Genomic DNA, 144,179 nt, shown 5'->3' on the forward strand with positions numbered 1-144,179 from the left:
TCAGGTTAAGACCAAATAAAGCCATCTCTGAGCAGTGCTGGTAATGGCCGGGTTCTAAAAGTAACATTACGTCTTGTATGAATCACTTTTCACCTTTTGGGAAAAAAGACTTTTGCTTTAAAAAGTCGGAGTCAGAGCAAAAACACCTCTCCTAAATCAAGCACACTGTAACCACAGCCAAATATCCAGTGTATGATGTCATGAAGAGATAGTGCAGTTTCTCTTTTGACATAACTGGCAGCAGCCATAGTCATTTTTTTCCCTTTTTTCGGCTGGGCAGATTTCCAGACCCAGAGCCTTTCTTTGCTCTCTGTGGCTGCTGCCTTCAGGCTCCATTACAATGAGTATAAATAATACTCAGCGCCTTGCTTTCAGACATCTATGCACTGAAATGGAGACTTAGCAGATCCTTTCATGTCTACATTTTCTATATCTTATCCTAGACTACTATTACAAGATAACAATAAAGAAAAAACAAAACAAGCCACAGCAAATTAATATGAATCTTTATTGTATTTAGAAATCCACGCATCAAATCTTTTTTTTTTTAATCTTTTTTTTACCATTTACACCAGGGGAGAGAATGAGGGACAAGCTAAACGTCATGCCTTTCCCAGCAGGCGAAATGCGCTACAGGATGGGCTGAAATGGAAAGGGGAGATACATAAAGTGCTTTTGTCAACAGTTTTCTTTTTTAATAGAAAAAAGGATCAAAACAAAAGGTTTGCAGGTGGAGGGAGAGGACACAGGGGTCCATGGACGTGACGGCATGAGTGCATGTGAAGGAGGTGGAGAAGGTGGTGGTGTTGGAGGAGGGGGGGAGAAGCAGAGATGTTGATGAGGAGGAAGAGAATGGTGGTTGGGGGTATTTGTCATCAAAAAAACCAAAACAAAAAAACCCAAAGAAAAACAAACTGACTGGTCTCAACCCAGGATGAGGCTGGACTTGCCACCAGGGGGGTTTCTTCGGCCGCCTGAAGCAGCGCTGGCACCTCCCGACGGGTCGGAGGGCTGTGGCACCTCCTTCTGCTGCTGATCTTGCTCCTCTTGCTGATCTTGCACATCTTCAGGATACTCTACAGCAAAAAAAAGAGGGGGGATAATGTGTTATTGTGCAGACCACAACAATGGGTGATGTGGCTCTTATTTTGTTCTGCAGTTTTTCCAGATGTTGCAGTTTGGAGTGGACCTCAAGCTCACAGCGGCTCTCCAGAGCAAAATATGGACTACTGTCAGCAATCTTAGACAGACTATGGAGCAATAACTGGCTCAAGGTGACCCCACTAATATACGAGTGAGGGGACTCTCCAGTAGTAAATGATTATTTTGGATGACTGAAAAACAAACAAACAAACAAACAAACAAAAAAAAAACAAACCCAACAAAAGCAAACAAACAAAACCCATCCTTCTATCACTGGAAAAACTGGGCCCTATGACAGGAAATCGACATCTATCAAAATTTGACAAAGCAGGCAAAATGGTAACAATAAAAATAATAAGGATAATAATGAATTCATACATCTGTGTTAAATCTACACTGCAGACATGAAATGTGCAAAGAAACATAACTACACACTGGTGATGACACAGGCACAGGTATAACTGCTGCCAATGGCTTGAACTAGATTCACTGCAGAAACATAATTCTTCTGTCCTTTTACTTTTAATGTTGGCTAAGATTTCAAACTGTGTCGCTTCTTTTAAGTATTGCACTTAAGCAATTATGCAAACACATAAATATGATCCTCCTGGTTGGAGCCAGAGCAAACTTATCAGCTAGCTGGATCTATCAGCACTGAACACTGCTGAGATGGAAAGGGTTAAAGCTGGTTTTATGCAAATTCTGGCTAAAAACAGTCTCCACACTTCAGCTCTGTGGGCTCAGCGGAGTAGTTGAGGGCAGCCCTCTTTAAATGAGTAAAATCACAGCATTAAAGCATCGCCGTCTTTTTATCCATTACCGCCTGAATTGGTGCAAAAACATTAGCACATTGCATGGAGACCTTTCATTTAAATCTTAGAAATGAGGGCAACATGTTCCTTTTTGGAACATTTTGAAATCTTTTTTTTTTTTTAGAGGTATAATACACACTCAACTGCTGAATGTGCTCTGTTTGAACCCTCAGTGTGGAGGGCCTGTAGCGTTAACTCGGGACAACATCAAAGACATTAGGTGTGCTGAATGTCGATCCAGAAGCTGATATATTTAATCTCTGTTCGCCCTTGTCTTATCAAAAGTGTGCACTACTGGCTCGTCTGCTGGGAGAAGAAACTAACTTAGAGGGCAGTAATGAACTGGCTTAAGTGCTTGAAAAGTTTTTGATGGCATGTAATTGCGAATATTTATACACAACACACTTCAAAGTGCGCACACACAAACGCACGTGCATTCCAGTCATTCAAAGGCCGTGCAGAAAGTGAGCTTTGATTTAATTTTCATTATGGTATGCGGTCGAACCTTCCCATTAGCTGTGGAGCCAGGAATTCTGCTGCAAACATGCACCTGGAGGTTAATAAAAAGCTTTTCATACTCAGTGGAGCTTGCTATCAAACAACAGCTGCTCGACTACACACCGACATACCATCATGACAAGGAAAAACCACATCAAAGAGCCCACGTTGTGTTGACTCAGAAAGGGAGAACATGTGTACTCCATGCTTAAAAAAAACAAAAACAAAACTGTATGCCAGCAGCAGCATACCAGACCAGATCAGTCGCCATAATCTGATCTTTGCAGAGGGGAGAGTGAAATTAACGGATCTGTTCTAGAGCTATACCGAGGAGCTTCTCACGACCAAGTCATGCAGTTCTGTTTAGACATAGTCAGACTGTGACAGAAACCTGAAAGCCTTTTTATAAAAACACCCAAGTGCTCAAGACACTTACCATCATTTCCTTGTTCTTGGCCGTTCTCAACCTGCAATGAAAACACAAGACAGGAATGTCACATCTCTCCCCGACCTGGCTCCTCTGCTAACGTTTCTTCGTTTGAGAAGAAGCGTTTTATATACAACCACAAACCCAAAAAAGAAAAGGAATGCTGCCAGGAAAATAATACTGAACATCCACAAGGCAGTTGCATATACAGGAACTTTTGTGCAAGCACTTGTAATTGCGAATGATTAATGACAGCACTGCTGTGATTTTTGACCCTAGTGATATGTTTCTAGGTTGGCAGGTGGAGCCGGCCGTTGTGTTTTCTCTGCCTGTCTTTATTTGGATTCTACCCATGTCGACAAAACGAGGGCCGCCTCATTCACACATTAAAAGGGATTACAAATGTCAGTGGAGGATATCTACCCAACAACATATCCTGGGTCTGTTTCAAACAGACGATAAACACCAGGGTTTCCACCAATGTATTAACAGCTCGGCAGCGCGCTGGGGACAAGCTGGCTCAATGCCAGTCCTAACCACTGGAAACTGGTTTTTTGGACCCAAGTTACACTGATCGAGTTAATGCAATCTTACCATTTCTGTTAATTACACATAAAAACAGCTTGAAAGAAATAAAGTTACAAAAATGAATAAAGAATGAGAGCAGATCTTGTGACTTTTTAGATAAAGTGAAGCGAATGATTCGCGGCTCTCATCTCTCGCTCTCTGGGATGCCGTGCTTCGTTGTTCTCTGTCACAGACTTAACAAAACTCTCTTGGCAGCAGTTGTGAACTCATCTTTCCCCCCAATGACTTTTTCCACTGAACTGTTTAGAATTAAAGTTAATCTATGACAGTGTTTTTTTCAGCCTGGTACTTGGCTGCGGCTCTGTTTTGGAAACAAAGTCTTGAAAGGGTGAACGGCTGGTACCTCTCGTCTCTGATTCCAGACCAAGGCGGCCCCAGAGTTGTGGATGGTGGTCAGCTCCGGCTCAGGGTTCTTGGGGAAGAGGAGAGGCTGCTGTACTCGCCTCAGCGGGGCCGACGGCTCGCCGCACAGGGTTCCTGTAGGCGCCCCGCCTAGGCAGATAAGGGACAGACAAGAAAAATATGCTTTCAAACTATTTAGAAAATAAGCTAACACTCTAACACTCATGGCCCTTTAATTGTTTGGGTTTTTTTCGCTCCTCTTTTTTGGTCAGAAGATTACACTGAAGCTTAACAGGAAACCCAAATGGCAAAACATGAGTAAGGCTCCAGAGCAGCACAGTCATACCATATGGACACTAATCCAATTAGTGACAAAGCCACCCCAGACCCAAATCTCTCTAGCCCCACCAATCTACCATGCTCATCACAATACTCATTTTCTCAGATTTCTCAGATTCACTGATAAAACATCAGCTTGATTAGAGGCTCAAATAACACAAGACAAGAAAAAAAAATCATTGGGAACTAAACAGGAAACATCACTAAATCCGTTTGAGCGTCTGCAACAGACCCAGAAACGAAGTGGAACGCTTCCAGGCAGACAACCTGAATGCCAAAACTCACAAAACCCTGCAGCGCCTGCACTCTCCTTTAGCAGAAAGAGCTTTAAAAATCCTGTGTTGGCCCACTGTGGGGAGGCAGGCTGTGCTAGCTCAAGCCACATAAGGTAACAGCTATAAACCCCGCGGGCCAGGGAGGGGACAGACCGTCTTTGTCATGAGGAGAACGACGGAAAGCAAAGAAGAAGAGGAGTGGCCATTGTTGTTAATAGAGTGAAGTGATTCAGCACTCAACAAGCGCGTCTTCATTACCGGCTCCACATTAAGGAGTCTGATAAATTCTCTGGACAGTCAAGAAATATGAAACGGAAGAGGATTTAAGTAGATTGATGGACCAGAGAGATGCATTATGTTGTCATTGCTATAGGCTTCTACTTAACCTTATAGATCTCCTGGGTCTATGGCATAAATATATTATAACGCTGAGCCTACTGAGCTTTGAGACAGCAACAGCAATCATGCGGCTGATGGTAGTTTCGTTTTCCCCCTCTTATTTCATGTAAGCACTCATGTGGTCAGAAGCTGAGGTTACTTGCACATACCCACAGCTTTGGTATCTTTAAACCTTAAATTAAATTTTACTTGCCATACATTTTCTTATTTTCTCACATAAACATGACCATAATGAGGTCAGTAGTTTTTTTTTTTTTTTTCTTCAACTCTTGGCTCTTTATGACTTCAAAGAAAGCCAACATACCTAATATGGTCATCTCAGACACATGGCTCTGGCTGTGGGCCAAGAAGCCTCACCTGCCATTTGTAAGTTCCAACCAATCAGAACAAAGGCAGCTTAAAGGAAACGAGGAAGGAACTAACAGAACTTTCAGACAGTGGATGACCCCAGAGGCTTCAACGAACCCCAATACAAGTTAAATAATGATCATTTCTCTTGTATAACCCCAATAATAATAAGAATTAGAATAATGAATATTGCTGAATGTTAGAAAAATAGGTCCCCTTTAAAATCCTAGGGAACATCCTGGCTGAACAACAACCTGCTTCTATGTCAGTAAAACAGAATACAAGACAAATCTTTAAAAGAAAACCATCAAAGTATAGTTAAAACAAAAATAAGTTACATTTTTAAAAAAAAAAACAAGTTTAATTTTTTTTCTTACATTTGCCACTTAGTAAAAAGACACACCATGAAAGTGAGGAATCAGATTCAGGCATTAAAGGACTACCTTGGGAAAACCCCCACCGCCCTCCCACCTCCTAGTTTTAGCCATGAGGACAGCGCTCCATTTATTTTGTTTTCTGAAAACTGTGGCGCCACCATCTCTTGTTTAAAGTAACGCTTATAGCAGCTAATCCATGCTTGTTTTCTGTGCTCTTATTTTGTCAAATGTTTCTAAGGTCGTTTGAGACTGTGCTATCATAGCTAAACTTATAAATTGCCCAAAGGCAAAAAATACTTTACAAAGTGGCTCTTGATGGTTGAGACATGAAAAGGTGTATTTGATCTTAACAAAACAAAAAAAACAAAAACAAAAAAAATGTACACAGGGCTGCACGCCAAAGCAAACAATGAAACCCGTTCATCTGCAGCATGGGTTCAAACACAGGCCACATAATAGATCGCACAATGCTTATAAGGCTTTAGATTGTTATTAACCTTGGTCATTCAAGCAGAACTTTATATCCTCCTCATCCAGTTGCATCCGTTAAAGTGGGACAGCTGTGGTAGGCTCTCCTCAACTTGACCCAGAGTGAAACAATGCAAGCAGGAAAAGGCTTTGCTGTAAGCAGCTGCTGGCTGCAGAGGTCAGAGGCTGATGTAACGATTTTAGGCCAAATTCTTCATCGTCCACACTCACCCAGAAAATCTGATACGCCATGTAAACAGTTTTCCACAAAGTGCCCAGTGTGAAAACATGTGATCTCAGGCTTGTGAGGCCCTGAGCTAAAAAGCAAATCTGCAGAAATGCCACAGAGCTCGAATTTTTTCCCCCTTTATGCAATGTATTAAATCACTGACTAACTGGACCATCTTTAATTACAATCAGTGAAGCCAATGCATAATAAAAGATCCAAACCTTGCCTGGCACTGTCAGGCCACATTAATATTTCACCTACTTCCTCTGGCTGTTTGCGGTGACCTTGAAAACTCACAGTGCCACTCACAGGTCTCGTGGCCCCGGCTGCATTTTTCTGCGTCTTCTTGCACACTCAAAATAAGATGTCCTCTGTGGCTGCAGAGGGCCGCTAATTTCACCCACTGACACATTTTTAACTGACGCATTTCTTTCCATAGAGGACTGATCCTCAGCCCCATTTAACAAACCCTCACTTTGAATTACCCTTACGTAGTACTCTGGGGATTTTTCTCTTTTTCTGTGCTATTAGTCTTGTGGGATGCTCTTTCTGACAACCCAAACGGAAAAATTTGGGATCTCTATCTGTTCCTAGCTTAAGTTAGAACAATTACTTCCATGGTGTGTGGGGTTTTTTGGTTTTTTGCGCTTACTTAAGGCTTCTGGTAGATCTGTCTGCTTTTGCAAGATAGAACTTGCTCTTCGTGTGTGTTTATACAAGCTCCCTGATGTAAAACCACAGTTTCGTGTAAATCAAACCTGTAAACCTTGATTTCAGCTCTGATACAGTCACATGGAAATTCCATCAATCAAGAAATAAATGTTAGAGTGAATTACTAGGTGGATTGTTCCTCCGATGAGCGTGAGGGTCATCAGGTTCTGCAAAGATGCTGGAGGCCATCTTGTTCTTGCGCTGGGGCGTTGTGTTGTCATCTGTGCCAAAGGAGAAGCTGGAGTCCCCACCCGGCGGTCGTAGTACCCTTAGAAGCAACAAAATGACAATTTTGACGTCAGCTGGAATGACACCCCGTCTACCATGCTCCTATCTCCCTCCCCCCCCCCGCCGCTCCATAACCTCTCGCTTCAAACTGCAACACAAGGCCTTCACGTCACACACCACTGATCAGATGCACAGCGCAAAAATAGGAAAAAAAAGAAAAAAGAAGATAAAATCAATAGTGAAATAAAACATGAGGTAGCCCCAAGCTACATGCAACCTTCTCTCTACTCCACCCTAAATCTTTTATAAACATACCACACAAGAAAGAAAGGAAAAAAAAAACAAAAAAACATGAGAGATACCAGCAAGGTCCCCCCCACTCTCTAAGCCCCGGCTGTCAGCCTGTCAGACAGACAGTCCCAATCTCTGCCCTGCAGCTGACTCCAGTCGCATATAATCACAGAGTTAGCTGGCTAGCTGCTGCCTCTCTTCAGCGCAGATTCCTTTGCAGTGACATATGAGGGCTTGTGTCTGCTTCTAGGGGGAATAATTACACAATTATCGCATTTATTCATCAAATCTGACGTTTATTTTGGTCACAATCGCACAATGGAAGTGAAAGGTCTGAGGTTTACGCTAAATATAGGTCATGTAATATTGGGACTGTTCTAGAACAGCACAGAAAGCCAGGATCCAGATACACAGATGACAAACAAAGCCTACTTTCCACAGACTTTCTTCCACCATGAACCAAACAAAAGGAATTCAACAGCGAGTAGGGAAACCCTTTTTCTCCTCGCTGTGCTCAAGGGCAGCTGGGGTGGACGACAGACACCGAGGTGCTTGCAGAGCCACTGCTGGACCCCTCCCTCTTTTTTTTTTCTTTTCTTTCCACCATCAAACTCTCCTCTCCTGGAGCCCCCTAAAGTCACCAGCTGACACACCGAGCAGCTGTCCGAGGGCCAGGCAGGCAGATGGGAGTAAAAAAAACAAAACAACTCTGCTCTTGAAGCACAGCTACAAAGAAAGCAACCAAGACGAGGGGGGAAAAAAAACAAACATCTCACACAGCCCAATATACAACAACGTGAATTTGCACATTTAATTCTTGGCTGTGACAACATATAATGCCTAAACCAGACTTCACCTCCCGGCCAGAGAGGATGAGCTCATGCTTTCCACATACACACACAGATTGCGACGGTGGGGGAAAGCTTTGAGCTGGCTGGCAGCAGACCCCACCCTAGAATGAACCTGCAAATAACATGAGTGAAATGGCAGTCATGTTTGGAAGCCTTAGGCCACTTTAAGGCAGGTGAAGCTGGGTAGGATACTGCTAAGGTCCAGAGCCAAAGATGGCATGTCTGATAAGGCAGGATAGGAGGCCTTTGATTTTAGCCTAATTCAAGCTGCTGCTCTACTGATCTACTTGGTCGTCCAGAAGCAGAAATGACCAGCAGCTCGCTAAAGGGGGCTTTAAGGGGGAAAAGGCAGAAGAGCTAAGGAAAGATTTACAGGCTTAGCTAGCTCAGAGCCCCCACCCAAGCCCCCTGCATCATCCGAAAGCAGCATGCGGACTGACCGACATTTGACATGCTCACTCAGACTCAGCAAGGGCTAACAGTGGCAGTATAAAAATCTCTAGCACGCCCTGAAATCATGCCTCGTTATAAAGGCGGCCATAATTTTAAGGTTTGCACTCTTCCCTGTAAGAAAAAAGAGAAAAAGGAAAAAAGGGAGGAATGCACGAAGCCGACATATCATCACTTACAGGAAAAGACTCAGCGCATGCTTGGAGGATGACTCTTAAACTGAGTGTAAAACCGGGCATCAGGCTCGCGACCCCGCTTAATGAGTTTCCCTAAAACTTCCTTGAACCAAAATTCAAGAGATGATGACATAAGCAGACCGCGGTCTAGTCTGGGACCTTTCCTGTAATCAATCAAATGGACTCTATCGTTTCTTTTCTTTCTTTCTTTTTGTTTTGTTAGATAAAATGCAACAAAAAAAGAACAAGTTAACAAGACGTTAACAACTCCAAGAGCAGCACACTCACAGATCTTTCCTTCCATAGTAGGAAGGAAAGAAAAAAAGTGGTGACTTGAACTATTAAAAAAAGTTATTTCGCAGTCTAGAGCAGCCAGCGGGGAGCTGACGTTAGGCTTAGGCAGCTTTGTCCACTTCTCCTTAAACAGAAATGTGGAAAAGATCCTGTCGAGCAGTTTGTTTCCGAAACCCAGGCATGCTAACCTCACTAACTTCGTGTAGCTAAAGGGTATGGTGCATCAGACACCCAATAAGATTATCTTAATTAGCTAGATTATGTGACAGTTTAGCTAAATCCAGAAAAATCCCTCGCCAACCACCACCGGGCTAACACAGCCTGTGATATTCTGTAGCAAGCTGTCTTTGAGCAAAAACGAATAAAAGAGGCGTTTGCTAGCTGAGAGGCTTTGCCCGCATCCTACTTCTTTTGTTCCTCCGTGAAAAGGCTTTCGGCTCCTTTTTACCTGGAACTACTTTTAGCACCAGGCTCCACTCCTTGAAAGGTGGTTGTCGTCGTCATCTTTTTTGGAGTATTTCGATGTCTGGCAGTAAGAAACAGTCAATTAAAAAAGTAATGGTGGGGGGGATAAATCCTCCTCCTTGCCCGCAGGGATGCGACGGGATGTAGACTCCACCCGACACTGAAAAACATAACGAAGAACAGATCCGCTGGTTCTGCGGTGCCAGCCCACCAGACCCAACCCACCAGTATTAGACACGTTGTGATTGGACAGAACGGTACAGAACTCGCCTCTCATTGGACAGAACTTTAGCAGTCGGATATCTTGTTGGTGGCAGGTCTCGGGTTCCTGTGAGGGATCGGACAGAAAAGACCACAACCCCGAGGGCTCTTTCCCCCCCGTTTTCATTTAATAGCGCTGATTGCGGCAATCTGCAAAATTATTTTAAAGAATAAAGTTAGAAAATTGGTATACTTTAAAACTTCTTTCTTAACTTCCAAGCCACAAAGGCTCCTCTCACATTTGCCAAAAACATCTCAAGATTTGAGAACATATCCTCTGGACTGATGGAGGTTTTTGAAGATAAAACTAACACGTTTTTGTTTTTTGTTTTTTAAAATAACATCTACCAACAATGGTGGCTGCTTTGCTGCTTTAACCCTTTCACGCATAGTGGTCACCACAGTGAACAGGTATTCAAAGGCTGTTTTCTTGTATTTTTGTCAGTGTTGATGGTATGTTTGCACATAAACCACCTCATTGCGCACTGATGTGTCACTCCATACCAAACTCATAAGTCAAAACCTGTTGTCCACCTAAGTGGACGTGTAACAAACTCTTTGAAAAGTACATGTTTAAAAAATGAAGTTCAAAAAACTTTTTTTTTCATGCCTAAAGATGAATAAAAATCCTTATGAAAAAAAATCTGCTCTACCAGAAAATCCTGCAAAACCATCAGTTTGTGCCATGAAACTCGTTTTGTTTTGGACAATGTAAACGCACCAGCAAGTCCTCCTCTGAATAGCTTAAAAACACAAAATGAAGGTTTTGGTGTGGGCTAGTCAAAGTCGATCGCTACTTTATGCAAACATTTGATTGCAGTTCTTGTCGTCACTGGTGGCTCAACCGTTTATTAGGTGTAGGGGTCAATTACTTCTTCACACAGGGCAGTAAAGGTTTGGATAACTTTGTTCTCATAATGAAAGAAATAATTTTTAAAAAAATCTGAATGATTTGAAACATTTAAGTGCAACAAACATGCAGAACACACACACACACAATTATATTGTTAAATAATAGAAAAATATGATGAAAGTTTGGAAAAAGACAATAGCTTTATTTCAACAAGCATCTTAATAGACAATACAGATGTTTATTTTGCTGGAACATCTCTTAGGGCTTCCCAAAATTTGAAGTGGCCTAGCAAAAACGATTTCTCAGAACATTCCTCTACACATCCAGTACTATTTTTAAAAAATGTAAAAAATCAAATATGTTTTGTGAATATGACAGAACCCAAATGTCAGCATATCCCGTGATCCCCATACTTGGCATATGGTTCACTAAGTGACAGCCAGTTCCAAAAATTGTACACTTTAAGAACAGATTTGCTGGCCACCGACCAAGATCAGCTGAGCAGATTTTGATCAATAAAGTCAGTTTTACTTAATGCTCACTCTATCACCAGTCCTAACAGTCTGGAAGGGAAGTCCTTAACACTTATCACAATACAGCATGGAAAAACAAAATCTGAACTCAGGGTGACGTGGATGTGGCTTATGTACAAAGACAGAAAAGTAAAAGGGGCGCGAATGAAAATATACAGCAGTTATGTGTAGCAGAGAAACGGGAAACTTCTTCTGCGTGGAATTCTGTTGAGACGAGCTGCGAAGAAGCAGGCGCTGTGTGCCTCAGAGGCCAGGAAAGTTGGTGGTGTCCAGGAAGAAAGTGGTGATGCACGTGGCCGATTAAATCCGTCCGCCCGTCTGTTGTTGAAACACATCGATCGTATCTTCATCTTCCATTTCCAACTGTTAAGGGGGAAAAAAACAAAAAAAAACATATAAGCCCATGAATTTCGTAACGTTTGAGTAATTTATGCAAAAAGTGATATGAGGGAAAATATCTGTACTGCAAAGAGGAAAAGGAGGATGCTAATTTGTTGACCTAGAGGGTGACAGTATGCCCTGTACAAATGAAAAACTTCCCATTTGCATACACAAAATAGCACCACTGTGACAATAAAATGACGCACTGTATTTGGCTTTGAAGGCTGCACTGTGGACAAGGTTGGATGGCACTGCAATAACATGCAAGTTGTGGTTACTCCAGCCACAAACTGCAGTGAATACAACTGGCATCTGCACAGCGACATATTCAAAAACAACTTAAAATTAGCTTGTTGTGACAACCCGAGGCTCCTCATGGCAGCACTGTGACTTTGAACGAACATCTTTCAGCCTGGAGAACCCCTTAATGCCCAGTTATTAAGAAATACTGTTATCACAAGCACTAATCATTCAAATTTCAAATTCAAATTTTTATTTGTCACGTACACAGTCATACACAGTACGATATGCAGTGAAATGCTTAGACAACTGCTCGTGACCTAAAGAAAAAAAAAAGGAAAGGGCTATGAATAAGATAGGAAATAAATATGAAAAATTAAAAAGTGTAAATTTAACTAGGAAGGAATAAAATATAAGAATATAAAATATAAAAAATGAAATAACTGTACAACACAAATTAGAATGAAGGGTAAATTTAACTGGGAAAGAATAAGATAAAATATATAAATTAAAGTTGAAAATAAAATAACTACAACAAAATACGCAATACACAGTATAGAACTATATAAGAATGTATGAAGAAATATAAATAAATAAATATATATACACACACACACAATATCATCATGGGAAGTGCATGAAGTATGTTTAACTTATTGACACGGCCTCACCTGTGCTGGTGTGTCTGTCTCGTTTATTGGCTGCCCGTCAAATCTGAACCTGATTTGCCTCATTGACAGTCCCTGAAAAGAGAAACGTGTAAAATCTTGTTGTTAATCTCATGTGAAGCTCTGTATAGGCTAACGTGTACAAAATAAAAATGCAGACAATAATATACTCATGCTAAAGATAAGGCAGCTGAGGTTTGAGAGACATAGCAAAAAAACATGTCTTGCTGTGAAGCAGAAATGAAGAAATAATGATAACCATCTGGTTCTGGCTGTACTTTAGAAAAAAAGAGCTGTATGACAAACATCTCTTTTACCCTGATGGGAGTCCAAGGAACAGATAACACCGTGATTGGGTTTCCATTCTTCCACAGAGTTGAACCCTTATTTGACTTTCAAATAAAAAGGATCTCAGACCTCGTGTTCTATTACATATTTCTTTTACTTTTGTGCACAGCTCTTTTAGAAAACCTTGGGAATTGCTTTTGTAGCAATGCAAACACAGCTGCAATTAATAGAGAACCAGAGTGATGCTCAGTGCAGTGCTAATTCATACAAAAGTCAAAATTCCTGCATTCCATTACAGCAAGTAGCTTGGCAGAGAACAGCTTAAAATCTGAGCTAATCCATAACAGCAGGAGGAAAAGATTAGATGTCTTCTGCGATTACTGTGAAATCACAGATGACGATAAGGGAGGTTCATTTAAAGGATGCAAGAACCACGTAAAACGTTAAAGCTATGCTATCAAGTAGGTATTTGCATTAAAGCTGTAGACCCTAACTGCATTTGAGGAGGAAGAGAAGAACTGCAACGGAAACTTTTTCAAGGAAAAGTGAAACAACAGCCGTGATGAGTTACTGTCTGATGGATGGATGGACGGATCGTTTAGCACGTGATGTGTCTGTTAAATGTGATTAAAGTATTTGAGACTCGAGGACAGCTAAGTATGTTCTCTGTCCAACACACATACATTTGGCCTAACAGTAAATTTCTACAAACAAGTGGAATATTCGATTTAACTAATAAGAACACCCCATGATTCAAGCTTGTAGAACCAACTAAATCATATTCTGTATAACTTTTATCAGTATTTACCAGGTGACTGAGGCTTGCAAGCATTTGTTTATCCTGCCACAGCATTTAAACCAGGCTGAGGTCTGGACTTTGAGTGGGTCATTGCAACACCTTGAGTCTTTTCTTTTTCAGTCATTCTGTTGTACAGTTGCTGACGTGCTTGGGATCACTGTCCTGTTGCGGGATTTAATTTTGGCCAAGCTTTAGCTGTCAGACAAACGGCCTGTGGCTCTGTGGCTTAAAAACAAACCCAAATCATGACCCCTCCACCTCCGTGCTTAATAGTTGGTATGAGGTGTTTGTACCGATATGCTGTGTTCGGTTCTCACCAAACGTCTCTGTTCATTACGGCCAAAAACCTCTTCTTTGCTCTCCTCTGTCCAAAGGACATTGTTCTACATGTGTTGTTGTTTGTGCAGAAGCAACTTTGCAAATTGAAGCTGTGCTGCGTTGTTCTTTTTAGAACCTGGTAACCCTTCCAAACAAGTCACACTTGTTCAGTCTTTTTCTAACATTTAACATCCTAACTGAGGCTCTTGGGTCATTTTGCTATTTCTCTCAGGACTACAAGGTTTGACCTTGACCTGAACTTGCCTGTAGATCCACTTCTGGGATTGTGGCATTGTGTTACCACACAGCTGAATACTCCAGATCTACAACCTACAAATTTCTGCTTGTATAGAGGTGCTCACACGCGCTGATAATCAGTTAATCAAATACAAGTTGATTAGTAACACCTGGCTGCTACTTGTCCCCTTGATCCCTATTGAAGTAGTAAAGGTGTACTTAGTTTTCCAGAGGATCGCACAGAGTCCTATGAAAACCTTTTTAAAATGCCTGCATATATTTTATGGTAAATGGGATTTTTAAGATGCCCTGACATAACTGCTTGTTTTGGCATCTAGAATACAAACATATAATCTGCAGTCATTACATGCATGTGTGAAAAGTGTCAAAGAATTGAAAGTAAATGGTTTAATTGTATCCTATTCGGTTGTAAAACACGATTAACTGTGTGCAAACTTCAAAGTCTGGCCTCTAAAACATTAAGTAACTCCAGTAATGATTTCCTTATGATGTTAAAACAGCATAACCTGTAAGCACTTGCAAGCCTTGCTCCACAGAGGGTAGGCAACTCTCCCAGTAGATGTAATTTTATACACCCGTGTCTTTTTGTAAATGGTGTGCAGCGATGCAGGGAAAAGGTCAATTAAAAGAAAGCAGGATTATTGTTAATAACATCTAAACATGTTATTTAGAATACAATCCAACAGCTAACTATCAATTACATCAAGTGTATATATGATTAGCAGCAGAGGTGTACAGAGGAACACTCGACAGATATTTCTGGGGAAATAATACTTAAAGTCGAGTTCCCCTCATGTGGTGAGAACAGAAAATAACAAGAAGTCTATTTAACTGTAGCTACACTCTGCTTATAAAGATCTATGCCCACTCAGGAAATGATCAGTGTTAGTGTAATGCCTCAGGGCCATAATCACCTGTCTCTCGCAGTAGGCCTTCATGAGTTTGATGAGCGGTGTGTGTCTTTTGATCTTGAACTGCACTACAGATCCATCCTGACCCGCTACCTTCAGGTTTATGTGTTCATTGTTTTCTGTCTTCACTGATTCCTGAGGGATAGAAGCACAGATAGAAACACAGTGAAGGAACAAAAGAAATGACTTTGACTAACCAGAACAACACAGTAGTTACAGGTTTGCAGGGGGAAAGCTCTGCACGGTATTTTCTGTTATTATTACATGCGTAATTTCAGTCCCTTTAGTGCCTCCGGTGGCCTTTTAATTTTGCAGTAGCGTGATGAAATAATGAATTCAGACTTAAACAGCTCACCAGGTGGCTAGGGAAGGATATTGGCAAGAGCTTATTAATATCCATGACATTATCAGTTGTGCTAATTCTTTATTGATTCTTGATCAATTTTCTTTGGGAGGAAAAAAGCAGGCAAATGTCAGTATCAACCCAGCCGTGTCATTATCGCCAAAACAGAGTAGGAAAAGACTGAGCAGCACAAAAGCAGCACTGCTATGAGTTTGACTTCACTTTCGCAATGTGTAACTGCCAGAAAGATATGTCAGCATCCATAAAAGGAAGGTTGATGAGCCCAAAGGTGTAAAATTCCCCAGGACTTTTGCGAATTTGCATATTTTGAAATTGTTTAGATATACAGTGCTGTGCAAAAGTGTTGAACCACCACTCATTTCTTAGATTTTGTTAGGATAATGGCAAATAGTTGCAGCAATTTATTGAAACATGCAAACATACTTGAGAATACAGTATGAGCTTGAAAATTAATGTTTGATATGACCAGACTTTATTGTTCCAACACAGCCTGAACTCTCCAAGGAGAGCCTTCTTGTAATTTCTTTAAGTAGTCTGAGCAGTTCTCCAAGGTTCTTGAAGGACATTCAAAGCTCGTCTTTGGATGTTGACTGCTTTTTGGTCTTATCTCCTTCAACATGATGCAACACTATTTCAATAATGGTGAGGTCCAGGTTCTGGGGAGACCAATCCATCACTGACATTGTGTCCCACTGTTTTTTTTTGTTTTTTTTTACTGCACTGGCAGTGTAGTAAAAGCACTTACTGTGCTCGAAAATGAGCCTTTTGCCAATCAGATGCTTGCCAGATGATATTACACGATGGATCAAAATCGGTACTTTTCTGTGTTTCCATCAGCTGTGACAAGATCCCCAACACCATTGGCTGAAATGCAGACCGAAACCATGACAGAGCCTCCACTGTGTTTGACAGATGGATGTAGACACTCACTGCTGTATCGCTCTCTTGACTTCCTCTGTACATATAGATAATTTAAACCCAAAAAATTATAAATCTCAACTCATCACTCCAGTTCTTGTCTAATTTTGATACATCAGCTTTTTCTCCTCATGTTCCTCTTCCTTGAAAATGGCTTCTTGACAGCCATTTCTGATGAGGCTTCAGAGGACAGTACATGGATCATCTGAACGTCCAGGTGCATGCCTCAGGTCCTGTGTCAGGTCTTTGCCGAATTTTTCCCATTTCTTATGGGCATGAATTTCAGATGCTGATCATCTGTTCATCTTAAAGTCTATAATCTTTTTTGTCCTCCACTTGTCCAATTTCCTAAAATTTAAGGACACACTGCACACAGTCCTGAGATATGCTAGGTCTCTCTTTGGGAATCACTTTGTTGGTGCAAAAATACAATTTAAGCCTTTTGTGGCATAAAAAAGTCAGTTAAAGAAATGTGTTTTCTAAATAGGCAAAAACACGAAAGACCTGGAAAACTTGCTTATAACCACTGAGTAGGCAAAACAGAGAGTACTGAGGGATGGCTCAAGACTTTTGCACAATACTGTATACAAACTATTTCTCAGATTTAAACAAAATTTAAATCTTAAGTCCCCCCTTTTCGCTTCGCCTGCAGACCGAGATCACCACAGTGATGATTCATAGAGTTTCAGTGGCACCAACAGATTTTCACCGGTACACTCTCCCACAGTGGCACAAGCCATTCACACATGGAAGCACGCAAAAACACACACACACACACACACTGGCGAAATGAGGCATGCAGTGGGGATGACACCAGCTGGTTGGCTGTGTGTTATCAAGCAGAAAGAGGTCCGCGCGCCATTGGATGCGCGTTCACAAACCTTCCGGTCTATCAAAGTAGGTACAGCTAGTAGTTGAATTTCAGCTTGTAACTTTGCAAAAAGGCACAGCGGAACATGCGGAAATGACCGTATTTTTACACACGCATGTGTCAAAAAAAATCAAGCGGAGTAAACTGGCATTTCAATCCACTGTGAAGACACTCACCTTTGGTTTTTCATCAGCCATGGTCACTCTTTTGGCGCTTCTCTACACTGCCACACAAAGAACACGAGTACGCGCACGTACACGTGCCCGTTTAGTCTATTGCAACTGAACGTGCGCGGCCACGCGCCCGTGCGCGTCCACCTCAACGAGCGTTGAGTGGACAGCGAGTAGTCACGAGGTTGAAAGCGCAGTCTGGGCAAGGGCGGGAGAGTCACAATGCGCGTTAAAGAGGCAGGCAGATGCACGTGCACGCGCACAGCGATGTTTTCCCTTTTGTTTTTAGGTTTAGAAAAGCGGTTATCTCATTAAATGCTCCTTATCGCCCTGCTGACCTCGCATGGGTGCAGCATAGTTCAGTCAGCATCACCACACATGATCCTCACTGCATGGGGAGAGCGATATGTGCACTTTTCCATTTCCTTTTTCGTTTTAACCCTTTAAATACCAGTGGCCATCTTGTTTTTTTGTTTTGCCTGATGGTGATGTGTAGGTGTACTGAACCAATGGTGGCCTTTACGAACTCAAACTGTAAGAGTACAGGGCAAAGCTGCACTGATTCTTCACAGATTCAAGTGGAGACATTAGTGGGGGTAGCATGTTCGTGGATAGCAAAAGACAAACCCAGCTTCTTAATGCTGGTAATGACCTTTCGTAGGTGAGTCCGGGCAGGCAGTTATAAGGTTAGTGATAAGCTGTGTTATCTGCATTTGTCGCGATAAATCCAAAATCCCGAGTCAAGCTCAGCCGACGGAAAAACAGGCAGGTAGACGGGCACCCCTTTCGGTGACATCTTAACGCATGCGCAGCAGGTACTTTCGACTGAAAGAGCGAGGCGCGTAAGCAGTACCGGTCCACATTTGCAGTTCATGGCGTGTTTATAGCCAAAAAAGTTCCCATTGTTGTCTTTTCTGTGTCGATGATATTGTTCACATATGGAGGAGGTAGACGTTGAGCCCACTATTACTGTAAGTAGCCATTGTAGCTTAGTGTTTTTAATTCCTTATTGCCACTAAATGGCTTTGCTAACAGGCTAACTTTCGCAAACACCTATTTCAACGACCCGTTTGAATATTTATATTGTACGTTGTCAAGAAATGTTAAGGGGCACACACTCAGCCATGTCACAAGTGTAAAAGTGGCAAGATTATAAGAAGATGAGTTAGAATTACTAGCAGCATTAATTACAGTTTGAGTTAGTAATATAGCTAGACCATGTCCCAGTCACCACTCAACCTTCTCACATAATATTAGAATTAAATATGAAACGGAATCATTTAATTTTAACTCTCGTCATGTTATTCACATTATTTTCAGTGTAGTAACAGTGTTTGTATTTTTTATTTTTTTTAATTGCAGAATATCCCTGCAATCAGTGATGGAAAGCACATGGGATTTGCATGGGGTCCTGGTGATATTCTTGTATATGAGACACGATACAAAGCATCAGGTATGCTTCAAAATTAGTACAAGGCACCATGTATACTTTCCCAGTTTTCCTCTATCTCTTTTTCTTTTTAAGAGAATGAATGGTTTAGTGAATGCCTGTAAAATGCTGTCTTAATTTTTGTGTGTTTGTCACACTTTAATGTTTCATATTATCAAAAACATTTGGATTTTTGATGAACAAAGATGACCAGATTAAATATAAAAGGCAATTTTTAAATGACGGTTGCATTTATTAACAGAAAAAATGTATTCAGCGCTATCTGGCCCTGTGTTTTTGTTTGTTTGTTTTTTAAAAAAGATAATTGCCCCCCAAACTTAATAACTGGCTGTGCCACCGTTGGCAGCAAGTAATGCAATCAAGCGTTTGTGATAACTGGCAGCAAGTCTTTTACATCGCTGTGACCCACTCATCTTGGCAGACTTTATTTAATTCAGCCACATTGTAGGGTTTTCAAGTGTGAACGACTTGTTTAAGGTTTTTCCAATTCATCACAATTGGATTTAAGTCTAGAATTGCACTCCAAAACCTTACATTTGGGTTTTTGTGAGACATTCAGAGGTGGACCTCCTTGTTCAAATTCAAATTCAAATTTTATTTGTCACGTACACAGTCATACACAGTACGATATGTAGTGAAATGCTTGGACAACTGCTCGTGACCTAAAGAAAACAAAAAAAGGAAAGGCTATGAATAAGATAGGAAATAAATATGAAAAATTAAAAAGGGTAAATTTAACTAGGAAGGAATAAAATATAAATTAAGGTTGTGTGTTTCGAATCATCATAGAGTGATTAGAATTCATGGTTTCACCTAGCAGCTCCACACCATCACATTACCACCACCATGTATGACTGCTTATATGATGTTCTTTTATGAAATGCTATGTTAGATTTACACAAGAGGTAACGGGATTAAAAACATGCTTAGCCCTGGGACAATTAGGTTTGGATAACCTTTTTTTTCCTTCCTAATAAATGAAATCATTTAAAAACAGCATTGTCTTTGTCTAGTATTAAAATTTATCTATTTATCTGATCATGTAAGTGTGACATGATCAGATAAATAGACAAAAATAAGCAATCAGGAAGGGGGGGGGATTATTTTCCATAGCACTGTATGATGTGTTTTACTATATTTTTTTATGGTTACTTTTAGAGATGTGCAAATATATGTTTTCAGTAAACATATTTTGAGCCGTCTTTTTCAGACATTTAAATTTTGTTGCATATGTGCAATGACAATAACTATAATATTGCTGTTGTTCTTTCACCTCCTGCCTTTGTTTCAGGTGCTTCAGGATCAGGTTGCTCGTTCATCCATGAGATCAGGAAAGATGAGGACATATATTCCCCCATTTTACGCAAGCTTTTTAACGAGTCTCACCACATCTTCGTTGGCCTGCAGACAATTAGAGAGGACCTCCCTAGCAAGAGTAAAAAACCCCAGTAAGGGCGCGTGATGCAATCTAACCTCTGTTTGTTCAAATTGTTGGATTGCATATCAGTGGCATAACAATAGTTGCAAAAGTCACACAAAGCAGCACCCACATTGTATGTTTTACAATTTTACCTCTGCCTTACTCCTTAGATTTGTTAGTATCAGCAAAAATTATCGATCCGTGATCCGTGCTTGTATGGAGGAACTTCAGCAAGTTGCAGGTAATACTTTTGAAAATATGCTTCTTTTGGCAAAAATTTTGAGTTGATGTAACCATAAAAGTTTTGGCAGTTTTTTCAGATTTCTATTTTATAGTCTTGTTTATACAATAAAAACACAGGAAAGGTGTGTGATTACTCAGAAAAGAACTTTTCTTTTTTGCAGTTTCTACCAAAAATACAGAGTTGGCCACGCAGTGTGGAAATCAGGTAAGTACTAATGTTTGTGTGGCAATAACTTTCCCTGGACTAGTTCACATACAGAGCATGTATGATTTAATTGAGTAGCATGTCACATCTCTGTGGGTTTTATGACCACAATCAAACAGCCTGTATTTAAAAGGGGACGTTAATGCTCAGTTAGTGAGGAAGAATCCACATTCAGTTTTTTACTCGGATATACATTTCATTACATTGTTTAGTGGCACTATCCTGACCCTGATCTGCTTTTTGTTAAAGGTGTCCATTCTTTTGGCCATAGAACTGATCTGGAATCTGTGTGAAGTGCTGTTCATCGATGCTGCTCCAGGTTAGAATCTGCATCTTATGACTGGATTTTGGGGTTGGAGAAACACCCAAACAAATGTATGTGCAACATGGGTGTGTCTGTATTTTCAGCGGGCTCCCTGTTGCTCCACCTGCTGGACTGGGTAAGGTTACATAAGGCTGACGTGGACGAGAAGGCCAGGGAGGTGCTCCAAAGTGAGAGCCCTGCCGAGCACCGCGACTATTGGGACGTGGTAGGTGCAGCATGTGCGCACAGTTACATCTTTAAAGTGACATGTGCACTGTTGGTGTTCTGCATTTGCTTCTTCATCTGTGTTTTGTCTGATATGAATTCTCTGGAGAGATGTGAGTGATCACATGGCGTGTGTGTGTGTGCTCAGGTGGTGAGTTATGTGCTGCAGGGCAGGTTGGAAGAAGTCAGACAGATGCTGGTGAAACAGGCCAACCTACAGCCTGCTGCCAGGAGCATGTACAAGCAGATGGATACCTTGCTCAGCAAGATGCCCTTCTACAATGTAAGATAAAAATGCAGTGGTTTATTTCCTTTGAACGATAGCTGAAATTATTTTAATCATGCTTCTAAATGGGATTATTGTGAAAGTGTGCACTGTTAATTTTACAATCAGAAATTAATCACACAGGTTCTTGATGTTTTCTTAATGGGCTGTGGATGTGACATTAGAGGAAATTATCTCTAGGCTGCAAATACACAGTATGATGATATAAAATGATAATAAATGGTCTCCTATAAGTTAAAGTGTATCAAACATCAAATGTGCTGCTGTGGACTAAAATGAATTTAAGCCTCTTTATTTTGCTGGTGGTGAAATGAAAATCTACAAATCTGTTCAAAACTTCTTTGCTAAAGTTTCTGTTGCTTTCACATACATCATTCAGACAGTAAAGGGATTAAGTACAACATGTTTGTGTTCATTCAGTGCAGCGATTTCTCTAACGCAGCCTAAACACAAGATGAGCGCATGAGCCGACCCGTGCTGACTCACACCTCTGAATTTTCTGTAATGTTCCCTCAGCCTGGTGGCACTCAGACGCTCACAGAGTTTGATGTAAAGTGGAGGCACTGGCACGAGGAGGTGGACCGCTGCCTGCAGGACAACTCGTTCGCCAGCAACCGACATCTGGAGCTCATCTGCAAGGTGAGTGAGGAAGTTCATTATTGAAGGGTCAGTGCAAACATCCAGCAACAGTTAGGCTATTTTTTTTTTTTTAAATGTCCCCACCCCATTTCACCTTAGATCCTTCTGGGAGATGAAGACACTTTGCTGGATCACAAGGAGCTGCTGGGTACCTGGTATCACTTTCTGGTCACGAGACTTCTCTTCTGCCACCCCACAGTGAAACTCACAGAGTTGCATTATTATGCTCAGGTATACCATATTCTCACATCATTCAGCATTTTAGAATCACTGCTGGTTTAGTCTTAAAAAGTATTGCATTTTTTTTTAAAACCTTGTCAGATATCCTGTAAATACTGTGGTAGAATAATTTTTTTTTAAAATATTTGCGTGTTACATCGTCTGTCGCAAATTTCAACCAGTTCATGTGGCTCTATGATTTACAGTTTGAAATTTGATTGTAAAAAATGTACAGCAGCCCCTGATTTATTGTTTGTGTATCTTGTTTGTATGTGTGCGCACTGCAGTCGTGCATGACGATGTTTCTGGACTCGAGGAGCGTCCCAGAGCCCCTGGACAACATCTTACTTGCTGCCTTTGAGTTTGACATCCATCAAGTCATCAAGGAGTGCAGGTAAGACAACTTTTTTTTTTTTTTTTTGCATCCTGCCATATGTGTGTGTGTGTGTGTGTGTTACATGCAGCATACGAATGTGGGGTGGTTCATAAACTACCTTAATTGTTTCCTTTTAGCATTGCTCTCAACAACTGGTGGTTCGTGGCCCATTTGACAGATTTGTTGGATCATTGCAAACTCCTGCAGTCTCATAATCTCCAGTAAGGATGCCGATTGTCTGTTTTTGAACTTGTTTACCTTTTAATTTGGTTGTACACTTCATTAGCCAATATTTACCAAACCGTGTGTGTGTGTGTGTGTGTGTGTGTGTGTGTGTTTAGCTTTGGCTCCAACTTGAGAGAGTTTCTCCTTCTAGAATATGCTTCTGGTCTCTTCACTCATCACAGGTACGCTCATCCCAAGGTTCAGTGTAATGATGTATAATATATTTGCTTTTGTTTAGATTTACACAGGGTGTGACTAACGTGGCTCCCAGAACAGTTATTTTTATCCTGTTAATCTAGTTAAACAATCATTTCCTCTAATTGACCTAGTACAGGGTAAGCTGAAGTGTAGGTTATCACTGTCATGATTGAGCATGTTTTTCTGTGTTTAGCCTTTGGCAGTTGGCTGTGGATTACTTTGATCACTGTCCAGAGTTTGGTCGTGTCTACCTGGAGCTTCAGATAGAGCGCGTCCCTTTAGAGACGGAGCGTAAAGCTCTCAAGGTGCTGAGGGTTTGTGAGCAGAGGCAAATGTCAGAACAAGGTAACATGTTGCTTCTTAACTCTTAGAAACAAAGATGGGGCTGTTTTTGTTTTTCCAGTGCAGGAGAGACCTAAAACATTTTTTTTTGTGTGTGTGTTTATGCAGTACGGAGTATTTGTAAGATCATGGCTATGCGGGCTCTGAGGAACAATAGGCTGGGCTCTGCTCTCTCATGGAGTATAAGAGCCAAAGATGCTGCATTTGCCACCCTGATTTCAGAGAGGTTAGTTTCTTTCATTATAATTGTAAAGATCCCAGATACTGTTACTTCACCCCCCCCCCCTCTCTCCCTATTGGCCTTAGCAGGAAGTGTGGTCTCTTCCTGTTTAGTACTGCTTCCACTGTGAACATGTTCCTATACCATCAAACAGCAACCAACCCTTCTGCCCTCTGAATGTTTGTGTTATGGGTTCTGTGGTGTGTTTATGTGTATACTTGTGTTTTAGGTTCCTACAGGATTACTGTGCCAAAGGGACCTTCTCTGATCTGGACCTGATTGATAACTTGGGCCCGGCAATGCTCCTCAGCGACAGGCTGACTTTTCTCGGTATGCTCGGGGAATACACAGTTACTGGAGGACTAGTAGCACCGCCCCACTTGTGACTCAGCCACTGCGTCATTCTCACAAGTTCAGTCAACACATGAAGTGACGGGACATTCAGTCAGACCAGCTTCAGTTCACATGAGTCTCAGACACATAAATGTGCACACAGACGTCTAAATAAAGCTAGCCTGTTGTTTAGTGCAACAGCATGCCATGGTGCGTTTTACTACTGAAAAATCAGTAAAAATATGAGATAAACACAGATAAAATACGTTCCTATAGATTATTGCTGTTTGTGAACTGAGGAGGAACATGCACAAAACCTCCTGGATAATTTGAGCACATCTGAGTGTGAAAACTCTGCTTTATGTTCTTTCTCAGGAAAGTACCGCGAGTTCCACAAGCTGTACGGAGAGAAGCGTTTCAGGGAGGCGGCAAAGCTGCTCCTCTCCCTGATGACTGCAAAGATTGCTCCACAAAGCTTCTGGATGACTCTGCTGACCGATGCTCTGCCACTGCTGGAGCAGAAAGAGGTTAGTCACCAGCAACAAGTCCAGTTTTGGACAAAATTAGTGTGATAATTACAAGAAATCTAGGGCTGCTCAATTAATCGAATTTTAATCACGATTACGATCTGGGCTTTCAACGATCATTAAAAATGACTGAGCCGATTATTAGCCCCTCCCTCATTTATCCGCGACACCTTAAAGGCCAGTCCGTGAAAATATTGTCGGGCATAAACTGGTCCGTGGCGCAAAAAAGGTTGGAGACCGCTGATTAAGAGGACCCGAGGGAAGCTCGGAAAGCTAAGCAGAAGTTATTTGGAGAGGAGAGTGACTGCCGTTGGTTGAAAAGAGAAGTAAAAAAAACTTCAGTGGTGTTGCACACTATTTTATATTATTTTTAAAAGTCATTATTCAATACATTGTTATTGTTAACCCTTTAAAGCCGGTCAGAGCAGCACGCTCCGTTTTGTGTAACTATTTTTAAATCCCTGTAGAACCTGAACCGTGTAAGCTAGCGCAATAATTTGTTTTGCATATGAAACCGGAGGAGTTGTACTTACATCTCATGCCATCAGCTTGTCCTCGGTCACGGTTTCCTTCCACATATAGCTTTGCAAAAATTGCATAAAAAGCGCTTGCAGGAACAAAAACATAATATTCCAGAAACACGCTTTGCTGATCCGATCAGCTGTTCGTAACACTTCCCACAGTGAAACAGACGTCAGCGCGAACTATCGCATGTCTGCCATTTCCTGCCCGAAACCGGAAGTGACGTCATTTTCGCGGAAAATGTAGTTTTTTACTTGTAGGCCTTAAAAGCCTATACTGGTGTTTTTATAAGTCATGTTTGACTCTATACTTTTCTGAATAGTTTCTGGGATGCTTAGAACTCGAATTGCACTGCTGGAAATAGTTTATTTTGATGCACATGCTGTTTTCTTTGCAAATTTGCATCATAGGATTGCTTTTTCGTTTTTCCTCTAGTATATAAAAATTGGTGTATCTCCAAAATAAAACTATGAAGACACTCAAAATAAATTTCCTGTTGTTGTAAACTATTTTTTGCAACTTTTTTGTATTTAAAGTTTTGAGGGATAAGCCTCTTAAATTTCTCCAAGTAGAAATATATGTAAAAAAAACAAAACAAAAACGATTTTCAATTTTTTTGTAGTTTATTGCACTTTTTTGCAATTAATGTAGTTACTATGGACTTAATGCATACATATTATTAAAATATGGGCTATAACAGTTGTATAGCAACTTGAAATGCTCCCACAAATGGCACTACAACATGTAAAAAAATAATATAAGCTCTGGCGGACTTGGTTCTATAGTAGGTCTTAAAGGGTTAAATAAATATCGTCAAATAATCGAGATCTCAATTTCAGTGAAAATAATCGTGATTATCATTTTTGCCATAATCGAGCAGCCCTAAAGAAATCTGATACTGAAATGTACGACCGAGATATTTTCTACTGCAGTCTGCATGATACCACCACAATAAACTGCAGTGTCCCCCAAACTGGTGCGGATTTAAACTGAACAACATAAACTTTGATGTCCTAATTATGGTGTAACCAGAGTTGTACGTCTGAATCAGTTGTTGCTGCCCTACAACAACAGTGATTTCTTCTTCTCAGGTGATCTTCACAGCAGATCAAACCTATGAGCTGATGTTCTGTTTAGAGGAGCTCACCTCCTCCCTGAACATTACTACATCCAGCACAGACAGGCCTATGCAGGTATGCATGTCCTCACATGGCCTTATTCCCTTCCACACAATCAGACTAAAAGCTCTCTAATAGCTGCTTCTAACCGCATGTTTAATATTTGGTGCTGCTATCACCACTGTTTTAATTTTAAGATGACATGTAGGCAGATGTCACTCTGGAAGTCTTACTAGATTGCTTCATCTTTTTATTTGAGTGTTTTTGTCGTTGCAGGAGGAAGACGTAGAGGTGACCAAAGTGGAGCTCCTGAGACTCGCTCTGGCCAGGAATCTGGCTCAAGCGATAGTCAAAGAGGGAACGGTGGAAATATAAAAGTTTGACTTTGCATTTTTGTACTGTATATATTAAAGAATCATTAATCACAATGTGCTCTTTGATAATAAAACACTTCATGATACTCATTGAAATCTGACCTTTTTGGAGATGGTTTGTCAAGCAAAATGACTTCAGAACATCAAACATCCATGAAGACTCTTTATTTTTTTCATGCAGCAAAGAAATGACACATCATCCCTTTATATATACAGTCCTAACACTCTCCCCAAATCTACAAGTCACATTTTCACAGAAGTTGTCATACACCAAACAGCAGGTACATTACATTAGATGCTATGTACAGTAAACACACTTCTGTACATCCAGTATGATGAATAGAGGACTATCAGAGATGGGGCGCAGTGAAGTCAAAGCGTTCAGACCCCTGAATGTTCTGAGTTCATTTTAAATGAATAAAATCATGAACTCAAGTATTCAGCGCCTTCAGTGTAGCGCTTTAAATTGTAGGTTGGTTGGTCCTTTTTATGTTGAGATGTGGGAATATGAATGGATCAAACATTGTCTAAATGTGTTTTAGAGCGCATGTAAGGTCCGAAAAAAAAGCTGAAGTCTTTGATAAAACATAATTCTTAGTCTGGGTATAAAAATATTTAAAGCTTTGAGATGTCCCTGGATAATACTGGCCTGGGTTACTGTAAAACAAGAAAAACTGAAACAACCTGGATTCTGTTTTTAAATAGCTCCGCCCACATGACAATTTGGGAAGGAAGATGGCCGTGAACCCAAAGACCACTAACAGAACCTGGTAATACCTCAGCCCAGATTAGTGAACCTGTCATATGGACGACCATCTATCAAACATGTTACAGCAGCAACACGAATGTCACTCTTCACTATCAACACTTGACAGACTGTTTGTAGTTGCCAAATTGCATTTGGTAAATCACTCTATGCACAGGTTATAGTCCACAGAGCAAGATTATCTGCTCTACCCTCTGTGAAGCAGGCCTGAAAGAAAAGTGACTTCATCCAAATATTACAGAAGTTTGTTTAAATTTCAGCAGTTTGAGTTATTACGTTGAAATTTTGAGATAACTTAAAAAATGTAAACTTATCGATTGCAAAACAGGCTGAGGTGGCTGCAGGACCTTTTTTGTAGCAAAGTCCAAGTTTTAAAGCCGGCAGATCTGCCAAGAGGTCTGTAGATGACAGTTCACAGATTCTTCCTATTGAATCTGATGACGGCTTAACGGGATCTCAGCGTGGATCACTAAACAAATATAAATGTATCCACATCTTCGGTGTGCAGAAAGTGAAAGGGGTCGGAGAGGACCGAGTACAGTTTCCCTCCATCCCACTGCTGCATACTGGATAATAATCTGCTTCGTTCTGGATTCAGATTCAGGTTGGTTCAGTTCACATTTGTTGGGTTTAGCGATCCACTGTCGTACCAGGAACAGAAAATAACTACGACAGAAATACTCCCAATACTGAGCCTGGTAGGAGGAGCGTAAACATGTTTAATAATACAAAACCAAACTATGGACAACCACTCACTGAGAATCATTTATCTTAAAAATGAAAACATGAAATAAAACCAGTGTTGGACTCCTAACTGCATTTCTGCAATTACACATTACCATCTAAGTCCTGCTGCACAACATTTCCTTCATAACCTAGCAGAGGGCTACATTAGCAACACAATTTACTCACACATATCCAAAATCCATCCATAGAATAATCCAAAACACACGCCCCTCTTCTCTTTCTGCAGCAATGATATCTGACTGAATCCTTCATGTCAGCCTAATCTTCAACTCTCAGGATATATTCAAGTATAAATGTTCAGCAACACGAATAAATAGAAGCACATCTGCAGCGCAGGCTCTGCTAACTTCAAGGTTATTTTCTTTTAAAATATTTTTGTGATCAACCCAACATTTTAAGTCTCTAATGCATTATTCATTGCAGTTTCAAACCATTTCCCCTAGGGGAAAATGCATTAAAATATCTGTCAATAGCCTATAAGCACCAAGGCCTTACATACCAGTGTCTATCTTTGCTATGTTAGCTATCTGCAAGCGCTGCATCAATCATCAATAAAACTTTTAGTGATTGCTGTTGTTATTGCTGAGATGGACGTTGTCATCTCAGCAATAACAACGTCCAAAACATGAACTATTGTAAGGAATGTAAAGCTGAAGTGAAGAATATAACAAACGTTCCCCCTCCGGTCTCTCTGGGATGGATATGAACACACACACATGCGCACACTCACACCCCTTCATGGAGTATGAACCAGCCTGTCCCTGGTGAGCAGCCGGTCTCCACCGCTGCTATAGATGACCCCACATCTCTGGAGGGGGAAACTGGTCAACCTCTCCGACCTCGTTGCATGGGCGATCTCCGAGAGTAAAAGCCAGCTTGTAGCGCAGACGCACCTTATCCTGCGAGGACAAGCAAAGAACATGCAAATTATACACACTCCCGCAGAAGGATTGGCAGCTCTGAAAATGCACTATTTGGACAAAAGTGTTGGGCTACCTATACGTTAGAGGTACAGGAGCTTTTATGGCATCCCATTCCAAATCCATAGGCATAGATTTGCAGTTATAACAGCTTCCACTCTTAGGGGAAGACTTTGTACAGGATTTTGGAGTATCTGTGATGTGAGACAATGATGTTGTCTGGCAATCTTTGCTCTAGTTCATCCCAAAGGTGTTCAGGGGGCAGGATTCTCCGCTGGCCAATCACCAAACAGATCCTGTATGCACTTTGTTTTGTACACTGGGGCATAGTCATGCTGGAACAGAAACTGACTTGTTGCAGTGGTCACACCCATCACAGCACCACACTGAAATTTAGAATAACCAACTTGTAAAAAAAACTGCTTAAAACACCTAAATTCAAAGATAAAACGGCGTAGTCCAACACTTTTGTCCACATAGTTTATGTATTGTTTGTATATTGTTGCCGCTGGAAGTGTTATTATGTAATCTACCTTTGCTGGATTGGCCAGCAGCATGATCTGAGTAATGGAGGCTGGAGGTAGAATGGGGTTAAAGGGTGCCAGCTCTGTTCCCGATGGGGGCTGCAGCTTCAGCTTCATCGACTGGTGGAAGACAAAAGGAAGAGTCAATGCTGTTCGTTTACGCCTTTATTAGAGGATTCACAGTTCTTCTTTTTGTTGCTGTAAGTGGCAAAGGGACATTTTACACTATGAAGACTGTTGAAGCCTCATATCAGCTTTGCATGAACTTAGATAAAGAGGAATGGAACTGATTATCCATCGTGAAAGATGACTTAAGGAAAGAGACTGAGCAACAGATATCACAAGTGAAAGATGAACTTAAGACATTGTGGATTAGTGAACAATTAAAGTTTCTTTCAGTTAAAATAGTCCATCCATCCATCACTTTTGCAGGGAAGCAGCAGCCTAAGCAGTGCTCATCCAGCGGAACACCAAGGCATTCCCAGGACACCAGAGAGGTGTAATCTCTTCATCATGTGCATCAAGGTCTCCAGTGCTTCCCAGTCAGACATGCCCAGAACACCTCAGCCAGGAGGTGCCCAGGAGCATCCTCGTCAAATGCTCAAACCGCCTCAATTGTCTCCTTTTGAAGCAGAAGACTAGCAGCTCTACTTTCAGTCCCTTCAGAATCATTGTACTCCTCACTCTGTCTCCAAGGGAGAGGCCAGTCACCCTTCACCCAGTCACAGAAATGAGAGAAAGCTCATTTCTGCTGCTTGTATCTGCATAATTTATTCTTTCTGTCAACATCCAAAGCTTGTGACTACAGGTGAGGGTAGAGACTAATCTGTAAATCAGCTCAGTGTCCCCAAACAGTCTATTTGGGCGACCGTGGCTCAGGGGGTTGGGAAGCGTATCTGTAACTGGAAGGTCGCCGGTTCGATCCCCGGGCTCTCTGTCCTGGTCGTTGTGTCCTTGGGCAAGACACTTTAACCTACCGCCTACTGGTGTTGGCCAGAGGGGCCGATGGCGCGATATGGCAGCCTCGCTTCTGTCAGTCTGCCCCAGGGCAGCTGTGGCTACAACTGTAGCTTGCCTCCACCAGTGTGTGAATGCGAGAGTGAATGAATAGTGGCATTGTAAAGTGCTTTGGGTGCCTTGAAAAGCGCTATATAAATCCAATCCATTATTATTATCAATCTGCAATAATGCAATACTCTGCAGTGAAGCTTGAGAAACAGACCGAGAACGCCCCTCTATGGCAAAGACATTCCCTCCATCAGCGTTCCCCCCCAGCTGGACAATGCACCCTGACACAGTGCAAAAACTGCCACGAACAAAGAGCTAAAGGCACTGACCTGTTGCTAGTTGAGGAACTGTCTATGCACCAGTGGGTCAGAGCTATTTTAACGGCAGAAGGAAGACATTCACAACATTAGGTAGTTAGTTTTAAGATTATTGGCTGACTGGGGTGTGTTCTTGGAAAGGTTTTAAAGCTGTGTTAAACATTTTTAGAAGGTGTTATTGGACAAGAAACATCCAATCATCCAATAACATTTCAGCATATGAAAAATGAAGTAATCTGATAGAGCTAAACTGCCACTTTGGATTTCAATCAAACCTCTACTCATCACAAATATCTTGAATAGTACAAAAATAATAGAAGGAATGAAAACATCCATAAAAAGTACTTTAAAGCCAAAATCAGCACTGACTTACATATGAATCCTGTGGTTGGAGGATAAGACAAAACATTTCAAGAGATCTAAAGAGAGACTTTTCCAGTCATCGCTCAGGAAATGAGTAGGTGATAGGTCACAATGTAGGAGCCAATCAAAAGCAAACACTAGGTGATGCCCACAATGAAAGAACAGATGTGTTAATGTCTTTACCTTGGGCACAGCAGCTTGTAGGACCACATTGTGAACAGGCAGAGGTGCTGTATTAAGCATCGACACCACCATTACCAACACGTCAGGTCGCCCAGGGGGACAGTCAGAAGCAAAGTTGAGCAGCATGCGAACGCCATCCTTGTCATATGCAGTCACAGGTAAGACTTTACCTGAAGACACAGAGAATAGCCAGTCAAGCAGAGGCAGCCATTAACTACCCTCTCAGGTGCTGAGCCCTGTCTTTGTCTCTTACTCGGTCTGATGGCCTCCAGAGGGACGTGTACGTTGCTCAGGGAGATTTCATTGGCTCTAGCCGGGCTGCCCTGGAGTGGAGGGTGGCAAGGGGACAGAGAGCGAAACAGCGGACTTCCTGGGGCTGAGTCAAAGCTGTGAGCCTTCACATGGGACAAGGCTGGGGAGCCAGGCAAGGGTCCTTGGAGAAGAGCCGCTGAAGAGGGCGAGCCCTGCACAGGTACGAGGGGCGGTGCTGCTGCAGGCACTCCAAAGCTGGTTCCTCTGGCCGTCGTCTGGTTGGATAAACTGAAAATCCCATTTAATAAATGCCAATAAGACCTCACAATGCTGTTCTTGGAAAGTATCGGATATTTATGCCAAAATAGCCTCAGATTAGTGCTTTACGAGACAGAATTGCAGAAACCTTGCTACTTTGAGAATTTAAAATACAGGTTTCAAATAAACAGTGGACGGAAAAACATGAATAGATCACCTCTTGTGATCTGAAAAGCCCATCATGGCCAGATCCTGCAGGTTCTGTAGACTGTGGGTGACAGCTGGCTCAGCTGGTGGCACCACTGGACCTGAACAAGCTATGCTGCCAAACATACCAACACTTGTTGCTGGGGCCTGTGGAGGACAGGAGGAGGAAAGATAATTTACACACTGTTACACACTGACTACATATCTGCAGTTAGTTATCCTAGAGTACCTGCAAGGAACTCCACTGGTTGGAGATTTCATCCAGCTTTGGTTTTGATTGGCTGCTCTGAGAGGTAGGCGGGTCATTCAGTCCTGGGAGATGATGCAGGCATTTGTCATCATACAAGACTTTTTTTTCTTTATCTCTCATAAGATACAACAAAAACATGACTCGTTAGATGGTTTTCTCATTTAGCGCTTCACTAAAACACAATAAAAGCACATTTCCAAAACTGTCAAACTGCTCCTTTAATTCAATGAGACACGTTGGGGATGCTCTACCAAGAGACAGTAGCTCATCATCCAGGAGAGAGAGTGCAGTGGAGGCCTTGCTGGCAGGGGGATGACTCGGGCTGCTGCCCTGACTGCCAGCGAGGCGTTTGGGGGGAGGAGGCAGGACGGGGATGGGGATCACTGTGAGATCAGCAGCGACAGGATGTGAGGGCTGGGGTGGTGGAGCAGCAGGCTGTGGAGGGCTCGGAACATCAAAGCCGGCGAGGTCGATCAGTGTATCTGTGGTTTCTGCTGAGCGACACAGACATGAAAAGAGAATGCAGCAGATGTATTAGATACAAAAGGGCAATCAAGTTTTTAGCAAAAAACCCCCCAAAAAAACTGACCGCTCTCGCTGTGACCAGCTGTCGATAGAGGTTCTTCACTGTCGCCGTTGATTGGTTGCCCCTCAACAATCTTCTTATAGGCGTTGATGACTCTGGAGAGGTCATCGCTGGCCTGGAGGATGTCACCTGAGGAGTCGAAGGTCAGTGGTTATAGATTTTACGCACAAAAAGTGAAGACAGGGCTCGCTCAGTCAAACCGAGACCAATGTGACAAACCTAAACTGGTGTCATTGTCCTCCGTCTCAGTGGCCATTTTGAAAGCAGCTCGTCTCAGCTTGTCACAGCGCTCGTAGAGCTCCTGAGAGGTGACACAAAGGACGTGCTGTACGGTTAGCGTGCAGATGTGACACCAGCTGCTGTGTACTGCTGCTGTTAGAAACTTGGCAGACATTAAAGAATTTGAAAATATCAAATGAAAACATCAGGTTCAAACTATATTTGTTAAAAAACGCGGTGCATTCAACCCACAATGAAATGATAAAACAAATTACTGGAGTGCAAAATATGAATTACTTTATCTGTGCCTTTAAATACTGAATTGAAAATATCTGTTCCAACTTTTTCCATTTTCTGATTGTTGAGTAAAGAATAAAGAAGATGATCCTGTTGAATTGTATGTGTGCTTTTTTCCCCTGCAGGGACCAACCAGCAATTTCCACACAAAGTGCCAAAAACTGCAGTTCCTTAAATGGCCACTTGAGGCTGGTTCCAAATATGAGGTTAAAATTTCAAATTTTTCAGTAGAAAAAAAACGTGCATGGGTCCTGTAGGTCATTTTCCCCCTTCACAACAACTTTAGACATTGTTGTTGTACATGTGCTGCTGTGCTTGGGGTCATTGTTCTACTGCATGACCCAATTTAAGCCAAGCTTCAGCTGTCAGACGGATGGCCTCCCAACTGTGTCCAGAATACTTTGGTAAACAGAAAGGTTCATGGGCAAAATGACTGCAAGGTGCCTTGTGGCTGCAAAACAAGCCCGAATCATCACCCATCCACCATCATTTGAATGACAGGTGGGTCATCAACATAGCAGGCTTTAGTTGTTAGCTCCTTGCTGAGCTAAATCACATGACTGAACTGGAAGTGTCTGCTATGTTTATGGTGTTTGTGCGTTTTTGAGCATTTTAATTCAGTATAGCATTGCATAGCTATCCATTCGGTTAAATGTACTCATACAGTCCAACAAGAATGTGCTTCCATTTTTTAAATGAAGATATTATTTCATTTGCAATAATTAGCACGTGACTGTGTCTGTGCGATTCATCTCGCAGTCTATCGATGTAGTTTCCGAACAAACCTAGCTAGCTGATAACTCAAAGCTGCACCATCTTGTCCAGTTATGGCCACTTTTGGTGACTAAAATCAATCTCAAAAAGGCAGCTCACAAGCCAGTGGGTTACATCGCAGTGGTCACCTCCATCTGTTATATACAGTCTATGGCATGGACGCACACCTTAATAATCTCCTTGTCTGAGTCAGTGGAACTGTCTTTATTGTAGTGGGACAGCATCTCGGTCAGTAGCTTGACGTTGATGTTCACCTCCTCCAGTGTGTGAATTCGCTTTGTAACCTTCTGCACCCGTGCCTCATCCTGGCAAAATATAAAACCCAATAAAGGGTTTTACATCAGAAAAATAGTGCAAAGTGCATTTGAAAAAGAACTCAATGGCTGCGGTAAATAGTCTCATTCACAAGGGTCTGACATGTCTCACCTCTTTCACCATGTTTTTGATTAATCTGTTGGCTTCCTGAAGATCTTCTGGGTTTTTACTCCGGAGAAGCTCAGCAAGCAGCTACACAGACACAGACATCAGTCTGCTTGTTGTAATAATATAAGTATACGGAGTATATTTACACTAAAACAAATGATTTCAATAGGATGAGGCAATCTCTCACCTTGCCCATGTCCTCGTTGTCAAACACAGGATGTTTAGGTCGCGTTGGAGGAGAAGGGATCAGAGTCCTATCCAGCGGTAACTCTGGGTCATGTGCCACAAGGCCTGTCAAAGAGAGCAAGGACAGGACTGAGGAAGATGTGTCTTTATATCCTTTATGCTAATCTGACTGATCCACATCCACACATACCCTGTCTCTTCAGCGTCTGGTAGGCTTCACCGATCTTGGTTTCACTGGGAAAAGCGACGGTCCAGCTGTACAGCATTTCAACAATCTTCAATTTCACCTTCTCAGGTGCACTGTCGCCCATGTACTGGAAATACAAAGCAATGACTCATTAGCCACTCAGCACGTGTTTTATCAGCACGAAACCTACCTGAAGACGACCCACCTTTGGAGAAACAACTTTAATCAGCTCATTCAAAAATCTATATTTTCCGACTTCATTGTGAAACCGTCTGCCGCAGTTCTTCATACACGCCTCCAGCACCTGCCCACACGACATTTATGTGAATGGTTGGTTTAGCAGTTCGTAAAAAATGTGCTTGCTGACGGTTCTGTGCAGCATTTCTTACTGTCAGAGCTTGAAGTGCTTCCCATTCTTGTGGAGAGTGGATTTTGTGTACGAGCAGCGTTACGGCTATCTGGGGACTGCAAAAAAAAAAAAGAGAGACCGGAAAGAAAAAATAAATCCATAAATATATTCCTGTGCTAGTTGAAAAAAATAAAAATGCATTAGACGTTACCCTTCCAGTTCCTTGTTGATCTGATCACAGAAGCCAATGATGTACTCCCAATCCTCTTGCCGGTTTGTTGGATGGGTGGCTTTATCTGTAAGAGAAAGACCATTGCACCAACTAAACATATGCCTTTAAGTAGCATCTTCTTCAGTGAATCTGATGGGTTCCTTCCTGTGAAAAGGGAGTTTTTCCTTCCCACTGTCACCATGTGCCTGCTCAAAGGGGATTGCCTGATTGTTGGGGTTTTCTTTGTATTATTGTACGCCTGGAGGCCACTGTAGTTGTGATTTTGCGTTATATTAATAAAACAGAAATTGGATCAGAAAACTGCATATAACATAAAGCTTGACATTTACTCACTCCAAGTAAAAAATCCTGCTTACAAAGTCAGAACAAGCAGGCTAAAAAGGAGTTCTGCATTAATTATCCTCTCTGACCAATATTTCTAAAGAATCTGATATTATCGGACTGTTGATAGTGGGCATCAGTGATGTATTATTATTAAGACTAATCAGCTGAATACTTTGTATACACAGAGTTTAGTCTGACCCATTGTGATGATGAGGGAAAAAAGAAAAGCTCTGAACCAAAAAAAACAAAACAAATAATAACATAAAACAAAAAAAAATTCAACATAAATATCAGGATTTGTTATTGGCCAAAATGTTCATTTAAACATCAGTATCAACACAGAATTCACAACCACTGCGTCCCTAGTTTTATATTTGATGTATTTAATATTAATCTGTTTTTATTTGGTAATATGCGAGACACATAAACACAACACTTGAAGTCAACAGACTCACAGACATCCCACAAGCATCTACACCATCGCCTCCTTATTCTTTCTCTACAACCAAGTTTTTAAAGACTGAAACTAAAAACACAGACCTGTACATAAACAGCCCCAAACACTCCCCTCCTGGTCATGCGTCTATAAATAACTACTTGCGCCACACACCTGTTTGCCCTTGTTATCCTGCCCCACCCCACCCTTAACCAGTCTAAAGGTATCTGGCATCAATCCACAGTGAAAGCCTCCCCCAGTCCAAGCCTGAGGCCTTGCTCACTGCTTCATTATCAATAAATATTTATCATTCACATTTGGGGTTGGGGGTCCTTAAGTTTCTGTGGCTAATTACTAAGAGAAATCTGAAATGTGATAAGCTTTGAGGGCTCAAACCCCTTGCTTCCTTCTCTGCAATGTTTACTCTGCAGATTGTCAAAAGACGTGGCTGATCCTTTTAGTTTTTTAGTTTATTCAGTCCTTTATCCACCACCTCAGATTTCCAGTCATCCACATACAGCACACACTGACTCAACCCTGTCTTGGGTAAACAAACTTATTGAGTAACCTGGGTTACCTGGTTTAATCTTCACAATACATTCTATTTAAATGTTTGCAGAATCCAAATCTCAAAAGCCAAAAAAAACAAAACAAAACAAAACAATATTTCTTACATATATATACACACACATGTATGTATATACATTAACTATATACACACATGTGAGTCCCATGTGCTGACCCCGACAATGCAGTGACTGTTACAACTCCTCCCCTGTGTAATAACAGATGCATTGTCCACAGTTTCCAGTGTTGTGCATTCATCTCCCACACCCATCTGTTTCTGCCATGAAAGCTGCGCTCAAGCTGTACAGCGAGGGGTAACTATCCGCGGAGCTCCGCGCCTCTGCACAATCACTGCACGCACTGATCTGTCACTGGAAAAGACTTGTGTTTATTACAGCTCTCCACCCATTCAGCTAAACATGCAGACAGTGATTGGACTGGGCTGGCAGCCTGGATCTCTGCTCAAACTGCAGGAAAGACGCTTTCGGCGAGGCGCTGACAGCTTCTGCACACGCTGATTTTCTCCTCCATCACAGCGGAGCAACACGTCTAGCTAATCAGCCATGCTATTTAATTAATAAAAATGGGATTAATAACTCACTGAGCCAAGATTCAAGCGACTCCCCTTCCTGGTACGCCATAGCACTACAAACATCGCGTGATGTCACCGGCGTGTGCGCGAGAGTCCGAAGAAAAAAAATATTGTCGGAATTAATTTCACAAAAAGACAAAATCTAATTTTAAAATATATAGTTCTTCAATTTTGGCACTAAAAATGTAAAATGAGAATTTTCAGAAAGGAGCTTTTTTTTTTATTCCAAAGGCACCTGCGAGACTACTAACCCGGGGTCCTAACAGACGCTCACACTTTCAAGATGGCTGCTTCCATCTCAGGATTATTAAAACCTTGGACGCCGAGGTAAAAGAAAAACAACCCTTTTACTAACACGCACACATTAGCAGGCGGTTTCGAGTTGTACGTTATTTATACATTAATATAATTTGAGTGACTACAAATTAAACTAACTAGCTGTGGTATTACATTTAAACCAGTCCCCCAAAGAGGTGAAGGGTGTAATGTTTAGCACATTTTATTTTTATTAAGACAGAATTGACAGTTTTCTTCTTTATCAACAGATTATCTTATCGTTTTGAAAATAATGATAAATGGATCCCACATGTAATTAATATCTGCATGTTTTCACTTATTATTTTATATTATTTATAAAACAAATCAGCAAATATACGTCGGCCGGTTGTTTTTAGGTACACCTGTTCAGCTGCTCGTTAACAAAATATCTATTCAGCCAATTACATGGCACCAACTGAGTTCATTTAGACATGGTCAAGACGACCGGCTCAAGTTCAAACTGACCATCAGAATGAGGAAGAGAGGTGAAGCAGATGAGCTCCAGCTGCAGAAGTCCACACCGGCTGCCATCTCTGTCAGCTAAGAACAGGAAAATTAGGCTACAATTTACACAGACTCAACAAAATTCGATAAAAAGATTGGAAATACGTTACCTGGTGTAATGAGTCTTGATTTCTGCTGCGACGTTTGGATGGTGGGGTCAGCATTGGTGTAGTGGATATTTTTCCTTGAGTACCTTAGCACCAACTTTCATTTAAACACCACAGCCTACCTGAGTGTTTTTGCTGATCACGTCTCTTTATGACCAGAGTTAATCATCTTCGGTTTGCTGCTTCCTGAATGCTCCAAGTCACAAAGCTCACATGATCTCAAACTTGCCACAGTCACCAGATCTCATCTCCAATAAACCATCGTTAGTTTGTGATAGAACAAGAGATTCACATAATGGATGTGTGACAAATCTGCAGCAACTGTCTGTGCTGTCATGCCAATATGGACCCAAATCTCTGAGGAATGTTTCCAGCACCTTTTTGACTTTATGCTAAAATAATTGAAAATTAATGCAAAAGGCAACCCAGTACTAGCAAGGTGTGTCAAATGAAGTGGGTGGTGACTGTGGACATCTTTTAGAGTATCTTGCTTTGTTTGACCAGCAGCCTGTAATCCAGATATTTAGTTCACAGCTATATAATTCTGGGAAGAAGCTGAGAGTGCCTAAATTTAAAAAAAAAGAAAAAGAAAGAAGAAGAAATACTAGAATATCTGGTGATTGACTGACAAATAATGAAGAAATTCCTGATTCACAGAGACATTTCTGATGTGTATTGACAGTCTGTTATTGGATTTATTTAGTGGTGCTGTTTACTGTGTACTTGGGTTTTAGCCTTGTGCTTTACAGTAGGGTTTTCAAGGATACGTGACCATAGGAAAGTGAAAAATGTTTGAACAGTTTTAATGTGATAGATTACTTGTAAATGGTCCAATTGATTAACTCTGAGTTATAATTGGTGATGACCTCAATCATAACCATTTGCTTTAGCGAAACGAAAAAAGTTTTTTTTTTTTTTGATAGATTAGGATTAGTTTAATTTTTTTTTCTTCAGCTGACAGTGAGACACTGTCAGCAGACACAAACTACCCAGTAACTTTGTGAAACTCAGTTCTGTCATTTGTTTGCAGAGTGTTCCTGGTGAGATGGAGCAGATACAACCCTTATTATCTGGAACCTGAAGTCAGCAAGGAGGCCTACAGCCGACCAGCGACGGAGCTGAGTGCAGAGGAGAAGGAACAGCGCGAGCTCAAGACCCTCAGGCCCATCAAGGCAGCCACCAGCGGAGTCTCAAGCTCTGTTTTTGATGACCCAGTCATCAGGTAGACTCACATCTCAGCTCACAACAACAGGAAAGATGTGTGCATAGGAATGTTCATGTCAGGTGATGATTTTTGTCTTTGTTTTTCAGTAAATTCATCAACATGATGATGGAACATGGAAACAAGGTTTTGGCTAGAGAGATAATGACACAGGTAAAAAAAAACATGTTAATAATAAATAGAGGTGTCAACAGCAGTCTAAATAAACGGTAAATAGATAACTACTGCTTGTCTTGTGTTTAGACGCTGGAGAACATAAAGAAGAAGCAGGTGGAGAAGTATCACAAAGCTTCTGAGGGGGAGAGGGAAGCGATCGAGTGTAACCCCTACACCATCTTTCACCAGGCTCTGGAGAACTGCAAGCCTGTGGTTGGGCTAGCCAGCATACAGAAAGGTGGAAAATACTACCAGGTCAGTAATGAGACACACCACTGCCTGCACAGAAAACACAGAAAAATAAGATTCAATTCAGTTTTATTTATATAGAGCCAAGTCACAAGTTGCCTCAAGGCAACATAAAGACTCTACAATAATATAGAGAGAAGCCCAACAGTCACATGACCCTTCTGAGAAAGTATTTGGTGACAGTGGGAAGGGAAAACTCCCCTTTAACGGGAAGAAATCTCCAGCTGAATTGGCACCGGGGAGGGGCATCTATCTGCCATAACTGATGAGAGGGAGACAGGACAAATGATGCTTTTCAACAGCTTCCACACTTTAAAAATGGGACACACAGTTTGTCTTTGTGGTTTGGTTTTTAGACACATCTGCTGATCTTATATCTGCGAAGCATAAAGGCAAGTAATTGCATTCCTCTTGGCCTCTGACCCCACCCAGGTGCCCATTCCACTCACGGACAACAGGCGGCGCTTCCTCGCCATGAAGTGGATGATCACAGAGTGCCGGGACAACAAACACAGACGCACGCACATGTATGAAAAACTCTCCCAGGAGCTGCTGGCGGCCTTTGGCAAAGAGGGCAACGTGATGAAGAAGAAGTACGAGCTGCACAAGATGGCTGAAGCCAACAGAGCCTATGCTCACTACCGCTGGTGGTAGAAAGCAGCGAAACGGCGTCGACTGAAATCTGATGACTAACAGACTGGAATGAAGTCAGGTCAGCCGCACAGAGCCGCAGCAGCTCAAAGTGCTGAGACATAAAAATCATTTGGACTGTAAAATGCTGTCAGAGGGATGAAGCGTGTATAAAGAAGAACTGAACATGGCTTACTGTCACTGTTGTATTAAGGAAGCTGTACTGTGTACAAGTGTGTTGTATTTGCAATAATAAATGCAAATAATACAAACTTACAAAGATTTATTAGAACAAACTTTCATTTAATGCACAACCCAATCATAAAAAAGAAAAAATGGAACGTGTAGTAAAAAATAGATTCATGTTACAGTCAGGTCTGTGGAGTCATTTAGGGATTTGGTTAAGTCCTTCTTTGACTCATTGCAGTTTAACACACAAATGCATTTTTTTCTTGGTTTTGTTCATTTGACCCAAGAATCTGCAAGAAAAAAAACCTGCAACGGCTGAAATTTAAATCTCCCTACACTAACAAAGAAAATGATTTCAGGAGACAAAATACTTCAGTGCATCTATGAGCGGCTTTTAAGTAACTTCTTTGTTTTTATCATTGTCAGACTGCCTTAAAGTCAAATTTCAACATACATTCTACAGATCGTGGTTACGAAAACAACCACATTTGAAAGATGTAATATTTTAACAGCACGGCACCTGTGCCTGAGCAAACTCCTGAAAGCCATGGTGGACTATCAAACGTAGTGTTGCTGGTGTAAAGAGAAGTTAAATCGTTTTGAAAAAACACTTTTTATGAGCTTTGCAATCATAACTGACCTGCAAAAGGAGCTCCGATAAAGGAGAAGAAAACAGATCCCTCTGCCTCTTAAGGTAAAAATAAACATGTCAGTCTTTATGGAGTTGTTGGTACCATGTGATGGTATTCAAGTTATATCGGCACAGCTTGTTTAACAAATATTTTATATCAAGGAATCTGATGTTTCTGCAGAAAAGTGGTTTAACCAATCACTGCTGTTAGAAACAAAAAAATAAAATAAATCCCTGAATTGAGACTCTGCCAAACTGATCGCTAACAGGATTTTACAGGACAAAGTAAGCAGAAACTCTTCCCATCGCAATTTAAAACCTTTTCAAAATTTTAAGTTTACACTAAAATATCAAAATAATTAAATCAGGTTTTATCTGACTGGAATGTTATTTGGATTTGGTAAACTAAGGTTGCCATATTCTCTCAAAACAGGAATGCTAGAATGATTAAAAATGTAAAAAACAAAACAAAAAGTTGCCTCAGCTCCTCTGGCTGCATCAAACCTGAACACAAACGTCTTTGAAACAAAGTGAACCTGAATGTGGTCAAACCTCGTTAACTCAACTTCAGCTCCGCGTGACCTATTGCACATTCCACAGCACGCGTCAGGAACATTGTATTAGTCTTTTTAGAGAAATCACCATCTTCTCAAACTCCTCCTCAGATTGCTTGGAGGATATTGCTATCTATCCTCAAAAAGCTGGTTTTGTAATCAGTGGCGCTTGAGTAGTGTCCAAGGTGCTTGAAGGCTCTAGTGCTCAGCGCCCTGCTCCTTGAGTCCTAGTCAGCTATTTCACTGTAGTAGTACTTGTGAGCGGTGCTGCTGAGCATCCAACCTCCGGCCCTGAATTCCAGGATCTCCAGCAGCAGCAGGCGGGCCATGGACGAGAGGCCCTCCTGGAGCAGAAAGCCGTCCCGCAGCAGGAAGAACAGGTCATTCATCCGTTGGTTGTCCGCCTTCTCCAGCTGCTCTCCGATGCGATGCAGCTGCACCACCAGACAGTCCACCTGTGGAGAAAGGTGGAGACGCCTCAGTAAAAACGAACGTCACACTAAAAGGGAGATTATAGTTTCGCTGTGGTTAGGGTAAACTGTCGGCAGCCATGGACTGCCCAAATGTGGGCAGTATAAATGTTACGTGCTACAACACATCTGTGGACTACACTTACATGTGCTGTTATTGGTTCACCACCCAGCCACAGAGAAGAGTGAAGTTGAAGCAAAACTAAAAGAGGCCATGCTTCTCATACTGCATTTTTTTTTTAAATCTTTGATGGGGTTTTTTGTGCTTCTCTGGCCCACTTTTCAACTAATCAACACAGTGTCATCCATGTCAAACAATGTGCAGGTAACTGTTCCACTATGCAGAAAAAAGTGGAGGTTCATTGGCCAAAATGCAATTATGAAAGCTTTAACAATCAATTTTTCAGTTTTTTATTAGCCTTTATAGATTTATATGCATTTGTAGTCAGACAAAAACCACCCAGTGGAACAGGAGGTATATCGACTGACTATACAAAACAACCCCACTCCCCCAGTCAGTCCTGGAAAACCACTATAGGACTTTTACACTTATATGCAAATGACTGATAAACACTTTCTCCAGATATCTTCCTCACCTCATCCTCATTCATTAGAGCGTCTGGTTTGGCCAACCTCATCAGGCAGTCATACACAGGATGAACCAGGGCCACCATCGGCATGTTGTTCACCTAAAAAACACAGTGTGGAGAGTCCTTATATATATTTATTAGTTTCAGATGTAGCCATTCTTGTATTTTGCTTGTTTACATTATTGTATTTTGCACAACTCTGTTGCTTGTGAAGCTCGCACACAAGAATTTCACTCACATGTGCTGTACCAATGTACCTGCACATGTGATGTGACAATAAAAGTGATTTGATTTGATTACAGCAGCTCAGTATTATCAACATAAAACAAAAGGAAACTGTGTTAAGTCCTTGACTCTGATTTCTCTTACACAAAAGCCAGGATTGAGTAGTCTTACAATAAGGATCACTCTGTTTAAAATGCCAGTGGCTCCAAGCATGGGTGGAACCTGAGTGTGTTAGCACCACACCTTTCAGGCTCATCTTTACACTGCCAATGAATAAACACCTTACTAAATGAGACATGACCTAGATTTTAGAAGCAGCATAATTAGGATCTGTTCAAATTTTAGTGGCTGTTCCTGGACACTTAAATGTGCTGCAGTTAACATATTAGGACCCCCAAGATGCAGCTAGAGGAGGTGTTTGTCTGCAGTGTGGACATACAAGAAAAAAAAAAAAGCAGCATGTCCTCTTAATAAGGACAATGAAAAGGTTCCATTTTTAATCAGAGTGATTTAACAAAGCTGCTTTGTGTTTCCCTTTCCTAAATTTTAATACTCAAAACTCTCTCTGCCTCTTACTTTGAGGTAGTCGAAGATGTTGCAGATGAACGTGACATAGCACACCCACTCCTGCAGAGAGCGTGCCCTCATCTCCTCGCGTTCTTTGAACTCCTGCTGGAGTCGGTTCAACAAGTGTCTCCTGAACACGTTTCCATTGCTCTGCTTGGCTTCAGCCTGCAGAAAGTGTCAAGCAAAGTGTCAGGCAGATAACAGTGAGAGGGTGGACAAAAAGTGGGAGCTTGAATGTAATATATAGGTGGGACTTACTGACCTGCACTATAGTGTAGCAAATACGCCCAGCCTCTTTGCTGAACACGGGGTCCTTCAAAGACTGATCCACAATGATGTTGGATACTTTCTCCAGGTTCACCAGAAATGGATCTGAAAAGAGAGAATATGTTTAAGTGCTTTTTTTTTTTTTTTTTTACAGCACCCAAAAATGACACACATGAAGAAGTTAAGGGTTGACCTTTCAAGGCTGTTTTTAGTAACCTCTGCGTGTCCAGGTCAAATGACTGGATCCGGTAGTCTTCAGCAGAGTTTTCCATTACAGATGCAAGTAAACAAATTACACGGGAGGGCTGTCACCTGTGGAAATCAGACAGTTACTGCAAGCGTTTTCATGCAGAATCTAAGCTTTTCAGAGACAGATCAAAAGGCCACAGTCGGAGACATCCGGGCACTTTTGGTGACCACAATACATGCAAAATCCTGTACAGTCATCAAATTGGCTGGCCCCCGGCCGCGGCTCATTCACTGAGGGATGGAGGGGATTATACAACCCAGTTCAACTAAAAAGTTCACCGAACACCCAACCAAGCATGAGCCAAGTTATCTTCAACTTGTGATGTGACACACCAATGTTACTTCCATATTCAACTAGGTAACGTTAGTTTAGTGTAAGAACACGTAAAACTTCGTCTAACGGTAGCTTTGTTTTCAACAACATTAACATCCATTACAGCTGTAGTGGAAACCAAACGTTAACGGCTAGCATTGACGCTAACGAATCAGAGTGGAGTTTAATACCCAACCTACACTTGCGTTATAACCGCCCGCTGAAAGATACAAACGGGTAAATATTTTCCCGAACTGAAAGAAAACGGTAGTTAAATAATTGACCAAAAAATGGAGGATAATTATGTGACAATTATACCTATTTAATGCCAATGTGTCACATCTACGCTCAGGTAGAGGTATGCTCTGGTAGGCAGCCTTTCCTCGACGCAACCCTAACCTTTCGAAGATGAAGTATCAACAGAAAGATGAGTCCCTCCTCTCTTTTCTTCGCCGCAGACCCTATGGTCTTCGCCTAACCCAAAGTTAACGTAAACGAAGGCCTTAGTCTTGTACTTTCGAGGCCTGTCTACGCCATAGATGTCCTAAATAAAAGAGGATGTGAGTTTTAAGTAGTTACTTGCTGAATTTGACACGGTGTAGTGAGGTAGGGACTTATCTTGACGTGATATTTCGTCTTGGAGAGACTCTTCCGACCCGGCAGTAATATTAGGAGCGTGCTAGCAAGAAGTAGAAATCTGTTCCTGTTCTACTAATTTTGAACTGTACCAGTTGAGGTTCACTGTTGGAGCTGATGTGGTATTCATGAAGGTACGGTGATATTTGTCTGCTTCTGTTACCATTATAGCCAAGTTAATGCCTGCTCTGTTCTTAGTTTACCTTAGCTTAGTTTAGCTAGTTCCAAGGTCTTATTATATGTCCTCCACATGTCTTGTTTTTTTTCTTTTTAATTTTTCTGGTCTTTATGGCATTTTATGGTTGTGTTATAATTTTATAAATGGTGAACATGGAAGAAAACCAGCCATTAACAGACACCTAACAAAACACGAATGACGTGGGTGAAGCTGTAAATGTAATGTCGTGGAAACAGCTGCTAGGAAAAAGTCTTGAGCCACCCGTCGTTTCGTTTTTTTAATACTTTACTTCGGAGGAGCCAGACATAGTTGACATTTTTTCAGTGGTGTGAGCAATAGTTCTCCAGGCTTATAAAATTTTGTTTTTTAGTTTGTTTGTTGAACCACTGAACACTGGCATATGAAGTCATTCAGGCATAAAATGGCACACTAATTAAATTATCAACCACTGTTGTGTATCCTTAAAACATTTGAGGAAACTGGACTGGTGGGTGGCAAATGAAAGCCATGTCCTTAAGAAATAGTAAAGACCGACACAGGGCGCGAGAGATCCAACTGGCCCTGCAGGTGATCCATCAACTTTTCACTGAAGTCTCCTTGTAAATAGTCTCAGTGTAAGGGTCGATGTCAAGAAGCCATGCTTAAGGAAGGGAGACAAGGAGAAAAGCCATCTGTAAAACATGGTGGAGGCTTTCAGAATGACAGTGATCCCAAACATGCATGGGGAACTTCTCCGGAAGACTACTTAAAGAAATTACAAGAAAGCTTTTCTAAGAGACTTCAGGCTGTGATGTACAATAAAGGTGGTCATATAAAATATTGACTTTCAAGCTTGTTAGAACAGTATAAAAAATCTACAGAATATATACTGCATTCCCATGTATGTTAGCACATTTCAGTAAACGAAATGTGCTAAATGGGGAAACACCCATTTCTCATTTTCATGAAACGTATATAGGAGTTATATATTACTGTGTATTGTTCTAAAGTCCATCCCCCAAAACCAAACTGGAGGTTTTATAACATCTAGCATGTAACTGTTGTTATAAATATCAAAATACTCACTTTAATACAGTTTGGAAACACCTGTGCTTAAGATTATACATACAAAACAAGCTCATCTCACCAAACGTGATGCAGTTAAGATTATCTTTATCTATTTAAACTTGAATTAAAGTTTGTTTTTAACTGTGTTAAACTGAACAAAGGGTTCGTCATTTGTCTCATTAGAGTTTCTAGAAACCTGAGGCTGTAGAGACATGGTGGGCTATGACCCTGGTGTCCAGGGTGCACCTCTGTCCCCAAAGGAGGCGGCCTTCGCTGGTTCAGCTGCTGGGATGGTCACCAGAGCCCTCATCAGTCCTTTTGATGTCATTAAAATCAGATTTCAGGTAAGGATGTGTACTTGTTTTGGAACATGTGAGACTTGCGTCCAAATGGTGAGAGAAGAGAGCCCAGAAGTGAGAATTCGTGCTCACTTTGAAGATTACCGTGAAGTAGCAGCTGTGACCTTCCAATTGGTGACTGTACTAAAAGCATGTGCAAACATTTGCATTCAGTTTAAAAAAAAAAAAAAAAACAAAACCCAAAAAACAACAACTTTAATCAAGAGATTTTTGAAGCCTGATAAATGCAGGTCATGTGTTGTGTTCTTATCTGTATTTTCCCCCCTGTAGCTGCAGATAGAGCGTGTGTCTTCAAAAACACCACAGGGGAAGTACTATGGGATATTTCAGGCAACACGCTGCATTCATTTAGAGGAGGGACTGTCTGCTTTCTGGAAGGGCCACATCCCAGCACAGCTCCTCTCTATCTGCTACGGAGCTGTCCAGGTACAACCTGCAAACTGTGAACTGCAGGCTAAGTGGAACAATTGTATTACTCTAAACAATCTCAACAACACAGTTGCTTTTATTGTGTCCAATTTGCAGTTTGCGAGTTTTGAGTTTCTGACAGAGTTGGTCCATCAGAAAACGCTGTATGACAGCCAGACAGCAGGCGTTCATTTCGTCTGTGGCGGCTTGGCAGCCTGCTCTGCCACAGTGGTTTGCCAGCCTCTGGACACACTGCGGACACGCTTTGCAGCTCAGGGAGAACCCAAGGTGGGACTAATCATTTCTTATCCTGATCGCTGTCAATGTTTGACAGAATTTCATACATCAGCTCGTTATACAGGTTTTTATTTTACAGTCCTACTTTCAAAAAACTTGGTGCATTGTGAAAAATGTAAATAAAAACAGAATGCAATGACTTGCACATCTTATAAAGTCACATTTTTTCACTAAAGAGTACAGAAAATATAGTAAGTGTTTAAACTGAGAAATTTTTAAGAAAAATGTTAAATCATTTTAAATTTGATAACAGAAACGTATCTTATAACATATTGTTTACCACTTTGGAACAGGCTGTTCAGGCTGTAGTTGTCTGAGAACTGAAGAGACCAGCTGCCGGATTTTGTATGGATGGGAGCATATGTTGTCCCTTTTTTTTTTCTTTTTTTTTTTCTTTTGCCATCAGAATTATTGTCTAAAGGCGAAGAAAGATGCCCAACGGATTTACTTTACCAAATGGATCATCCCGGCCTTGCCGTATTGGTCTATTTGATTCAACTTTGTTTTTATTCTTTATTTTATTGTCAGATGTTACACATGGGACAGACATGACTGGGGGAACGAAAGGGGAGAAAGAAAGAGAGGTAGGGAAAGAAAAACAGCAGGGAAGAGGAACGGTGATAAAGGGGAAAAAAAACAAACAGGAAAAAAAAATACATATCAATCTTCTGGATCACCTGTTGAGAAAGGGGGGAAAAAGAGAGCAATATAATAAACAACAACATTGCAATGATCGATGTGAATATAACAGTAAATACTAAATATTGAATATTATTGTGCAGCACGTAGGATCGACAGCACACCGTGTGCTTTGAGGTAGGAGCCAAAAAGGGTGTAGTTTGTGTCTGTGAGCACCTGTGTGTACACCTGTGAGCATGAGTGCGCTTGTATTTAAAAGGTTCCTTCATGTAATGATCTGCTAGAGGGTGTGGGGGGGGCCATAGCCCCGTCCTCCAGGGCAAGAAGCAGGTATGGAGGAGATCCAGGCTCCAGACATCCAGAGGCCCTCAGAGCACAAGAGCACATGTTGTTCTAAAACCTTTACATACAAATAGATGCAGTATTTAGTTTAGCATATGTCTTGCTGAAGTATGCAGGACCTTCTCTGAAAAAGACGTTGCCTAAGTGGAAACGCATATTGCTCTACAACCTGTGTATATTTTTTTCAGCATCAGTGGTGTCAATTCCAGAGACACTAACGCACCGTCATACCAGAGGTGCAGACTTGTGAACTGAGCTCTGATAACAATGCAGATGGTGCCTCTGCTCTTTAGTCTGCAGAATGCAGCATCAATATTTTCCAAAAGAAGTAAAAAGTTTTGATTAGTCTGTCCACAGAACAGGTTTTTCACTTTGCCAAAGTCCATTTTAAATGAGCTTTGGTTCAGAGAACGTGAAGGTGGCATTTACATATGACTTTATCTTTGCACGAGGGAGCTTTAACCTACATTTGTGGATCATGTAATGATTTCTGGAAGTGTTCCTGAGCCCATGCACTGATTTCCATGACAGAATCATGCCACCCGAGGACCCAAAATGATCACGGGCATCCAGTATTAATTTTTTCTCACTTGTCTGTTGAGGACAGAGATATGCAAATACGTTTAATTAGGCGAATGTAGAAATATTTGAGGATTTGGAAACAAGTTTTTGTTTCCCACACTACCAACAGCATTGAAGACCATTTCAAGTCTTACAACGATGAAATATTCATAAAGCATGTTAAATATTCTCGAATTCCTGCCTTAGGCAGAATCGCTCGCTGTATACTGCTGAAACCCAGTTTTCTATTTCCAGGTGTACAGGAACCTGCGACATGCTGTGTCTACAATGTGGCGATCAGAAGGAACTCTAACATTTTACCGCGGCCTGTCACCAACACTCATGGCTGTGTTTCCTTACGCTGGCCTGCAGTTCTTCTTCTACAATATCTTTAAAAAGTTGTTGGCTCCACAACCCGAAGCTGGGAACTCAGGAGGTGAGTGGAAACTCTTAATTGTGCAGCGTTTACACCTGCACAGGGTTCAGTTTAAAATCCTGTCACTTTTTATGTTCAAGGAAACTTAAAAAGCCTGGTCTGTGGGAGTGGAGCTGGAATGATCAGCAAAACAATCACGTACCCATTCGATCTGTTCAAGAAGAGACTGCAGGTGGGGGGCTTTGAAGCAGCCAGAGCTCACTTTGGACAGGTAAGCTCCTCAACAGCATGTTTCATCATATTTGATTAAGCGCTCTGGGTTTGATGCTGAAGCATTGCCTTCTGCCCTGTGCAGGTGCGGAGCTACAGAGGTCTGCTCGACTGCATGGTTCAAATAGCCAAAGAGGAGGGCTTCCGAGGATTCTTCAAAGGCCTGTCCCCCAGTCTCGTAAAAGCTGCGCTGTCAACAGGCTTCACCTTTTTTTGGTATGAATTTTTTGTCAACGCCATGCATAACTTCAAGGAGAAACGGGGAACAAATGTCATCGCCAAAGACTTTAACAGAAGATGATGAAGGTGGAGGGGAGCAACACACACAATCACGCACATTGGAAACTAACTTATGCCTTGTTATTTTCTTGCACTGAAAAAAATGTGTCAACTGGGTCAATATCATCATTTGTTTCTGTTGTGTTTACATATCACGACAGAAAAATTACTACATTATGTTTTTTGTGATGTCATTTGAGTGTGTGTCGCAAAAGAGCTGGATTTTTTTTTTTTTTTAAAAACATGAATTTAATGTGGGATTTCAAGGTGTGTGGATACTTGCTTTAAAAAGATAAGTGTTAGCATTGAATATTCAAACTGAACTTTGCACACTTTGAGCATTTTGTGTCATTTTACACAAACTGTTCGACTTCATTAAGTTGCAAGAAAAGAATACAACAAAATTAAGCTTTTGTGTTGGTTTTGTGCACAGACAAAAAAAAGCACTTAATATTTATTGCATTATATACTATGGAGGACTGGGTATGTGAGGGACTGCTAACTGAGAGTTCAGTTAGTTTGTTGTGTTACATTACACTGTTAAAGCAGTTGTGTCGATGTGTCTGCTGAACACTATGACGTTATTATTTTTTTCAATAAAGTTTGGATTAAGGAATTGTGTTTGCATGTGTGGTGTGTAGACCAGGATGAACATAGTGTTCACTAGAGGTGTGCATATGAATCGTATGCCTTTTGACACCTTTTATTAAAAAAACCGTTTACATATTGAAGTTTGGCACATGTGCATGGGTCATCACATGCCCCCTAAATGATGAAAAATGAATAAGTGAGGACAAAGAGCTCACAACAGGGTTTACATATTTAAAATAAATAAAATAACTGAATGTGAGCATGTTGGATGCATGCTCTGTTTGCATAAATGCCCACATACTGCTTACTCTCTTACAATTCCTCCATCTAAAGCATAAGTACACTGCACAGCAGTTGCATCTCTTTAATATCTGCAGGGAAAATACCAAAGAGTCCATTAGCTGTGACAACATCCTCATTTAGGTTTGACAGTGTTTCTTGCAGATATTGGCAGATGTCGTGGGAAAGGCCTCAGAGGCGATCGCCTGTACTAATGAGAAGTGTATGAATTGAAAAAGGTAGCAAAAGTTGAGCATGTAGACAGAACAGAAAGTGGCATGTAGGGGGGTGTGGCCTTGCTCCTGAAATTCAGATAAATTATCTGCAGTATGATGAGAGGGGGAACTCAGTTTCAGCTTCATCTATATACAATTTCACGTAATATGTTGAGATATTTATATATTAGAGCTATTTTGCAATATATTGTCTTATTTAATACTGCTGATTTAACTTGTTAGTTACTGTTCTTACTGTCTTGGAGCATATCTGGCCACAAAATTTTCTCTGAGATCAATAAAGTATTCTGATTCTCATTCTAATTTATACAGCATATGTTGTAACTTTATTGCAGTTTATTGTTTGATAACAGCATTTTGGTTATTTTGTAAGTGATTTAAGTGTTAGCCACATGTTTAGTGAGTGCTGTTAATTATAGATTAAATTTTCTGCTAAAAGGGAGCATTTAACAGGTATTTTCATTAGAAAACTGTGTTTCCCAGAATCCTTTGTGGTAGACAAAAGTTACTCTGGGTTTAGCTAGCAAAGAAAGTTTCGGGAAGCCATTATATGTTGCTCTGATGTCGAGCAGTTTATTTGTTGTACATCCCCTTTTGAAGCCCTATATAAAGACTATCGTTTCTGCAATTGATGTCTGATCCGTTTTTTGTTTTGGCTAAGTGGATTCTCCACAATAACATGACTTGATTTCCAAAGTTGCATTTGAATGAGCCACAAGCCTGTCTTTCCATTCAGATAGATCACATTAACAAACTCTCCACACAGTAACGGATGCAGCAGTATTTACTTTCATTTACTGAATACAAAACCCATCAATAGTATGACAGTAAATGAACACAATAAAACCACAATGAAGTCAATACAGCAGCAAAACAACACCACATGACCAAGTCTGTAAAAACTCCTGTAAAACACGACATCACATATAAGGCTCAGATAAGGAAAACATTCAGTTCACAAATATTTAAGGGCAGCCTCGGTAGTCAAGAATCATGCTGTTTCATGAAGACATCATGGCTGCTGAGACACATTACAGAAATGTCAAAGCAGCTTCATCACTTGATATGATATTCTTTTTGAGTCACATTTATATTTTTCATACAGTATATACAAGAATACACAATCACCTTACATCAGACTGTGAAAACCATAATACTCGACTGTTACAGTGGCCAACAAGAGTCCCAACTACATAATTCAGTTACCAAATAAATGAACAAAGCCAGAGATGTTTAAAGATAAAGCAGAAAACAAATGTTAAGTTTATGTGCACTGAGTCTCTCGATATCTTTTCACCAACACACCCTGAGCTTGGATGAAAACAAGGTGACACTGTGGGATAAAACGATTTCAGGAATGTATGCTACACTCAGTCAGGCTAATTGGACTCCATACTGATTAATGAAAGGTGCAGACTGGCTGTTTTCTAAGGAGAAGTGAAGGATGAGGAGCCTGCAGGTGCTTTTGTTGGACTCTCACTGGGATTTACTACACCTTTACACTTGGCGGGCCTTGCTGTGGATGCCTAGCTGTACCTGTAAAGGCAATCTGAGAGCTGTTGGCTTTGCTGGAACGCCGGCGAGTCGGCTGAGGGGCTGGGATCACCAGGACAGTCACTTCTTCTTCAGATGGCTGAGGGAACATTGCAGGATGTGCTGGGTAGGCATCCTCCACTAATACGCAGGTCAGGGGTGTTTAACAGCGGCTTAGCCCCGCTCTCATTCTGGTTGCGGACTGGAGTTCCAGGAGAAAAAGCTTGGAAGCTTGAAGAGTGAATCCCTGCGGCCTGGATCAGGTAGGGTCAAAGTCTCTGGAGCTGACTTCTTCCGGGGTCGCTCTTTGGGCACTGACAGGAAATCAGGGGCTTCGGTGGAGAGGGGAGTGGACGGGGCGCTGTTGGGTCCGCTGCGGGTGCTAGATGGCAGGCGGTTGTCTGAGATGGAAATGGTAGGGGGGAAAGTGCCAATCTTCAGGTTGGTGGCTTCCTGCGTGGCACGCTCGTACTCTCTTACTTCATCCATGGTCATGTCTGTTGGGTTGGAGCAGTGACATAATATTAATAATAATACCTACTGAGCTATCCATGTCCCCATATATGAGAGACAAGGAATCTTTAGAATTGTTTTTATTAGATTTTAATGCAGTTTTTATGTGATATAAGCACAGAGATGTGCAATTCTAATAAACACATAATTTATTAACAATAAAACATAGAAAACACATCAAGTATTTAAACAGATGTGTTTCAGAACAGAGCTTAGTAGTAGTAGAAGTGGGGTGCTGAACTGGCCTGCCTGCGGTTCAGGCCTTTCACCTCTTAAAACCATTTGACCCATCATGAAATATGAAATGGAGCTATGAAGACCCAGGACTGTTAAAAAGCTAGAAAATCAAGCAGCTCATATCCTTAAGTTAACAGATGTTCATGGTTAAAAAAGAGAGGATGCTACACAGCAGTAAACAGGGCCGTGTCCCAACTGTTTTGAGACGTGTAGCTGCCATCAAATTCAAAATGAGCTAATGTTTTTCTTACTTTGGTACATTCGATATGGTTTCTGTGTTCTACAGTGAATAAAATATGACTTTAAGATTTACAACTTCTTTGTATTTTCAATGTCCACAGCATCTCGAGCTTTTTGGAAATGGGACTTTGCAGATTTATTTAATGTGGTGAGGCTGCAAATGTGGAAATATTGCACACAGGTTTCTCAAGGTCTTACAACGAACTGCTTCAAGGGAAATACGTGTCAGGAGAAAACTGTACTCTCAGTTTCCCGTTCTTAGCTGACAGTAGTCACACCTGCGGTCTTTTGCTGTTGTCCATCTGCTCTACAGTTTGACATGTTGCACAATCAGATGTTGTTCTTCATACCTTGATTATAATGAGAATTTGAGTTAATGTTCTCTTCCTATAAAAGCAGTCTGGGCATTCTCTTCTAACCTCTGACATCAACAAGATGAAAAATCAAAGTTTCTAAGACAGTTTCAAAAATACACAAACCAGCCACACTTCTGTAGGAGGAGGTAGGATGTGGCAAAACCAATTAGCAGAGGTGACACTACAGCTAACTGGAGTCACCCATCTAGTGTGGAACATTTTATATGTTATCATTCGTGGTTAATTGTCCTAACAGGCCATTCAGGGAGTCTTTTCTCTGTTTTTGGTGGTGGAGGTTCTAGCATTTACCCTATTTAGAATTATTAACAGGTATCTGTTCCTGTGCATGGTACCCATACACTGCATGCATACACCCTGCTAAAAAGAGCTTGCTAACATTTAGTTGATAACTTAGCACACTATGCTCATGTCCAAATATGACAAATATATCCAAATATTTCCAACTCCAAAAACACCAGATGGAGATGGTCACAAAGCTAAAAGTTGATGAAATTAATAAACAAATTGATAATGTCATGCTAGCTATGTCCATCCTTTGCATACAGTCTATGATCTCCATCTTAAAATGGAAAAATGTATGTGAAGTGGGTGCAATCGTGAGATGAGTCAATGCCTGCACATGAAACTAACCCAAGTTTTCTAAAGACTGTCATCTTCTGCGCACTTACCAATCCACTCATCCACCCAGGCAAAGGCCTGCCTGTGTCCTAAAAGCAGCACATCTCGGATCACCTGAGGAAGATTACAAAAAATAAAAAGAGAGAAAAGGGAAGCAAAGGAGGCAAGCTCACAGGAAAATGAATTCAGGCAGGGACAGAGGCAGGGAGGAAGTTCAAGGAGAGAAACTGCAAATCAGACGGCATTCGCTCTAAAGGATACAGAGAGTTTCACTTCATTTCTCACTTCAAACATTTTCTGTTCACCCCTAGAGGATTATGATTTATGTGGGACACTCCTGGTGTTAGCCTGTGAGTAATGAACCTGCCTCCAATGTGTGTGTGTGTGTGTGTGTGTGGGTGCCTTGGGCAAGGATAGTGCAGGGACAGCTGACCCGAGGGACAGATGCTGTAGCAAAATGGCTTTGGGAAATGAGAGATACAAAGTTTAAATTCTGCAGCCAAGAAAAAGGGAGGTGGTGCTGCAAGGCAAGCTGTGGGATGCGAACAGGGCAGATATTGTTGAAGGTGATAATTAGGGTTGCCAACCGTCCCTTAAAAAACGGAATCGTTCCGTATTTAGAAACAAAAGTACACGTCCCGTATTGAGCTAATAAGGGACGCACTTTGTCCCGTAATACAGTGAGAATCAAAAGTAGTCTATAAATGTTAATGGAATTAACGCTTTGTTTGAAAACATAATTCCCAGCCCCTCTCCTGCTTTGTGACCAATGAGCTGACAGCACACTTATGACAATTCGAGTATGACAATTCAGATTACCGCTCATCTCATTGGTCGAGGAAAGGTCGTTTGCGGAGAAAATACCGGAAGACAACAGATGACCACAACAAGAAGCATGGCCAGCAGGGAAACAAACGCCGACACTGCGGTGCAAGTCTCGGATGACAGTACCAGAGGTGTGGACTCGAGTCACATGACTTGGACTCGAGTCAGACTCGAGTCATTAATTTTATGACTTTAGACTTGACTTGAAAAAATGTTCTAAGACTTGTGACTTGACTTGGACTTTTACACCAATGACTTGGGACTTGAATTGGACTTGAACCGGTTTACTTGAAAAGACTTGATATTTTACCCCAAATATAAAATCTAACATGCATATTATATAGAGATTGAAAATGTGACGTCATTCACGGGTAGAACCGCAAAGGATTCTGGGAACTCGTGGCAAGCGGTACTAGCGCACGCAGGCTTTCAATTAAAATCAGTTATACAGCAATAAAAAGAAACACAAAAATGTCAAGAAGCCGTTGTATGATTAACTGCAATAGCCGGTCGCATGACAGCCACGGGAAGCCGACGGGTAAAGAGATCGGTTGTTATCGGATTACGTCGTTGAAGAGAAATTGTTCAAGCCATGTTTCCGAAGTAACAAAGATGCGACGGATGGCCTGGATTGCAGCCATTCAAAGATCAAATATAACGTCCCAGAACACTCCAGCTCACAGGTTAGTCTGCTCCAAGCATTTACACGAAGGTCAGTGTTTTTTAGTAGTTAATACGTCATTTTCATAACATAATTAGTGATATAGGTTACAAGCAAGTCTGGCGCTGAACAGAAATTGTCGCGCTATGCTCCTTTATTTATTGTGCATAAATAGTGAATTGTCCTGACACAATATTGCGTTTCGCTTCTGTTATTATGGTACATTGACAAAAACATATACTTTTATTCACAGGATAAAACAGGTTTTTGTATCACTAATTGCCCAGTACGATTACAGCATACAATATTATTGTCACTGCTACATTTCTGTGATGCTACCAGAAATTATTTCCACTACTAATTAATTACCGTTGAGCTCAAAGGTCCTATTAATAAACGGTTAAGGAATGTGTATTTATGACGACAATTTGTGAGACTGGTAAACTTATGATACGTACGATGGTCTTTCGTTCTACATGGTGCATTTCAAGGTCCTGCACCCATCCGTCGGTAAACTGTACCTGGGCTTGTTGCAGTGACCTGAAGTTACTAAACTTCATGAGTGTATGCACTCACTCCAAGAACCGTATGATTATAAATATGCATATAAATATGCTACGATGAGATAGCTGACTTCATCTAACTAGCAAATGTTGTCCAGGCTACGTTGGTGATACAGTTTTTTTTAATGTGTATATTTTTGTCATGCGATTTTAAAGCTGGTCCTACAACCGCATCCAAGAATAACATGCAGCTTATCTCAGAACTGTCGGTGAAAATTATTCTTGGAGCTAAGTTTAATTGAGCTGCATTTTAAAGAGGTGCAATTTCACAATTTGTGTATATTTTCTAAGTTCACTATTTTGTCATGTGTTGAGAAAAACACAGATTTAAAAATTACATGGTCTAATATTTACATTTAGCATAACTGCAACATTATTTTTTCGTTGTTTTTTTTTTAAAGACTCGAAAGGACTTGAAATTCAAAGTTTCAGACTTGTGACTTGACTCGGACTTTTACACCAGTGACTTGAGACTCGACTCTGACTTGCCTGACATTACTTGAGACTTGACTTGAGACTTGAGGATAAAGACTTGAGACTTGCAAAACAATGACTTGGTCCCACCTCTGGACAGTACACCTAAAGCTGGGCAGACACTGCGATTTTTTTCAGTCGCGCGATTCAGCTCCTGCTCAAATTGCACGATTGACTCGCAGAGGTTAGAAGTTCGTAGGTCACGATGCAGGGTCTCATTCCAAAACGCCCGATGCTCTGATGCGACCTGAGTGCTCACACTGTGCCTCCATAAAATGAAGGTTATAACAGAAAATCTGTCGCTCGCTCTCTCTGTCTTTCACTCACACAGACACACCACCACCATCAACTTTGCTAAATTGCTAATGAAAAACATTGATCAGGCAGCTGTGTGAGCGCCTGTGGTGACACCCTCACGAGCGATTGATGATCGGGAGCTGGTCGTAAGGTGTTAATCGCTTCTCGTTACCCCACGTATACTACACGACGCACGATGAAGGCCAAAATCGGTCCGATCACTCAAAAATCGGCTCAAAATGGGCCTAAAACCGCACAGTGTAAGCCCAGCATTAGAGCAGCAATGTTTGTTCCCCTCAGAGAAAGGGAAGAATGGGAAAAGGAAAACACCTGGCTGGAAAAAGTTAATATGGGCATGTGCAGTGAATATCAGCGCTATGTGGCCAGAAGTGTGATAATATAACTTATTTTGTGTAATAAACAACTGCAAGGATAGATGATTACAACAAATAGATGACTAATACATAAAAGTAATACATAGATGAATAATGATGATGCGTAATCATGGGAACAAGCGGGTTTACAAACAGGAGCAGCTGATTAGCATTAGAAAAGCTGAAATAATACCTCAGCTGTAGCCAATTGTACTAAATGCACTAAATGTGCACAGTTACAAGAATATTTTTCTTTCTATTATTTTCTATTATTTTAAGTTAAGCAGGACAGAGTTCTTTTAAAGAAAGATTTACTTATATTCTCAAAAGTTAAGCATGACAGGCTTCTGTTTAAGAAAGAGACCTGTTTTACTGTGTTAATGTTGTCATTTTGAGCTAAAAATAAATGGCTAAATGATCATTTGTTTCACATGTGTTCATATCACAAAGAATAGAATATGCATCTACTTAAATCAACTTCAAGTCAAATGGTTAAAAAAATAATTTCACACACAAAAAAAGAGCTAGAAAATTCACCACACTGGGAAGGGTGAAGACAACTGGGTCGCCCGGCCCTGGCCACGAGGTGTCCCTTATTTATTTTTCAGGGAGTTGGCAACCCTAGTGATAATAGAACTGCTGATCTAGCTCACGGCCGTGTATCACATGTTTTCAGAGCAAAAGATAGGACGCCTCTGGCTCAGACGATGATATAAGCAGGCTGAAACTCATCTACAACGTGTCTCTTGCCCCCAAAAATGGTTTGTCCTGACCTTGTGTACAAACTGCTCCACACGGGTTTGCAGGCCCCAGACTTCAAATTTGACAGTGACCAGTTTGTAGGAGCACATGATGGGGTCCTGGGTGTCGAGCCATCCTTCCTGCAGAAGCCCTCGGTTCGTCTTCTTTGACTTAAAATACCGAAGGTCCTGCAAGGCCACAAGAAACCAGGTTCAGAAAAACAACTCATTTTTCCCCAGGAGTTAAATAAACACAAACAATCTTATGTCGATAATCCTCATAAAATTTACATAAGACCATAAGGAAAATTTGTTGAACTGTTTTCAAACCAATACTTCAAATTAAAACTATACTTCCTGCCATCTAATCTCTCTCACACACATCAATTTCCTCCTCTCTGCCCACAGGACAGGATCATCTGCTTTTATTTACGAGGCTAATGCAGGGTATAGCTAAGAAGCACAGTGGGAGTCTCAGAAACTTTACACGCATTAATCACTGCTCCCAGTGGACTAATTATGCTGTGATGCTCATTTGTCTTAGAGTCATGCATCTGAGTGTGACAGAGTGTCTCTATCCCTGCTGGGAAAGTACTTGTAGAGGAGGTGGAAGACGTCTGTTATATTCTTCTCCGCATAAAATGTTTCATCAAGTGTATTGAGAGACGGAAAGATGAGAAATGCTAATGACAGATTAATCGCTTTTAAGCACATTTTTTAATAAGCAAATATCTCTCCAAAAGATGTTTTACTTCACTTACTTTTCCTCCTGGTTTTGCTGAACAAGTTTCATTAACTGTAGATTGTATTTCAAGAAGGTCTAAAAAGTGAAGCCAAAGTCAAAGTGCTTTAAATATGATTTCTTTCTGGTGACCAGCAGGGAGCAAATCCTCTGGCTGCAAATAGTTTGGTTCTATATACTGCATCATATATGCTGCATCCAGTCAAATCACCAGCAAGTGTGAGGATCTCTATAAAAACAGAAGGTTTTGGTAGTTTGCAGGTCTGGAGCATTGCCACAGTCTTGCCAGGAGTGGACGATGCAGCAAACTCACCCACGGCCAGACTGTGCCATGATCATACAAACGGCAAAAAACTCAAAAGCATTTGTCACTTTATGGTCTCAAATGTTATTTTAATACCTTCTTTCATACATCATGAGGTTTATTTTGTAAATTATGTTCATAAAATAGATTATAACACAGACGTGACTAAGTTGTGACTAAGTTGTGACTGTGAACAGCATCTCCAGGCTTTAATAACAGCAGAACACAAACACAAAATAGGTGACATCCACCTTTTCTATACGAGCTATGGCTTGAACTAATATCAGTGGGGCAGAGAGGCTTTTTGTTGATTAAGATTACATCAAATTCCATTAAAATCAAGCATCTGACACTCATGCATGTGTTGAGCCGTATTGAGCCAAACGTGGTTTTAAAGATCCTTCATTTTTTTTGTATTAATTGATTTCTCAGTGTGATGCATGCTGGTTTTATTTAGTTAAAATACGTTTAGACACTACAATAACGTCTTTTTATCTTCAGCACTGGAAATTCTTCCTTGTCTTGTGGACGCTGGTTGCATGTGTTTGCATCATGAGCACCTGCTGTCAGACCTTTGACTTTTTTCTCCTTTGTTTTTAACCCCCGACATTTGACACAGTTCATCTGTTTTTAAAATAATATTTACATTAGACATCTGACTTCTGTGTTTAGCTCTGGACAGCATGTCTGTGCTATTCTTAGCTCTCAGTGGTTAAAAGCAGAGGATGACAGAGATCGGTGGGAGGTGCGTGTGTGAAAGTGAGGGTGTCAATAACAAAACTGCAGCGCTGTCATGACCCCTCTTGGTTATTAATAGCTCAGCTTTTTATGACCATCACGTCCTGATAGATGAGCGAACGCACGCGCATACAAATGTCAAATCTCTGGAGAAAAGATAACACCCTATTCTGTTCCCTTCTCCTCACATCTCAGTTGTTGACTTCTCTCCTCCTCCCTCCTATTCACCCTTCTTTCCACTTCCTTCCACAGTATCTGTGCCGTGGCTGCAAGTATTCATTCACTCCTCATCCTGAGGTCAGTGACGTCGCTCTCCTCACCTCCGACTCCTTGTAGTGGCGCTCGGGGATCTCATCGTAAGCGATGTCCAACAAACACACATCCATCTCCTCTTCTCTGGGCTCACTGCCAAAGATCTGAGGAACAGGGAACAGTTCAGTATGTGAGGACAGCTCAATCAGTGGCGTTGACAAATGCTGTGGGATGAAGTGCCGTCACTTGGTGGATTTATAAAGGCAGCTTCACGCATCACGTAAATGCTGGGAGTCATTTTAGTCACACATCATATTGCTGTACAGGAAAGCAGTGGTTGAAAGGGTTTACGTTTGACAAAAAGATAATTTCCTGAGCACGTCCCGTCCTTCTAGCTTTACCCTCAAACAATAGGCCAAACAAACTGTGAGTAGGAATGTGAGTCACACCAAGTGGTCAATGATTTCCTCCTGTGTGACTCACGGGACGCAGCAAAGCAATGTTGACTAGTTATCCGCTCCTTTCAGAGCAGTGAAAGCGCTCTTGAGTCATGGACATTAATTTAACTTCCTGCATTCTTTGAATCTTTTCCATGGGTATAGGGCCAGGAGCAAAGGGCAGGGAGTCAACTGCCAAGGTTATTACAAGAAATGAGGGAGGCTGGAATAAAGAGAGAATAGCGGTGACTGCACAAATGGTGGGACCAGTGGGGTGTTAACATGAGAGCGGAAAGACCCTTCTATTGAGTTTGCCTGCACCCACATTTGTTACAATCAGTTTCAAATGTGAGATTTTGACCATCTGTGAAACCATCGTGATGTTCCTGCAACTCTCATAATCCACCACTAGGTGGGGCCGCAGCCTTTTCCTTCTACTACATTGTGCATTCGAGTAATATTGTGCAACAGTCAGACTTGCCTCCACTGCCAATACCAAGTGTTGCTCTGAAGGTGAGGTGGAGATCAATTGAAGTGCTTTTACCTGGTTTGAAATACTCAACACAACCAGCAGGACCTTGTCAGGTTGATTTAATAAAAGACAATTACAGTCAATCTATTTTATAGCTATAGTTCTGTGCAAAAGGTTTTAACCAGCTCTTATTTCTTCATATTTTACTTTAAAGGAGCCAGACTTTCTTGTAATTTTTAAAAGTGGTCTTAAACATTAGTTCTGCAGATTGTCTGAAGGTTTTTTAATGTTGGTCTTAAGACAACAGACTGCTTTTTCACTTGCTTTCAGTCTAGTCCGTCTACGTGACCATTTTCAGTGGATCATTTGAACCATTGTTGTTTCTACACATAACAAACAACTTAGCAAAGAACCAATTTTAAATTTTGTCTTTAGGGACTTTCTTACTAGTCTGTCTTGAAAAACACATTTTTCTGTGAATTAATTGTATGAAAAATGCCAAAGACACTGAGGTTTGACAGGCATAAAATTGTATCTTTGCACCAACAAAGTGATTCCCAAAGAGCTGTTAACCAAAAACTTTGCTCGTTATAGAGATTCAGACTGTCCACCTATTGTTCAGATGTGTCTGGCAAAGTATCTATGAGAAATTATCATAATGACAGATTGAAAAAGATTGTGATTGTCCAAGATACAAATGAACGAAGACAAAAACATTCATGTTAACAGTCGCAATCACTGCCTGAAGAAATCAGAACAGCAGAATGACTGATAATTCTCCTGATTTCCTTGGCACACAATGATGCAATAACCCTCTGACAAAGAGAATTCATTATTTTTGATTTTGGGGAAAAGACAAGAAGCAACAAGATGAGGCAACAAAGCAGACAGCAAAGAGCACAAAAGGGCAAAGGTACATGAAAAGAGAGAACCTAAATTCTATCCTCTTTCTTTTAGATGCAGCTTTGTTCCTACGATTCACTTCCAACGGCATGGCACTCGGAGCTTTACTCACATTATCATTGTTCCCTTTGTTATCCTCATATTTGGTCTCAATATGGATGGAAAACTTGGGCAGGAAGGAGCACTGAAGGGAGGGAAAAGTGAGAAATAAACAACGTGTGAGTTTCTCTGTTAATAACTGCATTGCTTAATGTTGTTTGTTCCAGCCCCTTTTTCAGAGATTTTTAACATTTTAAGCTTCATCGGTCTGCTAAAGTGACAACATCCTGTTGTTTAGGTCAATATGTGTGCATGTAGTCTTACAGTAGCTTACTCTTTAGCTTCGCTGCATTTTAGCTGCTGTGCTGAAAGCACAAGAAGCCGACACGCTCAGATGCCAGATCAGATTAATGGAGAGGACCGTGTGTCTGACAGGGGCTTATATCTTGGGTTTTATTACACAAAACCAAAGCAGTAATGGTTATTCTCTCACTCCGGAGATTTAAAACCACATCACACTTTAGTGTTTTCGTCCATTTTTACTGTCTTTAACCAAATTAAAGCTCAACACAATCATTATACAGTGTAGAAGGATGAATACTGGATACATGAAATGCAAAAGCCAGTGTTTGTGTTTATGCATGCCATCAATAAGTGATGCTACACATGGTATATTCACAGTGATGTGGAACGAGAGGCCTTATTGTAATTACTCAGCACAATTCAGTGGCCTTGTGAGTCTTAAAGAGAAACAAGAAAACTGTCTCTGTGTTTCTGATACTGATTATGGTGACAGAGGATAAATGTCTACACACGTAAAGCAGCTCTAACATGGATTAGTAGGTTAACAAGACTAATTTGAACCTACATCAGTAACAACTGACCTGCTGTTTCAAGTCAAACTGGTCAATATTAAAAAGGTGTTTGTCATTTACAGATGAACAATGAAGATATTTCTTTAAAACCTAATTTGGTGCCAGAAATAAATGTCCGAGACCATCACAGTGAGCAGTTTTTTGCTCCGTGCAGTCTGCCTTGTTGTTACAAGTGTGGTCCTGTAATAAGATGCCACCACTGCAACAAGTCAGCTGGTGAAATGTCTTCCATCTTAGATCGCAATCAGCTGTAAGTGATACAAAAACCATGGCAACTCAGCCACGAATGACTGCAGAGCTCCGAACCTCCTGTCGCATTAACATCAGCACCAAAACTGTGCACTGCTGGCTTCGTGGTATGGGTTTCCACATGGGAGAGGAGCTCCTGTAGGAGTAATGTGTTGTACTCTGCAGTCAGAGTAAGAGGTAACGATGTGACATGCATCCAAAAATCACAGTAGCTGCTGCCACAACGCTCATATTCTTAAGGCTGTTAACTCAAGAAAAGTTTCACAGTTTCACATGAGCTGGCGTGACCTCCCTGAAACATCCAGATGCTGCAGAGGCAGTTGCATAATCTCAGCGAGGCTAAAGAAACGGCCTGCTGCTGATTTTATATGTGGTTCACTGATGCATTCCTGCTGCTTCGCACACAGAGAAGCCGTGTGTGTGCGTGCATATGTGCATGTGTGTGTCTGGGTGGGCATGTCTTAGGGCATGTCTTCTTAATGTCCCGGTGCAAATCATTAGTGCTTTTTGTTGGCAACAGTCAATTAAACATTCAAACAGCTGAGAGCTGTGGGGTTTCTGTTAATGTCTTTAATGAAAAGTTCCCCTGATTAGCTCATATTGACAAACAGGCTGGAGCAGCAGGGGTGCGGCTGTTGTTGAAGCAGGGATCTGGACGCGAATCTGAAACTCTAACAAGTTTGATACTCTCATGTGCTTGGAAGTAAATAAAACAAATCAATTCAGATATGCGTGTCTGGGCTCAATCTTAGGGACAGACTGAGGAGCTAATTTATCCAAAAGCAACTTGGATGATTTTTTTTTTCAGGATTTGTCCTGAGCTTCTCCCTGTGGAGATATTCCACGTCTACCTAACTGGAAGCTAACTTCAGAAGAGATCTCTGCACGCTGGAGGGATTACACTCCTTCCACAGGGATGCCTCGACATCTGTGTTACCCTTCCCTGCTTTGTGCCATCAGCTGCCAGCAGCGAATGATGACTATTGCTGTCTCGCAGGTTCACTTTTAAAGCGACAGTTGAGACGATATTCATAATCTTAATTTCCATTTTTATCCCATTACTTGGGTGTAAATTAACCGTGATGTTTTTGTGTTATTCTCATTTTCCGAAATTATCCGCAGCAAAAAAATCCCCAACGTCAAAAAGAGAAAGAGAGGTGAAAAAAACAGATGGTAATAATAAAAGAGAATAAACTTTGTTTGGATTTAATCGAGGTATCAGATCACACTGGGGATCGGACGTGAAATTACATTTGTTTCAGATATGCATGGTGGTTTTGTTAAAGACTTCACTTGCTGTGAGCACAATCTGATGAAAAAAAGGACAGAATGATAAGATGGGCACATTTCCCTTTCTCTTTTATTCTTGCATATATTCTTATATTCATATATACCTGCAATCACAACATGTTATTCATGGCAGTCATGATAACTAAAAACTAGATTTGTGTGACTGAAGAGGTTAAACTACTTAAACAAACATAATGCTTCAAATTGCACTGAGCTGTATGGTGTAGTGCCACTTGTTCTGGGTCCTGGGTCTTTAAATCTGAGGTTTTTTGGTTCTTAAGTTTAATGTTTTCATGTTCCTTTTTAGCTTCAGCTTTGGCTCTTTGTTCCTATTTTGATTTCATAGCAGACTTACTCTTCATGTTGAGTTTAAGTGCATTATGGTGTTGTTGTTGTGCAAAGTTAGTCACTACACGTTTTTATTTTGGTAATCTTTTCTCTTTCTGTCTTGTTTCTAATTTTACTTCCTCCTGTCTCATTATCCTTGATTAGTTTCACCTGTCTGTGCCCTATCCCCCTGATTAACATTAGTGTATAATCAACTTTTACAAATAATGCTGTCTCCCCCTCAGTCTGTGTCTCAGTGTCTGTCCTGTTCCAAGCTTAAGCTGGATTCATTTCACTTTGTTTTCTTTGTACGCTATAAAGTAGTCCAAAAGTATTTACTCACCCATCCAAATTATTAAATTCAATCCCTTTCATCAGCACAGTTGCATAAAATTAAACACCTAGGCATGCAGACTGCCTCTACAAACATTTGTGAAAGAATGGGTCGCTCTCTGTGAGTTCCAGCATGGTACAGTGATAGGATGCCACCTGTACAATAAGCCCGGTCATGAAATTTTCTCACTACTAAATATTCCACAGTCAACTGTTAGTGGTATTATAAGACAGTGAAAGTGATTAGGTAGCAACAGCAAATTAGCCTCAAAGTAGTAGCCCATGTGAAATCACAGAACAGGGTCAGCGGCTGCTGAGGCACGCAGTACACAGAGGTCGCCAACTTTCTGCAGAGTCAATCACGACAGACCTACAAACTTCATGTAGCTTTTTGATTAGCTAAAGAACAGCGCACAGAGAGCTTTATGGAATGGTTTTCCATGGATGAGCAGCAGCATCCAAGCTTTACATCACCAAGTGCACTGCAAAGCGACGGATGCTGTGGCGTAGAGCCCATCGCCACTGGACTCTAGAGCAGTGGAGACGTGTTCTCTGTTTCTCTTGTTCCAGGAAGTAAAGCTGAGACAGTTCCAGCTCAGCACCCACATTTCTGATATTTTCTAATATTAAAGTGAATATTTGCGCCCATGTATTTTGAGAACTCACAGGCAGGACTTGGGTTAATATGGACATTGCTTCATGCTGTAAATGCCCTGATGATTGTTACAACCAGTAAATATCAAATATCACAATAAAGTAAAGTATTACAACTGTCTTCTAGCAGTACATGCTGCTCAGCATGCACTGATGTCCTTGATACTGATAGTGTTGGGTGTTGTCAGAGATGTGCTCAACAAACATAACCCGCTCCTCTTCTAACACTCACCCTTAAACTCTACAACACGAGATCTTCCAGGCAGCTGGTCGATCAAAGTGGTTTTGTGTGTGTATGAGTGTGTGTGTCTGCGTGCAGGTACACCAAAACTACTCACCGTGTACTCTGACCATATCATCAGCAGAGGCCATCAGTATAATGGATGGGAATGGGAGTTTGAGGGGGGTGGGGAGGTGGGTGGGGGGACAAAGGCATGAAAGAGAATGAGAGAGATAAGACGAGAGGAGAGAAGAAAAAATACTTAAGCTCACAATGAAAAAAAAAAGAACCATTAAGCCTCAGCTCAGTAGCACTTCATTTCCAGTAAAAGCACATGAGAGGAGCCCATTTCACTATGATATTGCCCCATTTTTAAAAATCTGTGTGACACTGATTGTTTTTGACATGCACGGTCCTGCTGAGCGCATATTTAGTCTGTCATATAAACACACTGTACATACAAAAATCCCAAATGCAATATGATGTTTACTGGTTGCCATCTATCGGTATTTTTGTGACATTTAGAGCTGTTCTAGCTCTGCTATAAGCTTTTTGAAAACCTTAATGCTATCGCTTTAATTTACACATTTGATAGAAAGCACATTGCAGCTAATATTTTTAAATAAATCAAAGAAAAACAATCTGACAGATAAATAGCGACACCTTGTTGGTGCCAAATTTATTGTGGAAATGTAAAAACGGAACGATGTTGTAGAAATTACCAGATGGTGAAAAACAACACTTGACAATGAAATAATTATTTTCCTAATGAAACAAACAGATTAACCCATCATTTCATTCTATATGTAGGTATTATATGTTTACATACTAAGAAACATGACAACCAAGTTTAAAATGAATCTTGTTTCGATGTGATCAAAGCGGTAAAGAAAAACGACACAGTTGTACACTCGTGTCTTTGACGCAGCTACGGCGGCACAAGGCAGCACAAGGCAGCAGGTTACAAAAATCAAGATGTGCTTGACCTGCAAAAATGGCAACTAGCCAATCTGTTGTCAACTTTCTCATTTGCAAAGCTCTGCATAGCAGGTGTAAAATGGCCCTGACACTTTACTCAGCTCAGCTGGACGTTGTGTTGGTGCCATTTCGAACAGGCCAACAGGAACGTTGCAGAGTGCCCTCTGGTGTGCAAACTATCTAATGTCATCACTCACAACATGGTTGAACGGTATTTCTCCCACGTCTTGTTTACTTTTCAATTTTTCATTTATCAGCCCTACAAATAACAATACTGATATTGGTTTTAGCAAATATCAGCCAACATATCAGCCTAGCTCTAATGTTGTGGTGGAATTAAAGTGTGATTTTTATCATCCACACAACAGTGATGCTAATTATTGAGAACAAAAACAGGCAGATTACCACCTTTACGGCAGTGTTCATTCTAAATCTATTTGCTCTGGACAGAGTTGTGATCCTATATCATTGCACCAATTCTTCTAAATTCTTTTAGAGCACACTAAGGCGTATAATTAAAGCATTACCTGTGATAGTGTATGGGTAATAGTTCCAAGCCTTCTCTGTGACATAGAAGATCTTGGGGACCACTGCTCTGGCCCAACTGGGGAGCTTGCTGTCAAAGATAGACGAGTGGATAGGTTAGTAAAGTGAAGAAGAAGAAGAAGAAGAAGAAAGAGAACAGCTTAAATAAATAGTTTGTGTGCAGCCTTGGTAGTTTCCTCTTAAAGTTTCTCCACTCTTCTTCTTTAGGCTATTATCTGGAACAGGCAACAAGAAGCATCCAGCTGTGTGGAGTCATAATGGAGGCTATACAGGGCAGCCATGATAGTCCCTTGGGGAAGTTGATTACACCCTGTACCCTGCAGGGGAGTTTCACCAGCGTTCATTGTGATAGATATAGAAAAGGGCATGGAAGGCAAATAGAGGAAATACAGGGGGAGGGCTATTACTCAGCACAAATGGATTCTAAATGCTGACAGCTAAGTAGTTGAGCACCTCATTGGATGTCTAATCAAAAAAAAAAAAGAAGAAGAAGAAAAAAAAGATTGCTGCGGAAAGGGAACATCAGGGCTTTGGTGAGCTGGAAGGAAATTGCCATGTCAGAAATCTGAGAAATACACAAATTTACCAGTGAATACCAGCGAATGGAGAAGATTGACTTTTGAGACTTTGACATTTGGAACAGTAAGTCCTAATTGCCAATAGACGCCGAGAGAAAAGAAGGGTTGCAGACAGTCATTACTGAGTGCCATCAGACAAAAATTCACTACAGCCCAAATCACATTTAGTCCAGATTTCTGCTCCCTGAAAAGCAGACAATCAAAGCGCAGCAAATAGCAGCATAATTGGACTCAAAGTCATCATTAAGTTGTACCTTTCAGAAAAATTCTCTCTTAACCACTGATTATTTAACTCTCACATCTCCAACTTCTTCTCTTTTTCTTTTTCTATGTCTGCTAGATGTAAGTGAATATGGAAATTGAGCTGGTTTGTCACTAAAGCCATTTTACACAAGAACTTTGGATCATTTCAGAAGAATAAGATCAGGATATTTTAAAAGTTGTCGTTTTTCACACTGGGCATGCAGCAGGAAACGCTCTGCTACTGGAGATACTCTGTTTTAGGAGAGGGAGCTGCCTAGATAGAGACAGCAGGAGGCAGGACACATGACGCCCACTCACCTGCAGGCAGGCAGAGCACTAAATTATTAGTGTTTGCAGAATGCAACATTATGCATACATTTTACAAAAGGTGCAGGCAGGTTAAAGCAACTGACTAATGTCCCGTGTGACTGTGCTGGACATTTGAGTTCTCACGTGCACCTCTATTAGATAAGTCCAATCAATGCTCAGGGCTGCAGTGTGTATCTGCAAATGGCTTAAGACTCTGTATAAACTATGGGAACATGAGGCAGACAGTTTCCTTCAGTCCCCTTCTAATAACCTGTCAAACAGCCAAGGGAATGTCCAGACACAGCAGACTAGCCACATGTCCTCACACTGCCTTATTTGCAAGCCACGCATACACATACACACAGACACACAGACACACACGCACAGAATGCAGCTATAACATACTAACAGGTGGTTTGTGGGTGGAGGGATGCAGGCTCCGCTCGGTGTCCGACAGCGACTGCTCAAATTATCCATCATTTACACTGACCTCATCTCTCTGTGCACACACACACACACACTATCACACTCGGCTAAACGCACACCACACTCTGCCCTCCTCTTCACTGAGTTTGTCAGTGACACTTTATATTTCCCAAAGACCCACTTACTTGTCACTTCAGAGCACAAAAACTTCCACCTCAGCCTTCTTTGGTATTCTTCGCATGGATCGCTTTTTATCTCACAGTCTGACTTTTGGCAGTGAGCGGCTCAATCTTGTCTCACAGAATCTATCTTACCAGAATAAGACTATATGAAATAATAATAATAGAAAGTAACATCATTGCTTTACCTGCACAACAATTCAGTAAATTTTAATGGATTAATGGATAGACTCATTTAGACATCGAGTTTATGTAATAGATTGTTCCAGTTTAATCTCTTCAAATACTGCATTGTTGGTGCCTTTTGGAGCTTTTTCATGATTATAATCAGGGCTTAAGCAGACCGGAAGGATCTGTAACAGTGAAAAACTGTTTCACAGAATCACATCCAGTCTTGTAGAAAAGTAAGTACAATTGCCCCAAGGTCACGTATTTTCCCTGGTCATACTATCCTCTATACATTGTATTGTAGTGTGTTTATATTCTAGTTCATTGCTGTTTTTACTGCCTCTGTGTGTTTCCATGTGTAGTCTGTCTTATTGCTGTGTTTGTATTCCTTTCTGTCTCGCCAGTCATGCCCCTGTGTCTGTCTGGTCTCAGTATTCTGTTCTCTGGTTTGCTGGTTTGTCCTGTCAAGTTACCTACATGGTTTCTGTTTTATTTTGACAGTGTCTCTTCTTCTGTGCATGATGTTCGGTTTATCTTCCCCTGTCTTGTCAGCCAGATTACAATTACTGTTTTTGGTTTTTGTTTAATTTGCCTTTTTGTCAGCAATAAAATAAATCTGTGATTTTGAGTTATGTCAGTCTACTGAGTCCTGCATCTGGGTCCACGTTCTTTTTGTCACACACCTGTTCACATGACGCAGTCAGCTAAACCTGTCTTACAGCAGGAAAATATTCCCAAGCAAAGCAGAAAATCTACAACAGAATAGTTGAAAAAAGAAAAATTCCCAAGGTACTGCAATGGCCCAGTCACATTACAGCCACAAACATGAATCAATTTTATTGGAATTCCACGTGAAAGACCAACACAAAGTGGTGTACACGTGAGAAGTGGAACGAAAATCATACATGATTCCAAACATTTTTTACAAATAAATAACTGAAAAGTGGGGTGTGCTTAATAATTCAGCCCCCTGAGTCGACTTTGTCGAACCACCGTTTGCTGCAATTCCAGCTGCCAGTCTTTTAGGGTTTGTCTCTACCAGCTTTGCACATCTAGAGACTGAAATCCTTGCCCATTCTTCTTTGCAAAACAGCTCCAGCTCAGTCAGATTAGATGGACAGCGTCTGTGAACAGCAGTTTTCAGATCTTGTCACAGATTCTCGATTGGATTTAGATCTGGACTTTGACTGGGCCATTCTAACACATGGATATGGTTTGTTTTAAACCATTCCACTGTTGCCCTGGCTTTATGTTTAGGGTCGTTGTCCTGCTGGAAGGTGAACCTCGGCCCCAGTCTCAAGTCTTTTGCAGACTCCAAGAGGTTTTCTTCCAAGATTGCCCTGTATTTGGCTCCATCCATCTTCTCATGAACTCTGACCAGCTTCCTTTCCCTGCTGAAGAGAAGCACCCCCAGGGCATGATGCTGCCACCACCATGTTTGACAGTGGGGATGGTGTGTTCAGAGTGATGTGCAGTGTTAGTTTTCCACCACACATAGCGTTTTGCATTTTGGCCAAAAAGTTCCATTTTGGTCTCATCTGACCAGAGCACCTTCTTCCACATGTTTGCTGTGTCCCCCACATGGCTTGTGGCAAACTGCAAACAGGACTTCTTATGGTTTTCTGTTAACAATGGCTTTCTTCTTGCCACTCTTCCATAAAGGCCAACTTTGTGCAGTGCCCGACTAATAGTTGTCCTATGGACAGATTCCCCCACCTGAGCTGTAGATCTCTGCAGCTCGTCCAGAGTCACCATGGGCCTCTTGGCTGCATGTCTGATCAGCGCTCTCCTTGTTCGGCCTGTGAGTTTAGGTGGACGGCCTTGTCTTGGTAGGTTTACAGTTGTGCCATACTCCTTCCATTTCTGAATGATCGCTTGAACAGTGCTCCGTGGGATGTTCAAGGCTTGGGAAATCTTTTTGTAGCCTAAGCCTGCTTTAAATTTCTCAATAACTTTATCCCTGACCTGTCTGGTGTGTTCTTTGGACTTCATGGTGTTGTTGCTCCCAGTATTCTCTTAGACAACCTCTGAGACCGTCACAGAGCAGCTGTATTTGTACTGACATTAGATTACACACAGGTGCACTCTATTTAGTCAGTTAGTCGTTCCACTTCTCACGTGTACACCACTTTGTGTTGGTCTTTCACGTGGAATTCCAATAAAATTGATTCATGTTTGTGGCTGTAATGTGACAAAATGTGGAAAAGTTCAAGGGGGTGAATACTTTTGCAAGCCACTGTAGCTGGCATTGCTTTTAGTTGAAAAAGCATTGAGAGGGCTTCTTTACAACCTCAACACACCCTTTGTCAGGCATTCATTTTAGATTTTAATTTCAGCAGAGCAGATCATTAGACATGTCACCATGAGTTCAGTGACAGCTATGCAGAGGCACATAAGTGAGCTTGTCTTTAACTTGTCAAATCACGTAACAACTAAGCAGCAGAAGCTCAATACATGGAAACTGCTTCAATGCTGAGAATTATTATTGTCAGAGAAAGTGCTAGACAGTCAGAGTAGCCTTTTATTATCCAAGAATGGGTACACATACAAGGAACTGGGCTTTATCTTTTTCTTCGCTCTACACATTAACAGAATAGACAACACGGACAATAGCAATATGACACAGACAATAACTACATATATAGTGTATTTATATTTATTTGTAAAATGATGCTGAGTGCAAAGCCTTTGGAAAAATCTATGGAATAAATACAGGATAGATCATTGGTTACTATATATACAGTATATAAGCTATATTCTTTACATATATACATGGAATTTGACAGTATATATGTTAGTATATAGGTTTGTGCAAGTTAGAAGCCCTTATGAAAGTGATTTAGACGTTTGCTCAGTGGTTTATAGTCCAAATACTTTTTTATTTATTCGTTTTTTCAAGCCCACTGTAGGTGGGAAATTACACTCACTTGTTAAGGTAGATCCGTTTCTCTGTGAACTGGCCCGATCCGTGCTCTGGGTCCTCATAAGGCTCATTCTGCACCACCTCAACACCTTCTCCACGTTCACTCTGTTCATGACTGTGTTTGCTGATCATATACAGCTGGCCGATCCGGTACTGAAAAACAAAGGAGGACCAAAAAGAAAAAGGAGACTTTATCAAATATAGGGAGGCAATTAACATTTTACACATCTGAATCAGCATGCTGCTGCGGCCGAAGTTAACGGAAACAAAATCTTCTTGGTGAAAGTCCAGGAACTGACCCAATCGTCTGATTTTATGGAAGCCATAAAAATAAATGCGGGAGAGAAAATACCAGGATTACAGCACCTGCACGCTCCTGACACCTGGGGGCAGTCACCATAGCAAAAGAAAACTGCTGGATTAGGAGCCGTCTGCAGCACAGTGATAAAGGCCTCGTGTCAGGTCAGGACCAAGTGGCACAACAATAGTAACAGTGGCAACAGACAGTTACACGAACCCATCCCATGGTCCCTTGTGACACATCAGTCAACACGCACAATCCTTCACTCATCACTCACTGATCCACTTGGGCCTGTGACAGTGTCACTTTCGGCCACCTTGACAGACTGGGTGGGGGTGGGGGGTTGTCACACGGCAACTATTTTCCATACATTTCGAAAACGACGAGCACAGGAGCGAGAATTTCTAACTGCTCATGGGACTATTTACGCGCTGGGGAAACTGATACTGCCCTGATGGTGACTTATGTCGCGCTGATGGAATGCCAAGGGCTCATGCAGGACTCTATACACACCCCCACACACACACACACACACACACACACACACACACACACACACACACACACACTGCTCCAACCAAGGATAGCTGTGTTAAGCTAATGGAAAATAGGATCGTCTGGGCTGTTGACTTGTGACTCTACATCCAGCCACATAAAGCAAGGAGTGGAGTGAAATGTGATAGTGTAGTGGAAAAAAAAACAGAGCTCATGTATATCAGTAAACTTCTTATATCACAATGCCAAATTTTTCCATCTGCTGACCATCAGAGGAGAGCAATGAGCTGTGACAGAGAATTCCCAGCTGAAATGTGGATGGCTGTGAGTTTCTGACAGCACAGCTGTTGGAGTCTGGCATAGTTTTTCCACTGCAATGACACAGTAACAGACCAGGCATAATAGATGTGGAACCTGTATTTAGTCGCACACAAACACACGAGCCTGCCCACATTTTGAGCTCTTCTTGCAGCTGATATGTTAATCAGCACATCAAAAGAGGCAAAGAATGAGCTGGTTCCAGTTTAAGAGATGTGAATATTTGTTGCTTCTTTTCATCATACGTGCGAGCTTATACTGCGGGATTTTGAATTGTTGCTTAGAGAAAAAAAACAGTTGAGCTACTTGGACTTTGGATTTCATCAGACATTTGAGTTTCGGTGTCATGTTTTGCAGGACAAAGGGCATCAAGAGCAGGCAGAGTAACTGAAAATAAACCTTTTGCTCAAATGGATGTCAAAGTCCAAAAAACAGCCAAAAGTCCAGAGCACTAAACGGGGAGCGCACACAAGCGTGCTATTGTAGACAAGGAGTTGACAGGCGTATACAGTGAGATTTTACAGATATGTGAACATTTACCATGTGACATTAACTTGACAACCACTTTGTACGGGACAATCATGGTGACAATTTAAGATCAAGTGAAAAAGGTCCTGTTTACACAGGTTTAGACACAGATCCTTGACCATCTGGCAACCGCTGGTCGTAAGGGAAAAATAAAAGCTCACCAACATGTTGTAAGTGGTTGCTGGAGATGGATGAAGATTACCAGGAAAACTAATGCTAAAGCTCCAGTTACACAGGCCTAGAGACCAGTTAATGACCCCCATTTCCCCCTAGAAACCCACAGAGATAGATAGACTTTTATTATCATATAGTGGATATGCAAAAATTTCAAGGATAACCTGTCCCTAGTGAAAAATGTGTATTCCACATGAATTCCCATGCGTATTTCACTTGCAGATTGCTGCAGTTGCCTGTAGTTTTCATGGAAGCGCCAGGCTTGTCCACAGAAACTGTCCAGCTATGCTGTCCAAGCTGTAGTGAAACTGTGAAAAAGTGCAACACAAACCATTTTACCTCCACAATTAAAATTGTGCATTTTAAAACATGGCTGCAGCGCCGAGGCACAACTTCTACTATGAATCCAAAGCTTCTCCTTTTCTGGAGAAATTTTTGTGTTGCATTTTTTTCCAGGAATTCAATATGTCCAGTTTCTCATAATGCCTCCTTTGTTTCCTCATCTGTGTTTGTCAATGTGTAATTTCCGGGTCCTAGTTACGGTCTGTTTATCCTCTTGTCTTCACGCCCTGTGCACTTTTCCGCTGACATCAAACAACTGTTTTTGTAGATTTATTATCTTGACTCCTGCATCCTGTTTTGTGGTCCTCACGTTTAAGTAAGTCTGTCAAAATTTGCGCATAAAACAACAAGGAATAATGTGATTCATAAAAAAAAGTATCACTGGTCAAAGCTGGCTGCTTCGAGTAATGAACACACAGAGAGTTAAGTTCTTCATGGAGCTTTTTCCTTGTCTGTTATCTAATTGTTTCATCTGTACAGCCTGCTAGTGCTGAGCTCAGTGGAGCAGTCAGCAGCTGAAAGGACACATATTTTCCCCATGATTTTCCCTTCTGAAAAGGTTTTTCTTTGGACACTGGCTACTTTTGCACTCATTTTAATTTAAAAACATGCCATCATATGCCGAACATATTTCATGACCAAATCAACCCATGATAACCAGTTTACAAAAGTGTGTTATTCATTTAAAATACAAAGAAAACCTGAGAGATTCTTTTGTCCAGTCTATGACATGAAATCCAGAATTCCGACACTGAGGCAGCTAAAGAAGGATAAAGGAGATTGTTGTACATATCAAAATATTCCTGTTGTAGCTGAAACATGAGAGATGGTTGAAGAGCTGACATAAATCTCCACGCTGGATGAAAAACATCAAGGCAGAGTGCCCACTCAACAGGACCTCTGAACATCCCTCCCATCATACTGATGACTAGCAACAGTGTATTACCATTAAGCACCATGTTTTCTGTTTCCCTCTTTGACTAATTTGGGTTTGGACATGTTGTGTAAACAGCCCGGCCATTGTGCTCCCTGCCAGGCATTGTATCCGGCTCGCCGTCTGCTGGCTACCTGAAAGCTGCAGCTGATGAATGAGGGGCTGCTTTTCATTGTTGTCTTTGGAAATCTCGCTCTAATGACTAGAAGGGAGAAGTGGCCCTTGCCTTGGTTAGAGTGGCCATGAATAATTTCTTTTTATCTCTCTCTTTCTCCCTCTAGAGCCTCTGGGCAGGATCAAGGACAGCAAGGAAAAATATGAGCTCTCATCAGCCGAGGTATACTTTCTTTTCTCTCCTATTTACACCTCCTCCTGTCTCATTCCTCTTTACCTGGTCTCCACCTATACACTAAAATCCAACCTTTTACTTTCTGAACTCCTATTCTTGCTCACCTCCAAACTTTGCTCTTAGCTCATTACCTGGTAAAAGCCACGTAGAGTTCAGTCACCTTTGGCACTCAAGTAATGGAAACCTTGAAATTAAAGTAGTGGACCGTGATTGCTCATGGAGCTGCTCCTGGTGCTGGTGGCAAAATTTCTATTTTTTTGGCCAGCGTGACCCAAGAAAATGGAACAAAATTACCGGTACAGTAAAAGTGTATGATGAATCGTGCCTTATTGTACATATCAAAAGAATAGAGTTGAGGAAGAAGAGGGCTGCAGTAGGCGGGAGAAATTAAAGAACTCTAAAGCAAAAATTTTTGAGCTTCTTTTTCCTTAAGCTTTAGAAATGCTGATAGGTGGATTTTGCTACCTTCGGACAGAGCGAGGCTAACTGTTTCATCTTGTTTCCAGTCTTTGGTTGGCTGTCTGTGGTCATGCATTTAAAAGACAGAGTATATTCATTTTAAGATGAAAGCATTAAGCCTTTTACTGTGATCACACTCTGTGTGTGTCTCTCTCTGGTTTTTTGGCTCCCTGCTCTAACGCAACAGCAGGTGTTGGGGAACTGTGGTCATTGTGCTACAGTGTGCTACTGTAAGATAAGGACACACGCAGACACAATTACACTTACACACATGAGACAATACCGGGCACAGTGCTAAAATGTAATTAAAATTCAACCACTGACAGAGTAATTGCTGCTCACAGCGCTCAGTATTCTTGGATAACTGACTGCGCTCCTGTCGAGATAAATAGCTTTAATTTTTATGTCCGTTTCTGGGTGTGCATGTGTGCATCTGGACACATGCCAAAGAAGTGGATTTGCTTTTTGTAAACTCATCTAAGCTGATCAATAAAGCCAGATTTGATATATTTACAGAAAATTATCCTTTCATTTCTTACAGCAATGGTATGAAAAGCTTTAAACTCTTTACTTGTGAAATCCATCCATGTTGTTCTATCTCATCTGCACATATGGTGGATGAATTATTATAGCATCAGAGGGCACATGCAGATATAAACACCCTCTGTCAGCACACAAACACCGGCCAAGAAAAGCATTTTCAAATGTACATGGAGATGTATTTAATGATTCTGGCAAACGCTGCTGCTAATTTATCAAACCCCGCCTAACAAATATATTCAGGCTTGGACCACAAATGCTTTCAGCGCTATGAATAAATAACAAGGGATTTTTAAAACACACCAGCTCTTCCCTGAGGTCACATCCTCGCCTCTTAATGGTCAGAAATGGTCACAAATCTGTGGCTGTCGGACGACTGCAGCACTTTTCGCTGTTAGTGACTCATTGCAACTGGTTACCCAGCGGCGGAGCGTGCAACAGCCTGCGTTCTCTGGAGCCATTTTTCATGGCAAAGTAATTGCCTTGCAGCCTGGCATGTTGCAGTCAGTCAGTCTACATTGTTGAGTAAAACTCGTCTGTGATGAGTATCTTTGAATTAGGAGAGTGACTCACTTGATGACCACCTGGTTGTATTCTGGTTACATAAAAGCAAAATTGCCATGTGCCTATGTCATTGTGCAGTTAAATTGCTTTTTGTCCTATTTGTGGGGGAATTTCTGTTTCAGAACTGGAGGTTCTGGCTGTGCTTGAAATCAGTAGTCATGTCTTTACCGTCATGGTACCTGGGTCTTGCATCCAGGGTTTTAAGTTTTGGGGAAGTTTAAGGGTTTTTCTGGTTTTGTATCTTTGTTTTATGGTTATATTTATCTCTCTGTTCTTTCTTTGTGTTTACGTGCCTTGTTTCTTATTTCTTTATGCCCGGTACAAGCTCCTTTAGTGTTCTGGTTTCATTCCTTTCGCTGTGTTTGTAAATCCTTAGGGTTAACATTCTGTCCCCTCAGTCTTGTCTCAGTATTTTGTCTGTCTCTCTGTCAAGCTCATGTGTCTTAGTCCTTGTCTCGCTGTTAGGTAGTTCCTGTTTTATTTTGATGACCTATTTTCTCTTGTGCTTTGCATATATACTTCTCCTGTCTCATAGTTTCAGCTGCTTTCCCACTTGTTATCCTGTACGTGTTGTTGCATTCTCCATCACGGTTGTGATGGTTTTTCTCCTGGAAGATCTGGTTTTCTTGTTTATTTGCAGTGAAGATGGCAGCTGACTGTAAGTGTTCGTTGACCATATCCTTATCATTAAAAGGCAACAAGTTCATTGCACACGGTTTCAATAATTTTGATCATGCTGCGGCCACCAAACACTGTTTTTCCAAGTCTGACTATCACGTGCAACACTAGTACATTAATATATAAGCTACTGTACAAACTTGGAGAATTTATCTAAAACTATATGACAAAAGGACATTAGGTGACATTACATAATAATCAAGTCAAGTCAAGTCAAGTCAAGTCAACTTTATTTGTCAATTCTGCCACATGTACAGGACATACACAGAATAGAAATTGCGTTACTCTCAAACCCTAGTGATTAGAAAAATGCAAATAAAATAATTAAAAAGTAAAAATTTAAATAAATACAATACAATTTTACGTATAACAAAAAAAAGCTATGCAATATACAATATACAATATTCAAGTAAGAAGGCATAGTGGTGCAAAATAGGCAAATAGTGCAAATGGAGATTAAGTAGTGTACGGTAAGAGATAGTGTAACAGCAAAGTCTTATGAGGTAATGGCAGTCCAATGCTCCACAAAGTGACTGGAGCAGGCCAGTGAGTGCGTCAGAGAGTGAGTGTGTGTGTGTGTGTGTCAGAGTTCAGTGAGACCATGGTGGAGAAGAGGGGAGAGGGGGGCAGAATCGGGAGGGAGTTTAGCTTCCTGACAGCCTGATGGATGAAGCTGTCCTTCAGTCTGCTGGTCCTGGCCTGGAGACTCCGCAGTCTCCTCCCTGACGGCAGCAGCTTGAAGAAGCTTTGCATTGGGTGCGTGGGATCAGCCGCTATGCAAAGGGCTTTTTTAGTGAGACGGGTGCTGTAAATGTCCTGGAGGGAGGGGAGAGAGACACCAATGATCCTCTCTGCAGCTCTCACTATGCGTTGGAGGGTTCTATGGCAGGACGCATTGCAGGCTCCAAACCACACAGTGATGCAGCTCGACAGGATGCTCTCGATGGTGCCTCTGTAGAAAGTGTGCATGATGGGGGCTGGAGCTCCTGCTCTTCTTAGTTTGCGGAGAAAGAAGAGACGCTGCTGTGATTTCTTGGCCAGTGCTGTGGTGTTGTACGTCCAGGAGAGATCCTCTGTGATGTGCACACCCAAGAACTTGGTGCTGCTCACTCTCTCCACAGACGCTCCGTCAATGGTCAGAGGAGCATGTTGGGTGTGCATTCTCCTGAAGTCCACAACAATCTCCTTCGTCTTCTCCACATTCAGAGAGAGATTGTTGTCAGCACACCACGTGGCCAGGCGTCTCACCTCACTTCTGTAGTCGGTCTCATCCCTGTTGCTAATGAGACCCACCACCGTTGTGTCGTCCGCAAACTTGATGAAGAGGTTGGAGCTGTGTGATGGAGTGCAGTCATGGGTCAGCAGAGTGAAGAGGAGGGGGCTCAGCACACATCCCTGCGGGGCCCCCGTGTTTAAAATGATGGTGCTGGATGTATTACTGCCGACCCGTACTGCTTGAGGTCTTCCGGTGAGGAAATCCAACAGCCAGTTGCACAGTGAGGTGTTGAGCCCCAGCTGGACCAGTTTTTGAGTGAGCTGTTGGGGGATTATAGTGTTGAATGCTGAACTGAAGTCTATGAACAGCATTCGAACATATGAATCTTTTTTGTCCAGGTGTGTGAGTGCTGAGTGGAGTGCAGTGGAGATGGCATCATCGGTTGAGCGATTGGGCCGATACGCAAACTGGAAGGGGTCCAGGGAGGGGGGTAGGACAGTCTTGATGTGCTGCATGACTAGTCGTTCGAAGCACTTCATCAGGATGGGAGTAAGTGCAACAGGACGGTAGTCATTAAAGCAGGAGGGAGATGACTTTTTTGGAACCGGAATGATTGTGGTGGCTTTAAAACATGTGGGGACGACAGCCTGGATGAGTGATATGTTGAAGATGTCTGTGAAGACATCAGTGAGTTCCACTGCACAGTCTCTCAGTGCACGACCAGGAATGTTGTCAGGACCCGGAGCTTTACGTGCATTGATCCTGCTGAGGGATCTCCTCACGCTGTCCGGGGACAGAGTCATCACCTGGTCACCAGGAGGGGGTGGGGTCTTCTGTGCAGTGGTGCTGTTTCGGACTTCAAAGCGAGCAAAGAAAGTGTTCAGCTCGTTCAGCAGGGGGATAGTGCTATCACAGGTCTGTGGTGGGGGCTTGTAATCTGTGATGGTCTGAATGCCCCGCCACAGGCTCCGTGAGTCTCTGCTGTCTTTGAAGTGATGGGATATTTTCCTGGAGTACTGTCTCTTAGCCTCTCTGATGCCACGGGAAAGGTTGGCCCTAGCTGTCCTCAGGCTTGCCTCGTCTCCATCTCTGAAGGCAACAATCCGAGCTTTCAGCAGCCTGTAGACCTCTCCTGTCATCCATGGTTTTTGATTGGCCCGGACAGTTATGGTTTTCGTGACTGTTACATCCTCAATACACTTGTTGATGTAGGCTGTAACAGTCTCTGCGTACTCCTGGAGGTCAGTGGTGTTGTTGTAGGTGGCAGCCTGCTTAAACATGTTCCAGTCTGTGGTGTTAAAGCAGTCCTGTAAAGCCTCTGAAGACCCTTCTGGCCACACTTGTATCTGCTTACGAACCGGTTTGGTGGTTTTAACGAGCGGTCTGTAAGCAGGCATTAGCATGACAGTGATGTGGTCTGAGGCGCCGAGGTGGGGGAGGGGAAAAGCTTTGTAAGCTCCTCTCTGGGTGGTGTAAACAAAGTCCAGTGTGTTATTTCCCCTTGTTGGAAAGTCTATGTGTTGTTGTATTTTTGGAAACACGCACTTTAAGTCTGCATGATTGAAATCCCCAGCCAGGATGAGAAAAGCATCAGGATGGGCTGTCTGCTGCTCACTGATGTGCTGGTACAGTTCATTCAGTGCCTCGCTCCTGTTGTTGACATTGGAGGAGGGAGGGATGTACACAGCGCACAGTAGTATGGCTGTATATTCCCTCGGTAGATAGAATGGCCGGCACTTAATAACCATAAACTCCAGCACTGGTGAGCAGTGTTTCCAGACCGCAACAGCATCGCGACACCAGGCGTCATTGATGTAAACACAAAGTCCTCCCCCGCGGGTCTTACCTCCCGCGACGATGACTCTGTCAGCACGGTAGCATGTTAGCTGGTCGAGCTGAATGGCGCGGTCCGGGACACTGTCGCTAAGCCATGTTTCCGTGAACACAAAAGCACAGTCCTTTAATCGCATCATAGTCACATTTTTAAATTCAGCTGCAAAACACACACTCAAAATCCTCCAGCAGAAGAGGCACAGAAACACATACTGCATTGTGCCTCCAGGCTACGTGAGACAGCAGCTTCCATTTTCTTGCTCATCTCACAGAAACGAGCTAGCATCAGAGCAAATGCACAACTCCTAAATATCATACATCAGATCAAAGAACTCCATTAAAAATACTATCAGGAGGACTGCTGTGGAGCTGCCTGCGCTCATATTCTGTCATAAAGGACATTTGGCTCCAGTGCAGAGCTGTTTCAGAGGTGTGGGAGTTCCATATAAGACCTGTGCCTTAAAGAGTCATACAAACACGATAAATGCATGGTGAATCTGCAGTAGATGTTACTAAGACGGTCTCGCTCACGTCCAATCAGTATAGGGATAGAAGCATGCTGAAAACAGAAGGAGAAAGAGCGCCACATGTGATGCTGCTGTAGACTTAAAAAGCAAACGAACAGTCTTTCTGCTAGCATAGTTAGAAACAAAGCAGTGGAAAATATTTAAAATGGACAATTTCACAGCAATAAAACAAAATCACAAAAACTCTATTACTATTAAAGAGAATGACAGTTTACTAGCTTACATGTAATGCACAACTGATGAAAAGATGGCCTAAAAAATCCTGTTTAGAGCTCACAGAAAATATTCCTGACATCAGGTTTCTCCTCAATTTGAAATTAGGCGAGAGAGAAATAACGGAGGCAGGTTAGGGCATAAAACAGGTTCAGCTTCTTATTAAGCAGCAAATCCTACAAGTCTAAAAAAAATTAATTGCAGTTCCTCGAATGACCACTTGAGGCAGATCCCCAAAAAGAGAACCGATAGATGAAATGTGCAAAGGCAGTGGGAGGTTTTCAACCCTACTCAGTTTTATCAACGCTGGGACCCAATATGCATTTTGACTCAACCTGACACATTAGACTCAACTAAACTTCAACTAAACTACACTAAATTAGAAAACTAATAATCCAAACCTGTCCTGAACTGGCTTTCAGTAATTGCTTTAACTTTAAATCAACTTATTCTGCCTTATTTAAATCACTGGGCAAATCATACCTGTGTTATAAAACACTAATCCTATACATCGCAGATGAATACTTTCTAACAGCCTAAACAGCGTCTCTCTACTCCAACATTTCCTCGGTTTGTAAAATTTCTTACAGCTCTAAAGCTGTAACTGCTGATGTACACACACACGCACAGACACTGGCACACATTCTGCCGTTTCAGCACAAACGTGGGCATGCTGTCGAGAGTAAGTGCATATGAGTGACTGTATTTTCTCCTCTGGTGCTGATTCAGCAAAATGTGAAGGTGAGCTCAAACTCCCTGCAAAGGTTTGATGAATTCACTCTCCACAGAGGTGACACAGGCAGTGTGGGAGGATGCAAAGGGTGGCAGCTGGCTCACTGAAGCAAACTGTTACAGTAGCTTAACACTAATGAATTCTGTGCCGCACACGGGGACAGCTGCCTTTCGCAGTGTGATAGCCTCACTCGAGCACTCGGGCAGTGCAGCCGCTGAGAGAAAAGTAGAGTGACAGAGGAAGAGAAGCTGGTGTTAGGGCCTTTTCTGCAGGGAATACAGGAGGTTTCATGCATGGGTTATTGTTTATGCCCTTTAAATGTATTAATAAATTAATGGAACTAAACATGGTATGTTACTATCATGGATCAGTTAATAAAAGGAAGGCTGAGAGAAGATGTCTGAGCACTTTAAAGACATTTTTCTCACTTTTGGCTGTGAATCAAACTGATTTCCCCCTCCCCTCCCCCCGCATATTATAGTTTATTGTATAAGTATACTGTTAGTATGTATACTTTTTGCACTTTTCTACAAAAATACAGAGTGAGCAGAAGTTTGAAGTAATTAAGAAGCCCATACTAATCCCAATAAACACTCCAGGTGTGGTCCAGATGTGATTATCTGTCTAAAATACAGGCTCAGAATGGAAAATGGAAAATTACCACCACAAACTCTTTTCTAGCCCGAAGGCTAAGGGCTATTGTAAATCTATATTTGTTTTTATAACCTGCTGACATCAGCATCATTTTTGGAAATCCCCAATAACAACATCTGCATTGTTTTCATAGATCATTTGTGCTTTTGTCAGCATTTTTAATACTGCTAATCTAGTGTAGTATATTAAGCTTTTTGTGCCATTGCGAAGTCATAATGTTTCATTAAAAATGTTTTAAAGAGCTAACAAAAAAAGTGTTCACGTCTCCCCGTTGACTAATATATTGACTAATATAATCCAGTGGAAACTAAAGCATTTTCATGTAACCCTGACCCTTGAAGCATACGTACCAAAACGGTGTATTTTTTTTATTTATCTTAACCTGTATGATTGGAGAAGAATTGGCTGAAATCTTGGCTCCATAAGCTGTAAAAATGTGAGATTTTAAGATATATTCATGCAGTGTGTGAGTATAAACATTTTGTGGCATCACTGTGAGGTTCTAGGGCATCATGTTGAAAAAATAAAAAGTGCGTTGTACAGCTCTCTCCATTTCGTTTCATATGACATATTACTCGATATGGTTTCTTGAAAATATTTTCAAGGTCAACTTTGACCTCAGGCACTCACAATGAAGGTCAAAATCAAATGCTTAGCCAACCAGGGTCACATTCCCTGAGGCGTAGTATGCTGTAAGTTTGAAGATGATCCATAAAAGATTGGACATTTTTACAGATTTTCACATTTGTGGCCTAAAGCTTGACCTTGACAAAATTAAATCAGCTCGGGCCGTTATTGGTTTCTGTCATCGCACAAAATTTGAAAACGACATCTTGAAAACTCTGGAGGCTAAATCGCTAACAAACAAACAAACCGACTACATACTCCCTCCCTTTTGGGGGGGGGGGGGAATAAACAAGCAATAATAGAAATTTTAAACAGAAAGCAATGTGAGCAGGTTTTATATAACCAGCTTTTATTTTTTCACAGTCTATAGATTTCAGCAGATTGCAGATATTTAATTTTTAATTTGTAGTTTATAAAACAAGCTCCACTGGGTGAATTTAGCCGTGGAAACAGCACACCTGAAAAACAAGCTTTCTTACAGCTCCTGCTGAGAACAAGAGTGTGTTGCATAAACTATGTCAAAGGTGTGTGGTGAGGTGAAATTTATTAATACTGATTGCTGCAGGTGGGAGAGAGCACTCTCCCGTCGTGCTTCCCCTCTATAACATCTTTTCCCCCCACCTCTCTAACTCGTTAGCTTCTCCTCTTTCTCCAACTCTGCAGCGTCTGAGGTCAATGAACCAAAGATTACATAACATCAAGATCACTCACTATGGATCACTCCGCTATGCATCATCTTTACCCCCTGCCTGGCAGCACATTGAGTGGCTGATGAGAATAATGTAATGATATCCAGGCATGAAACAGGAGAAAGGACTGTAAGAGTGTCCTTAAAAAGTAGAGATGATGATCAGGGATGGGAGATTTAAAAAAAAAAAAAAAAGTAAGAGCCGCTGAAGAAAGATGTTTGGGAAGCTGACAGATTGTGAGACATTACATAACCGGCCTTGATTGAGTGCAGCTGTTTCTTGCCCTCCCTTTTACTCCTGTTCCTTTCTGCATTCATACCCTCCTCGATGCATATCAGTTTCTCCTTCAACTTTTCCTCTACTGACACTCCTTTATGTTGCTTTGCCATTTCCATGCTCTGATTCTATTTTTCCTCCCCCTCTGTCTCACAGCATAAGCATGGTTGAACACAGCGCCTCACTTCAAACCCTGTAATAACACTTTTGATAATCTGAATCGGTAACACGTTTGACCTCAGCAGTACTGCAGTCACTGTGCTGGCAGAGGCAGCAGTGAAGTTGCAATGCTTTCAAAAGGATGACCAATACATGGATAAAACAGCAATGACAAATGGTTGATGTTTATGTGTAGCTTTCTAAGTGGTTTAAGTCATCTCCAGTAATATGCCTTCACCCCTATGTTAGTCCTTTAATGCATGTATGTGTGGGATATCATCTAACATACAACTGTGTTTGCAAGTGTTACTACAGTCCAGCGATTATTAAGGCTGTAAAAACACAATTGTGAAGTGATAGTGAATGACTTGGTGTCACAATTACAAATTTGGCTTTATAGTTTATGAATAACACAAAGACATCAATCACAGCAATACTTTTGGAGCAATTCAAATAAGCCAATCCTCCCATTTAGCCTGGAAATGCCATCACTGTTTGCTGTGCTGAGCACTTTATTTTAATTTCATATTGGAAATGCTGATTTGCTAATGTAACAGAGTGCTAATAATAGAGTCAGAGATTTCACAGTCAGTTTAAATCCATCACTCTGTTCACTTCCAACTAAGCTTTGAGGCAAGAACCAGGTGGTTTTCTTAGAGAAGTCATTTCTTGTTTTGGCAAGCACCTTATTGTTACATAAGCCTTTTGTCCCTTCTGTTCCAGTCTGGAGTGTTTTGGTACAACTTGAATTTCAGATTGTTTGGGGAAAACTCATCTCATTCATTATGCATGGAGAGAGCTTGGTAAACTCACAGCAGTGGTGAGGTAGAGAACAATTGGACACAAAAAAACAGCCTTTGTTAGCGTGTCATACTGGGAAAATCAGAAACTTTACTTGAATAACATTTGACTAATTGTTATAATTTTTAATTAGTCAAGGAGTTTCCTGTGCGACCACTACTGAATACAGTGAAGATTTACATGTCGTTTCAATAAATATTGTAGCAAAAACACATACACACAGTAACAGTAATAATGTAAAGGACTCTACAGTGAGCACTACAAAACCTGTGTCATGTTTCAATTACTAAAAAGTCTAAAATGTCACGGGACAAAAATATTAACATGCCGAGAGCCAAGCTGCACTAACAAAACCCTAAATTTAAGTTTCCTTATATTTTTGTTTGTTTTCTTTACCAGGAAAAGTATCGGGAACCTGTACTATGATGCATGTTCAGCATACCGAGGCAATTTTTTTGTTATTTGAGTTCACCTTCCCAATCTGTACCTAAAAAATGTTTCCTGTTCTTGGTACAAGCATAAAGGGAACAATGTTGGTTGCTTCCTTTTAGGCAGAGGACGTTGTAAAGCCCCACCCGACACCCCAAACAGTAACCTAAAAGTGACCACACCAAAACTTGAGATACATTCATCACACTGGCAAATGTTTATCATTAATAAATACACTTGATAATACATTGAACTTCCTTTATAGCTGACACTATAGGGTGGCTGTAGCTCAGGTGGCAGAGCAGGTCAGCCACAAATCAGAAGGTCGGTGGTTCGATCCCAGGCTGCCTCCTGGCTGCATGCCAAATATCCTTGGGCAAGATACTAACCCTGTGTTTGCCTACTGGTGGTGGTCAGAGGGCCCGGTGGTGCCAGTGTCCAGCTGCCTTGCCTCTGTCAGTGCGCCCCAGGGCAGCTGTGGCTACAACGTAGCTTGCCAGTGTGTGAATGTGTGTGTGAATGGGTGAATGACTGAATGTAGTGTAAAGCGCTTTGGGGTCCTTAGGGACTGAGTAAAGCGCTAGGGCTTTGGAGCGTGATGTTACGGGAGGGGGTGTGACTGCCGAGGTGCCATTTTAGCAGGCCAAACAAAGGGCTAAAGGAGCGAAAGCAAACGGATATTCAACTTTTGAACAGTGGTACTTAGTAAGTACATATTCAGTAAATGCAAATTATTTACATGGCAATGCACTTCAGGCACAAATGTAGACCCCCTAAATACAACATTATGGGTTATTCAGAACAGAACTATGCTTGGAGAAATATTTTCCCATCAGTTGAGACAACTCCTCCACAGTAGCAGGTGGAACTTTTCTTTTCTGTGGACGGCTTCTTTTACCTGTCACTACGGATGGTCTGTTTATGTTTTATTGAGAGCCTTTTTTGGGGCAGCTGAAGAGGAGAAGTCTATCTTATGGCCAACCACTGACTGTATCTTGGTCATATTACCCAGCAAAACTCAATATGCAGGTTCATCTGTAACAGTCCCTATGCCACAGAAGAGCAGCAACATGGCTGCAGGTATCTGCGACTCCGGCCATACATCTGGGCGGCTTCAACCTTCCATGTGATTCTCACAATGACCCAATGCTGGTTCATTCAGAGTGCAGTACCTGAAACATACACAGACAGGATGACACAAATGTGTTTATCTACTTTCAAATCCATTCATCACAAATGTATCAATGAACGTGTTTAGAAAGTACATACATGTATAATTAAGATGCAAGATGTATAATTAGGATTTTTATAATAAATATGAATTAATTAGTGCAATTTCTTTAACCATAGAGAATAAGTAAATTCTTCAGGACAATGTTATCCCTCTAACAGCCTCCACATGTTCTCACTGTAATTTCCCCCTCATGAATGAATTTATGCTGCACTAATCTGAATGTTCAGAGGGAAATCAAATGCATTTTACTTGCAGTACTCAAGCTGACTTACCTTTGTTTGAATGACGGCGTACTCACAACGTGGAGGCTTAAAAATAGCCAAATCTTGTACCCAATCCTTGGTGAATTGGATGTGCGCCTCCAGAGATTTATAATTGCGAAATTGGTTCGCCGTGTATGCGCTGACTCCACATACAAGGTACAAAAATATATCATGCTAAGTCAATAGCGGTTGGTCTTCAGGGTTTCTATTCCACTGCCGTATTTCATAGAGGTCCACATTTCCAATGCACTCTATTTTTTGCAAGTACCGTCTCTTTGCATCCGGACGCAATCTGTCTTTATACTGTCCTTTTTCTTTTGAGCTGCTATTCTGTAATGGCCTTTCCGTTGTTTTTCTTGATCAAATGAAGTAAATTATGTGCAATACATACAGAAGAGTACATTTTTTACTCCTTCCCTTTTTATATACAAATTACTGCAGTTTTTTCTCTTCTTATAAGACTAAAGGTAAAGCCCTTTTTTTTTGCTACAATGTAAAGTTATCACAGTAATTTGCAGGTGTTCCTCAGCTTGGTTATGCATGTTTTCCTTTGACAATAAAGAATATCCCTGTGACAACTCCAACAACCCACAAGTCGAGGCAAATCCAAAATAGATGGTTGAATCCATAGTGGGCTCCACTGTGTTTGCATCAACCTCTGTTGAAGAAAACAAACAACATGACAATATGAAACTTAAAAGCAGCCTCAGCAACAACTTTCAACACTCCTTTATATTCATCTGAAAACATCTCATCACATATTCTTCATTTTGAATAGCTCTCTGATCTCTTCAGTCTCACTTACTTGGATTTAGTAGGATTTATTATCACTTTCATCATAAGATTTATACTGCACATGTTTCTACAGCATAGCAAATTCATTAGCACAAATTAACAGGTATCTTTGTCCAGTTCCATTTATGGATTTCGTTGCTAACGCTATCATTAACTGTTAAAAAAATAAAGTACGGTGAAAAAAAGTCTGTGTAGATATGTAATGGGATTCGCCTGTTAAAAAGCGGATTGTAAAAATAAGCTTAAATTAGTTTTTCTAGCTATTTGTAGAAGTCTTTCTCCGTAGTTTATTATATAAATATAGCATCAGACAAGATAGTTACATTCCTTTGTGCACAAAGCACAGTTGTACTATTATTAACTTATTATCCCTGGCATGGAGATGGGATAGATTAGCAGTTAACAGCAAATTAATTCCCTAACTACATGTAGGACATGATCTCTGTAATTAAACAAAATAACGAACCTTTTTTCATGCTGGCTGATGGAAAGCGAATCTTTGTAGAACAATGCTGCAAGAGCTTTGTAGCTTAAACTCTAAATCAATCAATCAATCAATCAAGGCTTTATTCGCCACGTGCAGGTTACCCTACAGTGAAATAGGACCCCCCCTCCCCCCCCCGACCTTACACACACAACACAGACATCACATGGGGATACAGGTCGGAGATCGGTAGCATTACAGAAAAAAAACACTGAAATATACACTACAATGGGAAAGTACAATAGGAAAAGAAGAGACCTCTACTCATGCTGGGCTCCTGGGAGGACAGCATGAGAACAGGAAACAAAAAAACTCCTCTGCACAAAAAAGCACATAAATGTCCACAGCACAACAGTATGGAACACGTGACAAGCCACAGGGTCGGGTGGGGGGTGAGGAGTAATCCGAAGCAAACACAGCAGCCATCCTGCCCAGCGCTACCTTTCCAGCGCAGGCTCAGACCCACCGTGTTCCCAGGAGGGAACAAGCATCGAAGGCGTTTGGAAAGGGAGGGGGGATGAGTGTGTGCATGTCAGTGTATATGTATGTGTGTGTGTGTCCAGAGTTCAGCTGAGACAGTGTCCTTTGCCCTGCTAGGCTAAGTAAACAGTCTTCCAGCCAACCCAGGTGGCCTTGCATGGAACGGGAAGGAACCAGTGTTGGGTAAGTTACTTTAAAATAGTAACTTAGTTACATTACTAGTTACTTCTCTCCAAACTAACTCAGTTACTTCAAGTTACTCGTTACTTTCAAAGTAACTAGTTACTAGGGAAAGTAACTTTGGTTTTACTCAGAATTCTCTTGTTAATGTGTTTCTTCCATAACTTTGCCAGTCTTCTAGCTTGCTTACTTGCCACAAGTGCACTGTGCCACCTACCAATAGAAAGGAAAAGATAATGTGCATATTTCCACGAGAGAAATCCCACGCCTGGACTGTCATTGACTGCTGCCATGATTCTAGCCTACGTCACAGCGTCATGTGCGCCTTTTACATCCAACACAAAAACTGCAGCCGTGGTGCTTTCGATTGTACTCAGACCTCGGAAATTCTGCCTTCTGAATAGGAAGATGTAGGTAACACCAGACTGAAGATGAGCTGCATACAGGGCTGGACTGGGACAAAAAAATCGTCCCGGGCATTTTGACTAGAGACTGGCTCACCATTATAGGAAAAATCTTAAAGCCTTTGAATGAAAATAAACACTGTTGTGACAGTGATGTACACTGTTTTGATGGTACTGTATATATGCATCAATCTATCAATCGTTTGTTGTAAGATTCAGATAATTATTTTTTAAAAGCTAGGCATTTTAAATGAGAATAAGAAAGAAAAGTAATGCCCTACATGCCCCCCTGGCAACACTTTGCTAGACCCGCCCCTGCACAGTTACCTGGGGTTATTTGTCTCTCAGAAACAGTTCATAACTTCCCTTCAACTCATTCATGTCACCTAAAAGGTAAACCTGTTTCTCCATCACCTGTTCAGCTCTGATGATTCAGTAAGGACATCTCCTGGTTTCATCTTCATGTTTCCCTCTCACCAGATAACCAAACCGATATCATGACCAGCAGCTTTTTTGCAGCTGTGGCTCCAGCAAACATCAGCTGATACTAGAAATTAATATTAAATAAATTCTAACAACAGCTGATCAAACGTGCTGCTGTTGTTTAGCGCGACATCCGCTGGTTTCCTCTTTCGGCGCAAAGTGAGCGATAAACAAACAAGAGAGCCGATCAGCTGATCATTGATCAGTTTTCATGACTGAAGTAGAAACGGGAGAGGGAGGGGAGAGAATGAAAGAAGAAGAGGCAGCTATGCAGCGTAAACACAGAATAAATCCAGCTTTGTGCCTTTTTCATTGTAGCTGAAGTCCGGGACAAACTGTTCCTTTTCACCTCAATAAGAAACGCGTAATATTTTCTCTGAATACCAGACGGGACGGTTGGCAACTCTAATAACTTATGAACAAAATAAAGTTCAATATCATTAACATCATAGCACCCACCCAGCTGTATAGAAACTCCGTCACGCTAGCTAGCACGCAGTACGGAAAAAGTCAGAATAACGAAAATAAACTCCACCTAAACTTGGTTCATATCTGACCCAGAGAGACTGCAGGTCATAACTTCTTACCTGAAGTTCAGTTCACACTTGGACCGGCGGCCGCCTCGGGTCTCTTTTCCTTCTGCGTCCCTTTTCCTTCATCCACCTGCTGGCCTCCACCACTTGCTAATGTTACTGAATCTGTGGAAGTTCCGCGATAGCCACCACACGAAGTAACGAGTAACGACCCTATCTAAATCCCAGTGGAGGAAAAAAAGACAAACATTAAAGACACACAACTAGGGCTGGGCTATATCATACCGTTCACGTTAATAAACCTTCCCAGAAGAGTGGGCTGACATCATATTATACCTATTATACATATTATACCTCATATTATATTATGGATAAAGAATTGGAGGTCACTCAAGTTCACAGACAGACAGACAGACAGACAGACAGATAGATAGATAGATAGATAGATATCGCATGGACACAAACAAACCTATACCAGGAATAACAAAGTCATGGCAGACAGGCATAAATACACACTGAGACCATCTGGTGTGTTGGATGAGGTTTCGCTGCCAGTGCTGAACTTTCCAGGTACACGGTCGCTGTCTCATTTGAAACAGCTGTTCACCAGATTTTCAAGTCTTTTAAAGAACCCCAATAAAATCATTAAATATTAAAATTAAAACACCTTTATGTGAAATAAGTATTATTGTTACTGTTAATGTTAATGCAGACTCCTGAGCAAGAACTTGTACTTCATGTATGCTGGTCAGTTGGACTCACATCTACACACACAAACACACATACAGACCTTGGCGTTTGTCTGCTCACAGAACACAAACACAAAGCCACTTCATCATCAAAGACATTTCTAATCAGTTGCGAGCTGCTGATGTTCCCATAGTAACCAGGGACACTTGTACCTGTTATTTCGGTATGCACATCATGTAGCTGTGCACACAACCACATATGGTAGATGACTTTAGATATACATTTGCATGTGTGTGCACGTGCATGTGTGTGTTATGGTGATTATATTAAACAACCTGTCTCTAGTCTTCAGGTTTCAGCTAAAGTAGCCCTTTGACATGCTGTGGTTCCGATACGGTATACACAGAGACCCTGTAGTGAAGGTTAATAGTATATGCAGCAAGAGCTGTGAATGAGACATTTTTAACAGTGTCGGGTGATGACCAGGTTAGGGGAGCTGATTGGATTTATGCGTGTGGGATCAAGTAATAATTATGCAGCTCATTGACTGAATCAGTCACATCTCTTGCGCTGACTTTCCAAGGAAAACATTTTTATTGGCGCCACAGACATTGATACCCGAAAAGAATTAATTAGCATCGGCAAATTCAGTGGACAAGAGAGAGTAATGAGGTCTGCAGGTCTGAGAGTCCAAACTTAAATCTGAGACTTTTTATTGTGTTCACAAGCTCCAAAGCTGTAATTGTGCTCCTAAAAAAACGAGGGTTTGCATATATTTTGCATATTTCTACAGACACATAAACAATAATAGTTGACAGTAACAACTGAAATAAGTTTGGCTTTATCTACAGGAATGGACAGGATGATGAAAAACAACAGCCATAGTGTCAAGTAGCAATATGAGGAAGAGCGTGGATAAATGGTGATTAAAAGTAATAAAATCTTCTGAACAGGTTTCTGTATCACTGTACTGTGCTTTTCCGTGCTCTGCAACCTACATATACTGTGTAGTTCTGTTTCTAGTTTAAACTAGGGTCTGGATACAATTATTAGTGTGGAAAAGAAAATCTTCATATATACACAAACAGAACAGCCTAGCATGAAACAAAAATTAGTACTCTTTTTGCAAAGCAATGCTCTGCTGGAATATCTTGGATCTTGGGATTCATCTACATGCTGACAAAATACCCATTACTGTAGAAAGAGTAATCCTTCATCATCACTTCTTTCCCATCCCCAGCCGGACAACTTGCCAGCGCCACATGGTCAAAAACTGTCGGAACAGCTTGAGGAACACGAGAGCCAAGGGCGCGGCGTTCACCTACCTTCACGAACAACCACGGGAGAGGCAATCGTTATCCCGTGAGACACCACCCAGAAAAACACTACACCCATAGGACAAGCTAAAGCATTCCCATTTTGCAAAAACCAGAAGTCAAGCTAGTATCTTAGTGTATTTTTATTTTTATTTTCATCACTGTCCTTCCCAAACTAATATGACCTTCAGGGGAGCACATGGCTTTACTCTACAGCACTGCCCCAGCTGTGAAGTGAGCTCTGCTAAATGTGCTCTAGAAATTTCAAAAAACAAACAATTGAGGAGAAACTGCAGTGCTGGAAAAAAACAACAACTATGTCGCGACTAGGATTGTTACAAAAATTGATTCTCATATACTAATCCATAGTAAAGCTATCAGATTAGATACTCCTTTTCAACAGTAATTACACCAATAGCACCATCTTTGCCTCCTCCAGTTGGCAAACAACTTCGCACATCAGCTGCTGATGTGGTTGACACAGGGTAATGTTAGCTGCTTAATTATTAGTAATTGCCAGATAGCTACAAACCCAGGCACCGGGAGTCCCACGTGGATCCTGAGCCTGGGAAATCGGGTGGGTTGTGTCACAATATCTAATTTGCAAAAAATCTTTGCAAAGTTATTATTAAATTAAGTTATCATTAAGGCTGCAATTAGGGGCTATGACTAAAACATTTCATACAAGAACAAGGCAGCAAACATCATCTGTCCTGAAAATCTGTAAAGTTAAGAAAAACAGTGTTAATTTAACAGGATAAAAAAGTTACTTGTCTCTAAAAACGTTTGTTTCTCTCAAAGTCCCAGACTGAAATTGAGAAGTCAGAAACAGCGGCGGTCTACGTTAAAAACTGAAAATATGGTGCCAAGTCACTGAAGCCCAGCACTGTCTCATACAATCTAAAATATTGTCGTCTCTTTTGTTTTTTGGAAAGACCTAAAAGAATATCACTGAGTGGTGGGTGGGCCTAAGGGGGCCACCCGCAACAACGGGCAGACCATTCTGACTGCTCACGAGAAGCAGATCTTAAGTATTTACATAAACAAAAGACTGAATGTGTTTTCCTTTAAAAAAAAAATAAAAATAAAAAATGTGGCAAATTCTGACCAATCACAACAGCCCATGAAGAAACCTTCCTTAATTTTTATTTTTATTTTTTTACACGCCTTTTCTTGAACTAATTACTCATAACTTGTATTTTTTATTTCTGTAATTTCAACTGCCTTTAGGTGTAATTTAATTTTGAAAACACCAGTGACAGATCGCGTCACATTATCATATTTATCACATATAGAGCCCGATCACATGTACAATCTGTCCCATAATGGATTATGATAACATTAGAGGACAGCAAGCCCAGCTGATCCCCTCTTTCACCACATCTCTTCTTACACCTGTCCCATAACTCTACTGACGCATTAACAATGTGCCAGTCTAGCTTCTATTCTCGGGAGTCATTGTTTGTTCTTGTTTAGATAGCATGTTGACGGTAAGTGAGGTTAAATGGGACAGGAAGAGCAGAAGTGGGCTGATGGCAGAAAATGGGGGGACAGGTGGTTAAGATTTTCCGGATCTGATAAGATGAATGTAGTTTTTTATGCAAAGGTCTGAGATACTGTCAGCTGAATCCAGTACATTATAACAAATTAAAAAGGATAGAAACTATATCATCAATATAATGTGCAGGAATGTCACCATGTTCATGCAAAGTGAGCAGAGATAATCTAGTCAAACTGAGCTTTTGAGCTTTCTACATCATTAGTGTCATAATTTTTCCAACCAAAAAAAACATATGAATATATATAAATAAATTGCACAATACGTTTCAAAGTAATAAATCCCCCAAAATGTCTGATGTAGCAAAATTAACCGTTTTTTTGGGGACACATTTCCACAGTGTCTGTCGTGGGCGTGCAGAGGTTCTACTTAAAAATGTCTCGCCACATTCTCTAACCTCACGGGACCTCTGTTTGAAGCTCGGTGTCGCCACGTGTGAGTTTCAAACGCATAGCCGGAGGCAGATGCAATAAGGCAGAACTGTTACAGATGTCAAGTCCCGGGCTGACAAAAGCCGTTGGCAGAGTTACTGGCGTCAAATAAATCAGCCACATATTCACTGATGCTGGATAAGAAAGTCTTCTTCTGGCTGCATCTCGGCAACCAAAGAAAACTGTTGTGCTTTTGATATTTTGTGCAGTTCTCGATGGCAAAGTAAAAAGCATATTCCCTATATTTATGGTCACACTGCAGGTTGGTGTTTCCATCACCAATCACACAACAGTATTGTTTTTTTTAACCTATTTTTCCTCCTTGCTAATTCCCCTGTCCCTTACATGCTTTAAATAAAACCTTTTTATTTATCAGGCCTACCTTTGTTGGTTTACTGACCCTTCATGTTGTCCTCTATTTTCACCTGTAAAGCATCAGCTCCAGGGTTGCTTAGTGATGCGGCTGAACACCAACTTAATTGATAGCTCACAAGGTGGAAATCGACAGTCTGCGTTATCGACCGTGCTTGTGGAAGTCAGTCTCTCAATATAGCATCATCATCAGGTCATCAGTTCCTTGTGAAAGGATAAGCAGGTTTGGAGGATAGGATGATAATAAGAAAAATGTGGGTATTAAAATAATTAGAAGCTAATATGACTTAGTAGAAACATTTTTCCTTTAGCTTAGGATAAATTGTCAAATGTTCAAAGATCTTTAAAGTGTGTTTTTGCACAGTATATTCTACTTATTGAGTCCTTTTATGACATGTTGCTCTCTGCACGTCACTGTGAGCTGCCTGCGTCTTTGTTTGTGTTTTCGTTTTCTCTTTGCCTGTGTCATATCATCTTATTAATCACTGTGTTCGTCTGTTATTCTTCCCGTCTCACCTCCATCTTTGCGTTGCCCTTTATCGACCATGTGCCTTTAAATGAATAAATATGCACTCAGTGGTCTGAGATTCAGTCAATATTAAAGGTTACTTCAGGCCTACACTAAATCACATGTCTAAATGCTTTCCTTGTGCCATCGCTGGCACAGGCAATGACTCTTTGTCCCCCCCTCAGGACTTATTTTATTTCTCACCTGTCCATTAGTCACCCAAGTTCCCACAACCTCTGGACTCCTGACTGAGAGTGTTACTGCTCTTAATTTAGTCCACTGCTCCAAACTATAAATAGAAAACCGTTGACCCTCCACGTTTAACAGATCATTAATGTTGCTATGTAGCTGCTGTGGTGGGGTCATTTTTTCCTGCCCGCCTTTTCCACTCAGTAACCTTCTCAGTATTTTGCCCTGAAAGCGTGCCTAGTTCAACTTGCACCTCTATCCCTGGATATTTCAAAGACCTCGACTATATATTGTGTCTGGTTTATTTTGATAAGATTACCCGAAGAACTCATCTGCATGAAGGCTGTGATTAGAGTCTCAGTGGCCAGGCAGGTGCAGGCAGCTGAAAACACCATTTATGTGTAATAAACATCTTATTATAATACACCAAATCTCTTTCTATCTGTCCACAATCAGGAGCTGAACAACCTAACTTGGCACACAGGTACATCTTAGGCCCCTGAAGGTTCCCATCCATGTCAGATATTCTGAAAACATCATGTTGCCCAGCAACCACCTACCAACAGGATAAAAGAACCAATTTTTAACATGTAGTCGCCTATAAGACCCTAAGAGAGCAGCATATCTTTTTCACCTCATGACAATAAAGTTTAATTTATATCCCAAAACATGAAAATGAAAATATTATGATATATATGATATGTTATGATGCTATCCCATCGCCTGGCAGGAGATTAACAGGAGATTAAAATGTATATATACTACAGCAGGAACTCTGCACCGAAGAGGACTCGCAAAAATTGTTTAATGTATTTAGAGATTATATGAGTAAATGTATAACTGTACCTTAGGGAAATCTATATTAAGCATTATTATAAACAAGCTCTAAGTCATCATTTATATAGCAATAATCCTCTTTAGTATGCCATTTATAAATACAGATATAGGATTATGACTTTGATTATGATCATTACCAGCAATGTTGTACTCGCAATGACAACTGTACATGGTGTAACAGGAACAGATGGACATACATATCAGTATTTATAAATTCTGATGCTTCATAGTGTGACATTATTATGAAGTGCTACCGAAAGTTATTAAATCTTTTTTTACTATATGGGTGTAGAGTTGGTAGAACAATATCATGCATAAGAAACATTTTCACTATACAGTTATGCATTAACTCAGTATCTGACTGATGAGTGTAACAGTACACTATTTTCTAAAACAATGGATGGTTAACATGTAAATACATTTTGCTGTATATCAACATGCAGTCAGTCCCATATTTCTATTCACAACAGAGCACACATAGACCAACACCAGGCACCTTCAGGTTTGACTCAGGGTCAGGGAAAGCACAACATTTGAGAATATTGGTTTCAGCCTTGGAAAAATGTGATACAAATGGATTCATTGAGAAAATAATCAGGAGTTGAAACTCTAATGTTTGCCGCCTGCCATCTTTAGTCAATTTCTCCTTTACCTTCGAAAATGCATGACTCTCACAGAAGAGATTCTTCAGTGGAGTATGGAGTCCACCGTGCACCTGTTTATCTTATCAGACAGTTACATGGCAGTAGCTGAATACATTTAGGTATGAAAAAGTGACGACTGTACTCAAATGGTCAGCAGATGGTATGTGGTGGAAGAGGAGATTCACATCATGGATGTGTGGTCAACAAATCTACACCAACTGTTGATATAGACCAAAAGCTCTGAGCAATGTTTCCATCTCCAAGCTGAATCGATGACACAAAGAATTAAGGCAGCTCTGAAGGTAAACGAGGGTCCAAACCAGCACTAGTGAGGTATACCTAATGAAGTGGCCAGTGAGCGCATAATCACAGCACTTTATACATCACTTTTTTTTTTTTGCATATACTATTATATATTGTACATATATTTATTAGTTTCAGATTTACCCATTCGTATATTTTGCCTGTTTATGTTATTGTATTTTGCACAACTCTGTTGCTTGTGAAGCTCGCACACAAGAATTTCACTCGCATGTGCTGTACCAATGTACCTGCACATGTGATGTGACTAGGGCTGAACGATTATGGAAAATAATCTAATTGCGATTTTTTGCCCCAATATTGCGATTGCGATGCGATATGCGATTATTTTTTAAGGTATTTGTCTTCTGTATTATTAAACAAAGACAAGCAATACATCATATAGTATGGCCAATACTATATTACATTAATTTTAAACTGTTCTTTCCTGGAAGACAGACCTCTGTTATGATGACATGAGGTGATGCATGAATTGATGACTGACATTTTTATTTAACTTCTTCAATCACAACAGTATATTTGAACATACACAATAGTTTATTTTTAGCTTACAAACATCTGAGCATAAAGTGCTGACAAGGAACCCTGGTGTAAACATTAAAATGAAAGTCAGTACAATGTGCAGATTGCAGAAATATACATAAAAAAAAATCAGTGGCTTTACCACACTCAGTTTTTCGACATCTGTGAACTACTAGACAGTCATTCAATTAAAAAATAATATTAAATAAATAAAACTAATAAATAAAAAATACACACATCTTACTGATCTCTGCAGTCAGTAACATTACACATAAAGTGCAAACATAATAGCAATTGTATAAACACACACACAAACACGCCTTTAAAGTTTAAAGGCGTGAAATTGGACGGTCTAGCCTTCTGATTAGCGTCACCGCTGTCTCGGTGGAGTTTAATAAACTCGGCCGTCTGCTTCTTGCTATCTAAAATATAACCAGACACTGGTGTAAATTCTCGACTGTCTCATACTTCTGTTTAATAAGTTTTCTGTTTGACGTTTAGTCAGCTGTGTGAAAACCAAGGAGGAACCCACCCGGGGGATTAATAAAGTTTTATTTTATCTAATCTAATAACTTTAATCTCAGCCAAACCGATTTACTCACGAACAAACAAAACACTGAAAAAAGCCCAACAATAACATTTTTAGGTTGTCTAAGTGACTTATATATTACGTTTAACCCGAGCAGCGAAACTCCGCGGTGATCTGAAAATGATGTGCCGGGAGTTGTGCCGTTCTCGGCCGCATCAGTAACCCTCGAGCTCCCGGCTAGCTGTCGAGCTGGTGGGTAGCAGACGCCTCTGAAAACGTCGAAGCACTTTTGCAAATATGGGATATCTTGATAAACCGAGCAGATATTTGATGTTTACACAACTACTTTCTCGCCTGAAAATATGTTAAAAGTTTATTTTGTGACCCAGAAAGATTAGTATGAGTAATTTTAAAACTTAGTAGCGGCCGCCATTGCTGGAAACTGGAGTTTGGCTGGGCCGCGCTATGAATTCTGGGATATGGTAGTAATTTGGACAGCCTTCGGCGCGTCGCTGTGACGTAATCGGTCTACAAATGCGGCCTCAGGAGGATGCAGCCCATGAATTGTATAATATAATCGCAGTATAATCGCAGCCTTTGCGGTTAGAAAATTGCACTTGATCATGTCGCGATATTATCGCAAATGCGATATATCGTTCAGCCCTAGATGTGACAATAAAAAGTGATTTGATTTGATTTGACTTGATCACTTCCAGCGCACACTCTGCTGTACACCATCTCTGCGGGGACTCGTCTTTGGTGCACTAATCAAGTGCATACAAATCTGAATCCTCCAAATACCCAGATCACAAAATACACAAACGCAGTGCAGCAACATTATTATTTAGCCAGAAGACATTTAGGGTATTTAGCCTTAATTTTTCTCCTCACCCAGAAGATTAGCCCTGGCAGCATGGGGGAATTAACTGAAATCCCTATAATGCTAATGTTGCAAGACCTCCAAATAATGCACTACGGAGCAACAAACAAGTAAACCAAAAAAAAAAGCAGACTTTGGAAGAAATGCTTTAACGGAGTAGCAGCAATTTGAGCCAAAGTGAAAGAGCACAAATTCAAACATGCCACGAGGATTTTAATGAGACCCCCAGCGGGACCATTAGATGAAATGGTGTGCAGATAAATAAACAGCCATAAAGCAGGTAAAGAGCTGACTGATCACAGCAGCAATCAACTTACAAAGAATCGACGGTTTTTGGAAGCAAACAACCATAAAAAAGTCAAACAAACTAGAAACTAGAAACAGAGTACATGAGACATTTTTTTCACTCATACAAAAAAAGCATTAGTGAGTTAAAAGATGGACTCATTGACCAGATGGTGCATTAAAAGAATATCTGGAGATAAACATTTGAGTCAAACTGGTGACTTCACCAATTATCCTGCTTATTCAACCCTCTCACAGAGATGCGTCAGGACAAAAGAGAAAACTGACAAGCCACTTGAACTTTATCTGACTGAAAGCTGGGACGGTTATCTGACTGCACAAGAGACTGCTTGATAATCAGAGGGGATGTTCTGTGGAATTTTTAAAGCACGCGGTATTTGAATCGATATGTGCTGCATGTTGAAATTAGGCTGAAGCTTTCGGCCATACTGAGTGTAAAAATCTTCGAAGGTGAAGCAGCTGCACAGAAGAGCCTCCAAGACTGAAAGCCTGGAGGCATTTTGTTCTTTTCACTCTTGCAGTGGCTGATGTATGCGGTGCACACTGATTCAGTATTAAGCATGGGCCCCTTTATACAACACCAAAGGTGAGAAACTACATGTAGAAGTAAGCAAATATGGCTGCTGCTGTTGTTCTTGTATTGGTATCTTAAAATTGTTTATGCTGATTGCATTTGTCCTTTGTGTGATGGTGTAAAATGTGATTCAGAATGGAGCGTCAACCTTTGATTATCATTTTCCTCAAATCTGATGCTCTACACCACTAAAGCTGTTTAACCCGTTTGATCCACAGCAACAAAAACAAATAAAATAACAAACAAAGCACTTAGATAATACTTAGACGTACACTTAGATAATTACCGAAAGCAATCAATCTCCTTCTCAACACACACACTCTCTCTTGGCAGACTGTCCGAGTGAACATGTTTCTCTCCATCTGGCGTTTGTGTACCAGGTCACTTTCTGGCTAAGCGGCGAGTCCCTCAGGGAACAAGGGGTGAAACGGGCGTCTCGTTTATCAGAACGCAGAGCTTCCACTCTGAGGACGTAAACAAGATCTTGGGCCTGGGCCTAGATGCGGCGTGGGGCAGCTCCGTATGAAGGTACACAAACAAACACACTTAAACTCCCACAGAGCCTGATCTTGCACTGACAGCTGCAAGACGATGGAGCGATGTTTGGTGTATGCACTCACAAAAGTTATTTATTTGGCTTAATAAACACGAAGCAATACTTTTCAAGTAAAATGCAACTAAAATATGGAAAATCAAAAGTTTATTTATTCAAATAATTAATCATTAATACTTTATCACCCATATACATAAAGGCCATGTGGACCTTGAAATTTTGACTTGTCCCCAAAATGGTCGAAGAGTTGGGTCAATGTGAAGCACACATGGTAAAATCTAGGTGGAGCTGATTTTCAAATTCAAATTCAAATTCAAATTCAAATTTTATTTGTCACGTACACAGTCATACACAGTACGATATGTAGTGAAATGCTTGGACAACTGCTCGTGACCTAAAGAAAACAAAAAAGGAAAAGGCTATGAATAAGATAGGAAATAAATATGAAAAATTAAAAAGGGTAAATTTAACTAGGAAGGAATAGAATATAAATTAAGGTTAAAAATGAAATAACTGTACAACACAAATTAGAATGAAGGGTAAATTTAACTGGGAAGAATAAGATAAAGATAAATATATAAATTAAAGTTGAAAATAAAATAACTGTACAACAAAATACACAATATAGAACTATATAAGAATGTATGAAGAAATCTAAATATAAATAAATATATACACAATAACAGCAGCTGTACAAGTATTAACCGGAAATGAAGAATATAGTGACCAGTGTTGTGCAAAAAAACAATGTGTGCAAAACCAAAGTCCAGAAAGTCCAGTGTGTGTGTAAGAACTGTATGTGTGGGTCAGTACTGTGTGGTGGTGTGATTGAGAGACCGTATCGCCTGCGGGAAGAAGCTCCTCCTCAGTCTCTCTGTGTTGGTCTTCAGGGAGCGGAATCGCTTTCCTGACCTCAGCAGAGAGAACAGTCTGTTGTTGGGATGGCTGAGGTCCTTCACGATCTTCCTGGCCTTAGTCCAGCACCGCCTGCTGTAGATTGAGTGCAGGTCAGGGAGCTCGGAGCGGATGGTGCGCTCAGCTGACCGCACAACCCTCTGTAGAGCTCGTCTGTCCTGCATGGTGCTGTTCCCGAACCAGGTTAAGATGTTTCCCGCCAGGATGCTCTCTATGGTGCACGAGTAAAAGTTCCTGAGCACCTTGGAGGGCAGTTGGAAGTCTCTCAAGCGTCTGAGGTGGTAGAGACGCTGTCGGGCCTTTTTCACCACGGTGTTGATGTGACAGGACCATGACAGGTCCTGCGTGATGTGAACTCCGAGGTATTTGAAGCTGTCCACTCTCTCCACTGGGCACTCGTTGATGACGGGGGTCTGGTAGTTCCTCTCCTGCTTAGTGCTGAAGTCCACTATCAGCTCCTTTGTCTTACTGACGTTTAGAAGGAGGTTGTTCCTCTGGCACCAGTTCTCCAGATTCCTAATCTCCTTCAGGTAGGCCGTCTCGTTGTTATCAGAGATCAGGCCCACCACGACGGTGTCGTCAGCAAACTTGATGATGGTGGTGGAGCTGGTAGTGGCCACACAGTCATATGTGTACAAAGAGTACAGCAGGGGGCTCAGAACACACCCCTGGGGGGCTCCAGTGCTGAGAGTGGTGGAGGCTGAGACATGTCCGCCCATCCTTACTGCCTGTGGTCTGCCAGTTAGGAAGTTGGAGATCCACTGACACATAGATGAGCTGAGTCCCAGATGCTCCAGCTTGGTGGTGAGTGTGGAGGGAATTATGGTGTTAAATGCAGAGCTGTAGTCTATGAAGAGCATTTTAACATAATTCCCCCTTCTAGTGTCCAAGTGAGTGAGTGATGTGTGGAGGAGATGAGAGATGGCATCGTCTGTGGAACGATTTGGACGGTAAGCGAACTGTAGTGGGTCCAGTGTGTCTGTGTTTCTGTCTGTGTTGAGACACCAGTACTTTGTGATTGCCTTGTGCACATACACCGAATATCCCCGTAAAGCTTGTCTTAAATATATAAATAAAAATTTAAAGTTAAAGGGAGAAACACTCTTCAACCAAATCGTGAGGGCGTAAAATGTTAGCTTTTATGGCAGTGCTCAAACTTGGTGATGATGAATGGCTGCTATTTGTCCTCTTAATTTCTACAGAGGCAGTAAATGTGTACCTTCCTTTTTTGACATGACTTCATATCCTGTAACTGAAGATTATACTCTCATAATATGACTGTATAAACATTATGTATAACTCTTACAATTGCAAGAGAAACCCAAAACACCATTTGAACTGAAACTCATCTAATCTGACTGTTGATAGCACATTTCAAAATAAGATTCCACAACAAGTGTAAGTGGGTTTTCTTCCTTTCAAGGTTTAAACACTCAAAGATCTGTGAAGAACCTTAAACAATATGTATGTGGTGGCACAATTATGTTTTCACTGCAGTGGTTCAACTTCATTGCTATTTGGAGGTGAGACTCCCCAGAAGAAGCCTGTTGATGTCTGTTGGTGATAAAACATTCTTTAGCTCTTCAAGTCCTTGTCATATTGATGTGAAGAGAAACCTGTTGCCCTCACGCTGCAGTGCCATTTGAGGAGACTGTGAATCGTGAGTGATGCGATGCCTCTTGTGAGAAATGCATTCAATATATCAGCACAGCACGGCCCTACATGAACCGCTCCTCATCACGAATCTATGAGAAAAAAAGGCAGTGTACTGACTCTGGGAGGTGAAGATGTGTTTTTATTATACATCCAGTTTTTACAGGAACAGCTAACAGTATGTTAGGCAGTTTGCACCACTCCGGGTGACTCCACTGAAAGACAGTGCTTCAAATCTGACTGCTGCTGCACTGAGTACTCGAAGAACAATAACCTTATTGCCTTTCATTTTATGTTTGCCTTTAAAAAAAAACAACGACTGTGAAACAGAACTGATTTAAAATGATTGTCCGGGCTGTGTAGAGCTCATATAAAGAGTTGTGTGTGTGTGAAGATGAGTGCGTGATTTATGTATCTTAGGTGTTCAAAAGAATAGATTTCACGTGCTCATTTACCAAGTCACTCTCAGATCGATGGATTAGGCCGGGCCACGTTATTATCATTACAACAAAAGATGTGATAGCCTTTAGTCTGCCACTGAGGACAACTGTGGCTCTTTTATCACCACTGGAGCGATGCAAAGCAGAAGAACCAATCAGCCTCAGGATACGATGTGATAAAGCAGCGCTTTGGCAAGAAACATAAATAGACCTCAGGAGGGGCTGTTAAAGCTGGCTTTCTGATTAAAGGCATGTACAGATGACTCCAATTTCATCCTCACAACAATGGGCTTCGCCTGACTGATGCGATGAATCAAGTCTTCACAAACAGCAAGGCTGACTAAACTACAATTTAATGTGGCCAACTCTACATTGTGAACCTGTGTGGCAACCCAGGTATTTAGAACTACGCAACACCACATGATTAACTGCACACTGTCAAACTCAATAAAAGTCTTCAGGTGGAACATCTATTGTGCCGTTTCAGGTGTGTATGGATTGAATCATTTGAAGACAATCAGCCCAAACAGCAGGAAAGTAAGGGAACGAGGATTTCACAAAACCACTCTGCTGTGTGATCGATTATAAGCATGAAGACTGGGGGACCTGGTTAGCAAAGGTATCTAACGTGATCACTGTGTGCAATACATCATTTCTGTTTGACCACACATGCAGCAGCTGCACAGGTGTGAACTTGCGCATTAGGGAGATTGCATGCAAACAAAGAAGAAGAAAAAAAGAAGAAGCACATTCTAGTTTCATTATAATATAATACAATCACCCTGCCCGGTGGCTCCAGGAGGGGAAGACGCAGAAAGCAATCTGTAGCTACACATACTCACAGAGCACAAGCAAAACAGAGACATGATTCACTACCAAGATTAATCACACGACTCCCTCTGCTGCTGCTGGACGCAAACAAGCTGAGTGGAAGGAGAGACAAACAGCAGCTCCACCCCGCGGTGGCTGCCCGACTCCAGCTCTTGCTTGTATGAGGCTTTGGTGCAAAATATTGTGAACTTCCCTAAAATACTGCGGCGATCGCTTTTGCAATAGAACAAGTGCAGCAAAGCAAAGCAGGCAAAACTTGCTGATCTGCAAGTCTGCGGCTCGCAAAAATCAATAAAACTTCCCCTACCTCCTCCACTGTGAGAGGCATGCAGATGCGGTACTCCTTCATCAACATAGTCCAAGCACAGTGACGATGATGATGATCGAACTTTCCTCTGTGGGGTTCTCTCCTGATGAAAGTATTCTCTGACTGCAGCTGAGGTTCAGAAAAAACACTCAATGCTTTTCTCACTTGTGCATCAAGAAGACCTCCTGGAACGCTCCGCTGTGCCTACGTGAGTCTCCACAGACACGAGGTGTACTAGAGGTCCTTCCAGTACACGAGACGATCCCACTGTGATCAGCAGCTGTCACTTTCCTAAACTACTCCGACGACTAGTTTGTGCGACTGGGTAACAGTGTCAAAAGTCTGAAATTCAAAACAAACTTCAAAACAAGTCGCCCCTTTCAACCACAGCTTCAAGGGGGCTGTGTGTCCGCTCGAGTCCCGAAGAATAACCGAGACTTTTTGGTCTCTCCGTGACTCTTCACGTGTAAATAACGTCCACTGAGCCGCTCTCTACCAGTGTGTCTCCACGCCCTTTGAGTTTTCTCCTTACTGTTCCGTCCAGGGATGCGCGGCCGTGCACAGAAAAGCTGTGTCAAGCACTAGAGAGCCAGCCAACAGGAAATGCAACCGGACCTGACCTTCAGCGTAAAAGCATCGCTGCAAAACAACCGCACAGCGGCCGCTTCACTGCGCAATAATACACACCGCAGTGGAAATCTGTCATAGTTAGGAGCAGCTTGAACCACTTCTCGAGTCCGACTCAAACAATGTTGGAGATTTGTTTATTATTTTTTCTAATGAGCGGAAGTTCTGCGTGATTTCTGTTTTATTTTTTTACACATTTGTACCCCGCAGAATCTGCGCGTGCTAAGCGCTCGATCTCAAAGATTTCCAATCACAGTAAATACAATGATAGCCTACACGGAAATAGAAAATCGAAGCGCATTAAAAACCATTCAAAAAGACACACACACAGTTCAGATAGGACGTTACAGAAAACCATGTTAACTGCATTGCATAACTACGTTTCATAATTGTGCAGATTACTGATTCTGACCCCCCTTTATTTTTTTTTTTTTTTTTATTATCAGTAAAAATATATTTGGCTCAAGTGGCACATGGGAGGTCATGCAAGCCCATATACAGCATCCAGGCCATTCCACCCTGTTCTGTTTCTCAGCCCGTTGTGGAGCTGACCTTGGTCTGAGTTGGAGCTGACCAGGGTTCTGAAATTTAGCCAGGTTACAAATCTTTATTTTTTCCCACAAAGTCATCAGACTTTGAAATTATGACTTTAAAAACAGATTTAAATTATTTCCACTGTCCTTAAGCGTCTCTCAGCAGGGCATTTTTGACTGAACGGTTTCAGTATTTACTTTGTTGATGGTAATTAATCAATTACTATATTTTTTTATTAAACAGTTAGAGGTCATCAGTGACACACAACTTGCTACCAGATTGTGGAAACTTTATATTCTTTCACAAGTCTTTCTCATAAGCCAAACAAGTCCAGGGGCTAACCTGAAACATATTTCCCTAAGACATTAAGAGTAAGACACTTCTCGTTTTCTAATATTGCCACAGCAGTAAGAACTTTAAATGTCAGTGAAGAATTCACATCTGCACTTCTGTACTTCCCCAAGCTGATTTAGATGAAGTCTGGTCTGTGTGATTTGCAGGTTCTTTCCAGGAGGTCAAAGGTCACATTCTTTATGGGAGAAAACTTTTATTTAATTGGTATCTGTCACTCTTATCCTCTACATCCTTGCATACTTAGAAATGTGTGACAAAGCACAGTAAATTTACCTGATAACATGTGAATCGCAGATCCATTAATCGTGGCTGTTTCATGCAGAGCACACCCACCATGCTGAACAAACTCAGAGTTTCCTGTACTGTTTTCTGGCCAACGTGTCTGTGGTTTAAGGTCATCATGCTCACAACAGAGCACCTGCATATCCAAGTTACTCATTCTCTAATTTTTATTAACCAAAATAATTTATTTAAAGTTATATTTGACGTTTCAAAATGTAAAAAGAGAAGCAGAGGTCTACATGCAGTACCATTCTTTTCACGATAGATGTCAGTAGAGATCTTCATTTCAGTTGTGATACAATATTTACAGTTTTTCTCAGTCGCTTTGGTGCGTTTCTCAGATCAGAATTGAAATTCTCATAACTATTAGTTCAACCTCCACAACACTCAGTCATTTGTGCACATCATAGTAGCAATTTCTCCTCTCTCTGAACAAACTGCAAATGATTTTGGACATGAATCAGTTGCTTCCATACATTTCCCTGCTGCTTTCTGACATTTCCATTTGCTTATGTCATGTCAGTCAAAAGTAATCATACCTATGGATGCTGAATAGTCGTTCCCAATAAAACTATTAGTCATACATCCATTGCTTGAGTCATCACACACAAAATTGTTGAACTAGTTATCACATGCCAAATATTGGCCATCTGTCAAGCAAATCCTATACCTTTCTGTATCATTGTTCCTGGAAATGTCTCCGAAATTGAACAATTGATCTCGGGTGAATTACAGCTGTCACTCATGAGGAGGCGTGTGAAAGTTTAGTTGTAACCAATGACAAACAACTTGTTCACTGTCAATTATGGATGAATCCTGTGAATCCCCAATTGGCAAGCATATATAAACTGCGCAGGGGCTAGTGTGTACCATTTCTACACTTCTGTGACACAAAATGGAAGGTCAGCACCGTGAAAGAGGGGTGAGGATGCAGGGAGGAAGGGGAAGGGGAAGAGGGAGAAGAGGCAGATATAGGCGGATTCCTAATGAAATAAGGGCTACAATTGTGGACCATGTTGTCAATCACGGCCTCACCATGGAGGAGGCTGGTTGAAGGGTGCAACCCAATATTGGAAGAACTACTGTCAGTTCAATCATTCAAACATTTCGTAGGGAAAACAGGTATGCAAACAGTAATACACTGTACTGTACTGTGCCATCTCAGACACATCACATGTTACTATACTGTATTTGCAATTTCACAAAAAGTTCACTCTGCACCACATAGGATTGTAAGACAACCTCGCGGAGGCGGAAGAGGGCCCCTTTTTACCCCACAGCAAGAAGAAGCCATTTGTGCAATGGTCATTGCAAACAATGCAATAAAGCTGAGAGAAATACAAAGCGCTGTCATAGAGAATTACACGGTATTTGGCAATATTGAATCTGTTCCAATTTCAACAATTGACAGAGTACTCAAGAAAAATGAAATCCACATGAGCAAATGGCCCTGCTAGCAGCCATGGATGCAGCATGTGACGACATCACAGCAGGGTCCTGCAGAGGATGGATTCGCCACTCCAGGAGATACTTTCCTCGCTGCATTGCGAGGGATAACATCTGTTGTGATGTAGATGAAAATATGTGGCCAGACAGACAGGAACGTCTGGATGTGCCAGAATGATTTACTGTACTGTTACATGTGCTGTTTATTGTTCACATTAGTGCACAGCTCTACCAAATGGGTGATTTTATGTTTACATGTATTCTACAGTGCACAAGTGACTGTAGCATATTTTTCTTTTGCACAATTCTGTAGGATTACAAACACTTCTTTTTTTTTTTTTTTTTTTTTTTTTTTTTTAATGACATCAGAAACAGCAGTATGCGACATTACGTGATGGCAGAGCTTCAGTTCATCCTTTGTCATTTTTTTTTTTTTTTTTTTTTTTAATACAGTTTTTCTCAGTCGCTTTGGTGCATTTCTCACAACAGAATTAAACATTGCACAACAGTTAGTTCAACCACCACAACATGTAGTCGTTTTGGCACAACCCTGTGGCGGTTTCACGTTCACTGCGTCCAAAGGCAAATGCCTTTGGACATGAAGCAGTTGAGTGAGTACAAATATCTAAAGAATGGTCACGTTTGACTTCCTATTCATCACTATCTCCTTTCTTTCATCATGAATGTCACAATTATTCATACTTGTACCGGCTGAATAGTCATTGTCCTTACAACTAATAGTCTTCATTGCATTGCTTGTGTCAGTGCACTCAAAATTGCTGAACAGCTTGTCAAACGATTCATACACCCATTTTGAAAACCCTATTTTGGAGGAGTTCCCATGAAAATCTCCATAAACTACATGTCTCAGGTGAACCTTATCTCACACTAATGAAAATTGGTGTGTGTCACTCCTACTTGCAACCAATGAAAAGCCTCTCCTACCCAGTCACAGGTGAACCGCGGCACAGCATCCCCCACTCCACAAGTACATATATACTGCAATGTAAACCAACAGACAGGATTGGCATGAGGTGCATACTGAATCTACAAAACAGCAGAACATGGAACGTCAGCCTCGTGGAAGAGGAGTGAGGATCGGTGGAGGACGAGGACAAAACCGGGTGAGAAGAGGCCAACCACATAGACACGTTCCTGACGAAATCAGGGCAACACTTGTGGATCATGTGATAAACCATGGCCTCACAATGGCCGAGGCTGGTCGAAGGGTGCAGCCAAATGTTGGGAGAACTACTGTAAGTTCTATCATCCAGACATTTCGTCGGGAAAACAGGTGAGCACACCGTAATCTAGTTACAGTATGCAGCACAAACTAATTTGCTCTGCACTTTCATAGTCATACAGGAGACTTGCATTAGGACATGACCTTACAGATCCTTACACATAGACGTACTGTAACTGAAGCGCAGACTTGGCCCAGGTGTGGCATAGTGTGCTGTGGTACAATACAGTAATGCTGTAAAGAAAGGAGTTTTGAATGATAGTCCTGTGACAATCACTGTAAGCATGTTTGCGCTTACATGTGTGTGTTTTCCCATCTGCATCTCAAAAAGGACTGCCAGACAACCTAGAGGAGGTGGAAGAGGTCGACTTATGACTCCGCAGCAAGAGGAAAGAATTTGTGCAATGGTGGCTGCAAACAACGCTTTGAAACTGAGAGAAATACAAGAAACTGTCGTAAACGATGACACCATCTTCGGAAATATTCAGTCAATATCAATTTCCACCATAGACAGAGTCCTCAGACGGAATGAAATGTCCATGAAGCAATTGTACAGAGTGCCATTTGAACGGAACAGTGATCGAGTGAAGGAGCTCCGTCACCAGTATGTACAGGTAACACATGTTCGCATATGTACCTCTGTTCACTGTAACAGTTTAGGCCATGTACTCAACCTACATTTATGCATGTTACTGTAATCCTATGTACAATTCCAACTGTACAATCTGTTCTGCCAAATGCACCATTACAGACCTGTCTGATTCTCATCCTTTGTAAAGCATATCCTGGAGTTGGAGGCCAGGGAACCCCTGCACATGTTTGTATATCTTGACGAAGCGGGATTCAATCTCGCAAAAGGCAGACGGCGTGGACGGAATCACATTGGTGAAAGAGCCACCATTGATGTCCCAGGCCAACGAGGAGGGAATATTACAATGTGTGCCGCAATCTCAGAGAATGGTGTTCACACCCATATTCCTCGTATTGGTGCATACAATTCACAACACCTGTTGGCTTTTCTGGATGCTCTTCATAGGGACCTGATCCCACAAAATGGAAGGGATGATCCTGGTGACAATCGGACAATGTATGTAGTGGTTTGGGATAATGTAAGCTTCCATCACTCTGCTGTAGTCAGGCAGTGGTTTGCAGCACACGACAGGATGCTTATGGAGTTTCTTCCTCCTTACAGTCCATTCCTGAATCCAATTGAGGAGTTTTTCTCTTCCTGGAGGTGGAAGGTATATGACAGGCATCCACATACCCAAATGACCCTGCTAGCAGCTATGGATGCAGCTTGTGATGACATCACAGCAGAGTCCTGCAGAGGGTGGATTCGACACTCCAGAAGATACTTTCCCCGATGCATCGATAGAGCTGACATACGCTGTGATGTTGATGCAAATATGTGGGCAGACAGACGGGAGCGTCTAGATATCAATGATTGATATGCAGCAGTGTCTGTTTTTCAGTTTGTTTTTTTTGAGTCGTAACTACTGCAGTGAGGTTTACTGTCTAGGTGAGTTTGTTTGCTGTAAAATGTTTGATTTACTGTATTTCCCCAGTTTGCACAATGCTGTGAACAGTTTCAATTAAATATTATCAAGAGTGCATATGGAGTGTCTTGATTGTCCTTTACAATTTATGGTTTTCAACATGCCATGCATGCGGTCCGGACTTGACATGTCATTGGGAAGCACCTACAAAGACATCCGTCACAATGGGAACATGTTCAGACCATGTGATTTTGTGACCAAAGGTGCTGGTCTAATGACTTGTAATTGTGACAGCCCTGACACTTTGTTTGGTATCAGTACTTGCTTTTGATGAATGTATTGTCTGTTTTGCTCAAGGGATTTGTTGTTGATGCATTGACAACTTATTTTGGACACCTGACTTTTCTTTTTGATGGAGTGACTCACTTTTGCAAGTTATCCACCATGTTTTGCAGTTTGCACTAATTGTTTTGAGAAGTGCCTTAGTAGTGGTGGAGAGTTCAATTCTGTTGTGAGAAATGCACCAAAGCGACTGAGAAAAACTGTAAATAGGACAGGGGGAATGAATGAGAGAAAGAGGGGGAGAGAAAGAAAGAAAACCAAAGGGGAGAAGAGACGGTGAGAAGGGGGGGGAAGAGAGAGAGAGAAAAAAAAAAAAGAACTCCTGGGTCACCTGTATGGAGAAAAAAACAAAAAAACAAAAAAAACAAACAGAGGAGACAGCAAACAACAAAGAGCAACATAATAATAGAGAAAACAAAGCACCATCACAATAAACTAGCTAGCCATAGATATCAATATTTACTAAATAATAAACGATATTGTGCAGCACGCAAGATAGACAGCGCACAGTGTGCTTTGAGGTAGCAGCCAAGAAAGCTTTAGTCCGCGTCTGTGAATACCCATGTGTGCTTACAAACACTTCTACACAATGGAAATGTGAAACGTACGTATTCAGTGTCTCAGTTACTCCCAAGACTCCCATAACATCTACAGTGACTTTACTGCACATTTCAGATGGCTGTACAGGTAGGCCATAGTGCTGTCGTCAGCATTTTCAGGTGTCACCAATTGTTTTTGCAATGGGAAACACTGAAATTATAAACTGTCATAGTGGAAACATGACAATGCCATTTGACTATCTTGTTCATAAAGATGGTGTCAAGACTTTTCATTTTGATGGCACTGACAGTTTCATTGACATGGATACTTGCTTTTGAGGTATGGATAATCAATTCTGTGCATGTGACGTGCTTTTGCAGGCTATCCACTAGGTTTTGCAGTTTGCACTAATTGTTTTGGGAAATGCACTAACTGCTGTGCAAATGTTAATGGTGTTCTGAGAAACGCACCAAAGCGACTGAGAAAAACTGTAACTACTACAAATGATAAAACCTACCGGTAACATGTTATAATGTCATTAAAAAGAACTATTCCTGACTCTTGGAGTATTTTGCATATTAAACAGTACATAACAATTATGATTTGGTTCAGATAGAGGGGGAGGAGGTGGAGGTGGTCAACAAGTACAAGTACCTCGGGCTGTGGGTGGACAACAAACTGGACTGGTCATGCAACACAGAGCACCTGTATAAAAAAGCCCAAAGCCGACTGTACTTCCTCAGGAGGCTGAGGTCTTTTAACATCTGCAGGAAGCTCCTGAGGATGTTTTACCAGTCAGTGGTTGCTGGAGTACTTTTCTATGCTGTGGTGTGCTGGGGGAGCAGCACAGCAAAGAAGGACTCATCCAGGCTGGAAGAACTGATCAGGAAGGCTAGCTCTGTGGTCGGCATGAAGCTGGACACTCTGGTGACAGTGGCAGAGAAAAGGACACTAAAAAAAATGATGGACATTATGAACAATGCTGGGCATCCTCTGCACACGGCCATAAACAACCAGAGGAGTCTGTTCAGTGACAGGTTGCTTCTCCCAAAGACAAGAACTAACAGACTTAAAAATTCCTTTGTCCCACACGCCATCAGACTGTTTAACTCCTCTCTGGAGGGGAGAGGAAACAGGAGGACAAAGGAGGGAGGAACAAGCAAGCTGTAGTGCCTCTTCACTTCACTGTGCAATTACGTTTTGTGCAATACTTTTGTTAATAGTCAACGGTGCAATAGACTTCCATACTCAAAATGTGCAATTTCACATGTATTTTTATTTTTTATTTTTTTATTCCTATTTATTCTATTTATCCCCTTTGTATATTTTATTTATATATGTCTCTGTATTTATATATGTGTATATATATATAATATTCTGTAACTGTAACTTGTGTCGCTGCTGTGCTTTTTTGGAAACCGAATTTCCCAGAGGAACCCACCCGAGGGATTAATAAAGTTTTATCTTATCTTATCTTATCTTATCTGATTTTATTTTAAACTGTAGAACAGATCAGATACAGCATGCTGGAAAGAAGTATGCAGATCCTTTAAGTGAAAGTACCAGTGAAAATATTGATTAGTAAAATATTTAAGTAAAAGTACATAAGGAAAATCACTGAAACTTTAATTAAAGCATTAAAAGAAATTGTACCCAATGCAGGAGAATGTTCCTAGAGATATTTTCTCCTACTTACGTATTAATATGCATTATGTTTATATTTTCATCCAGATTTCGGATACATATTTTATAAGCTCCTTATATGCTTTGTGTGCAAACAGATTAATAGCAAACGTTGTAATTAAACACATCAAATGAATCTGTTAAGTAAAACTTTCAGCTGATCCCTTTAGGGGTCGCTACAGTGACTCATCAGTATCTTCAGTTATCAGTATCAGTTCTTCCTTGTTTTCTCCTGCCTGCCAGCTCCTCACACAGCATCCCTTCACTCCACTGTCCCTCCTCTGCACATGTTCAAACCATCTCAGTCATGTCTTTCTCATTTTGTATCCAAACTGCTCAGCCTTACCTGCCCCTCAGATGTACTCGTATCCTGGTCATTCCCAACAAAAATCTTAACACCTTCAGCTCTGCTTCCTGTCTCTTTGTCAGAGTGGCTGTCTCCAAACCATCACAGCAGATTTCCCTACAATCTCGTAAACCTTCCCTTTCACTCTTGCTGCTATCCTTCTGTCACAAATTACCCCTGACCCTCATCTCTACCCACTCCACCCTGCCAGCACTCTATTCTTCACCTCTTGTGCACTGTCTGTTGCTTTGGATGGTTTGGACTTGTCCACCTTCACTAACTCTGCATCTTACAACTTTATGATTCCACCGGTCTCCCTCTCATTAATACATAGTGTATTCTACCTTGCTGCGGACTTTTATACCTCCACCTCTCTAGACTCTTTTTCACCCGCTCCCTACTCTCACTACAGATCAGAATGTCTGCAAACTTCCTCACACACTGCCACAGTTCCTCTCTTGGGACCCTATCACATGTTTTCTCTGGACTCACAAACAGACATTGCATCTATAGTTCTCTCTTTTGACATGAAGCCATATTGCTTTTTGTCACCTCTCTTCCTGTCCTAACTTAGCTTTAGCAGCTCTTTCCCATACCTTCATGGTATGCCTCATCAAACGTATCCCTCTGTAGTTACTACAGCTCTCCACATTACATTTGTGCCTGAAAATTGGCACAAGTACACTTCTTCTCCAATCCTCAGGCATCCTCTCACTCTGTAGGATTGTGTTAAACAATCTGGTCAAAAAAGCCCACTGCCCTCTCTCTAAGCACAGTACACATTCTCAATTACACTCCACCCCCGTTTGTTATACACACACAGGGAGAGCTCCGAAGTCTCCGTGCTTATTATGAATTTTTAATGCCTAAATGCTTCAAGATAGTCACTGTGGGTTACCTCTAAGAGAATATGAAAACCACCGAAGCTGGGGAATAAAAATGAACATATACTAACTGCTTTGTAAAATTAATTACTTTGGGTGATCTCTTTGAAATTTATTATCATTGTGCAATGGCATAAGTATGTTGTGGAATAGCTTAAATGATATCTGGTAGCTATACTCCCTTTTTGGTAGCGATTTGTGGGAAGAAGAAGACACACCCACAGAAAACGCCAGTAGCCACAGGGAGAACACAAACACTGAATGTACCTCAGCAGAACAAGAAGTTCAGAACTGGAGGATTACTCTACCTCCCTTTAGGACTCATATTAAATGATGAAATCATTAAACCTAATTATTAGCTTTTTCCCAAGACAGTAAACAAACAATAACCAAACAGCCTGAATTAAGGATACTTGAAGCTACTTTAAGCTCAATAAAACAGATAGTGCTGAGGCAAACAGGAATCATTAAACACAAAAACTTTGCAACCTCTGTGTAGGTTGCAAAGAAGCAAAACTGAAGTTGTCATGCCTGAACACAAGAGGGTGCAACGCGCTTGCACGTGCTCTTTCGCATGTTGGCGTCAATGAGTGCAAACGCATTGGTACACACTCAGACAGTACCAAAACATGCCAGCATACACAGTGCAGCTCTCACACCCCTCCTGAAAGCACATATAGAGAAAATGAAACCTCGCACATGTGCAACTGAGGCAACAATTGCTTGGTGAAAAGACAAAATGGTGAACTGAGCTCTTGTTGCCTTTCAGGAATCACCAACAAATGTCAACAAAGGTAAAAGTAGCTACAGAACAACTAAAATCACAATTTAACTGAATGAGATTGCAATATAACAAATTTGCATACATATTTGCAAAGTATTGGTTAGCTTGGTGATGATCGTTTACTTGTTACTGTTGTTACTTGCTACCACACTTCATGGTGTGGAATACAGTGGAATTTTACGAAGGTGCCTGTTTTCACTGGTGCTGGTGAATATGGTCAAAGTGCTTCTAGAAGCAAGTCTCACAACCCAGCCGACATGTTCAAATGTTTCTCGATATTTTTTCACTGTTAATCTGCATGAAAATAAGTATGAAAACTCTTTTTTTCTCTTGATAGTCATATGCCTACAACCATGTAGGCTCTCTGGAATAGTCTGCTAGATTTCAGTTCAGGAGTGTTCGATCGCTCTCTTACAATGTCTCTGACATGATTGTTGTTTTCCTGCATTGATTTAATTTGTAATTAAATAACCTTAATAAAAATATTAAAATTAACTACGGTGAGCCAAAACATCAGGCTTCATTCAATTCTTGTTTTCTGCTTTTGGATCTGTATGATGTCAGCAGGAGCAGACATCTCAACGACACAGGTGTGAATGTTAGCACAGAGTCCCCACCCACCCGCTGTCACATCCTTGTGTTTGTGAGGGAAAGCCAATCAGAACCAAGTTAGTTTAATTCAATGGTTGTCTTAAAGGGAGGGAGGGTAAAACTGATTATTTTGATTGAACTAAGCTGCGACATAAGACAAGCACAGGCTAAGTAGGCTATGGATTATTTTGAACATCGACTCAAACAAAGCTATTTTACTAGAGTGCTCAGAATGAGCATAATACTTCTCATTTAACAGTTGGCTGACGATTCATACAGTATTAAAGTTGCAAAGTTTTACTTCAACAGATCCCTGGAGCTGTGTGAAGTTCCCTCCTGCTTCAAACGCTCCACCATCATCCCTGTTCCCAAGAAACCCACCATCACAGGACTGAATGACTACAGACCTGTCGCCTTGACGTCTGTGGTCATGAAATCCTTCGAACGACTGGTGTTAGCCCATCTGAAAGACATTACAGGCCACCAGCTGGACCCTCTGCAGTTTGCCTACCGGGCAAACAGGTCGGTGGATGATGCAGTGAACATGGGGCTGCATTACATCCTGCAACACCTTGACCGCCCGGGAACTTATGCCAGGGTCCTGTTTGTGGACTTTAGTTCGGCTTTTAACACCATTGTGCCTGAACTTCTTTCCTCCAAACTCTCCCAGCTCAGCATGTCACCAGCTACCTGTCAGTGGATCACCAGCTTCCTGTCAGACAGAAAGCAACAAGTGAGGCTGGGGGAGATCACCTCTGAAACCCCGTCCCTCAGTATTGGTGCCCCTCAAGGATGTGTCCTCTCACCACTACTGTTCTCCCTCTACATTAACGACTGCACCTCCAAGAACTCGGCTGTCAAACTCCTAAAGTTTGCAGATGACACCACTGTCATTGGCCTCATTCAAGATGGTGATGAGTCTGCATACCGGCAGGAAGTTGAGTGGCTGGTACTCTGGTGCAGTCAGCACAATCTGGAGCTGAACACTCTTAAGACTGTAGAGATGACAGTGGACTTCAGGAGACATCCCTCAACTCTGCTCCCCCTCACCATATCAGACAGCCCTGTGTCAACTGTGAAGACCTTCAAGTTCCTGGGTACAACCAACTCCCAGGACCTGAAGTGGGAGACCAACATCAACTCCATCCTCAAAAAGACCCAGCAGAGGATGTACTTCCTGAGACAACTGGGGAAGTACAGTCTTCCACAGGAGCTGCTGATCCAGTTCTACACTGCGGTCATTGAGTCTGTCCTGTGCTCCTCCATCACAGTCTGGTATGGAGCAGCCACTAAACAGGACAGGAGCAGACTGCAGCGGACTGTACGGGCAGCAGAAGGGATCATCGGCACCCCCCTGCCCTCCATCCAGGATCTATACCTCTCAAGAACCAGGAAACGGGCAGGGAAAATCATCACAGACCCCTCACACCCTGCACACAGACTTTTTGATCTGCTGCCTTCTGGCAGACGGTACAGAAGCCTGCAGACCAGGACCACCCGACACAGGAACAGTTTCTGTCACGGCTGGCGGAGAGCCATGTGGAGTGGAGGAAAAGGAGGACCCAAAATGCAGCAAACTGATGATACGAGTGACGTTTATTTACAGGGTGGTAGTGGCAAAAACAGGCAATGAAGCATGAGTAATTACAAACGGAAACCTAAACTGGGAGAAACTAAGTGACAAACCTGGGACCATACAAAAGGGGTGCGGGGCAGAGAGACGCAGAGACAGGAACACCATAGAACGCAGACGAGCCGACAAAGAACACAGACCGACACCCACTAAATATACACGCACACAAGGTAATCAGGTAATCACACACAAGAGGGAAGAACAGCTGAACCTAATACACATGAGGACCGGAGGAGACAAGCTGAACACAATGACAACAGACACAGACTTTCAGAACAAGACAGGAAATCTAGACCCGAACCGGACACAAGGGGGGAGGACACAGAATAGCTAGAACAGAGGAAAATAATCACAAAACACAAAACGCTGGGTCAAAATGACCCAGGACCATGACAGTTTCTTTCCCCTCGCCATCTCCCTTCTTAACAGTTGACCTGTCACACTGCTCCCACTGCCAGACTGCAGCTGCACCTTATGTACATTTTGTAGTATTCATTCCACCTCATTCATTTCTGTATTTTATGTATATAAGTTTATATTCGTTATTTATAGTTGGTTTACACAGCTTTGTGTATGTATGTGTAATGTGTATATATAGACACACGTGTGTGTGTGTGTGTGTGTGTGTGTGTGTGTGTGTGTGTGTGTGTGTGTGTGTGTGTGTGTGATTTACATTGCTGTGCTTGAGAGCCACCATCTACCGGAACCAAATTCCCTGTATGTGTCTGCACATATACTTGGCCGATAAACACGATTCTGATTCTGATGTGAAGTCTCTTTATGTCTTCTCCAGATTAATTCTTTATATACGCCCCCCACACACTTTGAAGAAAGTTAAAACACAAACACACAGAGAGCACATGATGTTTTGGGCTCTGCTGCCATAGGACAGCTACAAAACTATCTATCACCTCTAATTGGATTTTAAAGGAAAATAATATGACATTATGCTAAGCTGTTTGTAGTGTCAAACTGATGACACCTGCTACAATTAAGCAGACACACACACACACACACACACACACACACACACACACACACACACACACACACACACACACACACACCAAACTGTTTATTCCCGATGATATCAGAGCGTCGGCAGAGAGGAGAAACAGTTGCTAAGAGACCTGGCTTCCTTGCCTCTTGCCGCTTAACATCATTATCTGGCCTTTACTGTCACTTTCCTATCCACTCAGCCCCGCCAGTCCGCTGTTACTGTGGAAAAAGGAGCTTGTTTCTCAGCTTGTTCGGTGGTGTAGGCTGTGCCGAAGCCAAAATTAATAAGGGGTTTATTGGAGCCATCCGTCTTGGAAGGAAAACACCGGTGCTAGATGGGCGAGCCAGGCAGCTTAATGACTGCATTACATCCAGGTGAAGACACAGGGGAGGGGTCGGGGAATGGAGGTGGGGTGGCGGTGGTGGGTGGTATCTATGGTTTCATTTGTCTTAATAGTGGGTTTTTTTTGTCTTTCTTGCAGGGCACTATTTAATCCGTGTGAAGTCCAAAACGGAGCTGCTTTTCAGAACAGTCAGTATGAACATGAAAGATTTTGGTTCAGCCTAAAACTGTGACATCTTTGATCCTCCTACTGCTCGGTGGGAAATTTCTCTGTGGGCTGTTCGGCTTTTCATCTTTTCTTCTCTTGCTGAGAACACATTACAGGTCATCAAAAATGAAAAGAGATGGTATCACACATTCAGAGGTCCTAAACCTTACATTTTGTCATGATTTGTCACCGTAAGTGAATAATAGTGCTGTCACACTTCCACACAGAAACAAAGACATTTACTAAGGTTGCAAGAGTTTGGCTAGTTTTACATGACGTGTTTCTTTATTTCTGATAGTCTCGGTGCTTTCTTTAGTTGGATGCAGTGTGCTTGGCTTAGTTTGGGTGAAAAATCAGTGTCACATAGACAAGTTTCAGCATCTTCACAGAGGCAACCAGGAGGCAGAAAGCACCATTCTTCATGGCATAAAACAGAGCCAAGCTCCAAAGCAGAGATGACTCAGAGCTGTGCAGTTAACTGCTCAAAAAAGATGGATGGAAAATGTTCCATGTTCAGAGGTAAACACATGCTGCCTTTAGTTAACACAGAAGATTATGAATACACTATTAAAACTGCAGATTAAGGTCCCAGTAGTCCTGAAAGCAGTGAGATTCTGTGTAGCCCCCTAACCTGCAGGTCACCTGCTCTCAAAATGCAAAACTCAGATCTTTTAATTAGTGCACATGACCAAAAACACACACTTAAAAGCATCAAAAAAATTTAAACTGAGTTCCCTGTAATCAATAATTTTAGGCTAAAATATTGGGATACACTGTATAACTACTGGTTATGTCTGGCTTACAATAATGTAAAAATCAGGTAACTTTACACCATTACTGGAAATATGTATTGATGTAGTTGGTGACAGATATTTCCGCGCTGCTTACGTGTTTGTAGTATCTGTCAAATGTCTTTCAAGTACCATGAATCCGTTTTACCATAAACATTTTTACAGTAACACAGTCAGGGACACAAATGGTACTGCTGTGCTCCCGATACCTGAGAAAGAATACTCCATCCTGCTGTAGTTGCAGTGTTTTACCAGGAGGAAGCTCCAGGGATACCCAGGACAAGCTTCAGAGATTATATCTCCAAACTGGCATGGGAATACCTCGGTGTTCTACCTCGGAAGAGTTGGGAGAGGGAGGCCTGGACTTTTCTGCTTAGACTGCTGCTCCCAAGATGAATGGTTGGATACTTTATTAACAACACCTACTGATGGGCCATAGTTCTTAGGACTCTAATAGCGCAATGCAGACATAGACAGCTTGATTTGTTTTAAATTAGTTTAAATTATGATTGTTTCTGAGTGGCAAGGCTGAGCGCCCTGAGACGAGAGATTGACTCAAATGGAGATTCAACCCGAGAGCCAAGAAAGTGATGAATAAAGAACTTTATTTAACAATGGAGTGATGCACAAGGTGAACAGAGCTAAGGCTATGAACTGAGCAAAAACTCTAAATGTTAACTGAGAGACTCAGTTAAGGGAAGATTGCAAATAACATCAACTGTGAGGGGACACTATGATGGCTGGGTGCTGGAACATGACGGGGGATGCAGAGATGGGTCAAGGGCACTGTAATAGAAGGACAGGAGAGCCAAGTGGGTCTAGAAACACAGTGGACAGTTTGTCCAGTTAATTAGCTTTGATGCCTCAGGTTAAAGCCAATCTATAGAGAAATATTTCTGATACTGTTTCAGGTATTATGGTACATGTTTGATTTTGTATACTATGTTGTTAGAGAATATATGCTGTGTGTTTAATTTGTGTCGAGTAAGAAAACATTACAGCGCATGGGTGGTAACATGTTAGAAGGAGCCAGCACAGCAATGGAAATGTGAGCTGTAGCAGCAAATAGTTTTTTTTGACCGTGACATCGGTTGTTTGTATGTACGAGTCAGAAATAAATCTGGACAGCTCACATTAAGAAGGGGAAGAATTCTTTTTTCAAAGCTTGGGACAGAAATTCACCACTACACCTTACTTGTTCACAGGAGAAAATCAGGAGGGGAAAGTGAGCGACTGAGGTCTGGGTGAGTCCAGGATTCCAAGCTGAAGCGCGGGAGGCAGGTGATAGTGGCAGAAACTGAGAGGATTTTACTGGCAGCAGCAGTATGAAGAAGACCAGCGTCCAGGTAAGCAAGGCTATAGCGAGGTTTGAAAAATGACTTCTGTGAAACGACTAGGAGACAGGAGAACAAGGTGAGTACAAACACTATGAATAGCAAGGCTGATGTAAGACCACACACTAACATGGGCTAGCTGATGTTCTGTCAAAAGGTGGTTGAGAGCGCCAGTCTTGAATACTGCTGCCTTGATTGCCATCAGATGGGAGCCCCAGGAGGAGCCACGAGGGCGCCACCCAGAGGAGGAGGGCAGAGGCTGTGGAAATTTACTGTGACTCACCCAGACTGACACTAAGGGCTGATGGTCCAGCGAGGACTCAGTGAAGGGGCTTCTTCCAGGGAGTGAACACATTTGGGAATACTCAAAGAAAAACACAAGTAAGAAAGTATGAAGCAACTAGAAGATTGCAAAGGTAGAGACGTCTGGAGAGGAGAGTTGTGGCTGGAGCTGGTTCTTTTCTTAACTGCCAAGATGATGAGACTCACTGACCTCAACTTTAAGGTCAATGTCAGAGGTCAAGTTTTCTGAAAACCTTGTGAATGTGATAAGGAGTTACATTGGATTTTCAAATTTATACCATATGTGTCATGATTCGGCCGTGTGGCAGGCAGGATGAGGACCCAAATTGCAAACTCACAGACACGGGGGATAAACTCAAAATGCAGCTTTATTGCTGACAGGTGATAAACAATAACGATGATACAAAAGCAATGCAAAACTACACTAAACTGGGAAAAGCTAAAGTAACATATACCGGAAGACACGGGGAGAACCACACACGGCATGAGGGAGAACGCGACGCCGAACAGAGGGAGACGCAGACAGAAATACACAGAGGGTAAACGAGGAAAGTTTGAACACACGGGGAACACAGGTGACGCTGATAATCATAACGAGACAGGGCGGGGTGAACTGAACATGACATGTACAGGCGTGAGAGTCACAAAGTAAACAGGAAGTGCACAGAGGTTCAGACAGGAGGAGAGAGAGCACGGGGAAAACACAGACATAACGGGCTGGGGAAACATGGAATAAAACATAAGGAGAGACGAGGGCTCAGATACACAGAGGGGCACACAGGGGGTGAGAGTCACAACGGGAAAACACATAAGGAACAACGTAACAGATCAACCCAGGAAGCATGGCCTAAATAAAGAACAAAATACAAAAATACATGAAAACTAAGAATACTGGGCCCACATGGCCCAGGACCATGACAATATGTGCATCTACCAGGAGGCTGAAGGGTGCCGCTGACATCCAGCAGTATCTTTAAGAAATGCAGTTGTTCACTTCATTCAAAGAGCCTAATATTTTTTCCTTCATGTACAGTCAGACAGCGAAACAATGTCTTTAGAGTTAGCAGTTGCATGTAGTTATCAAGCAGTTGCATGATTATCGTGCATGCTCACCTGTTCAGTGTTTACTGGTGAAAAGTGTTCAGAATCTTTAAAATTAACAAAAAGACAAACATGGTTATTTGTTTAAATGTAACAGCCTGCTGGGGTTTAATAATAGTCTCCTGAGAAGATTTATTAGGATGTTTATTAAAAGTGTGAACTTAGGTGCTGTAATACTACATTATCACAATCTCATTTTCTTATTAGGTGTAAACCTATAGGAAGTCAATCTGATTAGCTCAGTCTGAGGATGCTGACTGAACAACTCTATGCTTTGTGTAAATCAGACATTAAACACAATGAATACCCAAACCGGTCCTCTGCAGAGCACTGAAACCAGTTCATTAGTCCGAGGAGACTGATGATGAAGTAGCTGAAGGGTGCAAAGTAATTATGTCATAAATTTTGGAAATTGTGGAGAATCCTTGTGGTGCAGTTTGCTGCTCCATATGATATCCACATGTGTATGTAGCACACACATGTATGTATCCCATGCTGTATGCAGTCAGATACTCGCTTACACATACACATGCACACACATACACACTATAGCACACTTCAATGCACCTTTTCAACATGGCCTCTCAAGGTTTGCTGTCAAGGTGGCAGTTGAGAGATGCCACTACGGGTGACACTGACAGCAACTCAAGACAAAACACCTTTGAGGGGTTTTATGAGATGAGGTGACAAAGTTTGTCTGTAGATAAATTGCAGTCAGTCTTCACAGGAATGTCAGACTTCACCGCTTTCTGCAGCGGCACCTGTTCGTTACTGCATAAAGCCCAGTGTCACCTGATGCAGCTTTAGTCTTGAACGGTTTGTGTGAATAACACGCATGCCAGCTGTAGAGAGATATAAACTCTTTCATAACTCACTGTAGGCGTCTAAGTCCATGTCATTCATTTATAATCTTTGCATAAAGGAACATATAGAAGATGCAGTAGTTTGTGATACATGTGGGGATTTACTTAAAACGATCGATACACAAAAAAAGCCGAGAACACATTAAACAAAGATGTTAACAGATGTTACCGGTTGTTCCATCCAGATGGAAACTTGAGCTTTGATTAGCACAATAAAGTAATAATGTGTCAGGTTACCACTGAATTAAGACTGAAGCTAATACAAAAATGTAGGATTAAATCAGTGTTAATTAATTCAGGGTAATTCATTCCAATTAAGATGATCTTCAGATCAGCGAAATTAACATGGGTGTAGCCACAGGCTGGCTTGTGACAGTCAGAAGTGCTTCTGTGTTGCAGGTGGGTAATGTGCAGTTATCTTGGGGACCTCAGGAGTCCTGCAGGCTTTTCAGCTGATTTGTCTGTCCTGCCACAGTGTATGAAGATGGTTCAGATGGGACACAATGTTAGACTGTATGGCAAACAGAAGAAGTAGCCTGGAAAACAGGTGATGCTGGTCCTTGATTCTGTTGAACTGTTGCTTTCTTAACTTCACTGGGCTGGCTATTTGATTATTAATGTTTTAAAAAGTAATACAAATCATTACAATTTTAGGAAACTTAAATTTAACTTTAAAAACTTCGCAAAAGGTTATAGTAAATCTAATTAGACATTAGCAGTTCTGCTTGGATCCAATGATAAAAATGGAGACGAGAGAGATGTCACAGTGAGTGGGAAAGAGAGCAGGGCCTGATGTGGACAGTACTAGATGGTGTTGCTTGGATATCCTCTGAGGTGTTGTTGAAGTTATTTGCACCATTTTTAAATCCACTTCCAAACCCTGGATGAGTAAATCTTATCTGCATCCTGACATTTCAGGAAAATAACAAAACTTTTTTAAAACAACACTTTTTTTGTTCGATACCGATATTATAAATTTGGATATCTGTCGATACCAATACAAACCCAATATAGTGTATTTTATAATCAATAAAACTGTTTTTTTTAAATATCTTGCTGCATTTTGTAAAATTTCATACTCAAGTTTTAAAAAACAAAACACTAAAGCTATTCTGTTATACCTTTATGCTCAAAATACACAGCACACAAAATATTTCATAGTTCAGCAATACTGATTAATCTAATGAACTTAAACCTGCACCATCCTCCCTATTCTGGTATTTTAAAGAGTACTTAGCAGAAATATTAAACAACCTAACTTATCTATCTATCTATCTATCTATCTATCTATCTATCTATCTATCTATCTATCTATCTATCTATCTATCTATCTATCTATCTATCTATCTATCTATCTATCTATCTATCTATCTATCTATCTATCTATCTATCTATCTATCTATCTAAATTGTAACATATGCTAGAAAAAAAGGAGATGGTGGGGTGCCCATGGAACTGTTCTACCAAGGAAGTTAGGAGTGGCAGAGACGTTTGAGAGGGTGGTGCAGGACATGCATGATGACAGCGAGACAGTGGTAGGAGTGACAGATTGGTTCAAGGGAGAGTAGGGAACAGGTGGAAGAGAGCCTGGATGTATGCTCTGGAGAGAAAAGGAATGAAATTAAGTTCAATAAGGAGAGATCATTGGAAAGAATAAACATGATTTATTGATGAACATAATACAGATAGGTGTTTGGCGGTTAGACTCCAATGGCCCGTCTTAGCGGACCGGAACCCCAGCTCTGAAAGGGATTAGAGTAGGACACCCCGGAGCTTAGAGGCTGATGGTGGAGATGATGACGGTGGCTTAAATGGAGCTTTAGTGATGAGAGCTGGAGATGGGGAGGAAGTGGGTTGCACAATAGCATCTGCAAAGGAGAATGACAGATGCACAGTGACATTTAAAGTACGCGGCATGCATGCTGATTGGCCTGTAAAAGGCTGGGAGAAGGTGATTGGACTAGACCATTGATGACACAAACAGCTTGACAGCGTGGGAAAGTGGGAGTGATAAGGCTTAGATTTAGTTGGCAGCACCTGGGAAGAGACAAATGTGAGGCCAAAGGTCTTCCTTATTGAACGTGCGCATAAGCTTCATTAGAAGCAAGACAGAATACATGTGTATGAATGAGAGGGAGGCATGTGTAGCAGTGAAGATGCAAGGAGCAGAGGCAGGAGCAGGCTGATAAGTTTAAATACTTGCAGTCAACCATCTAAAGCAATGGACAGTGTACAAGAGCAAAGTGCAAGCAGGGTGGAGTGGTTGGAGATGAGTATCGGAGTGATTTGACAGAAGAATTGCAGCGGGAGTAAGAGGGAAGGTTTACAAGATGTTAGTGAGACCTGCTATGATGTTTGGATTGGAGACAGTGGCACTGATGAAAAGACAGGAGGTTGAGCTGTTTGGATTTTCACCGGTCAGAATGAACAGCATTAGAAATGAGTTCATCAGAGGGAGAGCTCAGGCTGAGGTGGCCTGGAAACAAAGTTGGAGAGGCAAGGCTGAGATAGAGGTGGGACAGTGGATATGTTGGACAAAGGATGTTGAATATGGAGCTGCTAGGCAGGTGGAAAAGATGAAGACCACAAGTGAAGGTGACATGCAGTGGTGTGAGGAGGTAAGAGAGAAGGATGCTAGGCATATAGTGATATGGAGACAGATCGTTACAGACACCATCTCCGTCAATAAGGAAAGTGTAGTTTAGTTTTCTGGTATACTTACATACAGATTTCTGGTAAGAGTCAAGGTATCAGACGTGTTTTTGAGCATGTAAAAAAGAACTACAAATTCCATGAACCAAAACTAACAATAAGGAGAGAAACACGAGTCCAAAGATGGTACAGAGTATAACAGGACCTCCTGGAATCTAGATGCTGGTGGTGGCAGTGGTGAAGCAGGTGGAGACTTGGATGACTATCACTGTCTGGCCAGGATAAAGTGGAAATGGCAAACGACGAATGACAGTCTTAAAGACAAAATGACAGAAGAGCAGTGAGATTTAAAGCACACAGAACAGAGGCTAATTTGCTCACAGAGGGCAGGCAGGAAAAAGACACCAGAGTGATGAGGACAGAATTAAGTTTGGCAGCATGGGGACGCAGAAGTGATGAGTGAATACAGATCTTCCTTATTGAACTTACACATTAGCTTCACTAAAGTGGCACTCATGTCCGTGAATTGCCTTTTCCTGCACACGATGATACCTCTGAAAGACTTTTTCTCATCTTTTTTTCAGGTCTCACTAGTGAAACATGCTTTTATCGTGCAATTTCCGCAGCTTTCTCACATTTTATTTCATTTTTGCCAGAATTCAAACTGGAGTTTAGATTATTTTTTTTTAAGAAGAGGAAATATTCTTCTTATGATTGTGAAGGACTGCTAATGTTAATTCTTGCAATGTATAGATCTGTAAGACAAGAATGATTAATTAAAGTGCAGCAAGCATTTTTTTGGTGAATGCTGTGGCGCGATTGTTGTTTTTGTCCAACGATGCTGATGTTAAGAAAATCATCAGAAAATCAACATCGCTTGAGAAGCGGAAATGTCTTTTTTAGGGGTGGTTGTGTTGATTTGCCATGAATGCAAGATTACTGTGAGAAGAATCACCTGAGCACTTATCAGCAAACAGAACGAAGAAGCACGGACAGCAGAGAAATATCGGGGACTATGAGAATGCTGCTTCAAGTGGCATTACCTTTCATCACTTTCAAATGATAATTTGCAAATTATCCATGTTGTCATGGTCCTGGGTCGGTGACCCAGCGCTTTTAGTTTGTTATCATTTTCCAGATGATGATGATGATGATGATGATGATGATGATGATTGTTTTAGTTCTGTGTTATATTCGGTCTGCCTCTGAGTCTGCGTCTGTATCTGTCTGTCTATGGTGTCACCCCATCTGTTTGTGAAGCTGTCTGTTTAGATCTGTGTCTTGTTTGGTTCCCCGTGTCTGAGTTTCCTGTTTTATTGTGAAGGTCTCTGTCTGATGTGAGTGTGTTCAGTTTACATTTCCCCTGTCCCGTCAGTTCTGATTTCTCCCAGCTGTGTTGCCCTCCTGTCCCTCATCCCCTGATTACTGGTGTGTATTTAAGCCCTGTGTGTTCTCCTGCCTGTGGTTGGCTCGTCTGCATTCATCCGTCTACCTCTGCGTTCTATGGTGTTCCTGTCTCTGCGGCTCTCTGCCCCGCACCCCTTTTGTATGGTCTCAGGTTTGTCACTTAGTTTCTCCCAGTTTAGGTTTCCGTTTGTAAAGTACTCATACCTCGTTGCCTGTTTTTGTCACCACCACCTTTGTAAATAAAACATCACTCGTATCATCAGTTTGCTGCATCTTGGGTCCTCCTTTTCCTCCACACCACACGGCTCCCTCCGCCAGCCGTGACACATGTAGAAGAATGCACTTCTGTCACCACATGTGCTCTCATCCTTATCAATCATGCAGATGCAACCTTTTAGAGCCGTGGTTGATGCTTCAATGTCAAGGCTGTTTCCATGGATACACTGAAATCCAATCTCAGCTTTTGCTATTGCTGGTCAGAAACTCAAACATGCAGGGCGTGGTGGTGATGATGGTGGTTGTGGGGCTTCAGGACCAGCATTACAACGAAGAAAATGCCCCATCCTATCAAAGAGGCAGCCATAATGTGTCTTTTTATTCAGGCAATTTCAGACTTCCCATTTACCAATCTACTGGGTCAGGCAGCCATCGAGGTGTCATGCACATTTCATTTAGAGGAGAAGATTTTCTCTTGCATAATGTATAATGAAATCTGTACTTATTGCCAGCAGAGAGATATTGCTGTGAGAGATGTGGCATCTTTTTTTCATCTTGGGGCTCAGCTTGCGTTTCTCCTCCAAGATTAAACAGCAACTGCTCAATATCACAGCTATTAGTGTGTGATGTTCGACGGGGGGTTGCAGGCATCGTGGTGTGCACTTTTGTGCATATGTGTTTATTTCTTGTGCGGTTCCGTGTGTGCTCACACCACTGTGTGTGGTTGTGTGCCTGCTGTGTGTCAGACCTGCAGGTTTTTACAGACAAAATGCTTTTTTCCCCTACCCCCCCCACTTTTTGTTGTTGTTGTTGTCACTATGGCCCCAGCATATTTTGGGCCTGCTGATCATCTCCTGCGCATAGCCAAACTGCTGCCTCCATGTCACTATGGAGACACTGGTTGCTATACATCAGCCAATCAGTGCGGAGTAGAGGATGTTAAAAAGTTGCCAGGTTTTTGTTTATCACTTGGAAAGTTAATCCCTGTTTTTGTGTTTCCTCGTTCATCTCTGTTGTTTGTGTTTCTTGTAATATTACAGTGGGCAAAAACAGAAGGCTGGAATGGAAAGACAAACCCCAACAAACTATTCTCAGTATTGTAAAAAACAAAACATGCCATATGCCACACACTAGCCCTACAGTATATGAGAAGAAAGTCCCATGAGTTTTCCCTAAAGATCAAAAACCATGGATGACTCCCTGGAAGACCACCTGCATGTCTGTAAAGTGTACTGGATCTCATAGTGGAAAAGCAGGTGCGTGGCCTGGAGGTTATATGAGTCAGGGACACAAATTATTGGCGTGCAACCTGAAGAATGTTAAAAATGAAATAAAACTAGAAAAATTTGCATTTCCTGCGAAAATGCTGTGTGGATGCCTTAACGCTGAAGATGTCTGCTGAAAAAAGCTGAAAAAGTTGAAAAAAAACAAACAAAAACCATTGCCCTGAGCAGGATTCGAACCTGGCCCTTCTGGTCTAAAGGCGGCAATTCACCTCACTGCACCAAACTCATTCACACAAAGAAGAGGTGGAGAGAGTGACAATTGTGGTGAAATTAGCAGAAGCTGCTTAGAATTGTGCTGATAAGAGGTGAAAAAGCTAAACATTTGGCAGAAAAGAGGTGAATCAGAAGAATTTCTGCTGAAAAGAGGCAAAGAAGCAAAAAGATGAGCTGAAAAGAGGTGTAGAAGCAGAAGTACTTGCTGAAGATGGCTGTATGTGTAATGACACACTGGAGAGCAGTGACACACAAGAAAGCAGAGCGCATGCAAGCAGGGAACATGTGTAGCAACTGTCACAGGTAGGATTCAAACCTCTGCCACGGGTCTCACGGCAGATGCCCTACCCTCTGAGCCAAATGAGTTCTGGTCACAAGCAAAGATATGATGAGAGGGACAATGTGCACTGTGGAGCAGAAGCTCAAATTAGCAGAAAAGAGGTGAAGAGGAAGAACTTTGTTGTGAAATGAGGTAAAGAAACTGAAATTTGTGCTTAAAACAAGTGAAAAAGCTGAACTCTGAAATCCTGCTAAAACAGCAGAAGAGGCTGACATTTTTCAGCTACTCATTGAGCCAAACTGGTTCTCACGTAACTGAAAAAAGGTGGAAAAGCTTACAATTCTAATGAAAACAGCAGAAGAGGCTGAGATTTGTGCTGATAAGAGGTGAAAATGCTGAACCAATCAGAGGTACTGCTTCTGTCTGCTTCATCAGGCTGTGTACTTGTATGTATTTCTGCCATAGACTGTTAACAAGAATGTGAGGTCCATATTAGAAAAGCTGCTAAAATCATAAAACTTTGCAGAATTGTAATAAATTATCAATATGAATTACCGGTCTGTGATAGTGTATAAATTTGTACTCAAAAACTAGGTGGGATAGAAGCATAATTCTTGCACTGGGTGAATCAGCGGACTTTGGTGTACTTTGACTACGATTTACATAGCTCTTTGTATCTCCGTCGCGGAGACATGACGAGAGAAGAAATGGCTTAATTTTCGGAGTTTGAAAAATGAGAGGAGGACAGATTTCCACCCCTCAAACATGTTTTTGCAGAAACACTGTAATTTCGCTTAAATAGTATGAAATAGCAGTAATACTATGATTTGGCAGAAATAGTACTTTTTAGCACAAATACTATTGTACAGAATGGTGTACGTCAGTTTAATGCTGGGTGGTGCTGCAATAGTAACTATCCTCGGTCAGAAGGAGAGGCTGACATCCAGGGATTAGATTACCACAGGTGGAGTTTATTGGCGGTCAGATGGATGGTACAGGGAGGCATGGCATACAGTAGGAGGATGTGGAGAGGTGATATGGTGTGGTTTCTATGATTAAGAACACTGGCAACAAATTCCTCCACTACAAATCAGTCTGATACCACTTCTTACAGGGTTCACGTTTACTAAGGCACTACCCAAAAGGCGCCACAAGAGGGCACTCCAACACAAGAGATGACCTATTTACACTGTAAACACCCCCTACTTAGCCACTACATACTACAGTGATATTACAGTATACAAATTCACACAAATACTATGATTTGGCAGAAATACTATGACTTAGTAGTAATACTATAACATAACAGTTCAATGTTCTTGCACAAATACCACAATATGGCAGAAATACTATGTTTTAGCATAAATACTGTGATTTGGTATAAATACTACGATTTGGCACACATACTATATTCCGCAGATACACTATAACATAACAGATATTCTACGACTTACCGTATTTTCACAACCATAAGGCGCACTTAAAAGTCTTAGATTTTCTTCAAAAAGTACGGCGCGCCCTATAGCGCAGTGCGCCCTGTGTGTTGTAAGGAGGACGTAGTAGAGAACACCATGAGAACGCTAAAGGGTGAAGTGTGTGCGTTGACTTTATTGCACATACCTGTATAAAAGAACAGGTATGTGCGTTATGCAGGACATCGTTGTTTTAACAACCCTGAAAATGGCAAAGAGACACGCTTACGAAGCACAGTTTAAACTGAAGGCCATCAGCTACGCGGAGGAACATGGAAATCGAGCAGCGGCGAGAGAATTTAAGATTAATGAATCGATGGTTCGCAAGTGGAGGAAGCTGGAAAACAAGCTCCGGCAGGTCAAGAAGACGCAGCTGAGTTTCCGCGGACATAAGGCGATCATCGAGCAAAGAACGAGCGGGAGAAGCGTTTCGACGGTCACCATTCGGCTAAAAGCAGTTTCACTTTCACTTTTTATGAAACGGTGCCATTTTTCCATCCGGACCAGGACTACGGTAGCGCAGCAACTTCCAGCGGATTATAAGGAAAAGCTGGCCATCTTCCGCTCCTACTGCAGCAAACACATCGGCGACAAACACATCCAGCGATGGATGACCGATGGAGACCACAGTTTAACCAAGAGTGGAAACCAGCGCCGGGCGAGTTACGCCACAATTTGCCAATGGATTGTAGATGCTTGGGCTAACATGTCTGCTGGCACTGTTGTTCGAGCTTTCGCGAAAGCCGGCATCATTTCCGAGGAGCCGCACGGCACGGAAAGTGACTCTGACAGTGAAGAAAGTGAACCTGGCATGTTTGATGAAGATTTAGCGCAGCTGTTCAATTCAGACACAGAGGATGAGGACTTCGATGGGTTTGATTGATGATAAAAATGTGAGTACCAAACTTTGTTTTGCTCCTGCTTTATTTTTAAATACGCACACTTGTATGCTTGTGTGTTGTTGATGATGACGATTATTGGTAATAAAAATGTGAGTAAGGTACCGAACTCAGGTTTGCTCCCGCTTTATTTTTAAATACGCATACGGTACTTGTATGCGCCCTATGATCCAGTGCGCCTTATGTGTGTGTTAAATACAGTAATGGCACACATAACTGAGACTGCGCCTTTTAGCACAGTGCGTCTTATGGTCGTGAAAATACGGTAGTAGTAATACTATAACATAACAGAATTATTAATTGGGCACAAATACCACAATTTGGCAAAAATACTATGATTGGGTACAAATACTATGATTTGGCAATAATACTGCATTTTAACACAACTACTGAGATTTGATTGAAATACTATGATTTTGAAGAAATACTATTACTCCATACAAATACGATGCTTTGGGACAAATACTATGTTTGGGTTCCAATACTATGATGTGCAACAAATACTATGATTTGGCACAAGTACTATGATTTAGTACAAATACTATGATTTGGCAGAAATACTATGCCTTAGTAGTAATACTATAACATAAGAGATATACTATGGTTTTGCAGACAAACCAAGTTTTCTGCACAAATACCATGATTTGGAACAAATGCTATGATTTAGCAGAAATACTAAGATTGGGTACAAATACTATGATTTGGCAATAATACTGCGTTTTAACAACAACTACTGAGATTTGATTGAAATACTATGACTCCATACAAATACGATGCTTTGGCACAAATACTATGATTTGGCAGAAATACTATGACTTAGTAGTAATACTATAACATAACAGATTTCCTAAAAAAAACTATGAAATTGCAGTAATTCTATGACTTGGCAGAGATACTACGTTTTAGTACAAATACTATAACAACGCAGAAATACTATGACTTAGTAGTAATACTATAACATAACAGTTCAATGTTCTTGCACAAATGCCACAATATGGCAGAAATACTATGTTTTAGCACAAATACTGTGATTTGGTATAAATACTACGATTTGGCACAAATACTATATTCCGCAGATACACTATAACATAACAGATATTCTACAACTTAGTAGTAATACTATAACATAACAGAATTATTAATTGGGCACAAATACCACAATTTGGCAAAAATACTATGATTTGGCACAAATACAATGACATGGCAAAAATACTATGATTGGGTACAAATACTATGATTTGGCAATAATACTGCATTTTAACACAACTACTGAGATTTGATTGAAATACTATGATTTTGAAGAAATACTATTACTCCATACAAATACGATGCTTTGGGACAAATACTATGTTTTGGTTCCAATACTATGATGTGCAACAAATACTATGATTTGGCACAAGTACTATGATTTAGTACAAATACTATGATTTGGCAGAAATACTATGCCTTAGTAGTAATACTATAACATAAGGGATATACTATGGTTTTGCAGACATACTATGTTTTTGCACAAATACCATGATTTGGCACAAATGCTATGATTTAGCAGAAATACTATGAATGGGTACAAATACTATGATTTTGCAATAATACTGCGTTTTAACAACAACTACTGAGATTTGATTGAAATACTATGATTTAGAAGAAATACTATGACTCCATACAAATACGATGCTTTGGCACAAATACTATGATTTGGCACAAGTACTATCATTTAGTACAAATAATGTGATTGGGCAGAAGTACTATGTTTCAGTACAAATACTATGATTTGGCAGGAATACTCTGATTTAGCAGAAATACTATGTTTTAACATAAATACTATCTTTTGGCAGAAATTCCTGCTAAAAAGGACTATTTCTGCTTTTTAGCAGAAATACTGTAATTTGGCATAAATACTATAATTTGGTATAAATACTGTGATTTGGCACATATAATATATTCAGCACATATACTATAACATAACAGAAATATTATGATTTGGCCCCAAAACCATGATTTTGCACAAATACCATGATTTGGCAAATATACTATGATTTTTCAAAAAATACTATGATTTAGCAGAAGTACTAAGATGTAGTAGAAGTACTTTGCTTTAGCAGAAATACTATGATTGAGGAGTAATACCTAAACATAGGAGAAATATTGATACACAGACACACATACACAGACAGTAAAGGGAACAGGAGCTGTTGAGAGTCTGGGCTTGGTATATGTAGGTCAGTTAAATTAGCTGCACCTGCTGTAGTCAGCCCTTACACACGCAGACACAGAGAGAGGTGTGAGTTTTCTTCAGTGTATTTCTGACATTCAGGATTCCCCTCGAACAAATGGCCATAATTTCCTAACCGTAGAGGCTAGAACGGTCATTCAGACATTGTTTTGTTCAGAAGAGATGGGGGAATCTTCAGGTCTTCATAATTCAGAGATAAAATATAAATTATTAAAGATATATGACTTGTAATACACTGTAACTGAGTAGAGGCGAAGCAAAAACTGCCTTGACTTGCTCTCAAACAACCTTTGGTAACTCTAAATCTATATGGAGCATCAAAATCATTCTTTCACCGTAAGAAACAGCAGGCTTTGGTGAACAGTCATGGAAATTTTCAGGGCTCTGTGGAAATCCATCAAAAAGATATGATGAGAGAAAAAAGTGACTCATTTCCAGAATTTGAAATCTGATGAAATCTGAGCGAGGGACAAATTTCCTACCCTCAAACAAGTCTAACTCATCTCAGAACGGTAATAGGTGAGAAAATAATTCTTGAATTGTGAGCATCAGGAGTGTCTGAAGATATACCGGGACAAGCCTCATGTCTTAACTTCGCTTCGTTAAGGAGATATGACAATTTGAAAATGCCTCTCATTAGAGAAATCCAGCGGTGATTTTGAACAAACTCTCCATTGAGTTTATATGGAGAGTTTTCTGACTTTGTGTTACTCTGAGGAGATTTGCAAAATAACTATGAGTCCCACAACAATGATAGGGACATTTTCTGAAAGCCAGCAAAAATACCTACGTTTTGGTGTATAATCTGTGGGGCTTGAGTGGAAATTGAGCGAGTAGCAAGAAGTTGTTTGGACATGAAGAGAAAATTCAAACAGTTTCACTGTCCCCTCTGAGTTAATTGCATAGCAACCATAGCAACGCATGTATTTTCTGAAAAATCACAATTTTGCAACTGAAGACTTAAAGAGAGATAAGATGAAAACAGTAGAAGATCTGAAAAAGCTGAATCATACAGGAATAGCCCAATCATTTGAGAACGTTTTAAAGTTTGAATGGAGTTTCTAGGTGAAAGTATGAGGCAGTAGTTAAGTTTCAAAGACAAGAAAGTTTTAGCAGAATTGTGGAAGTTTCCCATTCATTTCAATGGGACAAATTAAAGGAAAAAAGTGTAATATTTTAAAAAGTATAATAGTAATAAACACCAAAAGTCATAGCCGGCATAAGCAGAAAGAGCAGAACAGTTTAGAGTTTGAACGGTGAAAATAGCACAAAAATTGTGGAAGTAGATCCACGGCGAAAAGTGTACGGAAACACCCGGAATAATAAAGAATAAAGAGAAACAGGAACTCAATAGTGTGGATGCCTATTAAGGCATCCACACAATAAAAGAAATAAAGACATTTGCTCCTAGCCAGCAAACCCTTTTAGTGAGGAATTGCTGTGGTGGTTTTTGAGTATCCAGAAAATCCAGCTCTCTGTGATGAGCTTCAACTTGATGTCAGTTTGGGTTGTAGAAGTCAATGTTTGATGAATCCACGGTGGAATCAGAGAGGCACAGTTCATCGTAAGAAGGTGACTTTGCAAAGTAGCATAAGGAGACGGCCTTGAAGGGGAGAGCAGTTAAAAATTTTTTTTCATGGTTTTGATCCCACTTCAAGCAAATAAATAATGACTGACTTTCCACAATTAGTTCTGTTAGAGGTCAAATTGAGCTGAAAGCTGTATGGAAACTTGAATTTCTGTTTTTAACTTTCTCAAGTCTTTTTCGTACTGTTTCTTTACTCGAGGAGATCAAACTACCTGAAAGACATCCTGGCATGAGATAAAAAGCTTATGGTACTCGAACAATTTCACACCTGTGTTGAATTTTTAATTACACTCCTGTGGATACATTTTTTTGCACGTCTGCATTAAATGCAACAAAGTGCTGTGAAGTCCGTTTTTCAAGGTATGTTCCTCATTTTTACTGCAGGTCTCCTTTGGACTTATTCTTTTTCACTGTCTTTAGTTTGTTCATGATATACCAGACTGACACTATGATGCTGACATTAGGGACCCGTGATATTGCAAGGCTCTGAATTTGTTGTGGGTGCTTTCATCTGGGTGAATGTTCGGGGTTATTGTCATGATTCTGTTCTCCATGACTGATTGTCATCCGCTGTGTTTTTTTCTAACCAGGTATGCTTTGAGTGCATTGACATTGTGTTTGGGATCATTATCATGCGGAAAGAAATCCAAAACACCACTGCCTGAAATGCAGCTCCAAACCAATGACTCAGCCTCCACCATGCTTTACAGATGCATGTAGACACTCACTGCTGGACCTCTGTGCTGACCTCCATAAAGCCTGGAGAACTATTGCTTGGGACCGATTACAATGAAGTCTTACAAATCCATACAAAAATATTCAGATGACAGAAAAAAAACTTACAAAGACTTTAATATGTGGGATCGTCAACAGGTACATGTATGAATAATACCAGATGTACATTTGTTTCTATTGCCCTGTTTTTAACCATGATTTAACATTCTTACTATAATTCCTGGCACAAGCATATGTTATTTCGGTCATATCGAAGATTTTGCCTTTGATAATACAGTTGAATTGTATTTTCTAATGGCTTAACCAACTTCCTTGTAGTACTGATTTCCACACTAGCTGTGCTGCACCAGATCTTGGCAGGTAACTCGGTAAATTGTTACCATAATGTTAGAGAAGCACAGCCAAAACACTAACAAGGCTTCTTTCTATAACCTGACCATTAAGAAGATTATGGTTGCTTTTAGAACAAGGCCAGCATTAGCAACAAGAACATCTGTAACAAGAACAGCATTAATGGCTGAAAGCAGAATGAAAGAATAGAAGAGGAAGGTGAGCGGGCAGAGTTCAGAGAGAATGAGAACGGTGAGTTAATGATCTTTCAGATGGAGGCTAATGAGTTCATTTGAGGAGCTCTAAGGTGGTGTCTAGACTGTGATGAAAGTTAGACACACGTGCAGACACACGCACGCACGCACGCACGCACGCACGCACGCACGCACACACAGCCTTCACCTCTCCTCTTTCTTCTCACCTGTATAGTGAGAACAAAGAGTCACTATGAATTGATGAGTTTCTTCCGACAGTATTACGGATGTTAACAGCCTGCCTCTAGCTTTTCCTCTCAGGCACTAACGTCAGCTTCTCGTTAACAGAGTTCTGGTAAGCTTTAAAGTTGAAACTAAAGCTAGGTGAAAAACTTTATTATCCTGCTTTTTTCAATTCACTGATAGTGCCAATAAAAATAAATAAATAAATAAATAATAAGCAGTCTTATAATCTATTGCTTCCTGCTTTCATTTGCTCTTTGCATCTTTGCTCTGTGACTCACCTCAGATTGCTTTGCATTTTACCTGAATATTGGCTGCATTATCTTGGGTTAATTTTGACTCTGTAATCGCCGCGAGAATAATATATAATAAAAAACTGAGGAAATGTTATGACATGCACCGCTAGTTTTTCCCCACATTGCTGTAGGGCTGGCCTCTGAAATTGCATTTGCATGTATGGAGGTATTGGTGGTGTGCACTGAATCCATCTCCTCATTGTAAACCCTCGTTGTCTTTGATAGCCGGGCTTACTCACCTGCATCAGCCTGAATTGCGGCAGATTAATAATGTAGAGGCCCTGCTCCCAGGAGGAACACCACTGATTGAATGGAAATCAGCCCCTTAACCAATGCGCACCATATACACATACATACAGAGAGTCACACATGCCCGTCATACTCTAACTGTACATGAAAGACATACATAACCACAGTGTCACCTGTTGCTTTTTGAAATCCTGTTTTAAAACCTTAGGTTGAGGATTTTTGCAACCACTCTTAGTTTATTGAAACAAGACACCCTGAATCAGCGGTGTTTCTTACTCAGTCTTATTGTATACTTCTACAGTAGCAACTTCTAAATGTATGGTATGAGATCCTAATTAACAAAATGAGCATCAAATTGTATTCAGTAAGACCACAAAGCAGCGATTAAGAACACAAACTTCATCTGAAAAAATTTTCAGAGGCTACGTCCATCTTTTATATACACTGAATGGTTACCACACACACACATTTTGTTATACTTTGTTTGTTTTCTCACAAAAAATAATCTGTTTCCAGACATCGGCTTTCAACTTTTTCACTACTCTAATTTTTCCCTCCATCCATCTTTTTCCATTTATCCAGTTCAGCCCATTTATCCAGTTCAGGATAGATGTTCAGGGTGAGAGGTGGGGTACACCATGGACATGCTGCCAGTCAATCACAGGGCTAATGCAGAGATACAGACCTATGGCATATTTAGAGCCACCAGTTAACCCCACAAACTAAACGTCTTTGGACTGTGGGAGGAAGCCTGTGTACTCGGAGAGCATGGGGAGTATATGCAGACTCCACACAGAAAGAGACCAGTTGGCCAGTAAATGTGACGCCAAGACCTTCATGCTGTGAGGCCAAAGTGACAACCACCAAACTGGCATGCCACTCTAAAATTATATATAATTTTTTTTTTAAATTTAGAATGTCAGCTTGACCCTTTCAATTTTGTATGAAGTGCTAACAATGAAAAATTGTTGGGCAGACGAAAGAAACCAGCAGATGTCTGTATTAATATTCCTTTATAATCCCCCCCCCCCCTCCCCCAATCCAGTCTGTAGTCTCGGGTTGTGATTCCATTTTATCTCATTTGCTGACATACAGCAGTCGTTTCTGATCATGTGTGTAGATGTTTGGCCAGCAATGCAAACATGACATGGTTGATCCAGTCATTCATCTATCCATCCAGGTTACAGAGGGTACTGGAGTCTACCCCAAGGTGACAGGGTACACTCTGAATATGTTGCCAGTCTGTCACAGGACGATCATATAGATACGGAGAACCACTCACACTCAGTTATAAGATTAAAATAATAATAATAATGGATGGGATTTATATAGCGCTTTTCGGGACCCCTCACAGCACTTTACAATACCACTATTCATTCACTCTCACATTCATACACTGGTGAAGGCAAGCTACAGTTGTAGCCACAGCTGCGCTGGGGCAGACTGACAGAGGGGAGGCTGCCATATAAGATAAGATAAGATAAGATAAGATAGAACTTTATTAATCCCTCAGGTGGGTTCCTCTGGGAAATTCGACTTCCAAAAAAAAGCACAGCAACGACCGAAGTTACAGTTACAGAATTGTTATATATATATATATATATATATATATATATATATATATATATATATATATACACACACACATATATAAATACAGAGACAAATATAAATAAAATATACAAAGGGGATAAATAGAATAAATAGGAATAAAAAATAAAAATACAAGTGAATTGCATATTTCAAGTATTGAGTCTATTGCACTGTTGACTATTTACAAAAAGTATTGCACAAGGTATTGTACAGTGAGGTGAAGAGGCACTACAGCTTAGTTGTTCCCCCCTCCTTTGTCCTCCTGTTTCCTGTTTCCCCTCCCTCTCCCCTCCAGAGAGAAGTTAAACAGTCTGATGGCGTGTGGGACAAAGGAGTTTTTAAGTCTGTTAGTTCTTGTCTTTGGGAGAAGCAACCTGTCACTGAACAGACTCTTCTGGTTGTTAATGGCCGTGTGCAGAGGATGCCTGGCATTATCCATAATGTCCAGCAGTTTCTTTAATGTCCTTTTCTCTGCCACTGTCACCAGAGTGTCCAGCTTCATGCCGACCACAGAGCTAGCCCTCCTGATCAGTTTCTCCAGCCTGGATGAGTCCCTCTTTGCTGTGCTGCTCCCCCAGCACACCACAGCATAGAAAAGTACTCCAGCAACCACCGACTGGTAAAACATCCTCAGGAGCTTCCTGCAGATGTTAAAAGACCTCAGCCTCCTGAGGAAGTACAGTCGGCTTTGGGCTTTTTTATACAGGTGCTCTGTGTTGCATGACCAGTCCAGTTTATTGTCCACCCACAGCCCGAGGTACTTGTACTTGTTGACCACCTCCACCTCCTCCCCCTCTATCTGAACCGGCAGTGGACCTTCTCTGGACCTCCCGAAGTCCACAACCAGTTCCTTAGTCTTTGAGGTGTTGAGTTGCAGGTGGTTTGTGTGACTCCATGCGACAAAGTTCCTCACCAGACTTCTGTACTCCTCTTCCTGATCATCCCAGATACACCCCATGATGGCTGTGTCGTCTGCAAACTTCTGAATGTGGCATAATTCAGAGTTGTAGCAGAAGTCAGAGGTGTACAGGGTGAAGAGAAGAGGGGACAGCACAGTTCCCTGTGGTGCTCCTGTGCTGCTGACCACTGTGTCAGACGTGATGTCCTTCAGCCTGACGTACTGTGGTCTGTCGGTGAGGTAGTCGGAGATCCAAGCCACCAGGCAGGGGTCCACCTCCATCCTGTTCAGTTTTTCCTGAAGCATACAGGGCCGGATGGTATTAAAGGCACTGGAAAAGTCAAGAAACAGTATCCTGACCGTGCCTTTTCCCCCATCCAGGTGTGAGTGGGCTCTGTGTAGGAGGTACAGGATGGCATCCTCCACTCCGACACCCGCCTTGTATGCAAACTGTAGTGGGTCCTGGGCATGTTGTACCTGTGGTCGGAGGAAGTTGAGGAAGAGCCGCTCTAGAGTCTTCATAAGATGTGACGTCAGTGCCACCGGTCGGAAGTCATTCAGCTCATTGGGCCGGTTCTTTTTGGGGACCGGGACGATGCAGGATGTCTTCCATAGGGCGGGCACTCTCCCCAGTCGCAGACTGAGGTTGAAGACTTGTTGTAGCGGCTCCCCAAGTTCAGCAGCACACGCCTTAAGCATCCTAGGACACACCTTGTCTGGGCCTGCTGCCTTTCTGGGGCGAAGCTTCCTCAGTTGCCTCCTGACCTGATCCACTGTGACACTGGGAGATGTTTGGGAGGAGGGGAGGGGGGGAGATGTCTTGCTGCTGAGAGAGGGATTGGAGGAGGGGGGTGTCATGGTGTCAGGAAGGGGGGGGAAGCGAGGGAGGCAGGAGAGTGGGGAGAGGACTCTGTAGTGAAGGTGAGGGTGGGGGGGGGGGGGGGTTGTGGGCTGGTCAAACCTGTTGAAGAAGTTGTTGAGTTTGTTTGCCTTCTCCACAGTCCCCCCCACTGTGCTTTTCTTGGTGTTGTGGCCTGTGATGGTTTTCACACCATTCCAGACCTCCCTCATATTGTTCCTCTCCAACTTCTGCTCCACCTTCCTCCTGTAGGTGTCCTTTGCTTCCCTCAGGCAGCGTTTCACCTCCCGCTGTGCTGCTTTCATCTCCTCCTTCACTTTGCTCCTGAAAGCCTTCTTCTTCATGTTGAGGACAGCTTTGACTTCCTGTGTTACCCACGGTTTGTTATTAGGATAACACCGTACCGTCTTAGCAGGGGCGACTGTGTCCACACAAAAGTTGAGGTAGTCTGTAAGACAGTGTGTCGCCCCCTCTATGTCCTCACCATGTGGGCTCAGGAGCACATCCCAGTCTGTGGTGTCCTAACAGTCTCTCAGAGCATCCTCCTCTTCTGGGGTCCATCTCCGGATGGAGCGCGTTGTGACAGGCTGCCTTTGGACGAGGGGTGTGTATTGTGGCTGTAGGTAAACCAGGTTGTGGTCTGACTTCCCTAGTGGGGGGAGGGGGGTGGCTCTGTATGCATCTCTCACATTAGCATACAGTAGGTCAATTGTCCTGTTGCTCCTTGTGGGACAATTCACAAACTGGTGAAAAGCAGCCAGAGTAGAATCCAGTGTGGCATGGTTAAAGTCTCCAGATATAATAATGAAAGCCTCGGGGTTTTGTGTCTGAAGTCTTGCTGTGACTGTGTGTATTTTCTCACAGGCAGCTGTTGCGTCGGCCCTCGGAGGGATGTAAACACACACACAGATCACATGACTGAACTCCCGAGGTAGATAATATGGCCGCAAGCTAACAGCTAGCAGCTCCAGGTCCGGACGGCATACCGAAACTTTAACGGAGACGTGTCCAGCGTTACAGTATCTGTTGTTAACGTAGACAATCGTATATCGTGCCATCGGCCCTCTGGCCAACACCAGTAGGCGGTAGGTGAAGTGTCTTGCCCAAGGACACAATGACCGAGACTGTCCGAGCCGGGCCTCGAACCGACAACCTTCCAGTTACAAGACGAACACACAACTCTTGAGCCACGACCGCCCCACGATCTTGACTGTTGTGCATCTCGTGTCTGCTGTACAAAATGGATCTGCTGTGCTCGTCTCTGTTGCATCACATTAAGTAGTTTTTTAGCATCCGTGTTTACATACTGATGGTGATAATTATATGAAGACTGTTATAGGAACTTAGAGCATGCAGTTCACTAAAAAGTGAAGCCAGAGCAGAAGTGGCAGAAACTGCAGGGAGGTCAGTCCTAGTTGACCCACAGTGTTAAAATGCCAAATTTTACAGCATCATACATCATATTTACAGCCTTGTATGATAAACAAGCAAACAAAAATATATGTATATGTGTCTTTAGCTCTGTTTGAATGACCAACATTTCTATATCGTTAAATTTAAATCATCACCTGTTGCTTTGACATGAGATGCACAACAGTCAAGGTCGTTTTCATGTGGATGACGAT

The 144,179-nt window shown here is 41.5% G+C and overlaps 8 protein-coding genes across 9 annotated transcripts; 3 read left to right on the plus strand and 5 right to left on the minus strand.

Moving 5' to 3' along the window:
* Positions 1–530: 530 nt before the first annotated feature.
* Positions 531–9,856, minus strand: LOC146633590 (jupiter microtubule associated homolog 1-like). The gene is made up of 5 exons (XM_085352359.1): positions 9,695–9,856; positions 7,082–7,224; positions 3,812–3,960; positions 2,890–2,920; positions 531–1,076 (listed from the first exon to the last, which is right to left on the minus strand). The coding sequence occupies exons 1-5, from the start codon at positions 9,748–9,750 to the stop codon at positions 925–927; spliced, it is 531 nt and encodes a 176-aa protein (XP_085208485.1). The 5' UTR covers positions 9,751–9,856; the 3' UTR covers positions 531–924.
* A 1,174-nt stretch (positions 9,857–11,030) lies between these two features.
* LOC146633591 (small ubiquitin-related modifier 2) lies at positions 11,031–17,607 on the minus strand. The gene is made up of 4 exons (XM_085352360.1): positions 17,551–17,607; positions 15,225–15,356; positions 12,651–12,722; positions 11,031–11,721 (listed from the first exon to the last, which is right to left on the minus strand). Exons 1-4 carry the CDS (start codon positions 17,569–17,571, stop codon positions 11,659–11,661), a joined length of 288 nt encoding a protein of 95 aa, XP_085208486.1. The 5' UTR covers positions 17,572–17,607; the 3' UTR covers positions 11,031–11,658.
* A 777-nt stretch (positions 17,608–18,384) lies between these two features.
* On the plus strand, positions 18,385–26,771 carry nup85 (nucleoporin 85). Its single transcript, XM_085352361.1, has 19 exons — positions 18,385–18,515; positions 18,907–18,997; positions 20,286–20,442; positions 20,585–20,655; positions 20,819–20,862; positions 21,112–21,181; positions 21,271–21,392; positions 21,540–21,674; positions 22,194–22,316; positions 22,416–22,547; positions 22,823–22,929; positions 23,049–23,132; positions 23,253–23,318; positions 23,528–23,679; positions 23,785–23,902; positions 24,126–24,226; positions 24,605–24,756; positions 26,370–26,471; positions 26,673–26,771. The coding sequence occupies exons 1-19, from the start codon at positions 18,483–18,485 to the stop codon at positions 26,769–26,771; spliced, it is 1,959 nt and encodes a 652-aa protein (XP_085208487.1). The 5' UTR covers positions 18,385–18,482.
* A 2,275-nt stretch (positions 26,772–29,046) lies between these two features.
* On the minus strand, positions 29,047–37,803 carry gga3b (golgi associated, gamma adaptin ear containing, ARF binding protein 3b). Its single transcript, XM_085352363.1, has 17 exons — positions 37,747–37,803; positions 35,798–35,882; positions 35,627–35,702; positions 35,443–35,541; positions 35,241–35,364; positions 35,052–35,155; positions 34,868–34,948; positions 34,609–34,746; positions 33,371–33,452; positions 33,155–33,280; positions 32,817–33,056; positions 32,545–32,627; positions 32,326–32,462; positions 31,852–32,138; positions 31,599–31,768; positions 29,737–29,847; positions 29,047–29,182 (listed from the first exon to the last, which is right to left on the minus strand). Exons 1-17 carry the CDS (start codon positions 37,784–37,786, stop codon positions 29,072–29,074), a joined length of 2,094 nt encoding a protein of 697 aa, XP_085208489.1. The 5' UTR covers positions 37,787–37,803; the 3' UTR covers positions 29,047–29,071.
* Positions 37,804–38,008: 205 nt separating this feature from the next.
* Positions 38,009–41,145, plus strand: mrps7 (mitochondrial ribosomal protein S7). Its single transcript, XM_085352362.1, has 5 exons — positions 38,009–38,064; positions 39,697–39,888; positions 39,978–40,041; positions 40,132–40,299; positions 40,726–41,145. The coding sequence occupies exons 1-5, from the start codon at positions 38,021–38,023 to the stop codon at positions 40,945–40,947; spliced, it is 690 nt and encodes a 229-aa protein (XP_085208488.1). The 5' UTR covers positions 38,009–38,020; the 3' UTR covers positions 40,948–41,145.
* Positions 41,146–42,131: 986 nt separating this feature from the next.
* Positions 42,132–45,355, minus strand: mif4gdb (MIF4G domain containing b). Its single transcript, XM_085352364.1, has 6 exons — positions 45,297–45,355; positions 44,610–44,728; positions 44,412–44,521; positions 44,159–44,314; positions 43,364–43,456; positions 42,132–42,752 (listed from the first exon to the last, which is right to left on the minus strand). The coding sequence occupies exons 2-6, from the start codon at positions 44,686–44,688 to the stop codon at positions 42,525–42,527; spliced, it is 666 nt and encodes a 221-aa protein (XP_085208490.1). The 5' UTR covers positions 44,689–44,728; positions 45,297–45,355; the 3' UTR covers positions 42,132–42,524.
* Positions 45,356–45,690: 335 nt separating this feature from the next.
* slc25a19 (solute carrier family 25 member 19) lies at positions 45,691–50,483 on the plus strand. The gene is made up of 7 exons (XM_085352365.1): positions 45,691–45,748; positions 47,023–47,183; positions 47,469–47,624; positions 47,724–47,894; positions 49,701–49,881; positions 49,962–50,092; positions 50,177–50,483. The coding sequence occupies exons 2-7, from the start codon at positions 47,052–47,054 to the stop codon at positions 50,390–50,392; spliced, it is 987 nt and encodes a 328-aa protein (XP_085208491.1). The 5' UTR covers positions 45,691–45,748; positions 47,023–47,051; the 3' UTR covers positions 50,393–50,483.
* Positions 50,484–53,195: 2,712 nt separating this feature from the next.
* On the minus strand, positions 53,196–106,232 carry pitpnc1a (phosphatidylinositol transfer protein cytoplasmic 1a). 2 transcript variants are annotated; one of them, XM_085352367.1, is made up of 9 exons: positions 106,185–106,232; positions 73,118–73,266; positions 68,269–68,357; positions 66,882–66,889; positions 62,889–62,960; positions 61,033–61,128; positions 58,962–59,117; positions 55,045–55,108; positions 53,196–53,506 (listed from the first exon to the last, which is right to left on the minus strand). In XM_085352367.1, exons 1-9 carry the CDS (start codon positions 106,230–106,232, stop codon positions 53,196–53,198), a joined length of 993 nt encoding a protein of 330 aa, XP_085208493.1. The 2 variants fall into 2 exon arrangements, with proteins under 2 accessions (XP_085208493.1, XP_085208494.1); XM_085352368.1 differs by lacking the exons at positions 66,882–66,889; positions 106,185–106,232 and having other exon boundaries at positions 73,118–73,226.
* Between the last annotated feature and the right edge of the window lie 37,947 nt (positions 106,233–144,179).

This window comes from Diplotaxodon limnothrissa, linkage group LG4 (genome assembly GCF_057381915.1).
Source record: "Diplotaxodon limnothrissa isolate DT_005_m linkage group LG4, D_limnothrissa_male_GT1.1, whole genome shotgun sequence".
In the NCBI taxonomy this organism is placed as follows: Eukaryota; Metazoa; Chordata; class Actinopteri; order Cichliformes; family Cichlidae; genus Diplotaxodon; species Diplotaxodon limnothrissa.

Coding starts and splice junctions, on each gene's coding strand:
- mif4gdb (XM_085352364.1), bottom strand. CDS start 44,688: ATGGAAAACTCTGCTGAAGACTACCGGATCCAGTCATTTGACCTGGAC. Junction 44,315..44,411: donor TTTGCTACACTATAGTGCAG/GTCAGTAAGTCC, acceptor CACTTTCTGCAG/GCTGAAGCCAAGCAGAGCAA. Junction 43,457..44,158: donor ACATCTTCGACTACCTCAAA/GTAAGAGGCAGA, acceptor TGTGTTTTTTAG/GTGAACAACATGCCGATGGT.
- mrps7 (XM_085352362.1), top strand. CDS start 38,021: ATGGCTGCTTCCATCTCAGGATTATTAAAACCTTGGACGCCGAG. Junction 40,042..40,131: donor CTAGAGAGATAATGACACAG/GTAAAAAAAAAC, acceptor TCTTGTGTTTAG/ACGCTGGAGAACATAAAGAA. Junction 40,300..40,725: donor AAGGTGGAAAATACTACCAG/GTCAGTAATGAG, acceptor GACCCCACCCAG/GTGCCCATTCCACTCACGGA.
- LOC146633590 (XM_085352359.1), bottom strand. CDS start 9,750: ATGACGACGACAACCACCTTTCAAGGAGTGGAGCCTGGTGCTAAAAGT. Junction 3,961..7,081: donor TCGGAGGAACAATCCACCTA/GTAATTCACTCT, acceptor TTATCTGCCTAG/GCGGGGCGCCTACAGGAACC. Junction 1,077..2,889: donor CCAAGAACAAGGAAATGATG/GTAAGTGTCTTG, acceptor TTTTTGCTGTAG/AGTATCCTGAAGATGTGCAA.
- pitpnc1a (XM_085352367.1), bottom strand. CDS start 106,232: ATGTTGATGAAGGAGTACCGCATCTGCATGCCTCTCACAGTGGAGGAG. Junction 61,129..62,888: donor ACAAAGGGAACAATGATAAT/GTGAGTAAAGCT, acceptor CCTGTTCCTCAG/ATCTTTGGCAGTGAGCCCAG. Junction 59,118..61,032: donor GCCACTACAAGGAGTCGGAG/GTGAGGAGAGCG, acceptor GTGGCCTTGCAG/GACCTTCGGTATTTTAAGTC.
- gga3b (XM_085352363.1), bottom strand. CDS start 37,786: ATGGCGTACCAGGAAGGGGAGTCGCTTGAATCTTGGCTCA. Junction 35,703..35,797: donor ATCAACAAGGAACTGGAAGG/GTAACGTCTAAT, acceptor TTTTTTTTGCAG/TCCCCAGATAGCCGTAACGC. Junction 35,365..35,442: donor TTAAAGTTGTTTCTCCAAAG/GTGGGTCGTCTT, acceptor TTGTATTTCCAG/TACATGGGCGACAGTGCACC.
- slc25a19 (XM_085352365.1), top strand. CDS start 47,052: ATGGTGGGCTATGACCCTGGTGTCCAGGGTGCACCTCTGTCCCCAAAG. Junction 47,184..47,468: donor TCATTAAAATCAGATTTCAG/GTAAGGATGTGT, acceptor TCCCCCCTGTAG/CTGCAGATAGAGCGTGTGTC. Junction 47,625..47,723: donor TCTGCTACGGAGCTGTCCAG/GTACAACCTGCA, acceptor TCCAATTTGCAG/TTTGCGAGTTTTGAGTTTCT.
- nup85 (XM_085352361.1), top strand. CDS start 18,483: ATGGAGGAGGTAGACGTTGAGCCCACTATTACT. Junction 18,998..20,285: donor GACACGATACAAAGCATCAG/GTATGCTTCAAA, acceptor CCTTTGTTTCAG/GTGCTTCAGGATCAGGTTGC. Junction 20,656..20,818: donor GGAACTTCAGCAAGTTGCAG/GTAATACTTTTG, acceptor TCTTTTTTGCAG/TTTCTACCAAAAATACAGAG.
- LOC146633591 (XM_085352360.1), bottom strand. CDS start 17,571: ATGGCTGATGAAAAACCAAAG. Junction 15,357..17,550: donor TGGCTGATGAAAAACCAAAG/GTGAGTGTCTTC, acceptor TCTATCCCTCAG/GAATCAGTGAAGACAGAAAA. Junction 11,722..12,650: donor AGACAGACACACCAGCACAG/GTGAGGCCGTGT, acceptor CCCCCTTAACAG/TTGGAAATGGAAGATGAAGA.